The sequence below is a fragment of the Haliotis rubra genome, unplaced genomic scaffold, assembly GCF_003918875.1.
Source record: "Haliotis rubra isolate DU_JTF1 unplaced genomic scaffold, ASM391887v1 Scf81, whole genome shotgun sequence".
NCBI classification, from domain to species: Eukaryota; Metazoa; Mollusca; class Gastropoda; order Lepetellida; family Haliotidae; genus Haliotis; species Haliotis rubra.
The window spans coordinates 844,675-988,853 of NW_025767535.1; the positions used below are offsets into that span (position 1 = coordinate 844,675).

At 39.3% G+C, this 144,179-nt stretch overlaps 1 protein-coding gene across 3 annotated transcripts; it reads left to right on the plus strand.

Annotated features, from left to right (window-relative positions):
• The first annotated feature begins 4,564 nt into the window (after positions 1 to 4,564).
• Positions 4,565 to 76,061, plus strand: LOC124261803 (type-1 angiotensin II receptor B-like). 3 transcript variants are annotated; one of them, XM_046696170.1, is made up of 3 exons: positions 4,565 to 4,711; positions 69,326 to 69,526; positions 71,941 to 76,061. In XM_046696170.1, the coding sequence occupies exon 3, from the start codon at positions 72,626 to 72,628 to the stop codon at positions 73,685 to 73,687; it is 1,062 nt and encodes a 353-aa protein (XP_046552126.1). In that variant the 5' UTR covers positions 4,565 to 4,711; positions 69,326 to 69,526; positions 71,941 to 72,625; the 3' UTR covers positions 73,688 to 76,061. The 3 variants fall into 3 exon arrangements, with proteins under 3 accessions (XP_046552126.1, XP_046552127.1, XP_046552125.1); XM_046696171.1 differs by having other exon boundaries at positions 69,326 to 69,508; XM_046696169.1 differs by lacking the exon at positions 71,941 to 76,061 and having other exon boundaries at positions 69,326 to 71,454.
• The last annotated feature ends 68,118 nt before the right edge of the window (positions 76,062 to 144,179 follow it).

Here is a 144,179-nt window from a genome sequence, read left to right on the forward strand (position 1 = left end):
AAGTGTTTCCCCCAGGTATTTTTAGCAGGGTGCATTCCCCTTCACTTTTTATTTGGCACCCTGCCCTTTTTGTTTGGCATCCTCCCCTTCTTTTAATACAATAATTGATTTTAACACTTGGTGGTTTTTAGTTTCTATCTCATGTTGGAGTTAAGTGAAATAAATGTGCTATTTGAGCCTTTAAGAATCATATGCATGAATAACTTAACATAATACTTGGAAATATGGCATTGCATGCCCTTTTGGGATTAGGGTGCCCTTGTTGAAATTCTGTCGCCTTTTTGATATTCTGTCGCCCTGCCCTCTTTGGTTCCTGGGGAAAACAAAAGTGTTTATATGATTAAGGAACTAACTGACATGCACGTCATTCCATCAATGTCAGGCATACGCAAAACTATATAACACATTTGTCCTGAGCACAAGGAGACAGATGTATTCCACATGAATACCGTTTAATTCAACCGTATATACGTTTATACAATACGCTTAGCTGAATGACATGTTGTCGCATTTGAACCGATTTTGATCCAATATGGTAATATGTCTATGTATTGCAAGTGAAGTATGAGAAGCCGATTTTATACAAATGCCAACAGCTTATATTCTGATATACATGTAAATAGCTTATATTGTAACATACATGGCGCATCTCAGACACTTGAATGCATAATCCACAACCAACCATGGACACAAGTACAGATGGGTCAAGAGGTGAACTGTACGTTTTGTGGCTCCTATTTGAGGGCTAGTTGACAGCATATGTTTGATTGTACCTGTACAATTTGTCGGTGTTACCCTTGGTGACTTTTTAAGCCTATATGTCAAGGTCTTTGCTTAGTCTTGGACTTTTCAGAACATCGCCCATTGGGAGTATTTGTAGAGGCCGATGAGCCATCTCACAAACAGCGACGCATAAACGTATCTTTACAACACATACCAAACAATAGTCTAATGACTCCAACCTTTTAATTAGGAACATGTATAATGAGAAGACTTTTCCTATTCTAAATTTAACCTTTAATTTCCTCTTCTACTTGTGAACTCCTGAATATATATCCTTTCCGCTTGTTTTTTTCTTCTACTTACTTTTTCTAAATAAAGAAACAAATCATGTACAGTATTAGCAAGAATATAAACGGTTAAAACGTTAATATGATACTTATATCACCTATATTTAGTGATGAATCCAAGGAGCCAAGTGCTGTCATTCGATCCAGGACTCATCTAGAGTACCTGTTACATGTACCTGTTCCAGTTTTTCGGTTGAAACAAATGTCATTTTAACAACTTTGAAATGTATCAATATATCGTCTAAATATATTTCCCAGTTTATAATATTGTCTGACTCTCTGTCCTGCCTTCAGGCTCTTAATAACATGTCATGTGCACATCCACTTTAAACTGAAATTATTCGACTGCATAAAAACGTGCATCTGGCCAATACGATATGATCTCGTGTTGGTTACCGGCCAAAGCAGCTCAATTTTTATTCTGACAACACTTCTGATACCTTACAGTAATTATATACGATTACATCCGGATTTAAGAATAAAAGAAGTTGGACACACAAGTAGATATAAATACATTACATGGAATAACACCAGCTATCATGTACACCTACTTGGGCCGTCAGTCCAGATTTGAAGAGGTCATTGTACGCCGATGCCACAGCAAGCACACTCGTGAATATTCATTAAAAGGTGAGGGTTCTCCATTGTGTATCCCTTGTGATGAAAGAATCACAGTCAAGCATGACATGTCCTTTGAACACAATCAATGGCTACGGTCTCCATAGTAATATACTATAGCACAAGGCGTCCCGTGGCCGTGTTGTTCAACGTGATATACTACAGGGGAATTTGCCATCTTGATACGGTTTCCACAGTGATTTTCTGTAATAGTGATCCATAGTGATCTACTGCAAGGCATTGTTGAAACTAGCCATGGTTTCCACAGAGAGCTATTGCAGATGTCAATTGATTATGGTCTCCATCATAATCTAGTGAAGGAGAGTAGGATCCGCAGGGTGAGTTTGTGTAGGACATTGTCACAAATGGCAATGATCTCCATAGAGTTCTCCTATGGGACGTTGTATCAACTGGCCACGAACGTTTTGCTGTTCTTCTTTGATACATTGTCACAAACAGCAATGATCTCCATAGTGTTTCACAGTAAGACATTATCACTAAAGGCAATTATCTGCATAGTGTTATACTGTGATACATTGTCTCAAATAGCAATGATCTCCAAAGTATTTCACAGTAAGACATTATCACAAATGGCAATGATCTTCATAGTGTTCTACTGTGGTGCATTGTCACAAATGGCAAAGTTCTTCATAGTGTTCTCCTTGAGGGCATTATGTCAACTGACAATGAAATCAAAAGTGATCTACTGAAGGACGTGAAACTTGGCTAAGCTCAAATAGAAATGATCTCCACACAGATCTGTTGAAGGACATGATTTCAACGTGCAATGATCTGCACAGAGATCTGTTGTGGGTTGTAAGTGAGCAACATTTTAGCATTTTTTTCCATCGATATTACGGAATAAGACACGAGAAATGGGCTTCATATATTGCGCCCATGTGATAAATAGAACCCAGGTATTCGCATGACCAAAGAATGCATTAACCATTGAGGCTATCCCACCACTCCGACCTACTGTAGGACTTCGTGTTCAATGGCAATGAACTTCATTCTGTTCCACTGTGGAACATTGGGTCAATTGGTAAAGGTCTCTATCGCTACCTCATGTAGGAAACATTGTCAGCTGATGGGATGCATATTAAAAAATGACGAACTTTCCTACGACATGACCATGGAAATGACACAACGTCCATATTGTTAACTGGAGGAAATGTTAACAAGACATAATAGAAACTTTACTTTGTCAATGTGTAGGTACTGGAGACCTACCATATTTCGCTTAATAGTCATACATGTAGTGTTGTGAAATACAGTATTACTTGGGCGGTCGGGCAGCCTAGTGGACCTGGAAGATCCGTCACGCCAAATACCCTGCTTCGATCCTCCACATGGTTACAACGTGCGAAGCCCATTTCTGGTGTCCCCCGCAGTGATTTTGATGAAATATTGCTGAAAACGGCGTAAAACTAAATTCACACACTACTGTCTAACTTTTTGACATTTTTAATAAAATCAAACCCGAGGGCTCTAAGGGGGGCCATAGTTCTCATTGAACTATTAAAAGGGGCCATGTGAGATCAGAACTCAGGAACCGTAATTTTAACAGTAAACGAGCAGTGAATACACGTACATATGGTACATGATACAGGCGAACATGTATCATGTCACTTTGCCGTTCAACTCCCTGAACTGCAATATTCCATCTCTATTATGGCGGTATATAGAGATTCCCTTCTGGACCTTCTGTTTATCAAGCTCCTACTGCAAGCATACGTGTTGGTTGCTGGGAGCGAGTTCTAACCTGGAATCCCCAAGGATCTTCAGGGCATAAGTTTGACTCTACAGAATGATGGGCAGTGGGTAGTCTTGTGGTTGAGGAACTCGCTTGTCACGACGGAAACCAGAGTTTGATTCCCGACGTAGGTACACTGACTGACTGAGTTTAGTTTTACGCCGCTTTTAGCAATATTCCAGCAATATCACGGCGGGGGACACCAGAAATGGGCTTAACACATTGTGCCCATGTGAGGAATCGAACCCGGGTCTTCGGCGTGACGAGCCAACGCTTTAACCACTAGGCTACCCCACGCCGCCCCCGACGTAGGTACAATGAGTGAAACCTATTTTTGGCGTCCACCGCCGCGATATCGCCCACTCACTCGTAAATACTCACTCACTCACTCACTCACTCACTCACTCACTCACTCACTCACTCACTCACTCAAAGCCATAGCTTGAAATGATCCACACAACATTTTCGGACAATAGTATAAACTTGTGTTATTGTATGCTGCGATGTTTCAAATCTATGGTATATTTTCTCTTCTGTATATTTTTAATAAGAACCCTCTGCACTCATAACTGAATCAACACATTGTGCTGGTATGAAGTTTAATTACTGTTTTGGTTATGATTAACGAGGATCGTGTGGTAATTTGTAAATGCAATCTAGCCTCGAATTTGAAACAACTTTAACAATTTCATTCTTTTAACGTTAATTGCATGTGTCACGTTATCAAAACATGAAATATAATAACGTCAGCTGTTTGATATCGATTCCTTTATTAATATGATACAGAGTGTGAAATAAACCCTGTTTTCATTTCCCAAATCCCACATCATTCAATAATTGTCAAAATGATTAGATTGTTGTTGCACAAAGGACTAAAGTTATTAAACATAAAACGTAAATTTATGTCCCTAATACCCTTTCTGGTCAGAGTATTGATATCTACGACACCGAATCCAGTCAAGATACAACAGCCAGCGCGTCAAGCCACATAATTAACAGGTTCTCATCGCCAATGGTTTCATTTTCTAATGTGGATGCGCAATTCGGATGACTGTGCTACGGTGCTAGGACACCTTGGTTCTGCAGTAGGTCGATATGATGTATAGAACATGTTGAAGGGGGAAAGCCGGCTCACTATGATTATAGAAGCCTAAGTTCTACTACAGACCGCGCTAACAAGATCCTACGAACACTTGCGGCTAAAAAGCGGAGTAATATAGGGACATTTTTCAACCGAAAGAGGTGAAAGCGTATCAGGCTTTAGGATAAGGTAAGTTTTTCCTTTAAAAAATTCTCATATTTAGATTGCTATTGCTAACTTTTTTTAAATAACCTGTGTCATTTAGAAACTAATACCAACACTTAATTCAAACGGTATAATAAGAACATATTACCCATCTTATAATGAAAAATAGTTATATGATACAGAATGGTTTCTCAAAGAGCTGGATGGGTCGTGGAAATGCTACATTAGTGCATTTTTATTTCTCGAGGCGTCGAACAGTTGGACATCATCGACGCATCCAGTCACGTTACAGTGTAATCTGTGAGAGTAATAGGACTTAACCACATTATACCATGCCAGAGAAGCTGTAACATTCCTTGTGTGATGCTGCTGGTTCTCAGTGTGAGAGTGTAATGTTAAATCCATGCTGTCACGCGATATACATACCGTTAAAAATATATTATTGTTGCAACAAATCAATTGATTATACCACTTGCTGGTCTACAACTTTGGAAACAGCGTGTTAATCTTTGGTTTCCAGTTCTTTCAGATAAACAGGTGGTGGTTAAATGTGGTACTTCATACAAGCATTTTTATGAATAATTTCATCCATAAATCGTTTTTCTATATTTTTATGGTCTATATGATCATGCATGGTTTCAAACTAACATCCATTATAGGGAGCCAAAGCACTACCAGGCTAACATCATACCCGAATGAGGTGTCCGACAACGGATGCTCAAAATGACCATCACGAAAACACAAGCATCAGGTTGAAACATATGTTGGTATGTGAGCAAACTTAACAGATCAACATATTTATGCACCTTCTTATCAATGATTTTGTCGTACTAATCCACTATCATAGACGGTTTGCAAAGACAAAAATCCTTTATGGTTGGGGTACTGCAGAGTAGTGTCTGGAACAAGCACACATTTTAGACACGTTGTGTGAGTGCCGGGTCCTAACGGCAAGACAGGGCATGCCTACTGTTTTCGCGAACACCTGGTGACGGTGCTGATTTTCTGTGATCCAATCACATAATTTTCACCGCTGTTTTGCCCCTTTCGCCCAATAGAGTCTGTTTTGGCAGATAATCGACACTGATTATTCTCCGACGTTCTATATTTACAAATTGCTCCCTCTGAATTTCCGGTGCGGAATAAGTTTCCTTGACCGCTTCTGTGTCGTAATTGACTACTTAACTATGGCACAAGTCTCATGGATCGATGCTCACGTTTCAATTAGAACCTTCTCTAACGCAGCAGAAAATGCGACTGCGGCCTAAAATAACATTCAATCCCTCATTGGCGAAACTGTAAACATATTATTTAATGCAATGCATTCAGAGTGTAAAGAATGCATTAATAACACGAAAATTTCAGTTAAATAAATATTATTATTATTTATCAATTATCACCATGTTTCATACCGTTTGGTACCGCTGGATGTCGCTTGTGAAAATATTTTTATTTTATTAGAACGAAGCAATGTTATATCATTATATAAATGTTACCTTTCATTATGACCATTCTTTATTTCAATGTATCTTTCATTCAAACATGAAAATTGCCGATGTGACGTTAAATAATAACTCACTCACTCACACACTCAAACATGAAAATGTCCAATCAATCGTGACACTACTAACTTTATTTCATAGTTTGAGTCAACAAATTATCTCTGATGTGTTTCTTGGAAAATTAGAACATATATTCATTGTGGCATTGCTGGTACCAACCTTTTAGCAATATTACATCTCATGGGGACTATGGACATGCTGCTAACATGCTTTTGGCGCATCACAACTAACAGTGACACATTGAATGAATAACTGCCTTGTGTAACATATACATTGACTGGTTAGCTGTGTCGTATAACTGTTCCGAATGCCACAAACACATACCAATCACCGGCAGCGTAATACGTCATCCACATACTCGTGATACAGTCACTACTGTACAATTGACTCTGTTTTAGCGACGTGGGACCTAAGGTTTCCACGTTGCTATCTCTCTATATGTATGCATGACCAAGTACGTGTGCAACTGGCTGGATTCAGGGCTGCCTGCACCTTAACGTTATCGCCTGGTAGACTTAACGGAATTTCTGTGTCTGTGAACTCCAACTGCAATTGCCAGTGCCGAGGTCTCGACAGAGAGCCTTGCAAGCTGTATAGAGATGCTAACATTTTAATTAAGTGTATACCGCCTTTCAGCAAACACGGCCATTGCATATCAGCCAAATAACTTACTTGGATAGGAATTCTGAACACCTTTAGGTAAACAATTACAGGAAACCTTGTCCTTTGTAAACTTCCCTAATAAACTTGTCTGTTTGCCGAAATACGGGGCCTGATAAGTATCGCTCTCTTAAACATTTCTCCCTCTCAGGCTGACTCAGGTGCTCACAAAATAAGCAATGATGTATTATGCTTGTTCGTCTGGTGGTGGTTCTAGGCTTAAACAACTAGATATATTGTTTGATGGATTCCACATGATTTACTGGAATTTGATGTTGTCTGTGTGGTTTATTACATTGGCTGAAGCGAAACGGGTCATTCTAAGATAAGACAGAGAGAGTGTGCTGTAAACATGTTCTAACAAGTCCTGTCAAGTACTTAAACGTATTAAACGTACAGATGATGGATTAATACTAGATATTTGAAGATACGGAAGTCACAGTTCTTAACCGACAAACGGACGAGTTCATGTGCGGGAGAAAGAGAGGAAGGGAGAGAGAGAGAGAGAGAGAGAGAGAGAGAGAGAGAGAGAGAGAGAGAGAGAGAGAGAGGGAGAGAGAGAGAGAGAGAGAGAGAGAGAGAGAGAGAGAGAGAGAGAGAGAGAGAGAGAGAGAGAGAGAGAGAGAGAGAGAGAGAGAGAGAGAGAGAGAGAGAGAGAGAGAGAGAGAGAGAGAGACCAAGAGGGGGTGCAAAACAGAACAAGAAGGAGCGCATATGTCATCCCTGAGCGTCAGCGATATATGCATGTACATGTTCCTGGGATAAATTAAATTAAGAAGACATACAGATAACTAACACATACTCAACGATAAATTCCTGGGCTAATTTAAGTGGACCTTGCTGGTTTGAATATATAATATATATAAATATCTCGGAGTCCTAAGTATAAGATATCAGAGAACATTCCTTCCTACAGCCTCGCACTCAGATGAGGGAATGTCTGCGTTTGAGTTAATGCCACTTAGAAAAGTATATGAGTAACATCACTTGTCTGTTTGAAGTGGGAGGTAAACCCGAAGGAATATATAATACAGATGTTTTACTACTGAAACCCACAAGTACGGATATCTTGCTGAATGGTGAGTTTAGTTTTACGCCGCACTCAGCAATATTCCAGCTATATGGCAGCGGTCTGTAAATAATCGAGTCTGGAACAGACAATCCAGTGATCAACAGCATGAACATCCATCTACTCAACTGGGATACGATGACATGTGTCAACGAAGTCAGCGAGTCTGACCACCCGATCCCGTTAGTCGCCTCTTACGATAAGCATGGTTTACTGAGGATCAATTCTAACCCATATCTCACGGGTCCGACATGAAGTACCTTTACCCCCAAGGTGCGTCATAAGATGGTTCTCGCCTCTTACGAGAAACATGGGTTACTGAAGATCAATTCTAACCCGGATCTTCACGGGTCGGTTATCATTTTGACTAACCTATGAATACTCATTTGAACCGGAACAAGATCAAATGTTTCTGACACACCTTACAGACGCACCTCTGCATAGCAAATTTAGGTCCCTTATAATTTAATTAGATGGCTCGAACACCTGTGTCCCTCTAACCTTTAAGCCAAGAACATTTGCACCTTCGTGCCAATGCATAATTCTTTCATGACAGAAGTATACTAGTTTGATCATTACACGCCACACGGGCACTTTGTTCTTTGAGAAGGTATCTTGATCCTTAGTCAATGGACGCTGCGCTTGGTCGGTCAAGGACAATGTGCAGACATAATTTATGTATATCTTACATACGAACAACAGAGACCATCCTCCTCAGTGGACATACCTTGCTGCTTCTACTCAATGTTTAATGAGCATTGTTTATTGGCTTGGGCTTTTCTCACGCTTCGTGTCGCGTTTATTGCCTCTCAGAGGAAGATCAACGACCAGAATTAATTTGTATCATTAGAAACGTGCAGTATTGTGACCTTTCCATGTGTAAGAGACGCTCAATTATTTCGTAGCTGAGCAATCTATAATTACTACAATTTCTATAATTACTCTAAATGAACAACAATTTCATTACAGAAAAAAGTACTGTCACGTGTTAACATGTATGTATACAGATGGCAAAAAATGTAAAGGGTGTTGTTGTGTGGTCCTGTGTAGAGAGTTCATGACACAAATCAGTTGATCAACGGTCGGCGCAGAGAGTTTTTTGGATGGGTGGCCGCGTTTCTCAGCTTGACTCCTGATAGTTTCTAGGACTTCAGTCCTGCCCCACAACGAAGCACATGTGATACATGTGGTCTCACCTTTGGCAAGTGAGTTTTGTCAAAATTTCCTCTGTTCAACCAGCAGAAAATGGGTACCCGGTGGGCCATGTGACTATAACGTTCCAGCGCCTCACAGGCAGTTTGGGTTATCCTGGGTAATAATGAACTATGAGCGTCTGTATGGATTTAGCGCAATATAAGTTCACTAATTATAATTAATTAATATGAAAACCGCAGAGTGGGTACATGGATGTGTGTGTATGATATGTATTCACGTTCAGGTACATGGTACTTTTCGGCCTCTAATGAAAGTTAGTGTGTCTGGCAGTGAGTACATGGGAACTATGACAGTTTTACCAGTAGTTCAGCAGCATTATGCCAGGGACACCAGAAAATGGGTTTTACACATTGAACATGTACCTTCGTCTGTTCAAAACAAACTGTGACATTCCGTGTGTCGCGACAAGTTGTTCAAACACAAAACAGTCCCACCGCCTCAATTATTATCTCGCAATGACTGCGTTATCACATATGTTTCTTATAATGTAGAATTGATACGTGTAATTATCACTAAATATATGGCCAATTCCTTTCTCGTTTCTTCTGGAATGGCATTTGGTAAGCATCTGACCTTGAGGAGAACAGTTTAAGCATTCAGTTGAGATGTCAGTGCATCTCGTATTTCCGTACAGCACCGCAATTTCGCAAGTCATCTTAAAATATTTTAAATTCAACTTTAAACAGCACCAGAACGAAAAAAGAAAGTGTATGGTGGAACGTTACGTGCCACTGTTGCGTGAAGGATATGTTCTTTTGGTAAACTAATTCTCTCCTTAGGCTTTCGCGAAGCGTGAGAAAGTTCTGAATTATGTTTCCGTTACGTGTGCATTTATGTGTGTGTATTGCCTGAAAGATGTCAATGGAAATGTGTGATGTAAGTGTGTGAACTGAAACAGCTACTGGCTGGTAAATATCACAAATATCAAATTACACGTTGCACATTCTTTGGTTGATAACGTTGCCACAAGTAACCAATACCGACCACCAAGGCGGATGATTATTTGTTTTTTGTTATTTTAATGTTATCATTTTTCTAATTATACATAATATTTATGTTGCTTTAATGTCATACAACTTTGTGGTAAACTATTTTCGCGAGTTCTCATGTACTGGGGATTCTATGAATGTTATGATTGCATACGCCGTCTAATCTGCGGGTTAGAATAGGACTCTACCAACCTGTGTTTTTTAACATGTGTGAGTGAGTATTCTTTTAGGCCGCTTTTAGCAATATTCAACCAATATCAAGGTCGGAGACACCAGAAATGAACTTCACACATTGTACCCGAGTGGGGAATCGAACCAGGGCCTTTGACGTGACGAGGTACCGCTTTAACCACTAGGCTACCCCACCGCCCCTGTGGTTTTTGAAAGAGGGACCTTATTGCATCAGGTGATCAGTATCAATGACATGTTGATTACGTGTCATTGACCCAGAGGGCGTGGCTCGTCGCTCACAATATCGATGACTGGAGTGTGTAGCTTTACATGCCACTGTCATGAAGCTTGACGTCCGCTGCGTCCTGCAAACCAACAAACAAACAAAACATCATTCAATAACGCCAAAGATTGAAATAATTAAACCAAATGCCCTTTCTCGTTCTAATGCATCAAATGGGCCAACCCGTACAAACCTGGGTTAACATTGGTCTTCAGCAACCCATGCTGACTAACGGGATAACTCACTGCCGGGTTAAACATTAATACTTATTCATGCTTCATTAATTCTGATTTAAACCGAAAACATTTTTAGTTTCAAGCGTGTGTGCTTATTTATTTAATCCAGCTATACTACCCATCAAAAGTTTAGACTCACTTAAAGTATTCACTATATGTTATGTATATATATGTATGTGGGTACATGGAAGATGAATTTCTTCACTAACTTGGGGGAACCAACTGCAAACTTTATGCAGATGAAATGCAGGAGGATCATGCATCTAACTGCTGAAAGCATGTGCAAATATGGTGCATGTGAACAGCTGGTGTTAAGTTTTGTTAAGAATTCTTCAATTTTCACTGAGTTTCAACATTTATGGAACTCATGACGATAATCTTTTCAACGTTACGAATTTGTTTTACAATACATCAGTCCATGTGTAAACAGTATCTTTAAACAGTATGGAATATTTTGCAAAATATAGTTTAGAAAAGTTGACTGAAGTAAGTGGCTACATTTACACTAGTGAGTCTAAACTTTTGATGGGTAGTATATATGACCAAGGCCTTTACACAAACGAGTCCGACAGTCCAATGATTGATGTTATGAGCACCGACCAATGCTTTCAGGACATGATGACATGCAATCACCATGGTTACTGAGCTCGAAAATCCTATCCATCAACTGATGGCGTGACGTGGTTGATTGCCCGTAAGCTTACCTTGACAGATGCATCTTTGTTCAGAATCAACTACTGGATCCGCTAGTTCAGATTCGATGATTTACAGACTGCCGTCTTGGACCCGGGATATTGTGACATTAATCAACAAATTAAGCAGCCAGATGGAACTAAAATCAGAAAAGTAATGCTTGCGCAAAAACATGACATTGTCTGATTATTATCGTATAATGCACTGTTAGCAGTTTGTCCATCATATCACATTTTCAATTTACAACAGCGATCGACGGAATAACGTCACATGATCCCCTTGGAGCAACTCCTATTTGGAAAGTGAGCACGGTACACTACTTTTCAAAAACACCTTCTACATTATCGAGGTACACTTCCAGAAACGTGCCATGCTACTTCCAGACATGGCATTTACAAACTTCTTTCTACAGAAATATCATTGATATACTTGTATACTTTGTATCAGCACAAATGTTGATATGAACACCACACATCGACCACAAGTACTGTACCTATAAATAAGTGGATGGTGCTATCAGATTTTTTCATACTTTTTCTACAGAAATATTATTGATTGTTTTGTATACCTTGTATATCAGCACAATTGTACCTATCAACGTCGCACATTGAGTACATGTACTGTACCTATAAATACGTTAAAAAATGGTAAAAAAACAAACAAACAAAAAAAACCCTTCCTATTTGGACAGTGAGCAGGGTACACTACTTCTCAAAAACACCTTCTACATTATCGAAGAACAGTTCCAGAAACGTGCCATGCTACTTCCAAAAAACCTTCTGTGGTATTTACGCGGAGTCAACTCGCCGAGCAGTACGTTTGTGGAATAAAAGCAATATGTGTAGATTTTCAGATTTGTGTTTGTTTATGTGTAGGAATGATTAATTGATAAAGTGTTACAGTCACTGAAGACGCATAAGTAGCTCTGTGGCCTTGTACAAAAAGGAAGATCACTGTCCGATATCTCCATTTTTGAAATGATCGAATCTTGCTTCCTTATCACACTGATGCAATTTTGTATTTAGTGAGTGAGTGAGTTTAGTTTTACGCCGCACTCAGCAATATTCCAGCTATATGACGGTGGTCTGTAAATAATCAAGTCTGGACCAGACAATCCAGTGATCAACAACATGAGCATCGATCTGCGCAATTGGGAACCGATGACATGTGTCAACCAAGTCAGTGAGCCTGACCACCCGATCCCGTTAGTCGCCTCTTACGACAAGCAGGGGTTACTGAAGATCAATATTCATAACCCGGACCTTCACGGGTCCAGTAGGCTAGAACAGTAAAATCCAGCGTTTGTCCAGACTAGTAGAAGGCCACACATAAATACACGCACGCGTCGATATATAACCGCAAATATTCAGTTATAAGTCATTCCTGTGTAGATACCGATATCTAAACCAATTAGACGTTAGTCTCACACAAGTGACTGAAAACGGTTTGTCATGAAGGTTATTGGATTGTGAGGCTGATTTCTTCTGGATTTATGGTTGTCTGGTTTCATGGTAGGTTTATAGCGCAACTGTAACTGTCGAGGATCGGGACTGCTCAAAGACAACTCCCGTCTGAAGCGTTATAGCAGTGAATCAGACACAAAACGTCACGACCTCGAAGATTAAGCGTTACGTTCAACGCCGCTTGTAACGGTTCTTCATTTGACAATAAAACGATGTCAGCTTAAAATATTTTTGTTCGGTTTGTAGTTAAACGCCAGACTCAGCAATATTCATGCTTTATGGCACGGTCTGTAAATATTGGAGTCTTTACCAGACAGTCCACTGACCATCACCATAAGCATCGATCTACGCAATTTGAATGCGATGACATGTGTCAACCAAGTCAGCAAGCCTGACCATCAGATCCAGTTAGACACTTTGGGTTACTGAAAACCAATTCTAACCTGGATCTTCTCGGGTCGCTTATTGTTGGAAGAAGTCCGAAGTTATTCGGGTCACATCATTGACTGCGCGCAGTCAGCGTTACCACAGCCAGTGGATAAGTTATCGAGGTCGTTCTAGTTTAGTGAGTGAGTGAGTGAGTATGGTTTTACGCCGCTTTTAGCAATATTCCAGCAATATCGCGGCGGAGAACACCAGAAATAGGCTTCACACATTGTATCCATGTGGGGAATCGAACCCGGGTCTTCGGCGTGACGAGTGAACGCTTTAACCACTAGGCTACCCCACCGCCCCGAGGTCGTTCGAGGCAGGCTTCAAAAAGTGGGAGCCGTGTTTCTCTCCTACAGCACTTTACAGTCAACACTGGAATGGTGAATGTTGAATTATAAATATGAACATGGTAGAATGGTATTTCACCCGTCGGTATGGCATCAATATGATACAGAAATGACATTTTTTTATCAAAGAGTGAATCGTCACATGACATTTCGTTGGAACTTTAAAAAATTGCATTAATCTTCATTTATGATTGTTTTACCTTTAATAATTACTGCTTTCATAAATATCATTAAAGATGATGGATAATATAACATAAACGACGTTAAGATGAAAGATTACCCCAAATGTTCTTTACTAATGAGTGTTTTCGGGATTGCGTATAGTCTGAAGCAGTGAAACATAGACAAAAAGTCAAGTCGTCAAAGATAAAGCGCAATAAATCAAGGAAGTGACGTTGTATGACGTCGCTACATGTACTTAGTGACATAGTTCCGCGTCACAGATGCATGACATCATGACCCAATGTGAGACCATTATTGAAATTTAGCTGCGCTTTGGAATTTCCCACCCAAATACAAATTACTAGCTTTTCCTTCTGGCGAACGTACCTTTTGTACGTTGTTAAAACAGATTTCAAAAGTTAAAATCACTGTACGTTCAAAACTTATTTTCCTATATTTTTCTTCTGTAAAGAGAGTCGGGCTTAACGCTCAATAGAAAAAAGTGAATTTGGCGCAGTATGTAATGATAAGCTCGTCCAGTGCATCAGAATAGACACTCACCCTCTTCATCTTTACGATTTGAAAGTTTTATCAAATCTATCACATTCAATTTGTGAAATGTATTTCAAAATAGCCATCTCAGAAAAGGTTAAAGAAACAAAACAAATCAGCAGATATCCTGAATTATAAGTATTTATCCCAACGCCAAAACGTTAACCACATTAAGATCAAAGATACGTTGTCCCAAGAATAACATGGTTTCTCTGTGACGCCCGACGAACCATAGAGGTTTGACCTAATGCATTACGGGTCAGTGGTGTATTCATGGCACCGTTCAAGGAGTTTTTGACTACTGACCAATTATATTGGAATATTTGCCCACAGGTCATATGCTTGTGTCCGAACGATTTCAAAGCACTCTGGGACGAGCATGTCTCTTTTTATCGATTCCTGGCATTCTTTGATGCAGCAGATATTGAAAATACGCCAAGAAAATGCATTGCGTAATGTTTTCCATTGCCTGGAGGGTCATGAGTATTGAATAAATGCCAACAGTAATCGCCAGATCCATTGCATGGAACGTTTGGTGTAGCTGTGTAGCAATTAGGTAATCAATTTGTCTGCATAATCTCAAACTATCGTCAAGACTTATAGCAATCGTTTTATATAGGAGGTTTACATGTAGACAGCGAGCGTGTTGGGTTTAACGCCGATTTGGACGGTAGTTCATTTCATCACTGCATGTCTGTTTTATGTGGGAGAAAGTCCCGGAGTGATTCAGGTCTTACACTGGTGTAAACTATAAAATCATGACGGACCGATTTCGATCAAGGGATCCTGCAATTGGTAAGGGACGCGACTCTTAACAGATTAATATAAAGTGTGGGGTATATTCTTGCTTTCGTGGCAGCTTGTGTTTGGATAATTGAACTACCGGCCGAATATTATTCATTCTGAAATTAAACTTTAGGTCCTATGACAGTTATCAGGAATGAGGTGCAGGATCTGTTTAGCTTACCGTCGCTTGGTACAGTGCTTCAGTTAAAATAAACCGCTGTGTCGGTTAAACAAATGTTAGAGGAAAGTCTAAAGTGATGTGAATTACAATGACATGTGTCAACCAAGTCAGCGAGCCTGACCAACCAATCCCGTTTGTCGCCTTTTACGACAAGCTTGGGTTGCTGTAGACGAATTCCAACCCGGATCCCTTCGCTTTATGTTGGAGGGGCGGTGGGGTAGCCCAATGGTTAAAGCGTTCGCCCAGTACGCCGAAAACCGGGGTTCGCTTACCCATAAGGGTACAATGTGTGATGCCCATTTCTGGGGTCCCCGCCGTGATATTGTTGTAATATTGCTGAAAGCGGCATAAAAATCAACTCACTCACTCACTTCATGCTGGAGGAAACTCCGAATTTATGCAGGTCACATCACTGACTGCGCGCAGTCAGCGTGATCACAGCCAGTGGTTATGTCATCGAGGTCGTTCGAGGCAGGCTTCAAAAGCTTAAGTTGTTATCATATAAATGAAATCCCTTATCCGATTATTGAAATGAGACGTCCTTCTCTCTTAAGACGGCACTTTACAGTCAATATTAGAATGGTGAATGTTGAATAATTAATATTAGCAACGTAGAATGTTATTTTTCCTGACGGAATAAAATCAAAATGATCCAAAGATGACATTCCTTATCAAAGGGTGAATCGCTACATGACATTTCCTTTGCACTGTAATAAATTGCTTTAATCACCTTTTACCATTGCTTTACCTTCACTAATGACTGCGTCCAAAAAATCCTAAATTATAGTGGTATTCCAAAATTAAACCACATTTAGATCAAATATACGGTGTCCCCAAAATATTATGTACTAACAGAGCTTTCAAGCACCAAAATATTGCTTACATCAGCCCTTGTCCTCTGTGAAATTGTTACGTGTTTGTAGCATGTTTTTTTCTTGTTTAATATTGCACTCAGCAATATTCCACCTGTAGGAACAAGCCATTCCTTAACGCTGCCTGATTCTACATCATATGTGTCGTCTTGTCTCAAGGACCCTTTCAAAATGGCGTTACCGTAATATTCATATTTCAATGTTCAAGATCGGTTACAATCCGTGTGCGAAATAGCCACTGGCCCGCTAGACCGTGGCTAGTAAAAATCCAGTCGGGCCAGTAAATCTCCATAGTCACAGGCCCGACTGGCTAGTGAATTTTCAGGGGGTCATTTTGTAAATATATCACTCCCTCCGACTCCTAAAGTTATGATACACTTTTAAACCATGCAAAATTATGGCCTGATAAAAATGTTCATCATATTAGCAGCTTAATGATGAAACCCGTGTCATGCCAACAATATCTTATTCTCATCTATTTTTTGTACTCGTTTGCTTAGTTTCTACATTCAAACTTCGTTCTAGTTTGTGGGCTAGTAACTTTCAGGCATGGCTAGCCCGACTGGCCAGCAAAATTTGGAAACCATTTCGCACACTGGTTACAATTGCGGATATGTTATACACTTCCATCATCATAAGAAAACCCGACTATAAACAATCAATTTTACCATTCCGACTTTATCCTGAGCATGCGCATCTGAAGGACCATCAAATTGGTGATAACAGGTGTTCGTTAAAACGTGATTATGCCTATGATCCCTCAATTTCCTGTTGAAATTGAATGTAATTACCAATATTAAATGCAATGTTTCATCAATCTAGATGCACTTCGTCTATCCTCAACACCCTCTACCGAGTCTTGTATGAACAAATACACAGTATTATAACAGTACAGTATTCTTCTCCCAGCTCAACCCGTGAGAATCGGTCTTCAGTAACCTACGCTTGTCGTAAAAGGCGATTAACGGGGTCGGGTGGTCAGGCTCTCTGACTTGGTTGACACATGCCATCGTATCCCAATTGCTTAGAACGTTGCTGATGCTGCTGATAACTGGATTGTCTGGTCCAGGCTCGATTATTTACAGACCGCCGCCATACAGCTGGACTATCGCTGAGTGCGGCGTAAAAGTAAACTCACTCACTCTCCCAGCTCGACTACTGGGGATAAACCAGATACAGCCTCTGTGAAGGAGTCAGACAAGAGCAAGGGATATTTAGACGTGGTTACTGTACTGTTGATTATATCTTTACTTTAACAATGTTTGTTTCAAAAATATTTATCTAAAAAGGGAGGAAGGTTTTATTGCATTTTTGTAGATTTCAAAAAGGCTTTTGACTCTATTAACAGGAAACTTCTTTGGTATTCTATAATGAAGAATGGTGTTCATGATCGTATATTAGTTCTTTTAAAGAATATGTATTCTAAAATTCAGTGTGCAGTTAAAGTTTCTAATACCTCAGTGTCAGAGTTCTTTGATTCATTAGTGATGTTCGCCAAGGGTGTATTATTAGTCCATTGTTATTTTCCATGTTTATGTTAGAACTTCAGAGCATGATAGGTATATCAGTTGGTCAATATTTTATGGAAATTATGTTGTTATTATATGCTTGTGTTCAGTTGATGATAGTGTCGTTGGTTTGCAGCGGAAGATAGATATTCTTGATAGTTTCTGCAAAAAGTGGGGTCTTCAGGTTCATTTAGATAAAACAGAAGTTATGGTTTTCCGAAATGGTGGTATATTAAGGCATTATGAAAAATGGTTCTTTAGTGGCTCTCAGATAAAGTTTTCTACTTATTACAATTATTTGGGTATTTTGTTTTCAAATAAACTCTGTCAAAAAAGAAACGCAACCCCTGTCCTCAGATATAAAAATTCGTTTGAATGAAGTTATTGCTTCCAAACTAAATTTTATTCGAATGTATTGAAATGATACACGTAATTAATGACGATTACCATCCAAACAACTGCATTTGTACGCATAAGTGTATTTTATTGCTTATTCCGTCACAACGCATGAAATGACCCTCATGGTGACTTCGCACAAAAAAAACACATGCAAATCATGAAAATGGCAGTTAATGTAGGGGTGTATAAAAGCCCATGTGCTTCCGTATTATATTCATTCATTTGTCGCCGAAAAGCTGTGTTAAAAATGCCACGATTGAGTGCTGCCGACCGAAATATCGCCATTGGTCGTGTTCAAGCCGGAGAAAGTTTTGGAACTGTTGCACGGCACCTAAATGTTCACAAAACAACGATATCCCGACTTTGGAGCCGCTACAACAACTTCAATTTGACCAACGATCGCCCGAGAAGTGGAAGGCCAAGAATCACGACCCCCCGTCAAGATCGGTACATCCGGGTCCATCACCTGCGTAATCGGCATGCCCTACCAACCGTGACTGCCACACAAATACCAGGTTTGAGGAGAGTGTCAGCTCAAACGATTAGGAACCGTCTGAAAGAAGCGGGTTTACGTGCCTGTAGACCAGTTGTTGGACCTGTACTACGCCCCCTACATCGACGCCGACGACTCAGGTGGTGCAACAACGTAAGGATACGGACTTTACAAAACTGGAGGCGAATCTGGTTTTCAGTAGAATCACGTTTTCTTTTGCAACGTCACGACGGAAGACAGCGTCTGTATAGGAGACGTCATAAACGTTTTGCGCCCATCTGCGTCCGACAGGTGGACAGATTTGGCGGAGAAAGCGTCATGGTTTGGGGAACCATCTCATACAACCAGAAATCAGACTTGGTGATCGTTCCAGGGAACCTGACAGCCCAACGTTACATCAACCACGTGTTAGAGCTTCACCTTCTCCCGATTATTGACCAACAGACACAGATTTTTCAACGGGACAACGCCCGGCCTCATACTGCACGTGCAACAATGAACTTTCTGCAGAATTCCAACGTCAATGTCTTGCCATGACCCTCTAAATCACCAGACCTCAACCCTATTGAACACCTGTGGGATACTCTGGATCGACGCGTACGTCAACGTCAGCCGCCGCCACAGACGCTGCAACAGCTCGCCGTTGCACTGCAGGAGGAGTGGAGAGCCATTCCCCAGGAAAGAATCCGGCGTCTTATCCGTTCTTGTCCAAGGAGATGCCGTGCAGTGATTGCAGCGCGTGGTGCTCATACGAGATACTGAGAAAGACGCCCCCCTGGTGACAAACTGGTGTCTGTGAGATGACTTTTGAAATGACAATTTTAAACATGCCCATCTGGGTTATTATTCTGCCAAATTTCAGACTTCTGTCTTAAATAATACAAATGCCGTGTCGTCCTAAAACTTCAGATCAAAATCTCTAAAATACAGGGGTTGCGTTTCTTTTTTGACAGAGTTTAGATTGTCTTGGTCAAATAGAGTAGATACGTTAGCTATCAAAGTTAATAAGGCTCTAATTTTCATCAAAAAGTAACTTTTAAGTTCCCAGGATTGCCAGCTAATATTTCATTCAAATTGTTCGACATTAAATTAATCCTGTGTTATTGTATGGTGCCGAAGTTTGGGGATTTCAGAGATATCCAGTGCTAGAATCATTTTATGCTAATTTCTGTAAGTTTGTGCTAGGGGTTAGCAAATATAATTCTAGTAATGCTGTTTTGGCAGAGTGTGGTAGACATCAATTGTATGTTGATTATCATGTTAAATGTGTTAATTATTGGTGCAAACTTTTGAGGATGGATAATAGTAGGTATCCCAGGCAGTGTTATCTTTTAATGAAACAACTCGATGAATCTGGCAGGACAACATGGGCAAGTGGTGTAAGGCAATTACTTTTCAGTTTCGGATTTGGTGATGTGTGGCTGTTTCAGGATATTGGTAATGTAGATATGTTTTTAATGCTATTTAAGCAACGCATATGTGAATGTAATATACAGGTAATTTTTAATAACATAAGTACATCTGATAGGTTAAAATATTATCTCCAGTTAAAATAGTGTTTTGATACAGCATATTATATCATGAATATTAGAAACTGGGTGTTGAGGAGATATTTATGTTTGCTTAGATTAGACGAGTTACCTATTCAAACAACTATTGGTCGTAGGCAGGGTATAGCTAAATGTTTGTGTTTCTGTAAGAATTGTAATGATAATGTAGTTGAAGATGCTATACACTTTTTGTTTGAGTGCCAAATGTATAATTTGATAAGGAGAAAATATATACCATCTATATTTTCTGATAACCCTACCATTTATTCTTATAAGTTACTAGTATGCAGTAAAGATCATGAAATTATTCTAAATGTAGCAAAATATGTTAAACATTGTTTGCCTCTCCGCAATGTATAATCATTGTCACTTTCACTATATCATCGTATATTATAGTTCAACGATGTACATGGGCCGATGGCCTAAAAAACGAATAAACGATATAGACAAGGAATATTAAAAATTACCAATCACTGCAAAAATACATAAAGGCATCGAATGATGGTAATGGATGGATAAGAAAAAGGAAGGACTACGTTCAACACTAACACGATGGCTGTGTAATGCAATGGTACGGAAATCGCAAAGAAAAGGTCATTGGTTTGTCGTTAGAAACACGACTGTCTGAGGGGACTTGATCAATAAAAGGTCGTGTTGCCACGATTGGTCAAACGTTCGTTTATACGGCGCGGCATGGTCCGTGTCAATCCCTCTTTGATTTGAGGGAGTCTTGTCCGCTACTCTTGCCGAACCTATTCAGGTTTGGCTAACGTACCGGTAGACCTTTGACGTACATCTTTTCATCATGTGCCAGAAATGCTCTGAAAGGTCAGGTAAAAGGTCAGGAGTCATGATTGGACATTGTATTCTGGTCATGTTTTGCTACTTGATGAAGTCAATCGCGATACGTTTGACAATCACAGACTGAGACACAATAAAGGTATTTGTTGCCTCTTGCTGAGTTACATCAGGCGTTCATCATGTATACGACACGCGCCCAATCCCATCACTGTTTTACTGATAATGCTAAAGACCCGGGAAACATTTTGAGGACGGTTCACTGAAGTGTCAACCAAATATATGTACGCCGTTTTGGCAAATACCAGTCTGCAAAGACCCCGCATGAGTAGGTTACATGTTTGCTACTAATATAAGATAATTATCTCTACAAACAGTTATGAAAAATCTCATTCCTCAAAAACACCCGTGAAAAATTCATCTTCTGTAACCCATAAGAGGCGACTAACGGGATCAAGTGGTCAGACTCGCTGACTTCGTTGACACATGTCATCGTAGCCCAATTGTAGATCGGTGCTCTTGCTGTTGATCAATATCTGGTCCGGACTCGATTATTTACAGACCGCTGCCATATAGCTGGAATATTGCTGAGTGCGGCGTAAAACAACAAGCAGTATGATGCCAGATTCCTTTCAAGATGCAGCATAAAGGCGCCTGTGTATTAGACATGTTTTAATGGCATGTTAAACGCTACTTTGAACTCACTCCCTCACTCACCCATTCCTCAAAACTTAGTTGGTGGCCCTGTCGCATGACGCTCCGCTGTCCTGAGTTGGGCACGCCTGAAATCCATGATTCTGGGTTCGCCCTTATAAAGCTCAAGGTCTGCCCAGAGACCATATACCGGTATATGGTCTCTGGTCTGCCTGCACCACATCTGTCCTCCTGGGTTTTACCAAAAGTGGTATGCCTCTTAGATTTGCATCATCCGAGGTCCTATAGTTTATTAAGCTGACACCCCGTGATCCAACTGGAAAAAAGAGGCGTTTAACCCCAGTTACTCACACAATCAAAACTAAGAACTATAATATTGCGTTGTCCTAGAGAGGCGCTGGGGTAGCCCAGTGGTTAAAGCTTTCGCTCGTCACGCCGAAGACCCGAGTTCGATTCCCCAACAAGGGCACACTGTGTGGAGCCCATTACTGGTGTTTCCCGTCGTGATATTGCTGGAATATTGCTAAAAGCAGAATAAAACCATGCTTACTCACTCATTTACGCTGAAGACCTGGGTTTGATTCCCTACATGGGTACAATGCGTGAAGCCATGTCTGATGTCCCCCACTGTGATATTGCTGGAATATTGCTAAAAGCGGCGTAAAACCATTCTCACTCACTCGCGTATCTGAGTGGAGAAGTAGATATTTTACATTTTGTATCGAAGCCCTGATGCACCTTTATGAACTTAACATATTATTCGGTAGAATGCTCAAAACTCAAAATTTCCCAATCTTGATTGCACTGCACTGCAAACAAATACGCACAACACCTTGCATATAGCGGTGAAACAGGAAAAGTTAATCAGATGCAATTTCACACGAAAGCTCTTACTGGCAATGTTAACGAAGAATCAGCATTTTAAATTACGCCAGCCAGTGCTTTTAAGTATCTGGGTCAACCACATGTGCCAGGTTATCATGGCAGGCCACCGTCAGCTCATCGACTTTCTCTGAGTCTCTAAAAATGTAAATATTTCAGAAGTATTTTTGTTCATGTTAATAAGATCTGAGTGAACAATCTCTTCATTTTTAGACTCAGTGTTTAAGAGATTATTCATTAAAGTATATTCTAAACAGAACAAATTCCAAACATTCTCTTCATTTTTTAACAGAATGTATCTTGATTTTTTGTTTGATTGTTTTTTTAGCGATAATGCAGCATTATCGTGGCGGTACGGAAGCGTAGTAGGGCCACGGTGAAAATTGTTTTGGGGGTCACTATCTCCTACGTAGGACTTAATGTCTCCTTCGTAGGACTTAGTATCTCCTACGTAGGACTTAATATCTCCTACGTAGGACTTAGTACTCTCCTTCGTAGGAGATAGTAACGTAGGACTTAGTATCTCCTACGTAAGACTTACTATCTCCTACGTAGGACTTAGTATCTCCTACGTAGGACTTAATATCTCCTACGTAGGACTTAGTATCTCCTACGTAGGATATAGTAAGCCCTACGTAGGAGATACTAATTCCTACGTAGGAGATACTAAGTCCTACGTAGGAGATAGTAAGACCCCCAAAAAATTCACCGTGGCCCTACTACGCTTCCGTATGGCGGAGACAACAAACATGTTGTATGAAAATCTAAACCCGCATGTGTTTTGATGCGTCATCAAGGGAATCATAAGTCATATATTTGGAACAACCAAAAGACTTTACAAGATAATAAATATAGATGGACGTCGGACCGACAGGAAGATGAGATCGGGAGATGAGGTAACTCGACACATTCAGTTTTACCGATTGCAATGTACATGGTCATAGATATATAATGAAATCGAAGAGACCGGAAGCGGTCTGTCTCACAGTCCCTGAACCATATTATTTCCCCTACAGCCTATCCCCCCCTGTGATGCTGAAGCCCTAAATGAAGCAAGTCTAGATCTCCCCAGGTTCAGGATCTGGTCTCCCTGGGGCTCCTTTTCAATTTAAATGGGTTTATTTGTTACAATCAAATTTATATACATTCAGAGACTAAGCGTTAGTCCAGGACCTGGAAGGTGTGTTCGAAACAACCGAGAGTTCGATTCATTCCAGCTCGACTGATCCAGGTTTGTCTGCCTACATATGTGATCGTCTTCAAAATTAACTTTCTGTCAACGTCCTGACAGTCATACAACGATAGTGTTTATTGTATGCGCAAGAAAGTGTGTTTCTGAAATATCACGAGACAATATTCTCGCTCCATATCATGTTACGTCTCGCCGTCGGCCGCCGGTGGATCATCCAGTGCTTGGTGATAAAGGGCTTAATTTTGGTCTTGCAGCAGGACTGAGATTTCGGTTTCAAAGAATATGACAGTATATCTTTTTGATATAATTTATATATTATGTATACCCGTCAAAACAAGAGTCAGGTATTATCCAATTAATCCAAATAATGCAAATTCTAAAAAATACGCCTGGGAAAGAGTGAATGGGTGAATATGCTAAACGCCGCACCAGCAATTTTACAGCAGGTGCGGGAAGGCAACAGTTAGGCTGACATTTCCTATCAAGCAAGTGGCCGTGCTTGAAATGGAGAAATTCGAAGTCAAATTTCCATATTCGTTCGGCACAATATAGACGCTTAAAAGCTTCTAAAACCATCTGAAAATCATTCTTTGCGTATATAGGGGATGTTTTCAGTAGTACGTGCAGTTTGCATGTCCATATATTAAAGTGGTTTAGAAAGGCATAACACAAAATATAATAAACACATACATTCTTTCGAGGCGGTGGTATAGTCTAGTGATTAAAACGTTCACCGTGTTCAATTCTCCACATGAGAGAGAGAGAGAGAGAGAGAGAGAGAGAGAGAGAGAGAGAGAGAGAGAGAGAGAGAGAGAGAGAGGAGAGGAGAGAGAGAGAGAGCGAGCGGGAGGACCATCCTTGAGCCTCAGCGATACTTACCTGGGCTTTTATACTGAATTAAACCTTGTTGGTTGGATTCTTTAATGATAAGTAAGTCATGAATATAATGTGTCAGAGGACATTCCATCAAGCATTTAGATCAGGTTCTCCCCAAGACAGAGCGTACAGCAAGCCATGTTTTATTCATTCTACTAGTATATATGTGTTGCCACTTTAGCAATGATAGCACACTGTGTTACCATGTTCCACTTTAACACTGATACCCCAGCCACACACAGTATACTGATTCCAAGGCGACAACTTGTTTCATTCTCATGATATCGAGTACAAGGCAGGGCAACAATAAGTACCTTCATTTAACGTCTGAGCATGACGCGGCTGGACCCGAACCACCGACCGGCTGTTGTCTCTTCAGAAGAGATTGGGGCGGTGGGGTAGCCTAGTGGTCAAAACGTCCACCCGTCACGCCGTTCGATTCCCCACATAGGTACAATGTGTGAAGCCCATTTCAGGTTTCCCCCGCTGTGATAATTCTGGAATATTGCTTAAAGCGGCGTAAAACCATACTCACTCACTCAGAAGCCCTATGCAAGGAGAGTTATAAATTAAGTCTGCGTTGCAGATTGTGCTCGCGAAGCAGTAACACTCCTGGCACACTTGAATGTTTATTTTTCTTAAACCACCACCCGTCGTTCCTGCCATGTATTCTTGAATGAAGCAGTTCCAACTCAAACGAAACAGCTGTACTAATGGTGTCAGTTCAGACACCTGTGATAGGGTGTGGATAGTTAAATACTTTCAATTCTTCAGTAACACATGCTCAGAAAGAGAAAAAAAGATGGCACTGAGTATAGCTTCACCAGCATTTTCATTTTCAGCTTGTTTACACATGTGAAGTGGCATTTTCACCACAACAAATTTTGTTGAACCAATGAGTAATCAACCAAATATGAAAATAACAAATGATATTTATAGGATTTATATAAGACACTCCCAATAACATGATCGTTATGAAGGGCGTGGAACCTTGAACAGCTGGGATAATGATTATGCTTATTATTATGCTTGTTTATGGGGTTCCCAGACCTATATTAGCATTATCTGGGATTTTCATGAAACAAACTGCTGCACCAACTGACCTGAACCATTCAGTGTTAATCGAGGCGTATCGCAACGGGAGTATAAAAATATACTGATGGGCAAGAAAGGCAATAAGATGCTTTTATACCTCCTGCGGCGCTTGTCCGAGCTCTTCTCGATTTACATCTCGCGTTTTGCATGGCAGAGTGCGGTATATTTGCCGTCTTGATTATCGGACCGAGTAAGTTTAAGTAATGCCTTTGATGTTTGATTTCCTTTTAGTTTGAGAGAGCGAGTGAGTTTTACGCCGCACTCAGCAAATATCCCAACTATATGGCGGCAGTCTGTAAATAATCGAGGCTGAATCAGACAATCTAGTGATCAACAACATGAGCATGGATCTACGCACTGATGACGTCAATAGTTTTGTTTGTTGTTTAATGTTGAACTTAGCTATATCTCAGCTATTCTGTAAATAATCCAGTCTGGACCAGATTATCCAATGATCAACAGCATGAGCATCGATCTACGCAATTCGGATACGATGACATGTGTCAACCAAGTCAGCGAGCCTGACCACCCGATCCCGTAAGTCGCCGCTTACGACAAGCATGGGTTACTTAAGATTAATTCTAACCCGCGGGACCTATTAGTTTGAAGTGTATTAAGCTGTTCCAAGCATTTCTTTTTAGGTGAACTTGCCTACATCGGGTTGAGTGCCTTACCACATTCAGATAATTTTGAAGGAGGCTTAGGTTCCCAAATACATCAGGGCTATCTTACTCTGTAATCATCAGTAGACAGGAGAATCGTTCAATGTGCAAGAATTCATTTCAGCTTAAACGTGTCTTCATCTTCTAAAATATGATACGCTGCACAGAAAAGGTTGCAAAATTAGACCCGCCCAGATCCGGGTTAAACTTGTCTTCAGCAACTCAGGTTTGGCGTAAGAAGCGACTGACCTGATCGGGTGGTCAGGCTCGTTGACTTGCTTGATACATGTCATCGTATCCCAGTTGCTCATGATGTTGATCACTAGATTGTCTGGTCGAAACGCGACTATTTACAGATCGCCATATAACCGGAATATGACTGAGTGCGGCGTTAGAAACAAACAAGCAAACTGCAAAATTAAAGTTAAGTTAAGCTCCAATTTCGATGAGGTCCCGACTACATAGTCTCAAAAGTCGAAAAAAGAACCATGGCGTTTTCGTAATGCGTGACATTTTAATAAGGCCTTAAAAGCTTGCTGTCTGTGATAAAACCTTTCAAAATCTTTACTTAGGCTGCAAATACTCTAACCATGATCAAAAACACCTTTTAAGCAAGACGCTATTTAAAAAGTTTGTATTAAAAGCAGACTCGACTGTCCAAGTACATGCACCTCAAACGTTGTAGAAAGTAAACACCAAAGATAGGAGCTATTCGAATTAGTTCATCAGCTGTCCACGTTTAATTACTTCTCCTGTGTACATACGATAGCGAAGTCTTATTTTCAAGGATGAGATTTGGAGCGACATAGAACCTTTCATATAGGCAAACACTTCTAATTACTCCCGATCGTATTTCCTCATGTTTTCCTTTGATTGGAAAGACCACATGGTAAGCCGTCGATAACATATCGGTTTCAATCTCGGAAATTATTTTACTTGTATCTTTACCCTGCAACTGTATCCTACACTGGTATATATGTCTTCCGGGGCTAAAGGCAATTATGCTCTGATGAAGTTTCAAACAGTTACCTATATCTAAACGTGCTGAGTGTCTTTTGTTAAGGCACATGGTTTTAACTTGGCCACTGGCTGCGCTGCAATGATATATAGAGAATACTAAACGATGTCCCGTGTAATACCATATTTATGAAACGAGTGAATGGTTTGGTATCTAACAAGCGAAAGCGAGTTGGATACCAATACCATTCACGAGCTCCATAAATATGGTATTACACCGGACATTGTTTAGTATTTTATTTATTAATCACCCAACATTAGCAAAATAATATCGAGCAAAGTAATTCTTTCCTAAGAATTCAACGAGTGTGATAATTCACAGCTTTCCACGAGTCAAGCAAGGTCTAATACTATTGTGACAGAGGTATTGGCATTGTGACGTCATAACTGTAAACCACTTTGACGGTATCACGCGATGTTAGAACACAATGTGTAATAACATTGTAAAATTATTAAACAGTGATATCTTCAACGGGTGTGTAATAAGAGACATTAACTTTGCCAACATTGCCGTGCAAGGACATTCAAATCAGATGTTTTATGTTACCAGCTTGTATGATGTTTCTGGATATGATGTTCTCCCCTGACCTTTAAATTTCCTAGTTCTAGAGAAATATAGTATTGTATACATGAAAGAAATGGTGTATACAAAGCACTCAACTATTTGATCTCTACCGTTGTATAGGATAACGCAAGCTTGTATGATCTTTACAGATATGATGGATATGTACTTCCCTGACCTTTAAATTTCCTAGTTTTAGAGAAATATTGTATTGTATAAATGAAAGAAATGGTGTATACAAAGCACTCAACTATTTGATCTCTACCGTTGTATAGGATAAGGCAAGCTTGTATGATCTTTACAGATATGAAGGAGGATATGTAAACTTCTAATTTTAGAGAAATGCTGTATTATATAAATGAAATGGTGTATTTAAATTTTCTCTACCGTTTTAGGATACAGATATGAAGATGTACTTCCCTGAATAAATTTGCTAGTTTTAGAGAAATGCTGTATTATATAAATGAAAGAAATGGTGTATACAAAGCACTCAACTATTTGATCTCTACCGTTGTATAGGATAAGGCAAGCTTGTATGATCTTTACAGATATGAAGGATATGTACTTCCCTGACCCTGATGCTATTAAATTTGCTAGTTTTAGATAAGAAATGCAGATATGTATTATATAAATTTGCTAGTTTTGAAAGTTATATAAATGAAAAGAAATGGTGTATACAAAGCACTCAACTATTTGATCTCTACCGTTGTATAGGATAAGGCAAGCTTGTATGATCTTTACAGATATGAAGGATATGTACTTCCCTGACCTTTAAATTTGCTAGTTTTAGAGAAATGCTGTATTATATAAATGAAAGAAATGGTGTATACAAAGCACTCAACTATTTGATCTCTACCGTTGTATAGGATAAGGCAAGCTTGTATGATCTTTACAGATATGAAGGATATGTACTTCCCTGACCTTTAAATTTGCTAGTTTTAGAGAAATGCTGTATTATATAAATGAAAGAAATGGTGTATACAAAGCACTCAACTATTTGATCTCTACCGTTGTATAGGATAAGGCAAGCTTGTATGATCTTTACAGATATGAAGGATATGTACTTCCCTGACCTTTAAATTTGCTAGTTTTAGAGAAATGCTGTATTATATAAATGAAAGAAATGGTGTATACAAAGCACTCAACTATTTGATCTCCACCGTTGTATAGGATAAGGCAAGCTTGTATGATCTTTACAGATATGAAGGATATGTACTTCCCTGACCTTTAAATTTGCTAGTTTTAGAGAAATGCTGTATTATATAAATAAAAGAAATGGGCCATATAAAGCATTCAACTATTTGATTTTATCGTTGTATTAATTTGATAACGCAGCGGAAAAATGAGAAATTCATTTGGGAAAATCTTTTTCATGCTTATCAGATTTTACAAACTTCAGTTGAGGGATTTCAAATACTGTCAATGCTGACACTTTTAATACAAATCCCGTTAGCCAAGAAGGGGCATGTCATTGTAATATTTTCTTTCACGAATTTCTGTAAGGAGCTGTACACAAAACACCTAAGTGTGTTATGATGTATGTTCTTTAAATTTCTTAATTGACAGAATGACACATTCAACCGTAGAAAAGATTGAAAAAATGAAATGATTAAAAAGGAAAAAGATTGTTACCACGTGGTCACTTGAAACCACTTGTATCCGCGTGTAACCTTTCAAAAGTTATAGTGACGACAGTTCTGTGTCATGAAGTGACAGATTCTTGAAACTCTTCATTTTTCCTCGATTTTGTAGTGACCTCATGATAAGTGTCGATTTCCAAATTGAAACAAACAATTAACCCAGAAATCGGTGGACAAAAGAATTTGGTGTGAAACAAGCACCCAAGAAAGAAATGTACAATTAATAATTGCAATAAAATGTTATATATACCGTTTGATGTTTACAACGTAACGTGACTATAATGGTTTCATGAGAGAGTGTCAATACCAAAATTTGTGTATCCCAAATGCGCAGATCGATGCTCATGCTGTTGATCGCAGGATTGTCTGGTCCACACTCGACTAGTTACAGACCGCCGCCATATAGCTGGAATATTGCTGAGTGCGGTGTTAAACAATAAACCATCCCGTCAACAATCAGAATTTATGGCAGTACAAATTATGGCAGTACAGTGTAAATATAACAGCAACAGTAATGGCTAAAATGACAAAGATTATTATAAAATAGGATTAGGGTGAGTGAGTGACTTAATATTTAAGGTCACATCGGCAATATTCCAGCCATATCGCGACTAAAACAAAGTCTAAATACATGTATATGATAAATACAGGGTTGAATCATAACAAAAAATGTCGACGAAGGACAGTAAAAGCCTCTAGAAGAAGACTGATTTAGATATAAAACTAGTTCGTAAATCTGAAACTTTCTTACTATTAATGCAATATTAAAAACAGGCGATAGATCGCAACCAACTGAAGGTAGATTGCCATAGTAGGGACCATGGCGACTTACAGTGCTTTCCTACCCGCATGGACCCTAGCTGGATTTACACCATCCCTTCAGTCGTTGGCGATTGTATTCCAGTTTAGCCAAACATTAAAAGAACACATATTCTTAGATTAAAAACATACAGTATTTAAAAATCTTTGAATGAAAAGGGATTTACATGCCCTCGAAGGGTTAAAATAGGATAAGGCTGGATTTCTAGGGTGAAACTATGATCTGCACATAACTACTGGTTTTCATGTACTGAAAAATACGAGAGGCATGCGCTTAGCCTCAATACTTTCAAAATGGTTCATTATTACTCAGGATTATTCTGTCTCTGAAGGATTCAAGACACCAATCGACTCCGACAGATCAGAATATGGCAGCTTCCACACCATTGCTTACATTAAATATGAATACATTCTATATTCCTCACAACGTTTATTGTCAATCACAATGTTTTTCGATCTGCCACTGAATCTTAACACAGTCTGTAATACAATAAAATTATAACACTGTTTATCAATAAACTACACCGCCCAAATACTTAAAGCCTAAAATAGAAAAGATAATTTTTATCACCCACTGGGAATATATCTTATCTTGTTAATGGGGTCTGCATGAGTGATTGGGTGCGGGTTTATGAGGCTGCTAGCAGTAGTTGCATCAGGATGTCTCACCTCGGCGTTCAGCATCCAGAAACATCATCAGGTCAACGTGAGTGAGTGAGTGAGTGAGTGAGTGAGTGATGAGTGAGTGAGTGAGTGAGTGAGTGAGTGAGTATCTATTTACGACGCTTTTAGCAATATTTTAGCGATATAGAATAGGCTTCACTCATACACACGTCGGGAATCGGCGTGGCGAGCGAGACCTTAAACCACAAGACTACCTCACTGCCCCTCTGACGCTAGAGTTACACTCGTGCACTCAAGGTTAGAACTGGTCCCCAGCAACGTAAACGTATACTTGCCCCAGGAGCTGACAAAATAGAGGGCGGGTCAGGCTCTGTGACGTTGTTGATTGTAGTCCATCTCATCATAAATGATCGATGCTCCTCATGTCAGTGAGAGGTTGTCTGGTCCAGATGAGAATATTTATATACCGCCGTCATAGAGATTGAATATTGTAGTTCAGGGAGCTAGACAGCAAAGTGACATGATACATGGAGGGGTGCTACGCCGCCGCTTTCTTCTTAGTTTAGATATTTGTGTATCGCGTAAGTAAAGATTATTTGACAGCGTAGGGGACATTAGCAAGCTCAAGCACAAATTCATAAAAACAAACCAGTGATGGATGGGATGAGCACCAACAGACGGTGTCGTGGCGCGTGTGACAAATATGAAACATCAACTCACATTAGTTTGTAAGTTTATAACGCTGCACTCAGCAGTATTCCAGCTATATGACAGGGGTCTATAAATGATCGCGTCTGCACCAGACAATCCAGTGATCAATATCATGAACATAGATCTGCGCAACTGGGATACGATGACATGTATCAACCAAGTCTTAGGACAAGCATAGACTGATAACCCGGATCTTCTAACACGAATCTTCACATGTTAAACGCACATGATCACTGCCCGCAGCATCGCAATTGTTAACTTTCGATCACCTTGCTGCAAACCAATCCTAAATAAATAGATCGATATATGATGACAATAAGTAATCATATACTGTATTAAGTTCAAAGCACAAGAATAGCCAATATTAATTATCCGGCAATCATATTCCATCGAGCGTAAAAGGTAAAATAGAGCAACAAAAGTTACATGAATGCATTTGGAAATCAGTAACGACACCAGGTGATCTCGAAATGTTACGACGTAATTCTTTTCAAGCACTGCAAAGTCGAGGTGGCTAAAGACCTCGATCGTCACTCCCAAGACCCGGGTTCAAACCCCCTATTTGGTACAATGTGTGAAGCCCATTTCTGATGTTCCCTGCACTGATATTGCTGGATTATTGCTAAAAGGGTGTAAAACTAAACTCACTTACTTGATCAAAGTAGTCAATTGGTTTCTTATATACAGTCATAAGTATTTATTAAGCAGCTGAACAACACGGGGACAACGTCCTCTTGTCAAAAAGGTCACTCTTGGAACATACATCATTTTTAAAACGCAAGAAAACAATAACTAACATAGTCCACATCCCATACATCAAACAGTCTTTCCCGTCACCAGCAACTGCAGAACAAGGGTAACTTAGGATAACTTACCAATTCACAATACCTCAGTAAAAGATCTGAACGGCTTAACAAAAACTAACGCGTGACTACCAATAAAGTATGCATATTTCACAGAGAAACTGGAAACAACAGCAATTATGACAACGTTTCCTGCCATCCGCATAGATCACTGTACTCAGTGACTGCTTCTATACGCCCTATCCGTTCCTCATGAACATCAAAGTGAAATCTGGAGAACTAATCCATAAGTGATGCAAGCCAAATTGCTATTAGATTAGGGGTGGTTGCCGATATAAAGTGTGAATTTTGAAATATCACTGTCGCTACAAGTGGCCCTAACAAAGACGTAGTATTAGACGATTTTGTCTTTAATTGATTAAAACTTGATAAATGAGGAATGCATACTTTGAAAAGACCCTTTTTCCTGCAGTGTTATAATTGACGATCCAATATGGGCTGCTCTTTTTCTGTGCTTGTGAAAACGTTCGTTCCTGTTCTGTCAATATATCTACTCAGAATCTCTTTACGCTGAAATCGGAACAGAGTAAGTTGACAGCTTCGTTATAACCGTCAGTCCGAAGAGGTCAGGCGAAAACCTGCAAGTCGGTTACACACTTGTGAAATGTCACTTAAAGCCTTAAAATGATGTACACAGGGTGAAATAGGTAAAATCCTTCGCGCTGGTCAGTAAGCACAACACTGTCAGATAAAACAAAGCATTTGAACCAAACAACATAACACAATCTGATGCAAAGACAATACAACACAAATGAAACCATGCATCTGGGTTATACAAGACAAGAAAACGTCATGACATACTGCTTACAACCCTTACAACACAGCACAGTCAGATGGAACCCTACGTATATATCGTTCATACAATACAGCAGGGTCAATAAGATGAAACCACTGATTCATGCAAAAGAACACCGACCAAATCCATCATATGTATCATAAAACACAAAACAGCAAAAAGTAATCCCTGTGCACAGGAAACGCAACAAAACAAAGGCAAATATAATTGCTTGCCTTGGGTCACACAGCACAACACGGTCAGATGAAACCCTTTGTGTATTTCGTTCATAAAACTCAACAAAGGTAAATATAATTTATTGCCATGGGTCACACAACAATGTCAGATGAAACCCTACGTACATATGATTCATACAACACAACACAGGCAAATATAATCTCTTGCCATGGGTCACACAACACAACACGGTCAGATGAAACCCTTTGTATATTTCGTTCATACAACTCAACACAGGTAAATATAATTTACTGCCATGGGTCAAACAACAATGTCATATGAAACCCTACGTACATATGATTCATACAACATAACACAGGCAAATATAATCTCTGCACTTGGGTCACACAGCACAGTCAGATGAAACCCTACGCACATATGATTCATACAACATAACACAGGTATATAATCTCTGCACTTGGGTCACACAGCACAGTCAGATGAAACCCTACGCACATATGATTCATACAACACAACACAGGTAAATATAATATCTGCACTTGGGTCACACAGCACAGTCAGATGAAACCCTACGTACATATGATTCATACAACTCAACACAGGCAAATATAATATCTGCACTTGGGTCACACAGCACAGTCAGATGAAACCCTACGCACATATGATTCATACAACTCAACACAGGCAAATATAATATCTGCACTTGGGTCACACAGCACAGTCAGATGAAACCCTACGCACATATGATTCATACAACACAACACAGGCAAATATAATATCTGCACTTGGGTCACACAGCCCAGTCAGATGAAACCCATACAACACAGGCAAATATAATATTCATACAACAGATAACGTACAGAAGAAACATAACACAGAAGAGACACTCAGTATAATCTTCACAACGCAGCAGCAAATGAATCCCCGACTATTTGACCGCAAAGTAAAATTAGGTCATCGGCGTGACCCATGTCTATTATCAGTACTGGTGCAGACGTCATTCTTGAAAGTACTCGGTAATTGAATATTTAGAAGAAAATTGGGTGAAGAAGTTGAGATGTGGCTTAACAAGATTTTTCAGAATCTTGAAGCGCTGAAGGCAATGTCAGTGTGGCGTCTTCAGCCCATGTCCGCCCTGATTGATATACATCAATATCAGAAGGGTATCAACGGCGGTTAGAGGAAAAAATAGCACTGTTATTACCTCAATTAATTTTTAAGTTTTATCCAAAAGTTGGATGAAATGATTTAGGGCCTTCCGAAGAAAATAAATCTGAAATTAATTGGTTGGAGACTAAATTTTTAATCATTAGGCGTATTTCTATGTATCAGATGTTTAACAGCTTCTAAACTACCTGAAAGTTTCAAAGACTAAAACCAAAATGCGTTAACCTGAAACATCGTACACTGTTAAGTATTTATGAAATGAAAAGGAGGAGCTTGTTATCCTGTGAAGATGCATTCCTAGCGTTCCCTGGCGTTTGCAACTCTTTAGAAGCTGTCATTCGCCCTCATTCGAGGAAAATAATTACGTCAAAAGCATGTCAAAGATAGTATTTATGCTGGCATGGATTCAAAAACATTCTTCCTTTGCCGTAACCTCTGCTACACAGACCGCTTGTTTGTGACAAGTTAACCGTAAATATATAAATTCATAGATGTGCCACATGCCAAAAAACCTACTATCTCATAAACATATCGTATCAATGACTGCTTCGCTATGACTTCGTCAATAAACACTCGAGACCTTGAAGCAAAGGTTGTCATGGAACAGTATATTTGAAGAGAGAGTAAAATCCTATAATTGGATCTAGTTGATAAGATCTACGATATATTGGTACATTTATTTCAAGGAGGATCATTTTAGCACTTTTTACAATAATCATTTTTGCAGGGCATAATTTTCTCTCTTGCTTTCAGCACTGGGCAATGTCTCCGAGCAGAGCAGAACGTTTCAATCTTGAACATGTTTATTCAGGGTGGAGAGGCAACAGGCTCATAGTTCAAACTTGTTTATACAGTCTCAATCAGTACGCGCAGACAGCCCAGTCGATGAATTCTTTGTGTCGAGTTCTTGGACATGCCGGGATCCTACTGACGTGGGTTTGAATCCCAGAATTACCATAAAAACATCGTGCTTATTTGCTTCACCAGAGGATAAACATCTATGGCGTTTATCAATGTTGTGATTATCTCTGCCCATTTACTCTGTGGGTTGTTATGTGCAAACTGTGATATAACCGGTATACTATGCAACGCAGAGCTAATGCCAGCTCACTTAATATGTATAGCACCTACGGTTTCACTGTGGTTTCTGACATCCTACTCACAGAAATGCCTTGATGGGAAATGGATGATTGGTTTCATTGGCAGTTTAGATTTGTCATCCATAAAGTATCATCCCGTTCTTATTGCAAATGCATCTTGATGACAAATGAATTCAACTTCTGCTAGTAAACAATGGTTTAATCGAACACCCAATCGTTGGTACGATTCCCGGCTAGATCTAAGCATTCTTCTAGGTTTGTGAACACCAATAGGTTTCAATGAAAGGTTTGTGAACACCAATAGGTTTCAATGAAAGGTTTGTGAACACCAGTAGGTTTCAATGAAAGGTTTGTGAACACAAGTAGGTTTCAATGAAAGGTTTGTGAACACCAATAGGTTTCAATGAAAGGTTTGTGAACACCAATAGGTTTCAATGAAAGGTTTGTGAACACCAGTAGGTTTCAATGAAAGGTTTGTGAACACCAATAGGTTTCAATGAAAGGTTTGTGAACACCAGTAGGTTTCAATGAAATGTTTGTGAACACCAATAGGTTTCAATGAAAGGTTTGTGAACACCAATAGGTTTCAATGAAAGGTTTGTGAACACCAATAGGTTTCAATGAAAGGTTTGTGAACACCGATAGGTTTCAATGAAAGGCTTGTGAACACCGATAGGTTTCAATGAAAGGTTTGTGAACACCAATAGGTTTCAATGAAAGGTTTGTGAACACCAATAGGTTTCAATGAAAGGCTGACCAATGAAGACCTGGCTTTGAATTGGTTTCCAGCAACCGTTGCTTTTCATGAGAGGCTAATGACGGTATCGGGTGGTCAGGATCGCAGACGTAGTTAATGAATGTCATCGTATCTCAATTGCGTAGATCGCTGCTAATGATGTTGATCACTGGATTGTCTGGTTCAGACTCGAATATTTATACCTGGAACATTGCTGGGTGCGGCGTTACACAAGAAACACTACAAGGGTAAACGTTTAAGATATATTCATCGCTTTGGCTGTCCTTATATATGAGAGGCAGTGGGGTAGCCTAGTGGTTAAAGTGTTCGCTCCTCACGCTGAAGACCCGAGTTCGATTCCACACATGGGTACAATGTGAGAAGCCCATTTATGATGTCTCCAGCCGTGATATCGCTGGAATATTGCTAAAAGCGGCGTAAAACTAAACTCACTGACACCTTCCATATCAAGCTGTCCATCATTTACCTGAAACAGCATTAAACCACAATCATTCAAAGTCTTGCAGCAGGGCCAAATATTAGTTATTGACACACTGGAGATAACAAATCAACGGCCCCCTCCAGTGCAACATTACACGGGCAGCTGTGCTTTATCAGCTGATGGCTACGATAAAATACTAAATAGTATAGTAAATAAAGTAATAGTAAACTATTAAAGAACTTTATTGATATCCGGCATTTTTAAAACTCTTTACATAAAGCCGTAAGAGTTTAATCACCGTATCCACGTTTACGCCTAATGGCCTACCCCAACGTCTATTTAACGTCAACGTTCAGCATTTAAGTGCAAACAGCCGTGCAGCGTTGTAAGGCATCTCACCATGGGGTTATGCTTGGTTGTTTAATTAGCAAAACGTCCCTGCCATTCCGATAAGGAAAATGCCAGCGTGAAAGTGTTTCCGCTTGCTGCTCCTGTGTAAGAATCTTAACTTGGTTTACATCATTACTAAGGGCATGCATATGCACATGCTGTTGGCGTTTCTTGTAAAAGCTGTGATGCTTTTTTCTTAACCTTCCTAACACGTGTGTGGCTGGTAGATTACTTTTCTTTATCACGAGGTTCGAATACAATAAAACTGCAATATGTACCTAAACGTTTTCAGCATTCAACCATGAATGATATTATTAGTAGTGGTAGCATTGTTAGAAATAATAATTTAACTTGCATCCCAAGTACCAAGCTGCCTGACTCAACATTGTTCTTGGTGCCGTGAGATTGTTACCTCCCAGTCTCTTGACTGACATTGTTCTTTGTTTGTTGTTTAACGCGCACTCAGCAATATTCCAGCTATATATATTCCAGCTGTAAATAATCGTGTCTGGATCAGACAATCCAGTGATCAGCAGCATGAGCTTCGGTCTACTCAATTGGGATACGATGACATGTGTCAACCAAGTCAACGAGCCTGACCACCCGATCCCGTTAGTCGCCTCTTGCGACAAGCATGGGTTGCTGAAGATCAATTCTAACCCGGATCTTCACAGGTCTTATTGACATTAGACAAGGTACCCCAGTTTGCAGCCAGAAACACCGTCCTCCGAGTACTCTGTGTTTTGGAGAAGGATGTGGTGTTGGGGAATCGTCGCATTATCTGAAACGTTCTTGTGATTTAGACAAGGCAGCACTTCTTGGGAGAAGTCCCATTGGCAGCCTGCACTGCATACAAGCAAAACTTAAAACGCCGGAGGGTTCTACATAGGGGATATTATATGAGTGCCCATGTCATACTATGTTTACGAAGTCGTCAAATTTGGGGCAAAAAACCCAAATGTACTTTCAAACATACCCACCGTCGCCGCATGCAGAACTCTACGTCATATAAGAACGTGACCTCGTAGCATTGCTCATGACGTCACGTCACCATGACGAAGTGATATTTTGCCCAGGGGCATCGTGTGAAAAATATGAACCCCGATACTTTCGCCTTCGTAGGTAATAAACTCCCATTTTAACGACTGCGCAAACAGCATTTGGTCTCATGTAAATATAACAGATATTTGCATTCATTTAAAAGGAATGATCGTCATTTTGAACGAAAGAATACTTTAATAAAAACAAATACTGAGAGAAGTGTACATACAGCGAGTGCCCGTTGACACGACTGAGTGAGTGAGTTAATATTTAACGTCACATCGGCAATATCTCAGCCACATCGTGACGAAAACAATTTATACAATAAAAAGTGAAAATATTTTGAAGATTAAAACCTGCCGACGATGGACAGTAAAAATACTAGATAATCACAGGTATGAATATAAAACTAGGGAACAAAGCTAAAACATTCCAATAAAAGAAGACAATACAATATAAAACACGGGCTATAGATCGCCAATAACTGAGACACGACTGAAACAGATATATGGTGTGGATATATTTTAAAATGAAGCTTATGCGTCCGTCGAAATATATGCCGCATATTCCTGTCACTTAACAGCTGACTTACTAGTATTCCAAAGTCTGGATATGGTTCTGAGCCCTGTATCTCCTGATACGTGGCAGTGCATTTCGTTGTAAAACAGTGTGTAATTGCACAACAGTGTTTCAGCTAAGAATCAGTAGAAGGCATCACAGAAGATGGATTTCGCAACTTGCTTGACAACGACATTAGAATCTATGTCGAAACGTCGCTTCCACAGAATAAAAGAAGTTGTATATCCATAATAATTGTCATTATTCATCATCAACTCAACTTCTAAAATGCCCATCAAAGAAGTACATCTAATATACATCGTACATACTAACTACATCTTTATGATCTAATATAGTGGTCACGAAATTGAGTGAGTGAGTTAATATTTAAGTCACATCTGCAATATTTCAGCCAAATCGTGACTAAATCAAATTATAGATTTATAGTAACTGACAGTAAATATTAAAATCCTGTCAACGAAGGCCAGTAAAACAACTACTGATCACAGATATAAATTTAAAACTAGTAATCAAATCTAAAACATTTAAATTACAGAGTACAATACATTATAAAAACAGGCTATAGATTACCAGCAACTGAAAGTTGATCAGCATACTTGGGACCATGGTCAAGAAACTTAAACTAAGCTGGATTTATTTCACAATGGATACTTGTAAGCAAAGGTGGTGGTCGTAAAGGTTATATTGTTTATTAGTCATGTCGAAGACACGGGTTCGATTCCCTACATTTAGGTACCATCTACACAAAACACTCAACTCACACATTCTGACTCAACCACCCTACTCACTAACCCACTAACCTTTAGTCCAGTGAATATTCCAGAAATATCAAAAGAATAGATGAACTTAGGTATATCCATTTTGGGAAGTAAATTCTGACGTGACAAGGAAATCATTAAGTACACGGGTGCTTTTGACCCTTGAAGATACGGGTTAGAATTCATCTTCAGTAACCCATGCTTGTCGTAAGAGGCGACTAACGTGATCGGGTGGTCAGGCTCGCTGACTTGTTTGACACATGTCATCGTATCCGAATTGAGTAGATCGATGATGGTGCTGTTGATCACTGGATTGCCTGATCAAGACCCGATTATTTACAGCTCGCTGCCATATAGGTGGAATATTGCCGAGTGCGGCGTACAACTGAACTCACTCACTCACTTCAACAAAATGGTCAACATCTGCGACCAGCATATCTTTGGGAATTTTCGTCACGTTGCGCTCTCACCGTCATACTACTAATAAACTATTCCTTGGCCCCCATCCATATTCATATAAGAGTTCTGAACCAAAACTTCACTTCATTAAGCGGTCATAATTCTTGAATTGAAACGTTGATGTAGTAGTCATTAACAATTTTTGGGCCATGCTCGAATAGGAGACACCTGCAAGTTAGACAGTTCACTTAACAATCTGTAGCAACATAGCTAATTAGTGTTAATGAATTCATACTCTAGAATTGATCGTTGACTTTCACTTTGTGCGAGGTTATCTGAGTATGAACCTTCATACCATGAGGACCAGCCTGAATGAACATCGGAGCTTTTCAGGACATAATAGATCGATGCTCTAGCTGTTCATCACTGGATTGTCCGGTCCAGACTGAATTTATTTACAAACCGCCGCCCTTTAGCTGGAATATTGCTGAGTGCGGCGTTAAACTAAACTCACTCACTCACTGTTTTACAAAGCGATCTTAACGCGAAGATTACCGTAACTATTACCCTAAGATTGTCTTGTACAACGGCACCAAGGCCACCAAAGTGAGAAATATATATAGTTAAAGTTTCCTCCTCTCAGCGCTTGTTCTGACATCCAATACCTTGTCCACCAAGATATGTGAAATATTCTAACAATACATTGTATACTATGCACACTTTGCTAAGGATCAAATCATTGATTCAACAGAAAACTATGATATTGGGTCTAATTTGGTATAAATATCTAAGCTTATTGTAAGCATGGATCCCAGGTTTCAGTATGTCACTGCATCTTGTGGATCCCATACCTGCTGTTGATAGGTGTACTTGTCAATGACCCGTGCCGTGATTTACAAAATGGTTGATTGGTGCCATGGAAACCATTTCTATGGGTCCTCATGTATCGAGCGCATAAGGTTAGATAAAGGTGGCTGTTAGCCTAAAGAAGGGTTACCATATAATATTATATATCCAGTTTTAAATGGATACAATTTCAAATTATAAATCTATGTTTAAGTAAAGTTGGGCATTTTTGTGATCCTTAGCAAAGTGTGAGTAGTATATTTAAACTAATAAATTGTGCACTTTTTGAAATGACAAAAACATCGCTGTACATTCTGAAAACCCTGCAATTGTTTTAGGGGAAATAAGCTTAATTGTTAGCAGAAACACAACAATGCGTGTCTTGAAGCCGTAACTGTAAATATATTCTGTCTCACAAATATTCCAGGCCTCCCGAGAATATAATATATAAAGTGTTTTTATTTTTAGTGCTGCGTGTGCTTTTAAACCCTACATGTAAAAGACTGGAGGTCTCCCTGTAGCGTGAGAAATCAGATATAAATGTATGTTGACGTATCTTCAAGGAGCCACAAAGCGATGTGGAGACTGACATACATATATACATATAGAATGTGAGACTGTCCAAAATTAGGAACGTTGCACCTCTTTCAACTCAGTAGTAAGAAACAAAATCGGAGACAACTTTTTGTTGGGTAAAACAGTTGATCAGCATCTTTTAGAAGTGAGGGATCATGCCTGCTTAAGGTAACCTGTGAGCACTTTTCTGTTGTATTAATAATAACAATAATAATCCAGTCCCGGATGGCTTTTCTAAAAGGTGGTTGTAGGACCGTTGAGTCCTACAACAAAATACCTGATCATTTTGGGGCAGTCCCCCGTGTTACTGTATATAGTAATATAAGATTATAAATTCATACCTTTCCGTAGTTTCAAGTGTTTTCTCTTGCTATTTCCGAACCGCCCGTTTGCTGTAGAAATGTATTTTCCACTAGCATGCATGACAACATCATCGGATTGTTCCATCTACTCTGGCTGAATCGTTTACGGCTGGTCGTAGGTACGTGGTTTTGTGGACTCAAGAGGCGCTCGGCTGGTACACTGCTAACTAGTATCAGCTGCCAAAAAATGCTCGAAAATATATACCCTCGAAATCAGCCAATAACACGAAGTATACTGAAAGGCGAAAGAAACGTTGTAATAGTTGCCATAGCTGCTGTGTTCAGAAAACAAGTGAACGATTGCCATTCAAGGCGGCAATTTATGCCTGGATGCATGCATGATGCACGTGCGTCTCGATTTCAGTGTTGTGTTTGTGCGAACTCTTCCCTTTCCACAAATAAAAACATTTCTAACCTCAGTCTCAAACAATACTTTATTGGGCAATACAGGCTATACGACCACGATTTATGTTTTCCTCAAACTTCATTTCCGGTGTACATTTAAAAAAATTAGGTTCAAATACACCATTGATACTTAAATGCCATTTCCGTACCCGTTTTAATTCTCACCACTATGCAGAACTCAGTTTTCAAACTTTGACTGGTCATTTGAAAACTGATATATAAATATGACGGTTTTTGTCTGGTCCCAAACATCGAATCAGGTTTACGATTTTTAGCAATATTCTGACTTCTATCACTTGTGTCCGTATCTTTTTTCTGACTTTGAGTCAATTTCATTACCCTTGCAACGACGATTCAGATCCTCGGTCCACGATGCCATCATGTCCGCACCGTCTACTTGCCCGCCAGTGGTGAAGGACAAAGGAACAGGAAGTACACATTGTTGCGTACGCATTCGGAATACGTCCTTAAATACTTTATTTGATTACTATCGATGTATACCGTGAGAAAACCAATATAAAAAATACCATCTGAATGCATCGAAACGAACCACTTCCGTTTGCAACAACGCGTCGAATTATGCCGGCCTTTACTCATCTTGCCGACACACTGGTCTGCACAACCCATTGTACCAGGAACATTCTGGCGTATTCCGGAGAGCGGAAACACTGAATAGTTGGTTAGTTAATCTTGCTCCTAATATCCAAGCAACAAGTGTAACTCATATAAACATCAGTGATAACAAAAAGTAGACACTTAGTCAAATTCGTTCTGAATACACTTGCAAATACACGGCATGCTTAAGTACATATGAAATAGCAAGGATATGGTGTTTAGGGAACAAGAACATGTCTGATTTTAACAGAAGGTTCCTTTGTGTTGAAAATTGAGTCTGTTGATGATGATCCCGGACGGTCAGGGGTTATGGAAAACGCATTTTGCGGTCCAGAGCTTCGTCCCTTAGGTATGCAAGGATCCGTTGTTCGATTAGAAGATTTTACCAAACTATTTTCCATCGCTTTCTCAAAGACATGCCAGCGCTCATGTAATTTACCCAAGATGTATTCGTCCACGACATCGTTTGTGATAGCATTCTTCAAATGTAGCCTTGATATAAAAAGGCATACAAACTACTGAAAACAACATTGTATCGAACCCGTTAATTCATTCATCATATTTGTGTCACAAAACACAAATCACATGACCTATCATTTGCATTTGCAACCATTATGGGGCGGTGGGGTAGCCCAGTGGTTAAGGCGTTCGATCGTCATGCCGAAGACCCTGGTTCGATTCCCCACATGGGCAAAATGTACGAACCCATTTCTGGTGTTCCCCGCCATGATATTGCTGGAATATAGCTAAAAGTGGCGTAAAACTAAAATCACTCACTTACTCACTACAACCATTATGAATACTGTGTGCTTCACCAAGAAGCTTTATTGCGTTTCATGTATAAAGGGAACAGGATTTTTTGCATAGAAGTGAGTGATTGAGGCTTACATTTTTAAGCAATATACCAGCTTATCAGGGCGCGGGACGCAGGAATGCGCTTCGCACATTGTAGCTATAATGATAATCGAACCTGTGACTTTAAGCGTGCCGAGCAAACACTAAAGCCATTAAGCTACCCCATCGCCTCAGATACGTACGCCGTGTATTAATTGCTTTAAGTGTTAATGCAAGACACTTGAGCAGCATGTGGCCAACAATTAATAATTTAAAATTGCTGTTAATCCTTTTTTCACATGTTGCACCGACCATACATGAACCATGACTTAAACCGTTTGAGTTTGCACCTGGTAACAGGGTCCATTCTCTCTGTATCACGTTTTTCCCCCATGTCGAACAATATTCCAGAAGTCACATTCTTGACGTGCAACAGAGCATGTTTTTTCTTGAAGATTTCAAAGAGCGCCATACGAGTCATCAAAATTGTTGTTGAGTTACAACACTCAAGGACTTAAATCTCTCACAAGGTCTTGTGGAAGACACGTTCGAATTTGACGCAGACATGACGTTCGATGAATTCCTATAAGTATACTGTGCTTTTTTCGAATGAACAATTGACTTGCTTTTGCATGTGTTTGTGTCAGGTATGCCGGTGGGGCATGGCTCGCTCACTTTGACACGAACACCGGGTGTCTTCTCAATTTCATGCGATTCATAAACACATGTTTGTGGCATGGTCGGAATCGCACAATGGCGCTTTTATGATCATTTAGCGGATTACAACCTGCCACACTAACCGATATAACGAGTTCTGGGATATTTCAAGCAGATCTCCAGAAGCAAAGCTTGACGGAAGAGGTGACTAAATGTATGGTGTAAAAAGGACATCTTGTACATAGTCATACTCGAATTCGAGTGCAAGAAGAAATTTTAAATATACCGAACAACATTAGAAACGCGCCACACTAAAATGCAAAGACGATGCTCAGATATGGGTACATTTCAGTCTGTAGGGGATATTTCGTATTATATGGGTGGTGCGTTTTTAATATTGTTCAGTATATTTAAAATTTCTTTTTCTTCCGATGTTTGTACATCGCAGATTAATTTTTTATTTGTCCAATTAGCAGTATTCCTAGAATAAGGGGGCAGTATATAAAAAGTCTAGTCTGTACCAGGCAATCCAGTGATTAACGTCATGAGCCGTCATGTTACCATAGCAAATCAGCCACGCTCCCCAGCCTGTCCACGTCATCCATTAAGTCCACTCATTCAACCAGGATTGGTTGCTGTGACCAACCTTAACATGAACCCCAACCGCGTCTCTACTTTGAGTTCAGAAATCTTTCAAATATAATACAATACATACAGAATAAAGCCATTAACTGATTGTATTTCCAACACACGTATCTATCGCCGAGACAAAGCTGAGTATCATTGGTTATTCAGCGCCCTGGTTATTCCTGCCACGTAAATAACAGACGGTTTATTCGGACATTGGCCACAGGGGTCATTCTCATGCAAACTGCTTGTATCATAGATCGTCGCCTCAAAGAACAATGTCTTCAGTACGGGATACCATCGACCGCAGCTCGTGTAAGTACCGCAAGCATCACAATGAGCACAGCGAGTTCTGAGTTAAAATTCTTCACTACGAATATCTTTGCTTTGCGTTTGAGCTAATTGATGTTGCTGTCAGTGTTATTCAAACAAAGCAGGAAATGTTCTCTGAGGAAATAATCGATTTATGTATATTAATGTTACACATTATTTTTATATCTCACCAAAAGGTTTAAAAGGTTGAGTTACAGAACTTACTGTTGGCTGAAGGTGCTTCTTAATAGTTTGATCAATTTCGAACACAATGACTTTAGATCTACTGTTTTAGATGAGTACGAGATAATATGATCGAATTTTAAGTGCCAGACTGAGTGCATGGGGCTAAGTGAGTGTGAGTGAGTTAACGTTTACGCCGCTTTTATCAATACCCCAGCAACATACTGACGGTATGTATGTGGGAGGGGGGGGGGTGGACATGGGCGTCACACATTGTCGGGAATCGAACCCGGGTCTTCGGCGTGAAGTGCGATAGCTTTAAACACTAGCCTACGCATGGGGTTAAGTACTCGGCTGATAATATCATAGGCGAGCGATTTGAATTAGTTGTTGTCTCTGTTTATCATTATATACATTTTATATTAATTTACCTACAGGATTTCCTTTTCTGAATCTGTAACATTTGATGTATTTTGTCTGTAATTGTGCTTATCATCTCGTAACTATTATATGTAATTACCTACAGATTATATTTGTTGGTTGACACCACCCATGTCATATAAGCTACAGATACGAAACGTTTTATTCTTGTCAACAATTACCTAATGTAGTTTTTAACTATTATTTACCGTGGGAACAAAGCGTTAACAATTAAAAGATTTTCGTTTCTGAATGTATATCATTTGATGTAATTTTTCTGTAATTGTGTTTATCATCTCGTATCTATTATATTTAATTTCATACAGATTTTGTTTGTTAGTTGACATGTTAGCTGCAGATACGAAGCGTTTATTGATTATTGTCAACATTTACTCAATGTAGTTATTAACCATTCACCACGGGGGTGCCGCATCAACATTGGTTGATCCGCATTTCATCTCGGGTAATCCGTAGTAATCCGGATGACGTTAGCACATGGTGGTCCGACGATAATCTATTGGGGTGAAAGGGTCACTGATGAACATAACAGAATTTTTTATTACTTTCAGGCCATATGAAGTTCAATGTACAATAGCATTTAAAAAAACAAACAGGCATGGTGGTAGGACAATCTAACTCTAAAACATTGTGTAAAGAATAGATGAGAGTATTTGCTTATCGGGGGGGGGGCTTGTAGCTTAGCATAAGGAGAGAGCAGAGTTTACTTAACTTTCTAAGTACAGGTTTGTTCTTACTTTTAAATAGAGAAATAGAGTACCAAGCTTTAACACGTTTGGATGAACATAAAGGTATGGTGATAACAGTTTTCTTTCTATATTCGCTAAACACAAAATTCCATGTAATCCATCACCATTGCAGCTATTCTGACACAGGTTACAGGTTCGTTCCTATAACGGAATGTCATGCCATCTGTCTAGTTCACCTGGTAACCTGTGGCATGATGTCCGGAATTGACAAGTGGATACCACTGACTTTTATGTGGCTTACTCAATCGTGATTCTAAAAGAGCTCGGATTTAAGGATTCTGCATCTAGTGGCTTTTGGGAGTTATAGACCTAAGACCAGGTTTGGACAAATTGATCTCCAAGTCTTTCAATTACCATTTTCTGCAAAGTGTGAATAGAGTTAAATATTCTGAGACAACCAAATGTACACAGAACATAAAGAGAGATAAATATTTCTGAATTAATCCTGATGACGTTACTGCATGGGTGGTGGGCCTACTATAATCTGTTGAGGTGAAAGGGTCACTGATGAATGAATGTCAGATTGTTATCAAATAATAGTCACCTTGTATTATTATATCCAGTGTAAATACTCATTCCTTTGAATTCATTTTGATTGGGAGAGGTTATTTAATCGGAGTTAAGCAAGATGGTTAAAGACTGTTGCATAGCAATATGGTAAACGCTGACAGTCATGACTGACTATGGTCTGCTTTGCCTAAGCATTTAGTATCAAGAGAAATCCGTATCTTCACACCGGGATATCTTCTTGCCGTTTCTGACCCGTGCAGATCCGGGTTAGAATTGACCTTCAGTAACCATGCTTGTCGTAAGAGGCGACTTACGGGATCAGGTGGTCACGCTCGCTGGCTTGGTAGATGCATGTCACCGTATACCAGTTATATAGATCGATGCTCATGCTGTTGATCACTGGATTGTCTGGTCCAGGCTCGATTATTTACAGACCGCCGCCATATAGCGGGAATATTGCTGAGTGCAGCCGTAACAAACCAACCAACATGTAAACAAACCGAAGGTTAGACGCTGAAGTGGTCCCCAGCAGTTCATGTGCAATTCAGTGATCACTAATCCCCTATTTGGAGGTCGCACAAATTTTTCCCTCAATCATGCAGCTGTCTTGATTAAGCCGGATTAAGATGAGAGCCTGAATACTTGACACGTTTTATGAATAACAACTTGTTTATATTTTTATAACGACGTTTCAGAATGAAATTATTCCTTCTTCACCAGGTGAATGCAGAGCTAATATGTATAGATAGAACATTTGTACACAACGCAAGGGAGAATGTAAACAAATAGCAATATAATTACGATGGGAGCCATCTCTGAAGCAAAGAGTCAATAAAGAAAGTTTAAACAACAAAAATATGTTATTACATCACGTGAATGTATATTTTATGTTCAAGTGTAAGTACAAGTAAATGGTTAGGATTATTTCCCGTCTTTTCCAGCCTCATCTATAGTCGACGCTGGCGCCTGGGTTTAGGGGTACATTTCCAGGTGATCTTTTCCTCTACTTTAATTTCTCTTATTAAGTCTATACATGTAGTCATCAAAAGAAACATATTTCTCACCGCGTTGTGTTTGGAGAAAGCGTATATCTGGTTGTGCGTTAGACATTTCAATAAGCGCAATCTTTCTTATCAACCTTCCTATTTGTGGGTAAGGGGCGGTGGGGTAGCCTAAGGGCTAAAGCGTTGGCTCGTCACGCCGAAGACCCGGGTTCGAATCCCCACATGGGTACAATGTGTGAAGCCCATTTCTGGTGTCCCTCGCCGTGATGTTGCTGGAATATTGCTATTCTAGAAAGTGGTCATATGTAACATGTGCTATATTTTGGATTGCAATTTCTTAGTAAAGTACAAATTCTTGTACTTCCACAAAGTGGATGCCGCGGCTGGGCGGCTGACTTTGAGTGCTGGCGATTAGGTCCCTGACTCTGAGGGTGTGGGTTCGAATCCCGGATGGGACTCAACCCAACAAAAGTTTCTACTTCACTAAGAAAGTGAAATCTCAAATATTACATATGTCTATTTACTTTCAGGCTGTCGTCTAGCTGGAATGTTGCACAGAACCAATCAAAATCAATCAATCAATCAATCAATCAATCAATCAATAAATCAATAAATACTGTTCAATCACGAAAAACCTCTGCTGACACCTCCCAAAAGACTGTTACCGGAAAAACTTCATCCTCAATTAGGAATGATCAGGGCTCATGAATACAAGACAAGGCAAGTCTACATTGTACCAACAAATCATCCGAACATGTAAAAATGTAACGTTGTTCCGTGACAGGAACACTAATTGTGCAGTCCTGAAGCAATAAATCTTTGTCCGACAATTCTCTAGACGATTAATGATCCCATACAGGACGTGTCGAGATGATCGTTTAGGCAGCTCATTCTATGCTTTGGAGCCTCAGCTTGCAGACATGCGTTTGATGTGAATACCACAACGCGTGTTTCTTCGGTGTTGGTCGCCCATTCATTTCAGACGTTCGCCAGAAATATCTTGAGTCGAATGTGAGAACATTTATGATTAGATGGGAGCGAGAACACTTGGGCAGTGATGAATCATTACACTGCTCGTACAATTAGGTTTTTCAATTTAGAGAGTATTTGGTCAGTGTTTTAGCATTGTTGTCGAGACTTCAGCCTGTTTCAATCACATCCCCTTCTGTCTCATCTGAAGCATCTCAACGATAAGCAGGATTCAGACGTGCAAGGTGTTCGTTGCGTTTGTGTTCTGTGTACACTACTCTTCAAAGCTAACACCCCCTCGCTTGACCACGGTGCTTTTGTTTACACAATGCACTTTCTATTTCGATCTCGCATGCATCCAATCACCGTGAATGGTCCTGTGAAAAATAGCTCAGGTTACAAATCAGTTGAAATTACGCAACGTTGAGTTCGGAGAGTCTTTGGATGGGTTTTCTAGAGTAACTTGGACTTCAGTCCTACAATGAAGCACATGGGATACAAGGCAAGTGCGTTTATTCAAAATTGCTTTTGTTCACCAGCAGAAAATGGGTACCTGGTGGAATAAGTCATGTGACCTTCTAGCGCCTCACAGACAACTTGGGTTATCCGGGGCAATGATAATCAGATTGTGATTACAGCGTCCAGTGAGCTTCTAGACAGATGAATACTACTAATAATATTATGTTTATCATTATTACCCAAATGGGCGTGAAACGTACATGTAACACTGGGTAGCAACAATGAAACTTTCCACATTATATCTGCTATGTTTCACATTCTAACTTCATATGCATATACTGTGCAGCGGGGGAGCCTAGTGGTTAAGGCGTTCGCTCATGACGCTGAAGCGCCGGGTTCGATTGCCCAAATGGTTACAATGTGTGAAAGTCATTTCTGGTGTCCCCCGCCGTTGCAATATTGGCGTAAATCCATAATCAATGTAGATATGTATACAACGTCGTACCCAAATTTATCATGGTTACCATTCCAATAGTGTTATTTTGATTTGGTCTCCTCGTCATTCACGAAAACAGAAGCTACTTAAACAATTGATTAAAAAAGAAGAAGATACATATATCAGATTTGTTTGTCAGATCATCTGAATCAAATAACTTTGGTACGGTATAAAATCAGTTTTCAGTTCATTGACGTTTCTAACTCTCCACAACAGCATGATACTATCAAATGTTATATCCATAAATGTTTCTGAAAAAATAAAAAAATAACACTGTCAAAGTCAAAATGCAGAAGCACCATGAACGAAATACTATGTAATCCATACATAAGAACGCCAAACTAACTCGAATATAACCCCTAACAAGACTTGGGAATGTCTTCTTTGTTTCGTGTTTAACGCCGCACTCAGCAATATTAAAGCCATATGGTATCGGACTGTAAATAATCGATTCTGGGATTCTGGGACAGACAGTCCAACGGTCAGCAGCATGAACGTCGATCTACGCAATTGGGATACGATTACAAATATCAAAAAAATCAGCTAGCTTGACCACCCGATCCCATTAGTCGTCGCTAAACACAGGCCTGGGTTGCTGAAGACCAATTCTTAGCCGGATTTTCGCGGGTCTACAAATGTTTCAGCTATTCAATCATATAGAACACGTAACGCCCCCAACAAAACTGCGTGGCAAAAACAGGTATAAATTCTTGAAGACGATTCACGCTTCGAAGGACTGTACAGTGCTAATTTCATTTTAGCACGGCACATGCTACCTAATTTGATTTGATTGTATACCATAGATGGATTGATGGAGTCTTCATGGGGATACAATAGAAACGTGTCTGTATCCTACCAGATTATCTGAAGTACTTGTGGAGGTGGATGCCAAGTTGATGACCAATCTGGCTGTATACAATCCACATTGATTACCAATATAAGTGCCACAGTGTAGGGTACTGCCAATGGACGAGATTGTCGGGGTAATCACCACTAACGTAAATCACAGCACGAAGAGCAACTTTGTATTTATCACTGACATCCCGAGTGATGAAATTTAGCATTAAATGCTTCTGAGGACCAGAACAAGGAGCTCTTCCTTCAGACTTGTGGAGGATAACCACTGAACTCAAAGGGTACTGTTCATATTGATTGTGATTGATCCCAAGTCGAGACACATATAGCAAGGATCTCAATTTTGCGAATGATCTACTTCGACCTGTTATTGACGCTTTGAGATCGGTGAGACTGGAAATGACTGAGGATATCACCTCCAACGAATTTATTCCAATGTAATGAACATTCATTTGTTCGCTTTGGCCCCATTTCGTCGGAATTTGTCGAATCAATGTCATTAGGTATATGGGTTTGTCTGACAGATTGCTTCAAACCGTACTCGGAACAAACCTCTTTATGCTGGATTTATGGCAAGAATTGGAACTTTTATCCCCTTGTTTTTCCCATGGCCATTTGTCCGTATCCGACAATGTCCAGACGTCGTTAAGTGACCAGCAATTATATTTGTTTGAGGCTAAAAATAACCTCGGCCCCTGCTTGAAGAGAAACACTTTTTGTCACCGAAAGGAAGAGCCAAAGACTATTTTAGAACGTAGACACCCTTTCCTTTGTACACCAAGGGAACAATTAAGAAACAAATATTTGCCAGTATTTGATTGATAGTCTATTTTTAAAATCCAAACCTCCAAGAATATCATGTGAAAATGATCCATCGTCTTCGTTAAATGATGATGTGGATTTGCCGTCAGTTCGTCCGTCATGTCATGTCATGTCATTTAATCATCCAGAACTGTGTTCCACAGGAGATATTGCTTGTATGAGATCAAACGATATCTCCTAGGAGATTTTGTACAACGCCCTGACAATGTTATGACGTCATGAACTTGCTGACGACACAATAATATGGCATCACTGCACTGCAAGTCTAATGGTAGTACAGTCTTTAGAGATGTACATTTTTCATTGAAAACTAAAGAAGAATGACTTTTTATGGCAAACAGAATCTCACCCGAGTGTCTTCTGATATCAAATATATATCTGATATCAACACTCGTTGATAAAGGTAAAAATATCCTCAGCAAGCCTCAGATATTTGTAACTTTATCAACTCGTGGTGATATATTTGATATCAGAATATACTCGGGTGAGATTCTCTATGTATCACAGTTACATAGATTGACCGTGATTGTGTTGATTGTCTGGATTGTCTGGTCCAGTCTCGGTTATTTACAGACCGCCGCCATATAGCTGGGATACAGTGCGGCGTTATAAACAAACAATATGATGCCACGCACCTTCCATTTACTATGTTATTGTAACTTTAAGACTCTGAATGCAGCTTAAAGGTGCCTGTGTATTAGACATGTTTTTAATGGTAGACGGTAACATGGTTCAAATTATGTTGAACGCTACTGTGAAAGGTGTTTTCATTTTCAGCTTACGGTGGAGGTAGTCCCGAAGTGATGCACGACTAGCGCTATGTTTACCACTTTTGTAATACCCACCAAGGCTGGTATATTTCTGTCAAACCAATGATCATAACTATGGTACAGGATCCTTACACACCTAAGGACGGAAACTCTGCAAAATGAATTTCGTAGTATTATACGGCCCGGCCATCTGGCGATCTTCGTGTTCAGAATAAACCAAGACGAAGCGTATGATAATGATCATCTTATCAAATACAACCTTGGGAAACGGTTATACAATATCTCGTTATCTAGTACAATTCCGACTCCGAGAGAATGTGGTAGAGTTGTCAAACACCGATTTCCTCATAATCATGTTTAGTTATACACACTGTACAATCAGAACACTCTTATAAAGCAATCTATATTGTGATATACGCCACACAGCAGAATCGATTGTACGACTATCATAAACATGCATATGAATCACTTTTAATAAGTGATGATACCAGTTGAGCGCATTCTGGTCGGGTGGATCACAAATAGATGCAAGGGCAAGCCAATCGTCTACTTTAAAAAACCGGGAATATTTATACAGATATTACTTATTTACTAATAAATATATATTTTGAAACGGATATATTGCACTAAACGTTCATTATGCAAGGAACCAAATAAGAAGAGAAATAATGTTCAAGGTTTTAAAATCTGATCTCACGCAAACACTTGCTTGGTAAAACCAATGCACTGACACCATATGCCAGTTGTGTAAACATGAAGATGCTCATAATGTCAATCACTAGATTGAATGGTAAAGACTCGATTATTTACAGATATTTACAGACCTCCCTCACATAACTGAATAATTGCTGAGTGCGGTAAATCCTAATAGACTTGCCAAACATTGGAACATAGCTTTTAATACATCATTAGCGTCATGAGTGAGTGGGGGCGGTGGGGTAAGCTAGTGGTTAAAGCGTTGGCTCGTCACGCCGAAGACCCGGGTTCGAATCCCCAAATGGGTACAATGTGTGAAGCCCATTTCTGGTGTCCCCCGCCGTGATGTTGCTGGAATATTGCTAAAAGCGGCGTAAAACCAAACTCAGTCAGTCAGTCATGAGTAAGTGAGTGAGTTAATATTTAACGTCACATCGGCAATATCTCAGCGATATCGTGACGAAAACAATTTAGACAATATAAAGAGAAAACGTTTTGAAGATAAAAACCTGTCGACGATGGAGAGTAAAAATACTAGAGAATCACAGATATGAATAAAACTAGCGAGCAAAGCTAAAACATTTCAATTAAAGAGGACAATACAGTATAAAACACGGGCTATAGATCGCCAACAACTGAAGGTAGATCACCATACTAGGAACCATGGGGACTTACATTACTTTTGCTACCTGCCATTAGCGTCATGATGTATTGTCATATTCTTCATAGATTGAAGTGTACTTCCGTACCATATCCACATGTAATGACAGGCTTACTTGTCAAAGAAACAACTGAGAAACCCTGTTAAGTATTCTATCTCGGTCTGTGCATTGAAATCAATTTAACGACAGCCTCTGCTACAAGAGGGATGATTTCGATTTTCAGTGGAGAATTCCCTGTCCTGTAATACGCCATCATTACAGCTTATGGCGTCTACATTTCTCGGTTGCCTGGGTTATTTCGGGGCAGGGACGCTTATTCATGGACACATCTTGAAACAGCTAATCCTTTCAATTTAGATTTCATCACCAAAGGCATTCCAAAGTGTTTTCGTATGGAAATACTGATTAAGAATATGACGCTTGTGAAACTCAGCTTCACATTGCAGATATATCCGTACTTCTTTACTTCCATTTCCTTGTCTGTGAAAATTGTGTGACTGGCAGGTATGCTTTCCCTTTTAGTGAACACCTGTGTTTTCACTGATTTTCAGTGACCCATTCATGTAATTATTCTGCGTTACAAACCTTATGGATAATTGAAACTGATTGTTCTCACACACCTGAGGGTGAGAAACGAATGGAAGATAGCTGGTATCAATTTCCAGGTCGTGATTGGCTACTCCATGGCGATGACCTAAGGTCAGGTTATGATGCACTACTTTCCTGGTTGTAACTCATTGAATACGTTCCTCTTGCTTCAATGGAATGCAGAGTTGTTACCCATGCTAAGCAACTTTAAACCTACTTGCTACTTTTGTAAACAGGTATTTATGCAGTGAAACAAATTTAGAATAGATGTCAACATACACAATTTCTCTAATTCCAAATTAACTTTTGATTCTAGAGCAATGACTTCAAAATTGCATCAGCAATCAGTAATACCTGTGTATACAAGCTTGTGAATACCGCCAGTGTGGCTCTCCGTCAGGCATGCAAAATGTTCAGCATCAGTACTATTTCTGCAGAGATGCCAACATGTTCATGCATGGTATTGGAAAAAAATACCCAACACAGTAACGTCAGGGCCAGTCCATGATGAGATCCATTTGCCTCGAAGGCGGTTTGTCTGATGAACTGATGAAGAATGACGTTTGAACATGATACTACTTTAAATTAAGGTCATTTGTATGCCAACACTGTTGTTCATGACAATGAGACCCAAGATCACATATGTGCAGTATGAAACGATTGCTGGCGTTCATGAGACAAACACACACCACCACTATATGGCGGCAGTCTGTAAATAATCGAGTCTGGACCAGACAATCCGGTGATCTACATCATCTGCATCGATCTACGCAATTGCGATATGATTACCCTAACCATTTACTTGTACTTATAGTTGGATATTGTATTTAACAACAATAAAATACATTCAGGCGATATAACAAAATATGTAATATGTTGAAACTTGCTTTGTTGTACTTATACTTGGATATTGTATTTAACAACAATAAAATACATTCGGGCGATATAATATAATATGTAATATGTTGAAACTTTCTTTGTTGACCCTTTGCTTCAGAGATGGCTCCCATCGTAATTATATTGTTATCTTTGTACATTCTTCCACCTGGCGTTGTGTAAACATGTTCTATTTAAGAAATACACTTCGCTCTACCACCATGTATAGTGTAATAAAACACACTTTTGCCCTGAACTATTATAGTTAAAGCACTCGGACGCAAGCGTCCTCGTGCTTTAACTATAATAGTTCAGGGCAAAAGTGTGTTTTATTACACTATACATGGTGGTAGGGCGAAGTGTATTTCTTTTCTAAGATGCCAAATTTAATACTTTCTAAAGATAATTACGATTAATTTAAGGCAGAAAACAAACGACGGTGTCGGTGACCTAAATTAGGAATCCTCGCACAGGGCTAACTGGCGCGCTGTTCTATTGATGTGTCTGCCCCCTACGTTAAGACGAACGTTACCAGAAAAAAACAAATGATAACAGTTTGATGACGGTTTACTTTCGGATTAAATATCTTCTCTGAATTATTTTAATTATATCTGTCATTAACGTAAACCATATGGGGCAATATGGACGCTGCATTTCTACTACCAGCGTAAGTTTAGATCAGTACATCCAGAGGAAGTTGAGTAGTCAAGCGACATTCCAGAATTGCATTGTGGGAATGTAAACATTACGAACGTTACCGTGTCGCTGAAAACTTGTGAGTCGAAATGACACATTTTAACCGTCGTAAAACATAAACGTAATGTTTCCACCAGTGATGTTAGCTGCGTGAAGCAACAGCAAACCAAGAAACTGGATGCAACGGTGTAGTTTACTGTAGGAGGCCGTACGAGGCGATGACAACTGACATGCATCGTGACGTCGCTTACATTGTGACGTAATGTAAAATAGTTCGATTACGAGGGGGGCACACTAGAATGGCGCAGTGACGGGATAACGTCATTCAATTGTTACGTCATCAAAAAACTATACCTTTATTGTCTGATAATGTATTTTTTTTTCGATTGTTCTAACCGCTAGGCATCTTAGAACTATATATATTCACTTTGTGCACTGACTCTGCATTCATCCGATGAAGGAGCAAGAATTAGCTCTGAAACATCGTTATAAAAATGTCTTAATCCGGATTAAGCAAGACAGCTGCATGATTTAAAGACAAATTCGCACGACCTCCAACTAGGCGATTAGTAGTCATGGACAGCTGTTGACCACTTCAGCGTCTAACCTTCAACTTGTTTACATGTTGGTTGGTTTGTTGTTGTTTAACGCCGCACTCAGCAATATTCCAGCTATATGGCGGCTGTCTGTAAATAATCGAGTCTGGACCAGACAATCCAGTGATCAACAGCATGAGCATCGATCTACGCAATTGAGACACGATGACATGTCAACCAAGTCTGCGAGTCCAAGCACCCGATCCCGTTAGTCACCTCTTACGACAAGCATGGGTTAATGAAGGTCACTTCTAACCCGGATCTTCACGGGTTCTTGAATGTATGGGTAAACAACCTCACCGAGCTCAGTCTGTCGCTGATGACCTTAACATATTCCACTAATCAAACCAGTTTGGTCCCCATAATCCTGAATCAACTTTAAAAACCTTGCAGTTAAAATAACAACACCCATTTTTTGCGATACGTCAAGTAAAACCCAACACCATGAAATAGGGGCATCTTGAAGCACCGTACAAAAAAGTAATTGCTTAAATTATCACTTGCTTTCACTCATAAGATACCTTCTGAAACAACTCGCTGCAAGATAAATGTTATCTGGCAGTTTCTGTGTGGCAATCTCTACATGTCCCCGTGACCCACTATGCAATTAGACATTTTGACAGGTTCGATTATTTTAAGGCTGCAAGCGCTGTAATAAAACTTGTTGTTTATTTGTTTGTTGTTTAGAGCTGCAAACATCTAGTATTCAAGCAACATGTACATGGAGGCGGTATGTAAATACCTGAACCTTGACAAAACAATCCAGTGATCAACAGCATAAGAATCAGCCAACGCAATTGGGATACGATGACATGTGTCAACTAAGTCAGTGAGCCTGACCGACCGATCCCGTTAGTCGCCGCATACGACAAGTATGGGTTGCTGAAGACCAATTCTAACCCGAATCTTCACATGTCTACAAATGTTATGGCAACTTACCAGCAATCATATGAAAGACATGACGCCCCCAACAAGCGTGGCAAAATAAGGTAGAAATTCTTCAAGATTATTCATGCTTCGCCTCATACGACAAGTATGGGTTGCTGAAGACCAATTCTAACCCGAGTCTTAACGGGTTGGAATACCACTACGGTGCATGCTGGTTCGCGTGTCATCGTAGCCCAGCAGCGTTGATACATTGCAGCCGTTCTTGATATCATTCGCTGGACCGACAACCGTCATATAGGTGGAATTTTGCTGAAACTTGGTTAATGTGCTGCTGGGGAGCTTCAGGTGAGGTGAGGTGAAATTGGGTTTAACGTCGTACTTGAGAATATTTCGCTCATATGGCGACGTGCATGCGCGTGTATGTGTATGTGCGGCTGCTTGTACTAGCCCAGACTGAAGCTGGTTTTATAGTGCTAGCCCACTGAGATACCATGCCGCAGTGAAGCATGAATACCCCACTAATGCCGAGCGTCAGGCAGGGACCAATCAGTGCCATATTTTGACGTCTTTTGGTATGACGCGGTCGGTGATCGAACCCGCGACCTTCCGCTCTCCGGGCGGACGCTCTAACCACTACACCACGGAGGCGGTCTGGGGAGCTTCAAACCCAAGATCCTGGAATCGCTTATCATAGTATTAGTAGGAATATTGACATGTCAAGAGAACGCACATGCACGGTCTGCATGGGTACCCTATTCTCACATATTACACTGATTGCGAGTCCTTACTTTAGTCCTCACATTACTGAGCACCAGGAAGGAGAAGAACAAGTAAAATCTTATGACACATCTTAGGGGGTAAAGGTACTTCATGTCGGACCCGTTAAGACTCGGGTTAGAATTAATTTTTAGTAATCCATGCTTGTCGTAAAAGGTGATCAACGGAATCGGGGGTTCAGGCTCGCTGACTTGTTGACATATATCGTCGTATCCCAATTGCGCAGAACAATGCTCATGATGTTGATCACTGGATTGTCTGCCACCATATAGCTGGAATATTGCTGCGTGCGGCGTAAAACTAAACTCACTCACTTGATGCCGACTAAGGCGCTGCAAATGCGATGCAAAGCCCGCCAGAGGAGCACGCGTCCATTGGTATGGTGTTCGGGTTCCAATATCGGCTCGCCAATTACGTCTGCACCTCTGCTCGTGGGTGTCACCGACGTCATCATTCAGGCTTCCCCTCTCGCATCACGTTGACACTCTGTGATCCAACTGAAATACTGAAGCGGAGTTAAACCAAAGACACTCGCCGGCTCACTCATATCATGGAATGACGCGAACAGATCTCCGACCTTCTGCTCTCCAAGGAAATGCTCAATCACCTGAACCCGAGAGACCTGTCATTCGATACAAACTGTCTGCATCCTATACTATACTTCTGCGTGCAATTTTCTTGTCATAATCGTTTCATAAATCATTTGAAACACCAATTTCTGTGTGAACGGAGACACATCAATGATGAGAAGCACCAGCAAGCCTTCAGTTCAATCAGTGCGGTTTTATCAATTTTCACTCCTACATTACCATCCGTTAACATGAAGACATGATATATAGAAAATCGGATATATAACTTTTTTCCTGAAAGTACTTTGCAATATGTTTTGTCTACTGTATGTCATGTTCCGGCTCAAAATAGTATTTTGACTCAGAAATATTAGAATCTTATTTCTCACACGTCAGCACCAAGGGCAATGTCTATTAATATGCGCGTTAAACGCAATGTACATATAAAGCAAGGGACGAAATATATGAAGTGTTAATGGTTAGATTGTCTAATTTGTTTACAGACTGCATCCTTCCCGCAGGGGTATTTTTGGGTGGCATCGAAAAACGAACGAACACTAGATTGGCTTCTGAATGTCATGTTCCTGCTCAAACTGGCATTTTCGCTATGAGATGTATTTTTTAAAACACGTATTCCTCGCAATAGGCGTAATGTACATTAGAGTGAGTGAGTGAGTTATTGTTTAACGTCACATCGGCAATATTGCAGCCATATCGTGACGTGAACATATTTGATTTTGAAGTGGAATATATGTATATTATAAAAACCTGTCGACGAAGGACAGTAAAGCAACTAGAATATCACAATTAGAATTAAAACTAGCGTGGAAAGTTTAAAAATAATAGCACTATTGGGACAATACAATATAAAAACAGGCTATAGATCGCAAACAAAGAAGGTAGATCACCATACTAGGGACCATGGGGACTTACAGAATGTACATTAGAGCAAAAGAGGAAATATATTTTCGTGTTTATGGTATGATTGTCTAATATGTTAAGTTGCTGCATTCTTATTGATGTTGATGGTATCAAGCACTGAGTGAGTGAGTGAGTGTTTTGTTTATCTATGTCAGCAATATCACGGCGGGGGGCACAGGACATGGGATTCACACACTGCACCCGCCTGGGTAATCGAAGCCGGGTCCTCGGTGTGAAGAGCGAACGCTAAACCACTACATTAATACTAGGCGTGGGCGATAATACCGGTTAACCGGTACATTGCAATTCGAACTTCACAATACGATATATTGCGGTACAATTTTTCGCGAACCGGTTCACCAGATACGATCGTCAATTTCCGTGACCATGATCGGTAATTTTCGTGATGTAGTCAGAAATACTAATAACATTTGTATATCCTTTATATTATTATACATTAATAGTTTTGAGAATGATTATTGGTCATATAATTGCATTTGCGTGACCTTTAAACCATAGAAATCCTGACAGTCCTGGCCGTGGGCAGTGTCATTGCTTCAAAAGAAAGGAAACAGTAATTTTATTACCTTAAAGCATGTGTTACACTTTCACAATATATTGCAATACATATTGCAATACGCCAACACATATCACAATATATCGCAATACGTCAAATTATGGCAATAGACAACCCTAATTGTCGTGAGCAACCCATGCTTGCCACAAAAGGCGACTATGCTTGTCGTAAGAGCCAACTAACGGGATCGGGTGGTCAGGCTCGCTGACTTGGTTGACACATGTCATCGGTTCCCAATTGCGCAGATCGATGCTCATGCTGTTGATCACTGGATTGTCCGGTCCAGACTCGATTATTTAATGACCGCTGCCATATAGCTGGAATATTGCTGAGTGCGGCGTAAAACTAAACTCACTCACTCACCCAACCCTAATTAACACATATATGGAAATTGTTGAGTGGCGGATGCCACCGGTATAGTCAGATCTTTTGTTACCCATCCATAAATTTTCACTGCTACTTTGCTTGAATCTGCTACGGCGTATATGCGAGACGGGTTATTGTTATGCGATGACATTGTTATTTGCTTGATGTCAGGCATTTTTTTTTGTATTTCTTTCATGGAAGCTATCAAAAATTGAAATTGAAAGAATCCTTTGTCGAATGCACACTTGTAACAGCATGTATCAATTTGGTGAAAACTGAAACGATCAGGTTTGACAATGCAATTTGCCATCAAATTTGAACTTCAAACGAAACCAATGAAAGAACAACATCACGCCTATTTGATCACATTATTTCACCAACACGTCTCAAAATAAAGACTTTGATCAAAATGCAGACAGCCATTGAAACAACAAGTAACGAGTGTTCGATGAGTGTGATTTAACACTGCTTTCAAAGCTGTTTCAGTTTTGTCATGGCATGTCACCTGCATCAGGGGAAGTCGGAATGATTCATGTCGGAAACCTTCTCCAGTATATGGTGCTGACAGAACCAAGATGACCAGTTGGTAAACGTTGAATTCGAATTCGCGATCAGATTATCACTGCAAAACGACGTCACTCCATACAGCTTATTGCGTAAGTCATCCGTGCCCTGTCTCATGACTTATTGGGGGCTGTCGGGTGGCCTAGTGGTTAAAGCGTTCGCTCGTCACGCCAATTCCCCGGATGGGTACAATGTGTGAAGTCAAATTCTGGTGTCCCCGCCGTGCTATTGAGGGAATATTGCTAAACCCGGCGTAAAACTAAATTCATAATTTATTGCATTAACCATTGAAATCTGGAACAATGAAAATAAAAAAATGAAAATGATGCCCGAAATAATTCGATCAAACAGTTGAATATTTTGATCTTACATGAACGCATCTGAAGTCGTTTGTACTCAGGAAACTTTTTCAAGTGATCCCATATTCTGTCCGTTTTCTCTGCACTGAACTGTTAGAACTGATCTTCAGTAACCCATGCTTGTCGTAAGTGGCGACTAACGGGATCGGGTGGTCAGGCTCGCTGACATGGCTCACACATGTCATCATATCCCAATTGCGTAGATCGATGCTCATGATGTTTATCACGGGATTGTCTGGACCAGACTCAATTATTTACAGACCGCCGTAATATAGCTGGAATATTGCTGAGCGCGGCGTAAAGCTAAACTCACTCACTCTCTGCACTAACAGCCACTGACGAATTTAGAACGAATTTCCAAGCTGATAATCAAAATATTTCAAATCCATCCTGGCTGTTTTCAAGAAAAGGGCAAATGCTCAACTTTTAAGAAGTCGTTTGCGTTTTTACTTCTCATTTTCACCAAATGCTGTCCGCATTTCTTGTGTGCAGTTATTTATCATGTTCCATGTGCGCGTTTGTTAGTAGAGGTGCGGTGGGGTAGCCTAGTGGTTAAAGCGTTCGATCGTCACGCTGAAGACCTGGGTTCGATTCCCCACATGGGTAAAATGTGTGAAGGCCATTTCTGGTGTCCCCCGCCGTGATATTACTGGAATATTGCTAAAAGCGGCGTTAAAACTAAACTCACTCACTCACTCACTAGTTGTTTATGGCTGCGCTCAACAAGTTTCAGTACATGTATATAACGTACAGGAAACAGCTTTTATAACGAACACAAAAGAACCAGCGTATTTCGTTCACCCCCGACTAAAATACACAACACGTGTTCACTCCAAAATGATGCGTGTCATCGTATCCCAATTTCGTAGATCGATGCTGTTCAGTCACTGGATTGTCTGGTCCAGACTCGTTTATTTACAACCCGCCGTCATAAATCTGGACTCGGTGAGTGAGTTTGGTTTTACGCCGCTTGTAGCGTTATTCCAGCACCACCAGATCATAAGCTGGAACATTGCTGGGGGGGGGGAGGAGGGGGGGGCCTTAAGCAATAAACAAACAAAACATTTTACAGCCGGAACCTTCCTCAGCGCACAGCTAAACAATTAACAAACATGCAGAGAAACAAGGACGGTATGGATCTAATTAACATAGATGTCACGGACTCAGATAGAGTGATGACGAATGCACCTCAACGCCTTTCACGGCTTAATAAAATGGCTAAAGCGGTCCTCTCGCTGTGGTACATCACGCCCGTATGGGAGATCCATACTCAGATTGGACCAGAGCAATGCCGTTACCGATCGCCTGGACTGTGAGCGGCGTTGGCGTCCAGTTAATCGCGTGTATTGGTGGATTGTTTAATGGCCATCATATCGCCATTAGCACGTCTGAAACAGACATATAACCAGACGGGATCAGTTCACCATTTCCATAGGTCAAGGTCAAGGTTGAAATGGGTCGACTACGATACAAGTTATCCTTCAAGGTTCCCTTTATGGAAATATGAAACTGATGAAGGTTTTCTTAGCTACAGTATCAGCGAACTTGATACTGTGTCTTTTTTGTGTCTGTTAGTGACAAACTAATTTACTTGATATTTTTGTTTTTAAAAAAGGTATCCTTTAAAGCAGTCTATAAAGATATACAATCTCGCTGCAGTTAGTTGTTTGATGGCTCAAACAGCAATATTCCACGTCGGTGTCCTAATAATCTGTAACTTCTTTGGTAGCGGTGGGGTAGCCGAGTGGTTAAAGCGTCTGCTTGTCACGCGGAAGACCCGGGTTCGATTCCCCACATGGGTACAATGTGTGGATACTCATTCACTCACTATAACTTCTTTGAGTGACATTTAGAAACTGGTGTTGTTTGGTTCAAACTCGTTTACTTAGAACAACGGGAGAAGTTCTATGAATGTACAACTTCTTTACTATCATGTAAGCGGGGGTGTTGCGGTGTAGGTAGCTTGACGACGGTATTAGCAGCTCATAACGAAATAGTGTATCCATAGAACTTTTCCCATTTGTTTTAAATAAACGAGTTTGAACCAAATGAACCGGTTCTTGATATAATGCAACTCAGTCGATATGCAATGATACACATTTGACCACGTCATCAAGCCTTTCCGCACGATTTATTTGCAGCCTCTAACGTCAAGCGTTTGTTCAACGGGACGCATTCTAAATCGGAATCTCAATCAGGATAAATACGGCTAAACCATTCAACATATGCGAGTCCCGACGATTAATCTGTCTGAATTATACTTTCAAATGTTATAGTTATGCCAGACAGGATATAAGGAGAATGCTAAGTGATTCGTTGCTCCAGTTTTGGGGCATTAAAATATATCGAACATGTATCTTGGTTGGTCCCCACGATCCCCCTGAGCAACGTATTCAATGACCTTCTTTATTACAAATCTGCTTCTGGACACCAGTTGACAGGGAGGAACTGAGTTCTATGCTGCACGAAAGAAGTTAAGGATCATCGGATTATTGTACGCTGCAAGACGTAATCTGACAGTAAAAAGAGAGAATCGCGTGGTCCTGAATATATACTGTTCGACAACAGTTAAGGATCATCGGATAACTGTATAATATGTATTAACTCCAGTAAAATGAGAGAATCGAGTGGTCCTGAACGTTATTGCTACATTTACCTGGCATAACAGACTAACGTGAATATAGATCATGAGAGATCAACTACAGTAATACGGATGATAGGATGGTCCTTAACTTCTTTTCAGTAGTATACATGTTTGATGTCACAGTTTCTATAGAAGTCCTGTGCCCATGTGGACAAAGCAATCTAAGCGCTTCGGTGATTGCAACTCCCATACTCTTACATACCCTTTGGGTACAATGTGTGAAGGCCATTTCTGGTGTTCCCCGCCGTGATATTGCTGGAATATTGCTGCGTAAAACCAAACTCACTCACTCACATACACTTAAGAGTGCTAACATCGCTTAGTGCAAGTGGGCCCTGATCTGCTGTTCTTCGAATCTGAGGTTTATCGCGATTCTTATATGCTTTTGTCAGCAACATATTCTTACTTTCAGGATATACTGACTGAGTTTGGTTTTACGCCGCTTTTAGCAATATTCCAGCAACATCACGGCGGGGGACACCAGAAATGGGCTTCACACATTGTACCCATGTGGGGATTCGAACCCGGGTTTTCGGCGTGACGAGCCAACGCTCTAACCACTAAGGCTACCCACCGCCCCTTCAGGATATAGATGAAAGTGATTCTGAAACACTGTCTTCGTCCATCGCGGTGTTAATAAGCGTTCATAAGCGACTGAGTTTGTGAGGATGGTTTTACGCCGCTTATAACACTATTTCCCCCGTGAAGATACGGGTTAGAATTGATTTTCAGTAACCCATGCTTGTCGTAAGAGGCGACTAACGGGATCGGGTGGTCAGGCTCGCTGGCTTGGTAGATGCATGTCACCGTATACCAGTTATATAGATCGATGCTCATGCTGTTGATCACTGGATTGTCTGGTCCAGACTCGATTATTTACAGACCGCAGCCATATAGCTGGAATATTGCTGAGTGCTGCGTAAAACTAAACGCACTCACTCACTCTAACGCTATTTCAGCATAATCCTGGTGGAGGACACCGGAAATATGCTTCGCGCTGTCATGGCGTGCCTCGGTATATTTATTCCCATATAGCGTGTGCACACCATGTAAATACGACGAAGGGCAATGACTTCATGCAAATATAATACGTCAGCTCCAGAACGTAATCATCCTCTGTAGTCTGTTGTCTGCCGAAATGGAATCCATAGGTCTACCGAGGCAAATAGTGAATGGGAAATAGTCAATGGATTACTGAACACCGGGCGTTCGCGAAAAGGTAAAGAGTGAGTGAGTGAGTTTGTTTTTACGCCGCTTTTAGCAATATTCCAGCAATACCACGGCAGGGGACACCAGAAATGGTCATCACACATTGTGCCTATGTGGGGAATCGAACCCGGATCTTCGGCGTGACGAGCGAACGCTTTAACTACTAGACTACCCTACAGCCCCGAGACCTTTACACAGTCACGAATAATCAAACATATCCACAACTGGATCAACCACCAGATATCAACACACACGCATGCGCGCGCACACACGCACACACACACATTTCGCCGTCATTGCAACAAACAGCCACTGTATTAACGACTCCAACATCCACACCCTCACCCACCGCAATACATCTTTAGATTACCAGATTTAAAGGAGGCAAATCGGCAATAGTTCAGCCATGGCGTGAGTAAAACGGGTCGTGTATTGATAAAAGATAATGTTATATTATAAAATCTGTCGACAAAGGACAGTAAAACAACAAGGATATCATAGTCACAGATTTAAAACTAGACTTATGACACTGTTTAGGTAAATATAATACAAAAAGAACGGGCTATGGAACCAGATCATGTACTTTTGCTGCTTGCATGGGCCCTAGCTGGATTTACAACATCCCTTCTGATCCTGGCGATTATAACACATTTGGCCATGAAATCAACGAAGACATGTTATACGATACAAAAACGTGGTAGGATACTTTGTGGTCTTACGTACCCTCTAAGGAGGACTATCATTACCCCCGTTGAGGATACAGCCACTAACAAATTCACTTACTAATTCAAGACCCGTGAATATCCGGGTTAGAATTGAGCTTCAGTAACCATGCTTGTCGTAAGAGGCGACTAACGGGATCAGGTGGTCAGGCTCGCTGACTTGGTTGACACATGTCATCGTATCCCAATTGCGTAGATCAATGCTCATGCTGTTGATCACTGGATTGCCTGGTTCAGACTCGATTATTTACAGACCGCCGCCATATAGCTGTAATATTGCTGCGTGGGGCAATCAACCTCAATCAATCAATCCTAATTCAATCTACCAATTATAAAATAATCATTTATTATTTATGGAACATATACTCATGCCAATAATGGTTTTCAACCCCTCCCCACCCCAACCCCACACACACCCCACACCCACACCCCAAGCCCCTCTCCAATAAAAAAATTGAAGGGGGTGACAACCATTATTGGCATGAGTATATTAATCAAACGTTTTCGGACAATTCAGTGAACGCAAATGACTATCCTGTTTTTATGTAGCATTGCTCCCCAAAAATAAACAACTTATTTAATGTTAATCAACCATAATTGACTCCTTGGCATTGTCGGTCAAAGCTTCCGACTCATATAATGAGGATTTAATTACATCCTCTTTGCATCATTGTACCTGGTGGTATTGAGCGTTGCTCCTTATGTCGTTCACATGTGTGCCTGGTCCAGACCCGTTTGTGTCCATGCCATCGTGATGTGGCTGTGATATTTCTTAGCCATTCAGACCCGTGAAGATCCGGGTTAGAACATTGATCTTCAGTAACCCTTGCTTATTGTAAGAGGCGACTAACGGGATCGGGTGGTCAGGCTCGCTGACTTGGTTGACACATGCCATCGGTTCCCAATTGCGCAGATCGATGCTCATGCTGTTGATCACTGTATTGTCTGGTCCAGACTCGATTATTTACAGACCGCCGCCATATAGCTGGAATATTGCTGAGTGCGGCGTAAAACTAAACTCACTCGGTCACTCACTTAGCCATTCAGTCACAAGTACTACAGGATATGTTTCACTCAAACACTTTGATAAGGCCATTGACAAAACATCTATTCCCAAGAAGCGGTTGTCCCTTTTCTCGTATCCATATTGGCTACAAAAGTGTTCTTTGCCTTGCTCGTGTGAAGACAGGCCTAGGTTCTCTGCAAATCGATAGGATGTTGACATTCAGCGGAGTGATATACGACACAGGTTATAGAAGTTGTACACTGCATACATGTCTACCACACGTGTTTGTCAAAAATTAGGAAGCTAATGCAAGAACACATGCGTAATTCAAATTCATGGTTGTAAGTGACAGAAACAGGTGCATGATTTCCCACACAGACGGAATGAAACGATAGCTCTAGCTCATACACAGTGAAGCGTCTCAAAAATGATCATCGCAGTATATTGAAGCCTTCCGTATATTGCTTTCCGTACATTGCTTGCTGGATTGCATTGCACGACTACTGCAAAATGCAAACTGTGTTAGTGATTTTTATTTAGTTGAATGTTGTATATCGCCGCACTCAGCAATTGTCCAGCTATATGACAGGGTCTGTAAATAATTGAGTCCAGACTAAACAATCCAGTGACTGACAACATGAGTATCGATTTACGAATTGGGGATACCATGACGGGCATCAACCAAGTCAGCGAGCCGCACCACCCGATCCTGTTAGTGGCCTCATATGACAAGCATGGGTTGCTTAAGACCAATTTTAACCAGTACCTTTAAGGATCGTAAGTGTTTTGAGTGCTACTGGTACCGCAGAACATGCCATTTCTTGTAATGTAATTGTCTTGTAATTGTTCGCGCTATGATTCCCCTTTATGCCTTTTGAAATCGGTTGCAGCGGATTGCTCTACATGCACGTCTTCTGTGATCTTTGAAAATAGTATGTGGTTCATATCTATCTTCTCAGCAGATAGGAACTGTACATGATTCCAGTGATCATCACCGTATAATGTATACTGTAACACAAGTGCCATTGGTATTAAGGTATCTCAGAGTATGAATACGTAGAATTATTAGGTCTTGTTTTGTGAGGGACTCAACAAACTGTATGGAATGCGTCATGGAGAGTTGGTTCTCTTAGGCGTCCCTGGATCTTATGATCGAAGGTTCGAATCTTAGAATCGTCTTGGGACCGATGTTGACTGCAACGTAACCGTCCTCAAGAAGTTCATCAATATGTTTACCTTCTGATACCAGTAGTGGCTTCCCTCTCACATTGAACTTGAAACACAAAAAGCATTCATGCATTCGTTAACGTCACTAAACACTGTCCTTTCCTATCCGTATGACAAAGATGCTTAAGAGTACACTGGTTCTTTTATCCACCAGGAACTGTTGTTCTTGATTTTAATATTAAGTTGAATATATACCATGCTGTGTAGCATACCTTATGTGTATGTGTATATACCATATGTGTAGCATTTTGTCCCCTTGGTAGTGTCGTAGTGTCGAATCCACAATCGCGCTTATTGTCAGACTTGGAATTTCAGAAACACTAAACGTCTACTTAGGTCTCTGACATTAAGCCGACACGTCATGATAAAATGGAAAACATCTTTCTTAAACAAGGTGCAATCATTGTCAGCTAACGGCGCCAATCTAGTGTCACGAATACTAATACATACTGAACCATATTCGGCAGCAGTGTTTGTTAGACTAAACCTGTGTTCTTCAGCGCCACATGTAAAACATGTCATAAAAGATTATGTATATGGCTGAGAACGGCATTTCATTGACAGCCGTATCCATTATTAACGATACATGCTTCTATTTTTTAGGTACCCTTGGCAGATTCAATGAAGAAGTTCCTGACTACCAGCTGTGACAAAGAATACCAAGGTCATAGAATTAACAAGCGTGGCTGTGTGCTCGAACAAATAGTCCCATCACCCTTCGCGTTGCTTTTGGCAATCATCAACTTTATATAAAGAAAGGTTTCAAAGGATGCGATTATGTTTTCTGTAAGTCATGAGATGCAGGTCAGTGAATTAGATCGGATATATGTTTTCATTTAATTAATTAACATGCTGCATTAAGCCTTAAAGCAATTTACTGAGCTCGTGGACATGACGTTGCACATATATTAAATCGACCAAAAAGGTCATTAAATCGGATGAATGCTATCCTGTCTGGAGGACTTAAACTGGTCAATACGTGCTTTGATTTAACACAAAGAAATGCAATTTTAAGTAATCAATTTCTCAAGAAATTATTTTCGCAGAACGAATTGAAATAAGAAATAGCAAAACGTGAGGGTAATCTGGTTAAAAATATGCCCAAGGGGAATGAATATGTTATTTTAATGATCATTTCCCTTTGGGCAGTAGTGTAAGTTAATATGTGTCTGACAAGCTTAACATAAAGCCACATTGCAGTATTTGTAGTTAGTTTAGGAAACTACTGGGAATAGCAGGTGCCCAAAGCGTTGTCGTAAGAAAATTCTTTGACTGGTTTTGAAGTGAACGATGTAATTACACTTCAGATCATTGCTGACAGAATGAATAAAGAAAACAAATTCTTTTCCTATTTTGAACGAAATGGATTAGCCTGTGATTTGGTTACCTGAATGGGCATGTCACAACATTGTCCTTTTCTGTATTTATAAACATTCTTACACAGTGACAAAGGACAGTTCCAGGCAGAATATCCCATACAATTAATTGAGGAATGCCTCCCGAAAAGTGAATATCACGGATTATATTATCAATAATACTTTTTGGAAAGTGTCAAAGTGATTAATTTCTGGCAATATCATCAACATCAACCTTGGCATCAACAATGGATTATAACAGCAACAACACCGTCTTCCCGGACTACGACAATGGAAGTGATGCACATACTATGTTAAAGGTGGCTATCTACATAAACAACTACTACCTGTGGGTCATTTTTGCTGTGGGATTTCCTGGGAACATTGCAAGTGTGATCACGATATTCAGAATGCAGAGGGTTACAACATCAACCTTCTATGTTGCAGTATTAGCTGTTACTGATTGCTGTGCTATCGTATTCAAATTGACGTACCACCAACTTACGCTACATGAAGTGACGTTGGATTCAGTTGGGTGCAAAATGTTAAATTTCTTTATGCTCAATTTCGCTACATGTGCAAACTGGATTCTCGTATGCATAACAACAGAGCGATTTGTTGCCGTACGGAATCCACTGAAGGTTGGGATGTACTGGACGGTTCCTAGAGCAGTGTTCAGTGTTGCAACTATTGGATGTGTGGTCGCTCTATTCTATTGTCACATCTTGTGGACGTACACGGGATCAGGGATATTTTGCGCAATACACCCTCAATACATCCACTTTTTTCGAAACGCTTGGTATTGGATGGATGCGGTGGTATATTCCATAGGACCGTGTGTCATTCTGACAACGTTAAACTGTTTCATTATACATTCAGTGAAGCAGTCAACAACCTTAAGGAACCAGTTGTCGATGAAAAGGAAACAGAAGAAGACGAGTAGTGGCACAATCAAACAGGATGCCCAAATTACCATGATGCTCATCTCGGTCTCCATTGTGTTTGTAATACTGACAGTTCCCAGATGCATTTTTGTCATCATCAATATGTACTGGGATGTTAAACTTGGAACAATAGAAGACGCTCAAAAGTACTTGATGGACCAACTCACTTTTCTTCTTTGTGATTCCACTCATGCGATCAACTTCTATTTGTACTTCATCACTGGAAAGAAGTTCAGGAACAACTTCCTGGATATGGTTCTTTGTCGAAAACCTCGGATGTTAACTAGGAATTTGTCGCAATCTGGAACCACTGTGACCATGCAAACAAAGTATAAATCAAATAGCTTGGATGATGGTCAAACGGAGGATGAAATTTAATACATGTTTTCTTACATAAATATCAACTGTACATTTTGTTCTTGTATATGGGTGTTCTATGAAGGTTTATAATCCATTACCATTATGGCTGTATATCCTGAAAGTGTCTTTGGAGTTTCTTGATATATCTTTTTATGATCATTCTAATATCTACACATGTGTCGTTTTAAAAATGCTAATAAACTGGACTCACAGAGTAATTTGATAACAGCATTTGAGCATCTGATATATTTGGGAGTAATGATAGATTAGCAGTGGTCATTCGGCCCTGGCTTTAAATGAAGTTGTGTAGTGGTAACTTATAGCTTGCTCGAAGAAGTTGTACAGCAGAGGTCACAAAGGCTGATGTGTGATTTATGAAATTGATCGTATACGAAACTGGATCTGTCTGTCTTATTAAATATTCGTTTTTTCTTCAATGTCTCCACAATGGTTAGAGGGAAGTTTACGCAAGTGATTTGAAGAGCGAGCTCAGGATTTGCGCAAGTTGCTGTAACCCTGCAATCATTCATTTGATTAACTTGAGGTTTTTATGTTTTAGGTGTTCTCAGACAGTGGGGCGCCTTGTGAATATCATCATATAAGGAAATTGATCATTGACTCCTTTGTATAAGTTGGCATGTACATTATGTTACATTGACGCTCTCCAGATGCACACTCGACGCCGGGTTCTCAATAAATCTATCCCAACGATACAGTCTGTACAATATGAGTGTACAATAACAGCATTTCTACACGCTCATGCCATCTCTTTGAGAACCTCCCTTGAATTGTCCTGCTTTTAGCTTAAGGTCCTGCATGGGGATTCAGTTTGAAATATTCTGTGCATGACAAATAGCCAAATATTTATCAATTTCTGTTTCATTAATTCCTGTGACTGGTTAATGATATTATATTGATGTTTACCAGTGGTCATGTTTCGAAGAGACTGAGACATTAAAGTGTCTTGAATTGTAAAGTGAAATTATTACACATATATACTTATCGCCCATTTGTCTGGAAGGTACCAGCATTTGGAATCCTATAACAACACACAGTTCTTTCGGAAGACAATGAGGAGTGATTATGTGATTTGTGACTGGTACAAGGTGTGGCATTGAGGAGCAGGTGATTCACACCAGTCTGCCAGCCTAACCTTCGATCTTGCACTGAAATATGAAACTAGATTCGGAGACATAGTGAGGAGCACAGATTCACATTCTGTGCTTCGTGGGTTCCATCCAGCAATGAACAACTCAACAGACTACCCTGTTTATGAGTACGACGATGATGTGACGGCGGTGTTAAACGCTGGCATCTACATCAACAACTACTACCTGTGGGCAATCTTTGCTTTCGGGTTTCCTGGAAATGTTGCAAGTGTGATCACAATTATTCGGATGCAGAGGATTACAACATCCACGTTTTATGTAGCTGTTTTAGCTGTTATCGACAACTGTGCCATTGTCTTCAAACTTCTGTACCACCAGCTAACGCTTCACCAAGTGTGGCTTGATTCCATGGGATGTAAAGTTCTCAACTTCTTGTCTTTATTTTTCACGACTTTCGCAAACTGGATTCTTGTGTTTATCGCCACGGAGAGATTTGTGGCTGTCAGAAAACCTCTGAAGGTCGGAATGTACTGGACTATCCCTCGAGCTGTGGTCAGTGTAGGTGGCCTTACATGTGTTGTGACCATCATCTATTGCCACATATTTTGGACATTCACTGGAAATGGACCATATTGTAAGATAGATCTTCAGTATCTACATTTCTACCGAGACGTGTGGTATTGGCTTAATGCCGCCGTATATTCACTAGCGCCTTGCTTCCTACTAATAACCCTGAATTTTTTTATCGTCCAATCCGTCAGAAAATCCACCATTGTGCGGAACCAACTTTCTATGAAGAACGGGACGAAATCTAGTAATTCTAGTCGATCAGTGAGACAAGAAAAACAAATTACTGTGATGCTTGTATCCGTTGCCGTCGTGTTTATTATATTAACGGTACCAAGATGTATATATGCAATCGTACATTTATACTGGAGTGTTCGGCTCGGGACAATGGCTGATGCGCAAAAGTACCTAATTGACCAGTTAACGTTCTTTCTGTGTGACTCAAATCACGCAATCAACTTCTATTTGTATTTCACTACGGGCAAGAAATTTCGTCGTCACTTCTTGGACATGGTATTCTGTCGGAAACGGCGGAGAACGCACTTAAATGTGTCTCAGTCTGGTACAACAATGACATTACATACCTATAAGCTAACCAATCTAGAAAATCGACATGGCAAAGAGTTGTAGTCCAAATTGATTAAGGGTCACACACATCTAGAAAAATAAAGGTCCGTTCCTAATATGTTTTATGTAAACATGCCATTTGTAATGTTTATACTTTATAAAAATTACATTGATAAACTGAAAGCGAATTTGAATTCTAAAGGTATTGTTTAATGTTAATAGTTATTTGAATACCATTGTAATTGTTTCGTTATTTATTCAGTACTTGCAACCACCTGGAGAAACAAACGATGTTTTCGTACTGTCATTTCATAACTTACCGGCAGAAACTATGAAGTAGATGTGTCGAGAAGCAACATGGATGTTCTTGAGACAAACAGAGATCGTGCGAAAGATTTTTAACAGGTGTATGGTCTGTTGTTGAATTACGAATATGTACAGTTTAATAAATGAATACAAAGCTATAGGCTATTGCATAAAACATGCTTTGCTGTATCATATGAGATGTGTGAATGGAACAGCTAAGAACTGCATGTTTTTGTGACAGGGAAGTTTTACCTGCAGCTGACATGTCATCACAGGCTAATGTACGTATCTAACTGTACGTTGTCTGTGGAGCTGCATAATGTGTTTATCCCTTCTAGAATTAACATTATAAACTGTCATTACTGACACGTGTGATAAATATCTTTATAAGATTTCAGTCATGTATTTTGTACATTATTAAAATAATTGTATAGTTTCAATGCTATTTTAGAGGCGTTTTAGTTTGATTAAAGTATGTGATGAACATTACTATATTCGTAGATAAAATCAGAATTGTACTTGTCATAAAGGAAATCGCAAAAACTTTACTTTAAATGCTTATTTCAAATACGCCGTGCTATTTTGCATGATCCACATCAATACTGTCAGAAAAAATAAAATCCATGAATGTTCATTTTCACATTCAGTGACGTTTTTCTTTAGCTGAACCAGACACATCTGCTGTGAAGTCTCTTTTGTGTTTCACAAACTAAAACGCCTCCTGATTTAGATTAGCCATGGCCCGAGAGCAGCTATCGTATAGCACGTAACATTGGTGAACTAAAACGTTTGAAGTATGTTCACGAGGAAGCGATTTTCTGCATTTTTATAGTGTTCATCATCAGCACTTAAAATATAGCATGTAAATATTCCAGTCTTGTTCCAAATTTCCATCAAGAAGAACATTGGTTTTCTTCTTGTTGTGCTCCAGACACGTTTCAACATCTGAACAGAAAAAAAACTTCAAATGTTAGTCTGCCTGGATGATAACATACAACCCTTCATGAAGTATGATTATCTTCCTATGATGTTCAGTCCTAGATCTAACACATAACTACTGTGTAAAGTTGCCATGTTGATCAGATTATGTGTATCAGCACTATTCAGTGCCTGAATCCATGCTCTGTTACACAAATAACGAATTAGGAACATATGAGAGAAAAGGTATTTTTAGAAAGTAGATTTCAAAGAAAGAATTTCAGCATTCTTACAATGGTACAATTTTAATAATACAATGGTATTATTTTACTTTTCATAGTCGGTTATGTAAACAACATGGAGAAAAAAATTATTATTCATGTTTTGGTAAAGGCTAAAATTGTGTAAGTATGTTTTACTTTCTATCGTTTCGAGACAAGATTTGTTGTAACTACAGATAACAATATATTGTCATTGGATGAGTAAGCTTTGATACATTTGGGTAAATAACAAAATACCCGATCGTTGTCATTGTTTGCTACTTTAACTCTACGTTACTCGCTACAATTATATTCCACAGCTGAGAAACATTATTGATGGGCACAAAGTGACCATTTCAGTGAAATGAGCATTTCAGTGCTGTATCTGTATCAGCACTCATGATGATGATTTACGTCACATGTACACGATAATGTGATGGCACGGAACCATTCAGTCTATCATTGGATCCAAGAATGTTTTCGTTCTCCCTAGCCTGCAGGTGTGCTTACTTCAACTTAGGTTTGCAAATGTTAACCTTATCGATGTTGTTGATATTAGTGACACATAATTACAATAAAATCATTAATCTTAATGAATGAAAGCTCTCGAATCAAATCTGTAATTTTATCGGTTATTGACCCTGTACCTTTTCCTCATTTTACAAAACCAAGATTGTTCTTATTTATATTTTTAATCATAATTCTTTATTTCTTTTATCATGGACTATTATTATGAATTATTTTGATAACGGTAGATGTGAAATGTTGCATTGTTGTAGCATTTACTTGTATGTATTGTACATAAAGTTGCGAGTGGTGCTCTACGGAAAATTGTTAATACTTCAGCTGTCGCTGCTCTTTGTTGTACATATTTGTTGCTGTGGGAATATTGCACCCTGTGTCACATCTCTGATTTCCCAGTGGGGCCTTAGAAATAAAAACAACTATTGCTTTGTGTGTTTTATTGTGTTTACTCAGAACCTAACTCCAGAACAACAGTGACGAAACGAGGGAAAAATAGAACACAGATACAGAAAATGGCTGCTGAATACGGGGACCACGAATTCATGACTCCAACATGAGAGTGTGGTCAAGAAGCAGCATGACATAATGTTGTTACCAAATGTTCACGAACAGGTCAGCTCATCATGCCACACAAGTGGCACCGGTAATTAATACGTGCAAAGGCAAGTCAATTATTCAGGACGCTCACATATGACAAACCAAAATGGTTTATTCCGGGTCATAATTGAATAACTGATGAATGTTGTTGTTATCAAAATATAAGCTACCTGTGTTTATATGATCTTGATGTGTGTAACAATGTGATGAGCCAAAGCACAAGATGTGGAATTTACATCAACAACTGCCAAGTAAATGTTCTGTTCCTGTAATTGCACAAACCTGATGAAGTTATGCTTGTGAAATGAAATACAATTATTGGTGGTTCCTAATGATAGCGATTTTGCGGGTCATTTAGGGAAATCGATCTTATTCTGAGAATGTTCATGCCATCAATAATTAGCAAAATACTTGAATACGTCTTATTTCGTGGCAATATTGTAAATCAGATAAATAAAACACGGTGAAAAGTTTAGCGCTTCTTTGTTATGCAGTCGCAAAAATGACTCCTGTGGAGGTGCAACAGAACTTCCCAATGAGTGGTATAATTTGTCCATGGTCCATTTGTTGTGACAATCTTTGCATTATGCTTTAAGAGGCTGGAAACAGGAGTACTCTGATGAGAAAATCTGCCAACGTCTTTTGTTTTACGTGTACACCCATAAGACATTGAAGTACATAGCTGTCAAAACCAATGATTTTCTCTTTATATGATATAAGTTCAAAAGGTGTTCAGGTGCAATGCAATATTGTTTCGGAGTTAAAACAGTAAAATGAGGCAAGTAGTGATCACACTACAGAAGATTAAATGCAAATGCATATTTCGCATATTCCATTTAAAATGATTCCGCGTGAATTACATCAAGTCACTCTAATTTGAAAGACAATTCAGAGTTTCTGTCCGCACAACCTAAAATGACTGCGTCATTTAAAAGGATGTTTAAATAATCGTTTCAGGAAGCACAGTTGTCAAGGTGTAAAGTGTCAACAGATGATACATTGTCAAGAAATAGAGAATACTTAATCAATCGTCTTTCAGATATCACCCGTGAAGATCAGGTTAGAATAGCTATTCAGCAACCCATACTTGTAACATGCAATAACGGGATCGGGTGGTCAGGTTCTCTGATTTGGTTGACACATGTCATCGTGTTCCAACTGCGTAGACCCGTAAAGATCGGGGTTAGAATTGGTATTCAGCAACCCATGCTTATAACATGCAATAACGGAATCGGGTGGTCAGGTTCACTGACTTGGTTGACACACGTCGTCGTATCACATGCTCATGACGTTGGTCACTGATTTGTCTGGTCAAGAATGCAGCGTTATCATATCCGAATACGATTTAATAAACGGGAAACAGTATAATGAGGTAAGTAACGGACACACTAAAACGATAAAATGATATCAGTTAAATCAAAGAAAGTCATCTTAATCTGAAAGAAAAACCAGAAGTAATTTATGTCTTTACAACTTAAAATGGCTGTCCCCTCCAAACACATAAAGTAAATGACTTCATTGCTTCTGTTATGGAGGTTGGTTCAAAATGAGCTTTACATTGCATTTAAAAGTATGGGAAATAAACACTTAAATAAGTACACATAAGTCTACTAATAACAATAAGTTAAAGGAAGTGAAAACAATCATTTCAAGTAGGACAATAATAAAAAGCCATGCGAGTCTGTCTGTAGATAATTACACTGAAACAGTTGCAATAGTAAAATAATATAAAAGTTCATTTGACATGTAACCGTAACATTGATCTGTCCTTCCGGAAGCAGGTGCCTTGTTAGGGTTGGACAAGGGCACGTCGAATACCGCAGAGAGCTCGTTAGCCGAGTTTTCCGTGAGTCACACTGACACAATATCAATCAATATATCGGTACCAAATCTTCGTGTAATCCATATAAGTAACCGTTAGTATTTTCAGTCTCTCTGAGGTCCACTGTCTCGTGTTCACATTCGGTCACTTTGAATACCATGGAGAGTTTCTTAAGCAGTCATGTCACGTTAAATGAAAAGCTTCTTAGGTAGTTTATACCTAACACTGAATAAGGTTTGTCATTAGGATATACACATCTCGGACAAACTGAGCCTCTCAATGCATCTTCTTGTGGAGTGACACAGTAACTTTTAACGCCGCTTTGATCAGTGTTTAAGTCATATCAGCGCATGTGAGCCTAATAGTGAATGGCAGTTCATACGCGGTTAACACTTGTGTGGAGCCCATATACATTGTTACACAGAATAAACTTAAAGAAAGTGAGCGAATGAGCGAGTATGATTTTACGCCGCTTTTAGCAATATTCCAGCAATACCACAGCTGGGGACACCAGAAATAGGCTTTACACACAGTGCCATGTGGGGAATCGAACCCGTGTCTTCAGCGTGAAGAGCGGACGCTTTAACTGTTAGGCTCCCCTGCCGCCCCTTCAAGAAAGTAAATATAACTGACAGTATCTTAATATACTACTCCAAATGATTCCCTCTAGTCTCGAAATGCCTAAATGACATTGTGGTGTGAGATTACGTTTGATTATGAAAATCATTTGGTCGGTTGTATGAAGTACCTGGTAAAGACGTGAATTAGTATTTCGCTATTTGTTGACAGAGCTACATATATTTTCAAAACTCAAAACATCAAAATAACGAACACTTACACAGTTCCTAGATTAATACAATGATATTTTGTGCTTGGTTCTTTGTGAGTAATCATTGAAATTATAAGCAACGTCAAATTCTGTCCACGTAAAATGTCAAACAATCAACTAATCCACTTAGCCTGAACACGTAATGCCACTTACTGCCCTTCTAAACTAGCCGTAATTCGTAATTCAGGGGTTTACATGTATGCTATGCTATTACAATGTTTTATCAAGAAATACTAAATAGTTGATGAATTATACCAGTTATAAGAAATTATTATTTGAAGTAAAACGTTTTGCTTTGGAAACTAGTAAAACGTTTTAAATTCCTGAATAACAAACCTATTTGTTGTGAGCATTTATGATGTGAAAACAATTTTCATGAAGGCATACATTTCACATAATATACTCTTTTCAATAATGATTTGGCTATTTTCACATTTCCATTAGTGAATTCCCAATAGATCTACTGCATAAAAAGGCAGCGTTCATAAGTGTATCTGTGTTACGTCCACACAGTACCAATACAAAGATCCACTACATGAAGTTGCAAAGTGTTGATTAGACGATTTTTGTTACTAGTCAGTGCTTGTGAAGGTATATTCTTTAACGGAATAAAATAATAATGATAATAGCAAGTCATAAAAGTGAAACTGAGGGCTTTCCTTTTTGCTGCCCAAGACCAGTCACGTCCCACTCGCAATCGCCAAACTGTGATTCTTAAAGAAAATATTAGTATGAAATGTCAACTTTGCAATGAATTTACAGAGACTGTCCAACACCTTGTCAGTGGATGCCCTTCCTTGGAGCAAACAGCATATCTTAAACGACATGATGGCATGACTCGTTTACTACCGTCTCCGCCACGCCTGTGGCTTTGACTCTGAGGTCCATCCATGGTACGACCCTGAACAAAATTCTATGGAATAAGCCCATATACAGCCTCAGAAGAATTCCTGCCAACAAACCTGATCTTGTCCTTTTTGATAGAGCGAATGAATTTATTTATATCATTGAATTTTCTGTCCCTTTTGACAGCAACGTGATTGGCAAGATTCGGGAAAAGCATGCTAAATATGCAGACCTCGCCTTTGAAATATCTCGCTTGGATCCCAAGTACACTGTCGTCAGGCTCCCCATTGTTCTCGGTGCCCTTGGTTTGGTACCTCCTGATCTCTTGACGCTGATCAGGAGAGTGTCCACCGGGAGTACAGCCCTTCTGACACTCTGGGTAATGCAGGAGGCTGCAGTGTTGGAGAGCCTTCATATTCTCCGGAAAGTTCTTGGTGGGTTCGACTAGGCAGCGTTTCCTGGGAGAAGTCCCAGTCGCTGTCTGGGCTGTGTGTAAAGGGGCAAGGACCCCCTCTGCTGCATTTTCATCTTAATCTGTAAAACATAATAACAAATATTCTTGAGATAAATACCATCGTATAACTAATTATAACAATCTTTGTTAGTTGGAGAGGTTCATGGTACAGGTCCTGAACAGTTTTCAGTAAAATGTTATCTGTTAATGTACTGGTATGTGTGTGTATGGCCTACACGAAATAGACTGCATGACACTATTCTAATGTGTTACTTTCTAAAATGTGTTACATCAACAGAAGCAAGCTGTATTAGCTATTTATACATGTTTTTTGCATCGAATTACAGTTTAATTATGTTGTTAAATACTGTAGAAAAGATACCTTTATTACACCTTTAAGCTCCAAATATTATCTACTGTTTGAGATATGATGGCAAATCTTTTTCTCAAAAGCCTTTGTCAGAATATTTATGATACAAATGTTCTCGTTAACGCAATTACCTTTTAATGATTTTTCAAGCAGATGCAAATAGATAATTCCATTATATATTTTTATGTCGTAATCAACGTACTGACATAACACATTTGCCCCATTCGGTTGTTTCAGTCAAACGTTACACACCCTAATTACAATATATTGCTCATAATCATTTATTTAGATGTCAGGCAGCAACTTTCCTACTTTATCAGCATCCGCATCATACGTGTTGGTTGTAGCACCTGCTGATTTACGTGTCGTGCTTATGATTTATGATATCGTCCATTTCACTTAAGACTCTTAAAGCTCTTCTGCTCCTAAACCTCCACATGTGCATTCTCATTTAGGTTTCAACTGTCAGTCACTTTCATGAGCTCAAACAGAACTTACTTCTTGGCATTTAGAAGTGATACACATAAAGAAAAGAGTTTTTAGTTGATGTCAACTTCTTTATTCTTTATTACGAGGAACACGGTGTTTCGGAGTATATCCTTACTCCTTCATAAGGTGAATCAGACGAAGGAGTAAGTACTCTAAAACGTTGTGTTCCTCGTCATAAAGAAGTTGACATCCATAAAAAAAAAATATTCCTCAGAATTTAGGTGTTGATAGGTTATTGTCGAATACAAAAAGACTACTTAATCGAGATATCATTGTAATAAGAAATTGCAGGCAAATGGATACTACCTAGAAAAAATGAGAAAGCATGCTGACTGTTGATCATGAATACTTATTGAATAATTATTGTTTCCTCTTTTGTCACAAAATGGTTTTGTTCTGACTTGCATTTCTCATGGAAGTTTTTTTTATTTAGTTTGACAATGGTATGTGTACACAGTCCCATTGTAATAACATTGATGTATACTGTGTGCAAAAATGCGACTGATGTTCTATGAATATTTTACTTAATAAGTCTCACTGGACTGTGTTGTAAATATGTGTTAATGTGTGACGATTGCACCATGCGCGTTATCCATAAGAAATTTACTTATACGCAGAATACCATTGCATGTTGTATTATGCATGAGTGGCGACAAGCAGCGAATTTTCTGAACAGACTGACGATCACAAATATAATTTTGCTGAAACTAGAATAAAGTCAGTAATGGGCATAAGAGTGACACACTACACATTAGTAACCTATACTCTCAATGTGCAAATACATATGCACACTATGACAAGTGACAAGCGAGTAAATGACTTCAATGTTTTCCGAATGGAAGTGGTTTCAAAGGGCGTTTAACTTTGCATTCAAAAGTATGGGAGATTTACATACTTCTGTGCTAGTATGCAGTTGTGTGTGCGTGTAATCACAAAGAAAACAATTCGATCCCAGAATGAGCTGATCTTGTCCGGTACGCAGTTCTGTACAGCTCAAAACAACAGTCCCACAGGTGTTCCCTTATGTATGTATTATGAATGATCACGTAATATACATATAAGACTAACATGACTTGAAATAATACACATGCCACACACAAATATACAGAAACATATCCCTTGCTACTTGTGATGGAGTATCTTACATGTGATTTCACGGTCATTCCTCTAAGGACACAACATGAACATACCTGTACACACAACCTTTAGTTTCGTGTTGTACCAGCCCATTGAGCTCTTAAAATTCAGATGAAAGGAATTTTTGCCGTTTGTATTGTTGCTCAGCAATATCAGAACAAATTCACACAGATCGTCAACTGTACCAAATAAGTGAATGCAATCCCTATTTTAAGAGTGTATCAGCACACACGTGACACCGAAAGTGTATCAATACATGTCATGATGCTTGGTCATTCATGAGTTTCTAGTGAAAGCATATATATGGCATTGTTTGTTTGTTGTTTAACGCCTCATTCAGCAATATTCCAGCAATGTGGCGGCGATTTGTAAATAATCGTGTCTGGACCAGGTTATCCAGTGGTTTTTTCTCATCTGTGAATTATGCATGATCATGTAATATGCATACGGAATTTTAGATAATCCATGTTCATGATTCACGATAAATTATAACCTCTAATCCTGGCTGAATAAGACATCCTGCCATAATCAATTGGAAATGTTACTTTCCATTATGGTGAACATAAAAAAAATATGTTTCATTTCTTCTAATAGGTAACCTGAATAATCCTTACTTTACATCATTTGGAATCCATTTGAAAAAAACCCCATCAAGCCAGTCATCCACATCGTGGCTGAAATGAAACAATCGAGTTTTTATAGACTGAACAACGATATTCGTAAACAACATTTACCCTCATTCCCAAACCAGTATCATGAGGAATCGACCGTAATAGGGTGAGTGAGTGAGTTTAGTTTTACGCCGCTTTTAGCAATATTCCAGCAATATCACAGCGGGGGACACCAGAAATGGGTTTTACACTTTGTACCCATGTGGGGAATCGAACCCGGGTCTTCGGCTTGACGAGCGAACGCTTTAACCACTAGGTTACCCCACCGCCCCCTTCGACCATAACAGGTCACGCTGAGATATTTGTAAAGGTAACCATGATATGAGCAGTTCAACACGTCGGTAATTCTGGTCTGTCTTACCGATATCATCTTTCTTGTTACATTTATTGATGGCGATTCAAACTAATTCTAACATAAAAATTGATAAGGTTTGTTATCTGGGGTGAAAGCAAGTGTGGCTAATATACCGTTGTGAAACTTCGGTCAGCTTCAAACTCTATTCCTAGTTGAAGAAACCAGATAGGGACAAATGTATCCAACCACTTGGCAGCGCACGTACACTGTTATTGTGTCTGTAACTTTGCGCACATGTTGCTGCGGTGTGTTTGTGTCCCATTGCATTGCGTGTTTGAATTCATTTTGTTTGTCATTTACTGATTTCATAATCTGTCTCAGCTTTCCGGCAAAACATTAATTGCGTCTAAGTTTTGGAACAATCGTTACACTGCAAGTTGAGCAGTAGGATTTAAAATTGTAATCGTTTTCTCATTATCCGAACAAGTTTGAGAGAGATCAGTCCTGTCAAATGTTATTAACGGCAGTATACGTTAAGTCCTAATAGTGACCGTGTAGGAGGGAGTGAGTGGGTGGGTTGAATCACAGCATGCCATGTTAATGTGGAAGAAATTAACGTGGGAGGTTAAGCAGTTATCAGACTTTTATCATTTAGATGAAACTCTTGAGCAAAAATGGCGTTGACAAACCCAGAGACATAGTCTGTGTTAACCGGGAATCATAGGTTTCTTATGTGCTTCAGAGAAGAAATATATGGAGTGAGTGAGTGAGTATGGTTTTACGCCGCTTTTAGCAATATTCCAGCAATATCACGGCGGGGGACACCAGAAATGGGCTTCACACATTGTGCCCATGTGGGGATTCGAACCCTGGTTTTCGGCGTGACGAGCGAACGCTTTAACCACCAGGCTACCCCACCGCCCAGAAATATATGGAACTTATCTTGTAAGCCAAGCTGCAATTTGATGTTTTCTTTTCGTCTCATGGCTAAATTGTCTAAACTTGCTGACAGCTGAAGGGATGGTGTAAATCCAGCTAGGGTCAATACAGGAAGCAAATGTATTGTAAGTCCCCATGGTCCCTAGTATGGTGATCTACCTTCAGTCGTTAGCAATCTACAGCCTGTTTTTATATTGTATAGTCATTTATAGTTCCAATATTTTAGATTTAATTGCTAGTTTTAAATGGATATCTGTGATACACTAGTACTTTTACTGTTCTTCGTCAACAGGTTTTTAATTTCTAACTTTATTTATCTTTAATATAATTATAAAATGTTCTTGTCACGATATGGCTGCAATATTGCCGATGTGACGTTAAATAATAACTCACTCACTCACCAACTTTTCGTCTCAGATAATGATGTAGTGTCTCATTTGTAAATCTACTTCTGCACTGAACACTGGGTAAAAAGTCCATGTAGTCCAGTCTTTGAAGCAGATTACGGTGAGTCAGTCCAAGCATACCATCGCATCAAATACTTTAGAGGAGTAAATACCTTTAGAGGAGTAAATCATATTCCACAGATATGTAAGTATAAACATATCAGTCAGTTCCCTGGTAAATGTAAAATGTATTGCTTCAAAAAAAAAAGTAAACTAATCATTATGACAGAAGCCCATATTTGATGTCCCTAAATTAATGATAGCAAAAAAGCCAACGCAAAACACTTTCCAGAAGTTTTAGAAATATCTGCTTAAAGCAGAGTCGATTGAACAATCTGACTATATCATAGGCATGTGTTTATGAATAAAACTGCACCAGGTGTTCTCCAATAGGTGAGCATATCATCTCCAACGGTGGCACACATCATAAACATCGCCGACTGTTCACCTGAAAACAATCGGAAACGTATGGTACAAGTAAGAACACGCCATTAAACGTTTTGAAAGTGTTACTCAGGTCATGAAGGTTGTTGCATTGTTCTGTGCAAGAGTGGTATTATGCACTTTTTAAAAAGAACATGCTTGATTGTACTTCAAAAGTAGTGAAATATCATAGACCTTTAGATAAATTATTTAGGAGAATTAGATGAAATCGGTAGGTGAAGTGATGACCTTTCAAATGAGGTCATTGGTCTCAACACAACTTCGCTACAGTCTCCTTTGCCAACTACCAAAAATCAACAAACTTAATGTTAACAAGAATATAAAAAATGGGAAACGTCAGCTCCAGGAACTCACCTTTCAGTCAATAATGACTCACAATGAACTGGTTCAATACTCAAAGAAAACCAAATACTGCAAAATGCTGTTCCTCAGTTACGGAATCGATGGACTCTGACACATTAGAAATGGATACTTTGACAGGTAAACGAAACGTTCTAACAAACCAAACATTCTCTTGATTCTGCTTCAACGTGACTTTTTGTCATTTAGCAGGTATCTGAAACCGTTTGATTTTGTCTTCAAAGACATGCACGTCAGATGTCATGCGGTTATTTTTACTTTCAACCATCTCATACAGTTTCTTTAACAACTATATGGCAGCAATTTAGAGTAATAATACACGTCGTGCATGTTTCCGTTGACAATTCCGACTTACACAACATCTCTCGGAAGTAATCCTGTTTTAAAGCACGAAATTACGACTAAAAAAACAAGAATCATGTGTGAATGAAAAACGTACTTAGTCTTAATACAGGCCCTTAGATAGTTCGTGTTATGAAGCAATGGAGAGGTCAGGACATAGCACGTAATAATGTCTAATCTTGTTGAGTGATTAATAAGCAAGGTGAATCATCTCTTTCGAATGAGAAAATGTTCACAGCTGAATGTGCAGCAGCTTTTGTCTAATCATTGTCTTTCGGAAAGTGGTCCGTGCAAGCACATACCTTTTTCCCAAACGTGTTAATTCAAACCTTGTCAAATCAGGTATTTACAGAAGAACCTGATAATAATCTCATTATTTCAAACATTTCTCAGAAACATATGAGTATAATTGGAAAGTATATTGTCAATTATATTATATTATAATACGAGTGTTCCAAAAGACCATTGAATTCTCTTGTGAGCTCGAATGATCTGGAGAGTGAGTAGGTGACAACCTATCGAATACATTGCTTTATGAATTCGAACGCTTAGAAACAAAATTATAAAAAGGCTTAGCATTGACGCTGTAGTAAAATTTGGAACGTTTGTACTAGATAAATGAACTGTGTACTGCATCTACATGCAGCTTTTCAGAAAGAAAAGAAAATTGGGTGAAACTGTAATACGTTTCTTTACTAGCAGTTCTCTCATGGCAAAAGAATGCGGTGATTTGTTGCACTGAATGAGCTGTAAGCCTTAAATTATGTATATTCCTTGAATGTTTTGCAAAATGTATTTCTGCATTAATAAGGAAAGTTTTAAAATTATACATAGACCATGGACGTTTATTCATATTTCAAAAAAAAGAAGGGGGTCATGGGTTAATTCGATGCATGGCTTAGGCTGCCTGGATCATGTCAACCTGAAAACCTAAAATATGTGTTGAACGACAAATAATGAAAACATCTTTAAACCTCAAAATTAGGAACCAGTCAGTTGGTGCATAATAGTAGTCAATATTGAGAACTTTAAGAGAAAAGTCTGCAGGCTTTATGTCCACTGTAGACTACGGGTGGCATTCTTAAGTTCATGCATATAAATCAACGACATGATTTGTGGGATGTGTTGATAAATAAGGAAGATGTTTCAAGCTTCTCAAAGTAAAACTTTGAAGTAAATAAGTTTACATTGAGGAGTTCGGGAGACTCTATGAGCTGATGAATAGTGAACTTTGCATTTATGCCAGAGATGTAGAAGAGCTAACCTAGTTTTGAATAATTAATGTTTGCACAAAATGTTGTCTCTCCAGAAGGTACGTTATTTTTCTGGTGATATGAAGGTGAGGTTTCTTGCTGAGGCAGACACTTAAGAAAGTCAGAAATGTCATCAATGACTCATATATATTTGGAGGTAATTCTACACACTAAGTATTTCTTTCCATGTGTAATTTGAACAGAAAACGAAATGAGAAAATGAGTACATGTTATTTCCATTCACACGCGACCTGACATATCTTGTTTATGCATACATCTGTTCTAACAAGCGCTTCGTCATCTTATATCCATCCGTCCACCAAAAACATGCTTCGCCCACCAATGATATTCAGACCAAATCGTTGTAATCTAATTTACTGTTTTCACAATTACTAACGTCCTTTATTCTAAGCCCGAACAGCCATATTATAACATTATTTACTAGAATACGACACATAACTGCATCTGTCAGTTAACTTTTGTTTGCAGCCTTCGTTCGACATTCACTGTCGTGTTTGTCTAAGCAAATGATATTAGTATAACGAAAATACAATGAACTTTGAGCATGGTATCATTTATATCTCCGCATTATGACCGTGGACAATCGAATACCTGTCTACATCAACTGTGTGTACACTGACAACATGTCATATCAGTTGCATGCATGTATGATGTATGTTTGGTCTCCTTGTTAGGTTTGTGATAAGTTGTCATTTACATGACAGGCACCACAGCTCGTGACAAATGGATGTGTCAGAATTGTCGCACGTGATATTATACCAGCGATATTGACGAATGTCTTCAGGCAATATGTCTGGGATGATGATTGTCGTTACACAGCCTGACCAAATGGTGATTTCGACCTCAGCATTATGCAACCGTTTGGGGTGGCATCAGTTGCAATGTAGCCTAAGGCCCTGTAATTCACTGTGCTGAGTCGTGTCCCCTTCACAGCAAGGGGTGACAAGCGGCTGGTGGAATGGCGCTGGCACGCACTGCAGGTGCAACTCAGCACAGCCAGGTGATATGATCCCTTCAAGTCAGGAAACAGCGGTGCTGTTCCACCAGCCGTTTGTCACACCTCGCTAGGAAGCGTGAAAATAGCACAATGTTAAATGATGGTTTCTTAAACAGCTTTTTCCGTGATCGATCATGAAACGGCGGATTTCAGATCCTGTTGGGTACAGAGGTTTTAGGACCATGTGTTATTTGTGTTTTGTGCACTTATCCCTATTTCGAGATATTTAATCATTCGTCGTTCTCATTTGAACCCAAACGGACTCTACTGGTCTCTTCCCTTTGTCTGTCTTCTCGTCTTTTGCTTGCCTATTCTGTCTGCTTTTAAAGGCAACTAACAATCTGCTAAGGTTGGCAACTCTCAGGAACATAATCTGCGTCGCAGGTCATATTTGGACAACTTGACATATCTATGACAAGTATACATAACAAATAGTTATGCTATGAGATGAGAAGAGAAAGTCTTCAGTTTGCATGACAAAAAACTTTCGTCCAACATAATACAACCACACTGATCAAATAACCGACTTAATCAAATAGTTTAAAGTATTTTATGAGAAATCTCAATCTGAAAAAGGCCCAACACACCGCACACAAAATGTGCCAGAAATAGTGAACAAAAAATGTAGAAGAGAATTAGTGAGCGAATGAGTTGTCCAAATCGAAAATACGAACATTGATTAAGTCGTAATACTAGCATGTTGCCGTGTCATTAGGTGATCCAAGTCTTAAAAGTTTACAACTTATTTAGTGAAACCAATGAGCATGATTAAAGTGTTAACAAACCAACGGGATATTTCAAGGAATAGAGGCCACAATCAATGTTTTGTGAGACATGCTCAAAGTACGCTATTCCTCCCCCTTTATTAAAAAACGGAACGTTAATAATATGTTGTGGGTAAAGCTCTATATATTAACACAAAACCCTTAACGTTTTGACTGACGACAACAGTTAAAAATGTCCATTGTTCGATTGAGGTAAAAAACAGAAAACCACTGGAAGCCATGTGACGATGGATCCAAACCTGTAAAGAATGCTGGAACCAACCCAGACTGTAAGTATAAAGCCGTTCACCCGTAAAATCATAAAATACGTTAATCACGAAGGTATGCAGCGCCAAACGTAATTTGCTTCAAGAGCTTCAACGATTGGTATCCCAGTCATAGACATACTTTGTGCTTATTGCATGAGAAGAGTTTGTGCAGAAACCTTGATTTGCACGTTGACCTATTTCTAAAGATTACAGGTAATATAGTGCCGTTACATTACCTAAACAATTATGATTCTGAGAAATGACAATTGAACGCACCGGTGACTCGATGGCTGAACTTGTAAAACCTAGTATGTGAACTTTATGATTTCTTAATTGGCATCGCGACGAATTCCCATCGCCGACGTTAATGAGTGATTGAGTTAGAATTTAACGTCACCTCGGCAATATTTCAGCCATATAGTGACGAGAAATGTTTTACGTAAAGAATAATTTAAAGTTGCTAAGTAATCAGTCATCGAAGGACTGTAAAATAACTAGAGTATCACAGATGGATTCTAAAACTAGCATGAACATGTAAAACTATTTTATTTACGAAGACAATACAATATAAAAACGAGCTATAGATCGCCAACAACTGAAGGTAGATCACCATACTAGGAACCATGGGGACTTTACATTACTTATGCTACCTGCATGGACCCTAGCTGGATTTACACCATCCCTTCAGCTGTTGCATTGCCGACGTTAAGTCGTGTGTTATGAATCAATTTAGGCATCGAACAGTTAGCCTAAAGCGAGGTATGATTAAAGATAATGATGTTTGTAAAGAGTTAAATTTAAACTGAAATTTAGATAGGGAAAAACATATTGCAAATTCAAAAACTCTTGAATTGACGAGCCACGTGGCGGCATGCTGAAAATAATTTCGAGGGATAGATAAAGATGCCGAAAAGGACTCGCAAAGGCTTTTTATGCCAACTAACATGGTTTAAAACGATGTTGACGTGGCATGACCACCATGTGACGCAAAAGAAGTAAGTGGTTTATGCTCAGAAACAGCAATCACTGACACTGCTCCTGCACATCTCTGACAAACGCAACCCTGTGTGGACCAGACAATCCAGTAGTTGACATCATGATTGTCGATCTGCGCCACTGGGATGCAAAGGTATGGACAGATCATAATATGGACGATTGCACGATAACACTTGGTAGTTGCATAAGTCAAACAGTCCCTGATTTACTTGGTAAAGAGCTTCAAATCAAGTGGTTGGTAACCATAATAATTTGTCTATTTTGTAAACAAGAAAATATTCGGTAGACAAGGACTACTCTTCACATATCCAATGGTAATTAAAGACTCAGAGTGTTCTTGATAAATTAACAGGGGTGCGTATTAAATTGGATATGAACTTTCAATGTCTCCCAAGACGTTTTGCATTACGATTATTAATGCTGCATAAAGAGCATCGGTAATGTGGATCAGATACATTTTACAGGCGCACACTTACCATCAGTTTCTGCTTCTATTTTCACCACATATCCACTGGTTATTTAAGAATTAGAATGCTCTTGAGAAATTAATACGAGTGTGTATTAGATTGGATGGGTCAATATATGAACTTTCAATGTCTCCCAAGACAACGTTTTGCATTACGATTATCGGTACTGTGGATCAGTTACATTTTACAGGCGAACACTTACCATCAGTTTCTGCTTCTGTTTTCATGTATATGTGGAAAAGGCCAAATTGAATTAAAATCAGTTGTTTCTTGTTTGGTTGAAGATTGTACATGTAGAGCAATGTTTGGAGAGACTTAAATGCGACAATGCCCATTTATGCATGCTAAGGAAAATTCTGGATTACAATCATTATATGTAGGTACCCACCTACAAATATCAAATGAGCTGTGCTTTGGGGAAAGCTACGTACATCACAACGCTGTCTTCTCTGTGCGACCCGCATTATTTATAAAATTGTTATGGTCGCCATAATCACGAAGACCAGACAGACAATATCGCGCCATTGATACACGGACAAGGTACGGAAATTAGCATCAATAAGAAAGGACATGACGGTTGAAAGTCAGACAATAGCTTCGAAGGTCTTCATTGTGACACACGGCCTATCACCTCATCTGTGTGTTTTACTGACACCTTGGCGCCCCAGGATATTGTCAACAGTCGCACGGAAATAATATTTCTGCGTGTTTTATATGGTTCTATGGCTCATTAGTAAAGAAAGATGGATATATTTCTATACACCCCAAGGCATTAGACAGAGGTGATTGTTGCTGGTCCACTGCAAATGCCAAAGTGACAAATTACTTAGAACGTTGGAATTTGGACACTTGGACTTCTGGTATTGTCCAAAACGAAAATATGGAAAGTTTGAGAAGAAATGTTGAAACAATGATGGTTGTAAAAATTAAATCATATTCATAGGACTGATAAATTTACGGAGCCAAGACCCTGTCATAAGCCTTGAATCGACAGAGTTGTTGTTGATGAAATCTCAACTTTCTTCACTCCAAGTTACTTCATTATACGATTCCTTTTCATGTGGATTTCCGACTGGATTTATCAGTGACTAGTGGTGATTTGTGTTACAGAGACATTTCCAGGAGTACTCTGTCAACATTTAGAATATATATTTGTGTCACAGATGCTGATGTTACACTTGAGGTAATGAATAGCAGGTAACGCCAGATCCAGATGAACAGTCAACGATAAATGGTTGATGACAAAGCCTTCATGTTTGTCGAGAAGCAATGTTTCATCGCGGACACAACAAAAACATTACTTACATCGTAATTCCTTACCAGAATAATAGAAATAGCCACATCTGTTAATTTGGTTTCTCTTTTCAGCCGACTGTTGGCACATGTTGCATTTTGCTGACTCATGGGCATAATTAGTCTGAGTTGGCTGATGTTTACACTGTATGAGTGGCTTGAAATGATCCTTTAAGATGAACATATCTACTAGGTATACACGATGAGTGAACACCTGAAGTCATTGAGACACATCGTCTGGAAGACTGAGATAACAGAAAGCTGCATTTAGCTCAAGTCACTCGACCTTCTGTACACATCGGGAGCAATTGATTGGGTAACTATCACAGAGCAAATGTTCACTTTACCCAAACCTAGACGCACGACAAAAGCCACAGGGAAATGGTTATTCTATAGCTAGCTTTTTACATGGATATTGGCATAATATTTCACTTGTTCTCTAGCTGGTCCAGTGTTGGCATTGTTGATAGTTGTGGGTTACATTTCAGTAACAAATTAAAGTTGTTAATACTACCCGTACAGGACCTCAAGAGTATGAATCGTCAACTGGATTCAGATTGTGTAAGAGCCGCTTAGTCGATGCTTAGAATGTGTTGCATCGCTCATTGCAACCGTGCCCCTTTGATCAGGACATTGCCCATACATCAAACTGCCATCATGCCCCAATAGGTTTAACGGAAGGAATCATCCAGCTGGCATGTTGCAGATAATTGCTAAATTTTATAACCCGGTAAACGAAACAAATGCAACTACAAAGGACACACATTTTCTAATTAAAGTAGCTAAAGACACTGTATTGAGTTGAATTCCAGAAGCATGACATTCTGGACTTCCATCCAACATCGAGCCACCACACCATCGACTGAACTACTGATAAAAACATTGTTTGACAAAACTCACTCAACAAATTCCTTTAGTACTGGTAACAGTGTTATATTCAATGACCTGTGATATCAAACAGTCCTTTATTGGCAGGTATTCATGATATGTGGATAGAATATCAACTCCGAGGTGTTCTGTACTTGTCTTATCCCCTCATGCTCAGCAGCAGGAACAATGACAACAACTGTCTCCTTTTGCGTCTTTCGGTTTGACACAGTTAGTGGGATAAAAACTAACACTTTCGGCAACTGACAAATGCCCAGTCACATGTTAGCTGTTTCTAATTTTGAAAATGTTTCTTAAGTCACAATCAGCAATATTTCAGCTATATAATGGAGGTCTGTCAGCATCATTTCCATACTCGTCAGTTCGATCTCGTACAACGTCAAGGTGAATGCCCTTGTTTGGAGAACCATCAGAACAATACAAGTCGATATGATGAAGCAGACTTTTGATTTTTGGATAGGGGCATTTTCATGTTATTGTAATATCGACCCTTTTTGGTATAGATCTTTGAGCTTGTCACTGGTGTCAGGATCTATACCACAACGATCCAAAGGAAGACGTTGTAATCCGTTATGGAGTTGTTTTCTTTGTGAACAAGGTAGCACTTGGCTCAGGAACCACAGTGTTTTTCTCATCAAGTATCCATTAATAACTGACCAATGTACATGATGTGAGAAAATGAAAATGAAATGATAAACCATTGAAACGTAAGCATAGACTTGTCAATTAGTCCCCCGATAAATGACAATATACTGCAGCATCAAAGGCAGAAGCCCATGCTTGATGTCCCTTACCTAATTATATGCAAAACCCTTTCCACGCCCATAAGAAATCTCTGCTAAAAGCAGAGTCGATTGAACACGACTATACCATGAGCACGTGTTAACTAATCACTTTCAAAATTGTGATGATACCAGGTGGACTTCAAAAAGTGTGTGTGTCCTCTCCATCAGTGACATACAGCGTATACATCGCCAGCTCTTCACCTGAAAACGATCGGGAACGTATGGTACTAGTCGAAATGGGAAATTGCATCTAAAATCATATTTGAGACTGATCAAGCAATCTCCTCCAGTAGCAGGACACTCTTTGGTACAAAGGCCATACTCGATTTTTCCTTCAAAGTAGTGAAATACCCTGAGCCTTTGGACACATAATTTAAGGGAAGTTAGATGGACTCAATAGATGAAGTGATGACCTTTAAAATGAGGTCTTTGGTCTCATCACAACTTCGCTCCAATCATTTTTGCCAACCTCCAAAAATCAACATCGCTAATATTTACAGGAATATAAAAAATGGGAAACGTCATCTCCAGGAACTCGCCTTTGAGTCAATAATGACTTGAAATGATCTGGTTAAATACTCAAAGAAAACCAAATACTGCACGATGATGTTCCTTTGTTACGGAATCGATGGTCTCTGACACATTAGAAATGGATACTTTGACAGGAAACGAAACGTTGTAACAAATCAAATATTCCTTTGATTCTGCTTGAACGTGACTTTTGACATTTAGCAGGTATTTTAAAAGTGTTTGATTTTGTCTTCAGTGAAATGCACGTCACAGGTCATGGGGTTATTTTTACTTTCAACCATCTCAAACAGTTTCTTTAACAACTATATTGCAGCACTTTGGAGTAGAATAATAATACACGCCGTGTTTGTTTCCGTTGACATTCCAACTTGCACAACATCTCCCTGAAGCAATCCCGTTTTAAAGCACGAAATTACGACTAAAAAAACAAGAATCATTTGTGAATGAAACACGTACTTAGTCTTTGTACAGGCCCTTAGGAATTTCGTATTATGAAGCAAATGGAGTGGTCACTACATAGCAAGTAATAATGCCTAATCTTAGGGAGTGATTAAAAAGCAAAGTGAATATCTTTCGAATGAGGAAACTTTCACAGCTGAATGTGCAGCAGCTTTTATCTAATCATTGTCCTTGGGAAAGTGGTCCGTGGAAGTGCAAGCTTTTTTCCCTTTTCAAACGTGTCTATTCCAAGTTGTCAATTAAGGTATTTATATGACAACCTGATAATAATCTCATTATTTTAAAACACCATTTCTCAGCCACACATGGCTTAAATTGGAAAGTATATTATCACTTTTATGTTCAAAGTATACAAGTGTTCTTAAACACATTGGAAGCCCATAAATTCTCAAGTGAACGTCAAATGTTGTCAGATCAGGTATTTACAGAACAACCCGATAATAATCTCATTATTTGAACAACATTTCTCAGTACATTGTCAATTATATTACCTTATAATAAGAGTGTTCCTAAAGACCACTTGCCGTGATATAGCTGGAATATTGTTTAAAGCGGCGTAAAACTTAACTCACTCACTCACTCCTAAAGACCATTGACTTCGAATACATTGCTTTAGTAATCAGAAGGCTTGGAAAAAAATATGAAAAGGCTTAGCACTGATGCTGTAGGAAAATTTGGAACGCCTGTATTAGGCAAATGTACTGTGTACTGTATATACATGCAGCTTCTCAGAAAAATAGTAATAATAATTAACGGTTTCTTTTCCAGCAGTTCTCTGTGGCAACATGGTGATTTGTTGCACTGAAAAGAGTTGTGAGCTTTAAATTATGTATATTTCTTCAATGTCATCAGGAAAGTTTTAAAATTATACATATACCATGGGAGTTTATTCATATTTCAAAAAAGAAGGGGGTCATGGGTTAATTTCATGCATGGCTTAGGCTGCCTGGATCATGTCAACCTAAAATATGTGTTGAACGACTAAAAAATGAACACATCTTTGAACCTCACAATTAGGAACAATATATGTGCCAGATTCATTAACGGTCAGTTGGAACATAATAGTAGTCAATATTGAACACTTTAAGTGACTCCACCATTCTAGAAATTTCTCTTTTTGTCATTGACAGTGGACGATTTCAACACCAACACGGCCGGACGCTAGGCACTCAAGTGTATCAGGAAACGTCTGCAAGCTTTATGTCCACTGAAGACTATGGATGGTATTCTTAGGTTCCTGCATATAGATCGACGACATGATTTGTGGGATGTGTTGATAAGTACGGATTATGTTTCAAGCTTCTCAAACTTCAGACAAAAGACGTCCGTACTTGACGATAGAAAGTTTTGCTGATAGTGAGCAATTTGGATCTGTTCTTGAGACATTTCATAGTTTAAGTGATATAACTGTTCCCTCAAAGCACCCCATGTTTATATATCTAGTCCCTTCAACAAAACACTTGACCTGTCACTTCACATATAGATTAGTAGAATTTTGGAATGGTTAATGAAGAGAGTAAACGATCAGATTTAGCCTCTAGATGACCAGATTTACATTACTGTGAAGTATCTCACATTTACTTTTTCATGAAGTTTGTTCTTGCTTTCTTTACATTTATCCCCAAACATAAGATAATCAGGTTCAGTTCTTGGGTAACTTTCCCTGCATAGGTGGATTCTCACGATTAGTTGAAAAGTAAGTGATCCTAGTTTTTTTAGCTGTATTTACATTTCTTAGCTTAAACTACTGGCATTTCTGAGATAATTTAATGATGAATTAAATATACAGTTATATGCCAGAAGTGAACGTTTGAAGTCAAAAAAGGAAACTTTTAGAACTGGATGTTACTTGTGACGAGTTAAGGAGAATCTGTGACCTGCTGAATTATGAACTTTCTGGAATTTTGACAGAGATGTAGAAGAGGTAACCTGGTTTTGAATGATTAATGTTTGCACAGACTGGTGTCTCTCCAGAAGGTACGGACTTTGGTGGTGATATGAATGTGAGGTATTTTGCTGAGGCAGACACTTAAGACAAGTCAGAGATGTCGCCAATGACACATAAAAATTTGGAGGTAATTCTACACACTAATTATTTATTTCCATGCTATTTCCATTTAGACGCGACCTGAAATATCTTGCTTATGCATACGTCTGTTCTAATAAGGGCTTCGTCTTCTTATACCCATCCGTCCACCAAACACATATGCTTCGTCCAACAATGATATCCATAACAGATCGTGGAATCTAATTTAATATCTTTACAATTACTAGCATCATCACTTCTCAGCCAGAACATGCTAAGTATAACATCATTTTTTAGTGTACGGCAAACTGCCACATCTGTTAGTTTGGTTTTCTTTCCAGCCATTTGCTTAGTTATATCTGGTGCTATACTTTCTCAGTAAAGTACAAATTCTAGTACTTTTAGGGGTTGAGTCCCATCCGGGATTCGAACCCACACCCTCAGAGTCAGGCACCAAAACGCCAACACACAAAATCAGCCACCTAACCCGCTCAGCCACTGCGACTTCCACAAGAATGGAAGTCGGACAACTGGTAGTCTAGACTGCGGACTTTGTGTACCCCTCTAATAAGTGTAAATTGGCACGGCTCCCATGGCCGAAAGCTACGACAATGCCATTTAGAAAGTGGTCAAATGCAACATGTGTTATATTTGGGATTACACTTTCTCAGTAAAGTACAAAATCGGGTTGAGTCCCGGCTGACTTTGTGTGTTGACGATTTGGTGCCTGACTCTGAGGGTGTGGGTTCGATGGGACTCAACCCCCAAAAGTACTAGAATTAGGTGGGAACATGAAGTTAGAAACGGATTCGGGATTGGGGATTCGAATCCCGAATCTGAATATCTTTTTCACATTTGGGATTCGAATCCCGAATCTGAATATTTTTTCACATTTGGGATTCGAATGCCGAATCTGAATATTTTTTTCATATTCAGGATTCGAATCCCGAATCTGAATATTTTTTTCACATTCGGGATTCGAATCCCGAATCTGAATATTTTTTGATGGTGTAGTTGAACATGAAGTTAGAAACGGATTGGGGATTGGGGATTCGAATCCCGAATCTGAATATTTTTTTCACATTCGGGATTCGAATCCCGAATCTGATTATTTTTTTCAGATTCAGGATTGGGGATTCGAATCTGAATTTTTTTTCATTTTCGGTATTTTTGCACATCCGACACTCGGCATTTGGGATTTGAACTCTTATATTTCATCCCCCTTCTAATGTACTAGATGCACGTTGTATACCTGGGTAACTTAAAAACATAAACAACTAAACTGCAGTTTTCCATATACGGTATTTTTGCACATTCGACACTCGGCATTCGGGATTATTTATTTATTATTATAGGATATTTAAATAGCGCACATATCCACACATTAGTGCATGCTGAGGGCGCTGATATTTTTTCGGTCGATCATTGGATGTAGGTCTCAACGCCACATCATATTATCAATCTCAACTCCCTGGGGAGTATACAACTCTTGCAGCGACTTGGCGCACCGAGTTATTGTGGCTTTCTCATCCTAACCAGGTACCCTTTCACAGCTGGGTGAACTGGGACACATAGTCACAGTACTTTGTCCAAATTCACTGCACGTTGCTGTACCCACAACTAGGTGTTTGCACGTATTCATGTGGCCACCATATGGTCATATACCAACGGATTCGAGGGTTCCTTTAAGTGCACAGGGTTGTGTACTGTACACTAGGGCTTGTGACAACACTGAAAGAGTCTGCACCCAAAGTTCACTCAAAGGATTTTACACCCGGTCACAGGTGGGCTCGATCCCGACACCTCAACCTCGCTGGATCACTAGCCTGGCGCCTTAGCCAGCTCGCCCACCGCGCCCCCATTTGATTTGAACTCTTATATTTCATCCCCTTCTAATGTACTAGGTGCACGTTGTATAGCTGGGTAACTCAAAAACATAAACAACCAAACTACAGTTTCCGATATTTGAACCTCAAATCGGAGTTTTCTCAACATTCGGGATTTGAATCCCGAATCTGGATCATTTGGGGATTCGAATCCCGAATCTGAATTTTTTTCATCTGAATTTTCGCATTTTCGGTATTTTTGCACGTTCGACACTCGGCATTCGGTATTTGAACTCTTATATTTCATCCCCGTTCTAATGTACTAGGTGCACGTTGTATAGCTGGGTAACTTAAAAACATAAACAACCAAACTACAGTTTCCGATATTTGAACCTCAAATTGGAGTTTTCTCAACATTCGGGATTTGAATCCCGAATCTGAATATTTTTTCACATTCGGGATTCGAATCCCAAATCTGATTTTTTTTCAGATTCAGGATTGGGGATTCGAATTCGAATTTTTTTTTTCATTTTCGGTATTTTTGCACATTCGACACTCGGCATTTGGGATTTGAACTCTTATATTTCATCCCCCTTCTAATGTACTAGGTGCACGTTGTATAGCTGGGTAACTCAAAAACATAAACAACATAACTACAGTTTCCGATATTTGAACCTCAAATCTGAGTTTTCTCAACATTCGGGTTTCGTGATTTGAATCCCAAATCTGAATATTTTTTTCTGAAAACTCTCAGATTCGGTATTTTTGCACATTCGACACTCGGCAATTGGCATTCGTGTTTGGTATTTGAACTCTTATTATGCATTTCATTAAAACATTTGGTGAGCGAGTAGTGAGTGAGTTTAGTTTTACGCCGCACTCAGCAATATGCCAGCTGTATGGCGGTCGTCTGTAAATAATCGAGTCTGGACCAGACAATCCTGTGATCAACAGCATGAGCATCGATCTTCGCAGTGGGGAACCGATAACATGTGTCAACCAAGCCAGCGAGTCTGACCACCCGATTCCGTTAGTCGCCTCTTACGACAAGCATGGGTTACTGAAGGCCAATTCTAACCCGGACCTTCACGGGTATTAACACATTTGGAATTCGGAATGGGTGTATGCATGAGCTCTCGTTAGACCGAAGAAAGACCATCAAAGTCAATAATTTGAAACACACCTTTATTGAGGGCAATAATGCATAAATAGCTTTCTGAGATCAAAGGGGAATTAAGCAAGGTTTGTTTGTTTTGTAATTCTGGTAATTGTATTAAACATTCCTCCTTACTGATTATGGAGTGTAATTGTAAGACGTTTATCCATTCTACAAGGCCAACTATGGGCTTTGCTGATGAGCAAATTTGAGATTGACTCATTTTAGAACTGAGCTCATTTAGAAACAGTATATAACAACACCCGCACCTCAGAAAGGTTCATATCCAAAATGGAGTCTGAGAGAGAGTTTCAGACGTCACCTGTATGAATTTTACACACCAACAAGCGAGTATTGATTCCAAGACATGAATATCAAAAGACCATAAGTGAATTGCTGGTGGTAGGGACAATATGCTTAAAGAAGTTACCAATAACGTGCACAAGTCGATTTGATTGACATGCAATCCATGTGACAGGGTCAATTCAAATGGATTATGCATTATCAGCACCATCTCACTAAGTTATGTGTGTTGAGACCGTTGACCCCCAAGAAATAGCGTATCAGTTGGATGACATTTTGCAGAGTGACAATGGTTCAGAATATACTGCAGCTGTCATTGAGGAGGTGTCACAGATGTGTCACAGATCATACATGGTAAACCACGTCACCCCCAATCCTAAGGTTCCGTTGAGGCTGCCAACTGTGATGTGAAGGACATGTTAACATCCTGGATGTCTGACAACAATACCACTGCTTTGACCATGGGACACAAGTTAGTTCAGTTCCAGCTACCACGGCGGAATGAAGCAAACACGATTTGCTGCCTGTACTGGATCAGTACCTCCAAGCTCCCAGATGAGGTGATTGCAACACTGGAGACGGAAGAAGATCTCATCAATGTCATAATCGGCATGACACCTCCTTCAGACCAGCCAGCACCAGATCCGCCACCAGTTACTGTAGCTGTTCCAGATCCCTCAGCAGAAGCAGCCATGCCAGATCCAGATCCACCTGTTGTAGCAGATATGCCAGTACCAGATCCACCTGCTGAAGCAGCCGTTATAGATCCACCAGCTGTAGCCGCCGTTCCAGATCCGCCATCAGCAGCAGCACTCCTTGTTGCAAAGAGACGTCAGCAGATCAGTATCCAGAGGAAGAGGGCATTAGACTCTCAGTTGCAAAAAGCCGACAGAATGGAGAAAAGAAGTAAAGTTGTTCTGTCAGAAATTCAATCCCATCCGTGGACAGAGGTAGAGAGCAATAGTGCAGTGGCAATGCGTCAGTCAATCACGCTGAAGGCCCAGGTTCGATTTCCGGTGGGGGCACCTATGTTCGGGTCCCGAGGTGGGCACAGTTGCGTAGTATCCTTGGACATGATACTTAGATCCACATTGTCCCACTTCACTCAGCTGTATAATGGGTACCCGTGAGAGTGTGCTGGCAATGTGAATGTTTAGTTCATTGCGCTTAACAGGCAGCATAGCCCAGGGAGTTGAAAGAGTACCGGAAAGTACGACAGTGTCCTATGACCGGGGATAGTAATGTACGTAGCGCCGTGAGCAGGCAATGTGCCTGGATATGAGCGCCATATAAGCGGACTATTACTATTAGAGCTGATCCCATTAATGACAGTGGCATATACACAACTGCTGTCAAAGCTGGTGTTTTATCTGGAAAATATTCTCGTAATTTCAATTTGATGTGTGCGCCACAGCTCCGTAAACCTTAGAGGATATGTCTACTGAAAAACTGGTCTCCTTACGCTTAGCAGTCCAGTTTGGGTCAGCCTGTGGTGGACAAGGCTTTGTTAAGTGCAATTGTGCTGTCCAGAGTCAAGAGGTGCCAGACAAATAGATGCAAAATGCTACAAGGCTGGTGGAAAATGTAATTCAAGGTGCATCTCATCACTCTCTTGTCAAAATAAAAACTGAATTGATGCTCTCTAAACATGTTCATCATACTTTTCCATATGCACATCATGTACATCTATTATGTTGAATAAAGATATCATTGTAGCAAAGAAACGTCTCTATCCTGCTTAATACAAAAGTCTAATTTCACATCTTTTTGGGAGAAATACCTCAAACTACACAAGTAGTGATTTCAGGGAATATGTCTAAACTTCTAGTACACTTTTCAGCGATTATGTATAATCCTTGCAAAGTTCAGTGATTATGTATACTAATCAGCAAAAGAAACGTCAGTTTGGAATTTTCCTTCGCAGAAACGGATAACTGTGAACTCATTTAATGTTTTGATAGTATATTTTTGACAACATCTCCAACTTTACCTGAGCAAAGACATTCCTTCCCAAACTCAGAATGGAACCCAGGAAATGGTCTCAAAAACGCAACCTGATCTCGGAGATGGTACGGTGTTCTCCATGTTTTTCATGCAACTGCAACTGAAACATTCACATTACAACGTCAGCAGGATGCCGCGACTCACGACAGCTCAGAGGAACCAGGCTCTAGGAAAACTTGAAGCTGGCCACACTGCACAGGCCGTTGCCAAACACTTCCAGATGAACGTTCGGACCATTTGCAGGCTGCAGCAACGTTTCCGGGCCACCAACACCACAAATGATCGCCCCCGTACTGGCAGACCAAGGGTGACCATAAGACGACAAGACCGCCATGTTGTGCGACAGCATGTACAGAATCCCTTCATGCAGGCATCCGAAACAGCACGCCAGACAGGGGGATCACACGGAAGACCAATCAGTACTGATACAGTACGCCGACGTCTTAACAGCGCGAACCTCAATTGCCGTAGACCTTACCGTGGACCTATCCTCACCCCTCGTCATCGGCGTGAACGTCAACAGTTTGCCCAACAACACCAAAACTGGCGATACAGGCAATGGCGAACTGTTCTGGTCACAGATGAGAGTCGGTACTGCGTATCAACTGCAGATGGCAGAACAAGAATATGGCGACGACGTGGCCAGCGTTACTCAGACCAATGTGTTATGGAAAGAGACTCATGGGGAGGTGCAAGCATCATGGCATGGGGTGGAATAGGCCTGAACCAGAGAGTGGGTCCAGTGGTGTTCCAGAACCTTGGTCCAGGGAGAGGAGACGGCATCACAGCGGTGCGCTTCATCGACTAAGCTCTCAGACCACACGTCATACCACATTTCGCACGTCACCGGAACAACATTTTCCAGCATAATAACGCCCTGGCCCATACTGCCAGAGCTACACGGGACTTCTTACAGCAGAACGGTGTCAACATTATGCAGTGGCCAGCCCTTAGTCCTGATTTAAACCCAATTGAACATCTTTGGGATGGAATTCAGAGGAGACTGAATAATGCCATACCAAGGCCGAACACAGCCGATTTATTGCGCCAGGCCTTTCTCAGAGTGTGGTTCCAGGTGCCAATGGCCTTCATCAATCGATTGGTGCACTCCATGCATAGACGCTGTGCTGCAGTTATTGCCGCTCGTGGTGGTCACACTAGATACTGAAGTCAAGGGTCTGAATGGACTGCAAACGTTGACGTAATGTCTTGGCATTGTGCTGAGTTATTCATCGATGTGTCAAGATATTGTACACAAATAATGTTTTTAATTCGCTTATTATGTCTATTTGTGTAATGATCTGTTTACAGTGCCTATCTAATTTTGAATTCGTACTGGCGTATTTTTGCTGCTGAGTATATAATCACTGAGTGAGTCAGACATTATACATAATCACTTAAAATTTCAGGTATTATACATAATCCCTGGTTTTACACATTCACTGTAACATATATATGTCACAGGAAATATGTATAAACAGTAAATATGTATAAATCCTGATAATTTCAGTAATTATGTATAATGTCTGATTTACTCGGGAATTATGTATATTAACTGAAATGTTCTGTAATTATAAATACTTCCTGACATTGAAGATCAAAATTATACAAATTTGCTGAAATCATTTGAATAACTGAAACATTGATATTACTTTTAAAGTCAGTCAGGTTTTCATAGATATGTCTTCATTTTTAGGAACAAGGTACAGCACGTTGATTCTCAAGAATTTGTATTTCATTGTGTTCATGAATATTTATTTGAACTTTCTAAACTACTCGAAAGCTCACAGTTAGTTGGGACTGATGTTTGGAAACTGAATATTTGGTTGTGGCAAATTACTACCGTTAAGAATGATCACAGACTTTGCGGAGACGTTGACCATATTTACGCCCTTTATAACATGGCTGACTTTTCCCAAATCGGTTGTTTCCATTAATGTATTTGCACATTTCAGAGATATGTGATTGTTCACAACTTGACATTCATATAATTAGAATAAAACATCTCTGAAAAATGAAATTTCTATAAATCTTAAGGTGCACACGTCATTAGCTGAGGGACAGATGTTTTACATCATAATTACAGTATAAGGTATTCATAGGTGGGTTAAGACAACAGATGCATTGTTCCTCGGTCTGAATAGTGCCTCAGTATCCATTTTCGTTGTAGCTAACCATTCTTTGGATAGTGTACATTATCTTGGTTCGCAAGTACCAATTGTAGTTTGCAGGTTTCATTGCATCACGCAACCTCACTGATGGTGAAATGTGAAAAAAATTCAGATTCGGGATACGAATCCCGAATGTGAACAAAACATTCAGATTCGGGATTCGAATCCCGAATGTGAACAAAAAATTCGGATTCGGGATTCGAATCCGATAATATCCCTAGTATCGTGATCTACCTTCAGTTGTTGGCGATCTCTAGCCTGTTTTGATATTGTATTGTCCAAATAGTGCAATCAGTTTTAACTTTCCCCACTAGTTTTAGTTCTTATTGTGATATTCTAGTTGTTTTACTGTCCTTTGACGACAGGTTTATATAATATACACATGTTTCATTTCAATGTCAAATATGTTCTCGTCACAATATAGCTGAAATATTGCCGATGTGACGTTAAATCTTACCCCTCTCACTCACTCGAATCCGATAATAGTGATACTAATGAATATTGACATTGTTCGTCTTTCTTCGATCGTCATCGAGGGTTGACCCCTGCAAGCAGGAAAGAGCTTCAGGACCGTTCACTATTTTCGAGGCTGCACGGCAACGTCGAGGACAGATACGATGATAGATGAAGGTGCAAAGAGTATAGATACACGGAGTGAGTGAGTGAGTGAGTTTGATTTTACGCCGCTTGTAGCAATAATCCAGCAATATCACGGAGGGGGACACCAGAAATGTGCTTCACACATTGTACCCATGTGGGGAATCGAACCCGGGACTTCAGCGTGACGAGCAAACGCATTAACCAACAGGCTACCCCACCGCCCCGTAGTTACAAGGACACTGAAGTTCCGAATTCCAAATGTGGAAAAGAAATGCAAAATAAGAGTTATACTGAATACTGAATGCCGAATGCCGAGTACCGAATGTGCTAAAGAAAAATACCGAATATGAAAAAAATTCATGTTCGGGATTCGAATCCCGAATATGAAAAACAAAAATTCAGATTCGGGATTCAAATCACGAATATGAAAAAAATATTCAGATTCGGGATTCAAATACCGAAACCCGAATGTTAAAAAGATTCCGATTTGAGGTTCAAATATCGAAAACTGTAGTTTGGTTGTTTATGTTTTTAAGTTACCCACATATACAACGAGCACCTAGTACATTAGAAGGGAGATGAAATAATGAATATTGACCTTGTTCGTCTTTGCTCGGTCGTGATCGAGGGTTGACGCCTGCCAGCAGGGAAGAGCTTCGGGAACGTTGACTATCTGCACGGCAGCGTCGAGGTTAGATAGGTTTGACAGATGAAGATGCAAAGAGTATAGTTACAAGGACGCTGAAGTTCCGAATTCAAAATGTGTTAATACCCATGAAGGTCCGGGTTAGAATTGGCCTTCAGTAACCCATGCTTGTCGTAAGAGGCGACTAACGGAATCGGGTGGTCAGACTCGCTGGCTTGGTTGACACATGTTATCGGTTCCCCACTGCGAAGATCGATGCTCATGCTGTTGATCACAGGATTGTCTGGTCCAGACTCGATTATTTACAGACTGCCGCCATACAGCTGGCATATTGCTGAGTGCGGCGTTCAAATACCAAAAAACTAAAATTCTCATTCGAATCCCGAATACGACAAAAATTCAGATTCGGATTCGCTCACCAAATGTTTTTGGGACTCAAATAAAATGCATAATAAGAGTTCAAATACCAAATACTGTAGAATGCCAAATGCCGAGTGTCGAATACTGCAAGGGGAAGAAATGTAAACCCGAATATGAATTCAGATTCGGGATTCGAATCCCGAATACGACAAAAAAATTCAGATTCGGGATTCGAATCCCGAATATGGAAAAAATATTCAGATTTGGGATTCAAATCCGGAAACCCGAATGTTGAGAAAACTCAGATTTGAGGTTCAAATATCGGAAACTGTAGTTATACTCAGGTATACAACGAGCACCTAGTACTTTAGCAGGGGGATGAAATATAAGAGTTCAAATAACGAATGCCGAGTGTCGAATGTGCAATTTACCGAATCTGAAAAAAATTCAGATTCGGGATTCAAATCCCGAATATGGAAAAAATATTCAGATTTGGGATTCGAATCCCGAATATGAAAAAATTCAGATTCATCATTCGAATCCCAAATGTGAAAAAATATTCAGATTTGGGATTTAAATCCCGAATATGAAAAAAAATTCAGATTCATCATTCGAATCCTGAATGTGAATAAAATATTCAGATTCGGGATTCGAATCCCGAATCCCCAATCCCGAATCCGTTTCTAACTTCATGTTGCTGAATTAGGTTAGGTTTGTGATAAGTTGTCATTTGCATGACGAACACCACAGCTCGTAGCAAGTGAATGTGTCAGAATTGTCGCACGTTATATTATACCAGCAATATTGACGACTGTCTTCAGGCAATATGTCTGGGATGATGACAGTCGTCAGACAGCCAGAACAAATGGTGATTTCGACCTCAGCATAATGCATCCGTTTGCGATGGCATCGGTTGCCAAGGCACTGTAATCCGCTGTGCTGAGTCGTGTCCCCGAAGCGTGACAAAATCTTATGATTGTGGACTCGAATTTCAGATTAGCATTCGTAACACCACTGGCACTCTTGAACTAAAACGGATCGTAGTGGCATACAAAGGAATGGGTACTTTTATTCTCGCAGTGCGACTATGTGAGATTGGGCCCACAGACACAACCAGAGGAAGACTTCGAAGTCAGGCTGACACTTTGGCTGCAGATGGGTTGGTTTAGCAGGTCAAGTTCCTCCCTCCATGTTTCTGACTTGCCATCTCCTGTTCTCCTCCCTCTGTCTGTCTCCTCTTCTCTTGTTTGTCTATCCTGTCTGGTTTAAAGACTCACAATCTGCTAAGGTCGGCAACTCTCATTTAATGCCAGCCCAATCTGAAAAAGCCCAACACTCGGCACACAAAATGTGCCAGAAAAGGTCAACAACAAATAAGAATGAGTGAGTGAACCTAAACAATTATGACTGTGGTAAATAACACTTGAACACACCAGGAGACACAATGGCTGAAATTTAGAACTTTCAAAATTTAGTATGTGAACTGTATGCTTTCTTAATTGACATCGCGAACAATTTCCCCCGCCGTCGTTAAGTCGTGTGTTAGGAATCAATTTTGGCGTAGGAACAGTTTTCCAAACGTCGCCCACAGCGAGGTATGGTTAAAGGTAATGATGTTTGTAACGAGTTTAAATTAAACTGAAATTTAGATAGTTAAAACATATTGCAAATGGAACAACTCTTGATTTGACGAGCCACGTGTCTGCATGCTGAAAATAATTTCGAGGAACAGATAAAGATGTGGAGAAGGACTCTCAAAGGTTTTCTGTGCCAAATGACATGGCCTAAACATGATGTTTGCATGACATGACCAACATGTGAAGTAAAAGATGTTTGTGGTTTATGCTCAGATACAGCACCTAAACATCTCTGAGCAACAACCATGTAATGATAAGAGAGTGAATCCTTTTCACAAGTAAGACACGGCCAGGGGATCGAACCCAGCTCTTTCCGCTTCCCAGCCTTCAACCTTGTCATTGTACCAGAAGCGGTCCAGATTTTCTTACCTTTGTGGATGTTGTTTAACAGAGAAGTGAAAAAAATCAAGCATCATGTCCGTATTCGTTGGTATTCATTGGTATCAGATCAATCGTTTCCCCCCACACCGGACCGCCTACGTGGTGAAGTGGTTAGAGCATCCGCCCGGAGATCGGAAGGTCGCGGGTTCGATCCCCGGCCACGTTACACCAAAATATGGTAGCAACCACACATACACACGTCGTCATATGAGGGAAATACTCTTAAGTATGACGTTAAAAACCATTTCACCTCACCTCACCTCCTCTCCACTTAATAAGAAATCGGCGTTGAAACCATCTGCATTATAAAATATCAGTCTTGTTTTGTTTTTGTTGCTTCACGCCACTGTGGGCAATAGGCAAGCTATATGACAGCGGCCTGTATGGACTAGACAATTCAGCTGTTTATATCATGTGTGATCTATGCAGTTTGCATGCAAAGGCATGGACGGACCATAACAAGGATCGTGAACGCTAGCACTTGGTAGTTACATCAGTTAAAACATCCCTGCATGTCTCACCGAATCACGTCGTTGATGGCCGTAAACATTTGTCTCCTTTAAGTACAAAATAATATTTGGCAGAGGAATTCTGTCCACCGTTAAAACAGTACGTCCCATCACATGTCTAATGTTAACTAAACAATTAGTATGCTCTTAAGAAATGAATGTGTATTAAATTGAACTGGTCAATATGTGGATTTTGAATATCTTCCAAGACAACGTTTTGCATTAAGATTATTAATGTTGTATAATGAGCATCACTGAGGTGATCAGTTACATTTAAAGGTGCTCACGTTTTGGCAGATTCTGCTTCTAATTTCTTGTGTGCATGCAAACATATCATATTGATATTAAAATATGTATTTTCTCGTTTGCTTAAGGGATGCACATTGTACATGCATGACAGGAGATATTTTGCCGTAACAAATAACGAACGCCATTTCATGTTGATCAATATAATATATTAATATATACCTGTAAGAACAGAAAGAAGAACTTTAAGGTCTTGATCGACATTGTTTTGTATGAAAAATATCAACGCTGTGCAATGGACATTAATAAAGTTGATCTGATTTACACATTCATAACTTTCGACAGCTTCTGCTTATATTCTCACGTTGACATACAATCGAGCCATATTGATTTAAATATCAGTTTTTGTCTCATATGATTAATGGCTTAGATTGTACAACGTTCAAAGGAATATCCCTGTAACAATTAACCAACGTCATTCAATATTATTAGATACAGTTGATTCTCCGTATCTTGAAAACATGTAAACTGATGAGCATTTCCACATCAGAAGTTTGTATTGCTCTGAAGAACTGAATTGCATCGATTGTTCTTGTAATTGGGATTTAGATGGCTCTTTGATCTCAAATATACTCTTTTTTGTCAATAATATACTTGTCAAAGAGCTCTATAATTACCGCATTAATTAGAGATGATTATTTCCACATTTGAGAAAAATCATAACTTTTTAGTACAACTTTAAAGTACATGTACAGTGATATTCCGTAACAGTCCAATGAGCGTGGGCATATGTTGGCAGTAGATATCTGTTCAAAGAAAGAGTATGTCATCGCAATACCTATGTCCATCTGTGCATGCTGAAGAAAAAGCTGAATTAATGTCTATATGTGCTGGTACGTAATGGCACTAATTACATTAGAAAATATCAAATGAACTCTCCCTTGGTGTAGGCTATATACATCACAACGCTGTTTGCTCTGGCAACCAACATTATTGATAGTTTGAACTGTCGTCATATTCAGGAAAGACCAGACAGACAATATCAAGCCATTGATACACAGACAAGTACGGAACTTATTATCAATAACAATGTACATGAAGGATGGAAATGTAGACATTACACAAATATCCTGTGTGGCGAATACGTCTTTATTATGACACACGACACACCGCCCAGTCTTTGTGTGTTTTACTGATACCTCGGAGTCCCAGGATATTGTCAGCAGTTGCACAGAAATGATATTTCTACGTTTATGTTATGGTTCTATGGCTATTGATATATTTCTGTACACTCCAAGACATCAAGAACAGAGGTGATTGTTGCTGGTCTACTGGAACTGTCAAAGTTGAAAATTACTTAGAACGTTGGAATTTGGACACTTCGACTTCTGATATCGTCCAAAACGAAAATATAGCCAAAGTTTGAAAGGAAGTGTTGAGACAGTGATGATAGTAAACTTGAATCACACCGAGCCAAGCCCATGTTTAAACCTCTAATCGACATAGTTCTTTTTGATGGATTTTCAGCTATGTTCATTCCAAGATACTTCATTACCAGACGATTCCTGTTCATGTTGATTTGAGAGAGAGTGAGTGAGTTAATATTTAACGTCACATCGGCAATATTTCAGCATCGCTGACAAGAAAAACATTTAAAGATAAGGCTAATGATTTTGACGAACCGTAACAATAGGTGATGGCATACTCGAACATAATCATCCTGTTGATGAGCCGAATATACAGAACTACATCTGTCCTAATAAGCTTTTCGTCTTCTTTTGTCTCCATAACCGACAAAAATACTCGCTTTGTCCCACAAAGACATTCACGAGCGATCGTAATAATCTCATTTGCTGTCTTCATGCTCGTAAACATCTCTAAATAGCAACGGTACTGGAAACATCATTACATCTCAGCCGGAACTTAGAAACATAGCAATTAGGATGCTTGTCTTACTTGCCAGGAAAATAGAAATAGCCACAGCTGTTAATTTGCTTTCTCTTTTCAGCCTTCTGTTGACACGTAACGTTGCGTGGGTCTGCCTCCTGGTCATAATTAGTCCGTGTTTGCGGATGTTTACAAGGTATCAACGACTTGAAATTATCCTTTTTGATGGAAATATCTACTGGGCTTATACGATGAGGGAATACTTGATACAGTCTGGGAGACTTAGATAACAGGTGGCTACATTGAGCTCAAGTGAGCTCATTGAGCTCCTCCTTCTGTACACGTCCCTCCTCCTTCTGTACTCCTCCTACACGCAGGTCATATACCATGGGACATGGCTATTTTACACCTAGCTTTTTATACACCAGAATGGAGTTTTAGACTTCAGCATATTTATCAAATGCTCTCAAACTGAAACAATGTAGGCATTTTTGATACTGATTGGGGTTATTTCAGCTACAAACTGAACATTGTTAATACTTCATGTTCAGGAATTCCAGAGTATGAATCGGCAACTGGTTCCAGCTTGTCTTGTGAATACTTTGAACGTGTGACATCCCTCATTGTAACCGTGCCCCTTCAGCCAGAATATGTTTGCCCATATTTTGAACTGCTATCATGCCTCTGAGGATGTCATCCAGCTGGCATATTACAAATAATTGCGATATATTGATAAACAAAAAATATCCAACTACAGAAGACACAAACTTTAAAATTAAATTAAAGTGAATTTATTCATAATAATTAAGTGGACATGTTCATAGACCTTATATCGTACATGTGTACTCTGCAAAGTGTTTCCCAAATACGAAATGCTCATGGGATTTGTTGAAATGTTTGAATGTGATATTGGAAATATATTAGCATTTTTTATACGTTCCTGACCTTAAATGGGATCATTTGTAGTCTTGCAGCAGCACCGAGGAATGTCAGATCGAGTATGTTCAGATATTTGTCATTCTGGACTATATAAATACGTAGCTAACTTTAAAGTTGCATTACATAAAGTTAAAGGAATGAAGCGTATACTGAAAGGAATAATATCCTAGGCTATGCTTACATAGCTTATATAGCCCAATTGCCACTTCATGGGGAAACATAAGTCGTCATCAAGAGACCGGTCTACACCAACTATGTGTACACTGACAACATGTCATATCAGTTGCTTGCAAGTATGAAATCGTGTGTCCTCTCCTTGTCAGGTTTGAAATACGTTGCTCTTCGCATGACGAACACCACAGCTTGTGGTAAATGGAAGTATCAGAAGTGTCTAGTGTGACAGAATTGAAGACCCTCTTCAGGCGATATGTCTGGATTATGACAGTCGTCAAACAGACAGAACGAATGACCTTGGCAGAATAGACCTTTATGCAAAGGCATCACTTGAGTAGTAGCTAAAGGCGTTGCAATTCTACAAGGGATGATGCGTAGATGCGTCATTCAAATATCCCTGATTGTTCCGCGAAGAATGTGATCTATAAGGACGTCTGGTATATCTGCATCTCGTGCTGTTTGGGATTCATTTGAAACATAATCTGTATTGTTTGATAGGTATTTCTTAGAGGTGTATGCATGACGAAGTACATAAATGGTTTATGAATAAGAACCTTTTGACTATAATGTAATATCGAAGTTTTTGGTATGGATCCTCTAGTTTGTCACTGGTGTAAGGAACTTTACGGAAAGTATTTAGCAGAGAGGATTATATCCGAATATATCAGTTGTCTTCTTTGTCATCATCATCATCATCATCATCATCATCATCATCATCATCATCATTTATTTCGTATAGATGACCATGAGGCAACAGTACAGCAAGTGTAAAACAATTAGACAAAAACATTTTGTCTTCTTTGTGAACAGCGTCATAATTGGCACAGGAATATCAGTGGACTTCGAATCATGTATCCATTATTACCAGACCAATGTAATGATCTGGAAAGATAAATGTGAAAGTGTATTGAATTTGTCAGTTCCCAACTGCTCCATGTATTCCTAATCTATTCAGACAGGTTCTGTTTCTCTTCTTATGTAAATATGGAAATGGGACATACTCATGTGAAAATCAGTAATCTTATATCTTCAAAGGTTGTAGATTGAACACGTAAGACAACGTTAACGTGATTTTCCTGTAACAAATAACAAACGTTATTCCTGATCGATAATGTCAAATAAAGTTCATTCTCAATATCTTGCACACAACCGCATAACTGTAAACATTTCTTCATCTGAAAAAAAAAAACGTATATTTTTTTTAGCATGAAACGGCACGCCACTGGTTGCTTTGATGTTGTATGTCTTAGTGGCGGTATTTGAATTTAGAAGTCTCTTGAGCCATCGTTGAAAGACCGACATTTCCTTGAAACAAAAAACCCAGATACTTGAGAAACAGACCAATGTAATAATCTGGGAAAATGAATGTCAAAGTGTATTGCACTTGTCAGTTCTCCATGTGTTCCTAAACCTCGTATTGCATTAAGATTTGTGCGCTGTATTCTGAACATTATTAACTTCCGACAGGTTTTGCTTCTATTCTTATGTATATATGCAAACAGGACATGCTGATTTAAAACTCGGCATTTTCTTGTATGCTTAAAGGCTGTAGATTGTACATATAAGATAACGTCAAAGGGTTTTTCTTGTAACAAACATACAACGTGATTCATGATCGATATTGTCTCCATATCTTCCAAACATATGCATAGTTGTAAACGTTTCTTTATCTGAGGAAAACAGAACATCTATATAATCGAACATGAACTTGGCACGCCACTGGTTGCTTTGATGTCGTACGTGTAAGTGGTGGTATTTGAATTGAGAAGTGTCCTGAGCCATCATTGAAAGACCAACATTTCTTTGAAACAAAAGACCCAAACAGATACTTGACGAACAGCTTTACAAATAACGTATCGATGTGACGGAAGTAAAAAACTGCAATATTTTTTTCTTCATGTGTGGTTGAAGATGACTTTGTAAACCAATTTAATAATACCTTCTCATTATTCCATCACAGATATCTGTTAAAGAAGGACCTAATGTGGTCACACGATCTTTCTCTGGAGGGTTGTCTGCCCTCTTGTTCATGCCTAGGAAAATTATGAATTACAATATTACCATATTACCATATACTTGCACAATTTCAACGTTCATAAACCGGAGACATAAAGCAAACTTAGTTAATAATCTTTCACTAGTATTAACAGAAAGAACAGGTTTCACGTGTACATGTTCACACACACACACACACACACCACACACACACACACACACACACATCTGATTGCTTGCAAATATAAAATGGATGTTGCCTTTGTGTAGAATGCGTACTGGTCGACCAACAACAGCGGTCCCATTTCAACAGAATAAGGAAAGAACACAATCGTAGCATGACCATTTCCATCTAAAATAAACCTGGACATCAAGAAAGAGGGCGCATTAAATGACTCGAAATATTCTATGTATCATAAACGTTTTTCTTATGACAGCTACCCAAACCAGCGTGTTGTCTGTGTGCTCATTTGTTTCCTTGGTGTGCTAAAACAGCCTCAGTAATTGCAAGGAGATTATTCGCCTACGTGTTGATACCTTCTCTTGGGCACAATACCAGTGAAGAATTGAAGTATTTCTGTACACCAAAAGACTTTTGAAATACAAGATAGTCCGCTGATGGTCCAGTGGTATTGCCAAATTTGAAAATTATATAAAGCTTTGAAATATGGTCACATGTTCCACTGATATTATCAAAAACGAAATTAATGCAAAATGAAAAGGTAGGTATTGCTTGTGCGAGGTAATGGTAAAATGATAATGTTTTCAGGCGAAAAGTGACCCAAGATAATCAATCAGATAAGCAGGGTGGTTTAGGCTATTCACATTCAATATTAGAAAATATATTTAAAACACTTTTTAATATGCCTTTTCCCATAGTTTAGGATTACCTATATAATGCGATTGTACGTAAATTTAGAAACCAAATATTTCTAGAATGTCCAACGAATGGAACTATGCACATCGAATTGTGGCTTTTTATACGTCTGTGCTGCCAATAAACATAACGTAAATGATGTAGTGGGTGAATCTTGATATTTTATCATCACAAAACCTAAATCTATGAAATAGCACGTTTTACCTATTGACGTAATGCCCTGGTAACGATAGACCACTGGAATCGATATGACTATAGAGCCAACACTGTTAAGAATGCTGGAACCAATACAGGCGATGGACGCAAAGAGGCTTTCCGTAAAATCATAAATGTCGTTTATCTTCTAATCACGAAGATATTCAGCGCCAAACGCAATTTGCTTCAAGAACCTGAACGATTTGTATTCTAGTTCCAGGAATGAAGATGGATTTTCTACTTTGTGCCTGCAGCATGAGAATTCTTTCTGCAGAAACCCTTGATTTGTAATCGTCCACGTCGACCTTTTCTATAGAAGATTACAAGTACGACGAGGGCCGTCATATTACCCAAACAATTACGATTGTTAGAAATAACACTTGAAAGCACCAGGAGACATGTTGGCTGAAAATGTAAAACTTGGCATGTAAATGTATGCTTTCTTAATTGATGTCTCAACCAATTCCACACGCTGACGTTAAATTGTTTGTTTGCAATCAATTTTCGCGTCAAAACAATTAGTCAAACGTCGCCTAAATCGCGGAATATTGAAGAATAAGCACATCCATGAAGAGTTTGAATTGGCCGAAAATTTAGACATAAAAACTATTTTAGCCACTTTTCCTGTTTTACAGCGCCGGCCTACCAATATATTTTCAAGCACCTTAACGTGATTACACAATTCAAGATCGTACACTGTATATTGACTACTTGCTCACCATTCCTTAGTCTGCCCCTTTAATACACAGCGGAAGGAAGGCGAACAAAAAGTATCACCTTCGGACGATTATTGGCTTGACGTAGCCAGTCCATAGAGCCTTTCACTTTCAGCTTTGTAGGCAAGCGTCTTGCCACTTTACAGTGGAGCGTTCTTATAGATACCAAAAGGTGTTCTTACATTTGTGAAGGGTGGTTAGCGCCGCAGTGAGCAATAGTCCAGCTATGTAAATCTGGTTTGACAGCACCCTATTCGTGCTTGTGGGTTTCATCTGAATCAAATCGGGCTTTCGTTCCACATCAAGCTGACCTTTACAAGTTGACCTTGAAATCGGTTTTTAAACCATCTCACTTGTAATATATTATGTTTATTTCATTGCTTTCAACGCCACATTCAGCAACATTCCAACAATGTGACTCCACTATGTATGGATCCTGGGAGTGCCGTTGCTGACGGCATGATTATGTATCTACGGAACTGGGATACACGAACATGCATGAACTCATCACAACATGACTCCTAGAATGACCATTTCGTAGTTACGTAATTAAAGCATCCCTTATTGTTCCACCAAATAACTTCATATATTATTATAATAAACGTCTAGGCTATTTGCATTCTCTAACGCTTACTGTTTCCACGAAATTCTTGATAGCCATTACTTAATTGTTGACAACGTTCAGGCATAATTTACGAACAATAACAATCGTGTACAACCGTTAAAAAACGGTTTGTTATGGATCGTTATTCGTGTCTACATTTTAAGATCTATACCGAAACGGTGGCGTTAGAGTTTGAAAAAGAGGGTAATTCTTTCAGCTTTATGACAAACATAACACTTGTCAGAGGAACATCCGTCGAAAAAAAGGCCTCTCATCATTTATCCATATTAATAAACAATAAAAAAGACATATAGGAAAATAAAGTACATGAACCTTTTCAATGTATATGAATTTGCAATGTCTTCCTCCTAATCGTTTTGCTGTTTAATGAGCATCAACAAGGTGGATCCGGTATATTGAACTGGCCCATAATTTCCGACAGGTCCTGCGTCTATTCTTATGTATTAGCACAAGCAGGCCATATAAATATTTGTATCACATTTTTTCTGGCATAGTTCCCGGCTACATATTGTACATGTTTGACAATGTTTCCTGAACAAGTGGTTTTGCAGCATCAAATAACGAATGTCATATGTTTTCACATATTTTTACTAAAATCTTCAAGAAAAAACATTCTGTTTTGTGTGATGTGCATAAGACCTAACATTTGGATTTATATACATGTTCTTATTTGACAGAAATCATGTTTTTTCATTGGACATGAACATGACAAGTCTGCGGTGACTTTGATGTGGAACGTCTTAGTCGTGGTATTTGAATTGAGAAATCTCTTGAGCCATCGTTGAAAACATGGAAGACTGACATTTCATTTCAAAAACATGCATTACAGTTTGTGTTCTTATGATGGAGATTTAGACAGTTCTTTGATCTAAACTGAATGCTTCTTTGTCCATATTATACGTGACAAACAGCTTTAAAAATAACGTATCAATGTACCGGATATTAAGAACAGAACTGCAATCTGATGTTTTCATCTGTGTGATACGTGTGGCTTAAGATGGCTCACGTATAGTAACTACCTGAAGGTTACAAGACTTACCTAACTTTAGGGTATGATGATCACGTTTCACGATACTCCAATGAGCGTAGGCACTGCTCAAAATAATTCAGTTTAGTCAGTCCAATTTAATGGGACAATATGTGTTCAGAAGATCTCTTTCAACAGGTGTTTTAGCTTTTGTACATGCTAAGGAAAATTGTGAATTATTTCTTCAATGGAGAAAGGAGCAGTTCAACTGACAAAACAGCTATTTTCTCGCTCAATACGCTTGTTAGTTTCGGGCTTCTGACATGGTCAAAGTACTGAAAATATGTACAGGTAAATGAAGAGCAGTTCAAGGCTAGAAAGTAAATAGATATTATACTTTTGACGAACAAAATGACCCAAGATTATCTAACAACCAATTCGGCATGTTTAAAAAGCTTGCTCGTTTAAGCAATGACTGAAAACAACTAGGGATATGCCTTTTTGACACATTTTAACTTTACAAAATATGTTTAGAAACTGCGTGTGTTGAAGAGAACAAGATTTAATTACATGAATGCTTCACGTAAACACAGCTGATCAAGTTTTGTACACTTCTTGCAAATCATGCAGTATCTGTTGGGGAAAAGGAACCATTATGTATACCTTAGGCTTTTACTTTCACGAGCAAAAACAGTCTGTGATGGTTAAGAACTATGACAAATTTGGTGAAACAAATTGGATGTTGTGATCGATAAACAAAATGATGAACATACCTTTGAGTTAGTGGCGAGCTATCAGAACCGGTTAGACATCAGAACTATCAGAACTGTAAAGGCATGAAAGCTGACAGTGAACCAATTCGATCCTTGCAAATAGCGTCAGGTAGTGCCTGATACTAATATTGTAAATTTCCCAGTACCCATTACCTTGTAGGTCCTCATGTGGGGTACGTAAGTCCCAAAACATTCAAGGTAAATTAAGCTTACCGAATATTCTAAAACGTATATTTTTGTGATTTTAAGTTATAGCTAAATTTACCTACAATCACCAACGGCTGAAAGGATGATGTAAATCCAGGTAGGGTCCATGCTGGTAGCAAAAGTACTGTAAGTCCCCATGATTCATAGCATGGTGATCTACCTTCCTTTGCTGGTGATCTCCAGCCCGTTGTTTAAAAAAAGTAACTTGCTAGTTTTAATGTTCTCTAACTGTGATAATCTAGTTATTTTACTGTCCTTCGTCGACAGGTTTGTTTTTATAATTTAATTGCGTTAATTGATAATTTATAACTTTTAAGTCACAATATGGCTGAAATATTGCCGAAGTGACTATAAATGTTAACTCACTCACTCTCTACCATGTAGCGTTTGAATCAACAGCAGCGAAACTGTATTAACATGTACATGTATATCAAAGTTTAAATAGAAACAGTACCAACATACGTAAAGGCTAAATGTCGTACCGTTGTATAGTACAGTACAACCAGAAATTATTGAGAATTTTAAGATTGTAATTTTCTATATTTTTTTCACTCATTTCTTACGTATTAAACGTGAATATTAGCAGAACATAACTCCAGATTCAAAGACAGGTGAACAGTTAGTATTTTGTCAAGTCACCATGGGCAGCAATGCAGGCTTCAATTCGGCGGGGCAAACTACTGATCAAAGAAGTTTATAAAGTCGTGGTCCATGCTGTCCCAATATCGGACCACCTTTTCTTTCATTTCAGCAATATTTGTCCATTTGTCCGATTTTTCTTATTGACACTTTCCCCAAACATTTTCTATCGGATTTAGGTCAGGGCTATAGCTTGGCCAATCTAATAACCATAGAACAGGTGAGCAGATGGAAGTAAATGTCCATCGGGCATATCTGTGCACCGCTCACTGTTCATATTCCCTTCAAATACACAGAGGGGCGTTGCCCCTAACACAGCTATGCCCCCCCCCCCTACACACTGTACTTTGGGCGCTGATACAAAGGTTTTCAGTTTGTTTGGTCCAGAATTTCAGTGTATTAGGAAACTGCCACACAGAACTTTCATCTGAGAAAATCCCATTGTCCCAGTTACAATTTCTATGCTGTAAGCACCAGTTCAACCTTCGCTTCTTTTGTTCAGGTTTCATGATCGGTGATGGAATTCCTCGACATTTCTGCCAACCCATTGCATGCAGCTCAGTTCTAAATGTCTCCTTACAGACAACCACAGTTCCTCTTTCAATCATATCCAGCCTTAAGTTTTCTAAACTCCTTCGTTTGTTTTTAGAAACAAGAATACCAAGCCGCCTCCTGTCACCGACAGTCAACTTTCTGGGCCTACCTGCGCCTCCCTGGTGCTCAATGCCATATCCATTTGCACTATTTTTCAAAACACGATAAACAGTGGACAAAGGGATGCCTGTACTACTTGAAATCACTTTAGCTGATCTGATGTCCTTGTTATGATACTCTAAAATCAACTTCCTCTTCTCTAAATCATCCATACTGAGGATCACTGAAAATGTCGTCTGCTAGCAAGTAAACAAACTCTTCACAAACTAATGAAAAAGGATTAAGGGAGTTGTCTCTCTTGAATGAACCAAGCACTTGATAGCTGGTCAAGGTTGTATATACCAGAAATCCAATTAAACATATTCCTAAAATTGTCAATAATTTCTGGTCATACTATATTTAAACGTCTATGCAGTCATTTTACGATTTGTTAACAATCAAATCCCTTCCCTCCTTCATTATGTAGTAGTGTTACAAGTTAAATTTGATTAACTTTTACTCTGAATGAGTTTGCAGACATAGTTTACATATTGTTAAATAATGACGAAAATGAGGTTTTATGCGTAGCAAATATAACACGTCATATGTTGATATGATGCCTGATACTGTCCTATACTGTGGCCATTTCATACCTCGCTACAGAGGGAACGAATTGGAAAAGATATTTTCTGTGTCGGAAATTAAATGTGTCTGCCGATGAACAAACTAGTGGTAATTATCGGTCAAACACAACGTCTCCTTGAAAACCCTGGACCAATGAAGGCAACACTGCATATGCTTGTTTCCACTAATGATGAAATCTAAATTTGTTCCAGAGGCTGAAATACGCATCACAATATAGATCTCACATTCAGTAGGCTCTTACATTTTCTGGAAAACACATAAGGGCATGTACACTTCATCTCCTTAAGAGTACATCCTATTTTGTTGAGATCATGCTTAAAAAAGCAATTTTGACAGCTGCCATTTATAAGTGGTTGTTTTTGCTGACATTTTAAACTGTTCTGAGTGTTTTATACTACATGGAATTGTGCAGGTGATCGGCAGTTTAGTGAAGATTTTGTGAGCAGCGTTTGAACAGGACATTTGTACGCTTTACTCGAATGCTTGGTGTCTTTGGTTTTCTTTCGTCCATTCATATAGTTGTCATCACAATACGGATGTCCTGACGTCATAATCCTTGACTTATTTGAGTTTCAGATAGATTTGAATGTCCTTTTTCGTGCTATGAAGATCATTAGCCCACAATTGTAATACCGTCTGATAATAAGCAGAGATTTGCTATAGAATGTGATTTCTTGTGTACTCTTTTGTATAGAATATTTGCCACTCGCAAATATTTCGAAACATGTCTTTCTTCACCTGTGATGAATATGTTCCATGTAATATTATGGCCCGAAATGAAAGAGACGTTTGACGTTTGCATTGTACCCGTGCAATGCCAGAACAAATTCACACAGGTGGTAAACTTTCCCAAATAGGTGAATCTTTGATTTTTGTCAGGATATATCAGCAAACACCTGATCGATACTTGTATCAATATGTAATCATGATCGTTGATTCATAAGAATATACAGAAATGGCTATATATTCCATTGAGTTACCGAGGCAGTAATATGTCAGGACTGTTTTGCATTTGAATATATGATCTGTCTTTGTCACGATTATGTTTAAGTCTTAGTGTCTGGACACTTTGTTGGCGAACCTCATTTTGAAGAGTGATTCATTTCTGTCATCATTTTACAATAAATAAACTATATCTTCAGCTGTATTTGGTGAATGACTAAATAATACATTTGGTGATGAAACATGGATTGAAATACTTCTGGTAAGCATAACGTGTCTCTCTGTGTAATATGAACTACAATGTATTTACTCTTAAGGGGAAAGTCACTATTAGAAAATCGAAAACATCCTTGACACAGATTGCACACGTTAAAGAAATAACCATCAGTTATTGTTTGTTTGGTCCCGTGCGTCTTTACCAGTGTAACGGTTGTTTCACTATACTGGGTGGTTCCTATGGATTGGAGTTGTTCAACAGTACAGGAAGGTCAAAATGTACATGTTGTCTTCTTTGTGAACAGCGTCATAATTGGCACAGGAATATAATATAATATAATATAAGGCAAATCGTAGCAAATCTAGCAAAATGTACAGCAAATCGTAGCAAATCGTAGCAAATCTAGCAAATCTAGTAAAAACAAGCAAATTCCTGAGATTGTGCGGTAATCTTTTTCCCACTGGATTTCCTGGGTTTGCAGTGGGATGGAGGAAAAACCGGCCTTCTCAGGAAAAAATGGGAGAGGATTTGGATAGGATTTGGATTTCCATATAGACATATAGGAAGTATGGAAAATATAGGACAAATTCAACATGCCTCTGAAAAAAGAACTGTCGCAAGACCAAGTCCGAGAAATACGTGCACTTCGAGGTGTGCTGTCGGCAGCCGAGACCAAAAAGCGTTTCGGTATTGGATCGAAAAGATTCTACGACATATGGCGAGATCCGATCGAGGAAACCACAACCATGCCGCCAGTTGAAGAAGAAGTACCACCATCTCCAGAAGTATCATAGCCGGTCGTCGAACCATTGCCACAAAAGGTGACTCGAGATAGAGCGAAAGTAGCAAAACCCGGTAGTACGTTGCCAACCATCCAGGACTTCTACAACCGCCTGGGGAAGATCGAGACTCGTGCGAGGCAAACCATGAATATGTTGGTCGACGTCTTGTCTAGGCTGAACATCGATGACGACGATGAGGACGATTCCAAACTCCTCCACGAGGAAATAGATGAGGAACAAGAAGAAGAGACCAATTTCGATATCCAGAAGGTGGGGCAGATGGTGGAATCGACCCAAAGATGGGTCTACATTTCGCTAGTTGCCGTTTTTCTTTGGAAGGTCGTCCACAAGACCTGGAAGCACAGCACACCGGTCCACGAAGAGAAGAAGACACCCAAACCAGTTTCCATGGTCTATCCCTTCGTGCACCCCTTCCACATACAGTAGGGGAGAAAAAAAATATATCTATTCTTGATAAAAGCTATTCCCGCTCTGGGAGCAGCAACTCGACTTCTCGATCGTCTTTCCTGTTCGATATGGGCGAGTGGCAGATTTTGCCGAGCCTGCACCAACCATAGGCGTTCTATTCCGCCGGCATCTCGAACCTTTTCTCGTATCCTGTAGCCGTACACCGGAATCGTTTTTTCTCCAGTCGATGGCAAATCCAGTAGCAGCAACAGTCGGTTCTTCCCTTCATATTTTGCTATGGCGATCTTTTGGCACGTGTAGATTGCTTTCAGAATGTCTGCAGCTTTTCTGTGTTCCTTGCATGGAGGTGCTGCTACTTACATATCCTTGCGCCCACAGTAGTTGGGCAAAGGGGTAGTATGCTGTCCCCGTCCACATGGCGGCTCTGCTTTTCCCGATAGCTGTCGGAAGATACAAGGCTCTTTCTTGTTGTATGGACAATTGGCCGCCAATTCGTTGACGAGGCGTTGTTAGCGCAGGCACCAGAAGAGGCAGTCGTCACCATACAGGTTCTCTACGTTCGAGAGACAGTAGGGGATCGCGATTTCTTCCGGAATCTCGAGTGGAAGTCGCCGCTCTTGGGGTGGTGTGTAGTCTTCTATCACTTGGTTTTCCACAGAACTCATTTCTTGCTGTCGACAAAGTGGTCAATGGTGCCGCACTTGCATGTAGAGTTGTCTTGCTCGAAGAGAGTGGGGAGTTCTGATATGGCGGCCAGGCAGTCGGTGGTGTCTGTCCTTGGTGTCTGTCCTTGGGTTCCGGGCAACAGTAGTCGCCCGCGAGAACGATGCAGAGTTTGCCCGCCGAGGGGCGAAATTGGTTGGGTTGGTAGAGGTAGACGAAATCCACTATTTTGCCGTCTTCGACGAATGGGCGAAAGAACAGAAACTGGCAAGGCATCTGGTAGCGCTCGAGACGGTGTGTCCAGCTTTCTCCAGGATTTGTTTCTCTCGGTCGGAAAGCAATACGTGGGGACACTTCTCCAGCAGCCTCTCGAAGACTTCAGCCATGTCGGGAGTTCTCTGGGAGCTGGCACGGATTCACGTGTATCGGGCTTGCGATATGTGGTACTTCCTCTTTCCTCCCTGAAGGGACAAACGACCCAATCGGATCTCGGCGTAGGCTTCGCGCGATAGCTTGGTTTTGGGCATTTTGTTGTGTTCTATACCTATGTACCTAGTGTATCTCTAATTCGAGTGTACCTTCGCGGATGGAGAAACAACTTGAGAGTGGTCCAAACCCCATCGACATACTGGTTTTTTTCTGCGCTGGACTCCATTTTTGCTTTCCGTATACCTGTCTTGGGGTTGGATGGACTACTGGGATCGCGAAGAAAAAAACAATGCAAACAAAGAGTGTCCCTATATACTCAAATGTTGAGTGGAGGTGCACCCTTGGCTTTTTCCCCATTACTTTAACATAGGATTTTGCTTTGCGGTTCCGTACCCCCATTGTGTATACTACTTCAGGTCTGTTTTCAAAATGAATGTGCTGATTCCAAGTGGGTGATTTTTTTTCTCGAAGGAAAGTTTACTGACTAAGCAGTGGAAAGTTCATCCGCACAAAGCATCCCCTGAGTAAGACTCCAGTGGATTGGAGGCGTTCATTAATAATTTTGTCACAATCAAGTCCGTTTCGAAATGAATGTGCTGATTCGAGCAAAGTTAGTTGTTGTCTTTCTCGAATCAAGTGTGCATATAGGAGCAGTGGGAAAATCATCTACACCAGGGTTCTAGTTTGTTATGAAACAAACATTAAATGATTGTCCGGTTCAAGATGATGGGAACACACTCTTAGATTTCCATTATTCTATCTGTTGTTTAATTCTTTTCTCAAGGAACTAAACAAATAACTTCTCGGAACATGTATTTATTATGATACCATGACGATTTTCCTTATGCTCAATCTCATTTTTTTTAATCATCCCTTATATTTAACGTGTGAGTGAGTGAGTTTAGTTTTACGCCACACTCAGCAATATTCCAGCTGTATAGGTTTAACGACTGTTCAAGTTAAGGAACGCTGAAATCTGTGATACTTCTTTCATCAGCGAGCTGCTGGCATATTGACGCTTGGAAAAGGACACCACAGCCTGACGTTAAGCCCCAGACTGACACAAAAAATATGAAACATTTTGTGTTGGAATTATCAATTCCCTGCTCCATTTCCTTCATCATGCTCTTTGTTAATCGAATCGGCTTACCAACCTGATTTGCTTTCAGAAAAATGCACCGTTGATCTTGACTACCAATTGCTTGCACGTTGGCCAATGATGAAGAATATGAGATTCTGATTAGCTGGGAGAATTGTTGATGACAAATTCACAGTCATTTAACGGAAAAGAGAACAATTGCTTCCATCAGATCAGTTGAAATGGTAATGTGGTGTGGATGCTTGTACAAATGACTAGTACTGATTTTGTCGACTGATACACCATACCTCAGTTTAACATGGCTACGCCGACCAGTCCTTGCACTTAATGCCAGACAGGGCAACACGAAAAGCCAAGTCATGGTATGCCATCCAGGGATCGAGTGAGTGAGTGAGTTAAAATTTAGTCACACTGGCAGACAATCAGCCATATCGTGACTAATCAGGTTCTAAATTCATAAATACTTAAAGCCGGGGTGCAAACCTCCAAAACCCCCGTGGGTTTCCAAATAGTCTCCCATTTGCTACTCCTCAGTAGTGAAGATGTTATCAGCCCGTGAGTGACAAGACTGTAACGGCTATGGGTGCCTGGCAAGAGCATGGCGATGTCAAAGGTTAACCTTGGAATTTACTACTAGAATAAACACATGCCTTATAGTAAATGTCCAACAACCCTCTCACTACATATTCTGATGACTAAAGAGATTAATTTGATTAGCATATATGAAACATCAAATTTTACTTATATTCTGAATTTACAATCTTCAACAAAGAGATGTCAGCATTAGGTAAGTGGACAGCCCTAGCCCTGCACAGCATGGTATCAGGGAAGTGGGGGAGAGTAGCATTTTCCCAGTCTGCCTGAAATATAAAAGCCTGAATGAAACATTTCCCCACTCCAAGGCTTGTTTCTATGGAAATGCACCTCCTCTGGCCACCTGACTGACACAGTGGGAAATTCAAATCAGGATTTAAAAATGAGGTGAGGTGAGGTGAAATTGGGTTTAACGTCGTGCTTGAGAATATTTCGCTCATATGACGACGTGCATGCGTGTGTATGTGTATGTGCGGCTGCTTGTACTAGCCCAGACTGAAGATGGTTTTATTTAAAAATGAGAAATATATTTTCAAAATGTATGTTTTGTAGACTCTCTGCATCCATACGTTTTGGACACACGTCCAACACACGTTGGATGAAGAACACACTTCATAACACACTTCTTTAAACGATGACTTAATATCAGCCCGAACTGGTAAGTCAATTTTGTGATATTTCATGGAATGTACTTGAAAACTGCATTGCTTTGCATCAAAAGACAGCTTTGACAAAGCAAGGAGGCCACACCCCGTCTGTGTATAGGTTTGAACACTTTAAAAAGAACTGTCAACGAAGGACAGTATAAAGACCTAGAATGTCACAGATATAGGTCTAAAACTAGTATGAAAATCTAAAACTTGTTAACTATTGAACACAATACAATATAAAACCAGGCTGCACATTGCCAACAACTGAAGGTAGTTCATTATACTAGGCAATACGGACTTACAGTACATTCCAGGGGTCGAACCACAGATCTTCTGCCCTCTAGGCACGGGATTCATCCACAAGAGTTCAGAGGCGGTCCTGCTCTTATGAAAAATTATATCTCTGTGTTCAGAATTACTGCATGAAGTCGCGTTAGAATCGCAGACTTCCCACAATGTTCTGTCAAAGTTGCCTTCAAGCTAAGGAGACTGACTTAGCTATAATTGGTACTCAAGTTTTATCACGGCGTGTCAGCGTAGTAGGGACGGAAGGATGGACGTTCTGGGAGTTTACCGTTTTACTGAAACTAATGAGCATGAGTATAGTGTTGAAAGGACATGGGTCATTACCAGGTCGAACTGACCTAGGATTCATGTCATTAGCCTATATGTATGAATTAACTAAAAACGTCAATGGTGACTAACACATGGAGTGATTGATTGAGTGAGTTCGGATTTACGCCGTATCTAAATCCTCATGTGAATACACAATAGGCATCTCAGAATACTTTGTGGGGATGATTCATCAGCTTCATTGTCTTGTCACTGTCCATCATGCATAAGATCATGACTTCCGGTTAGGGCTGTGTATTGCCCCAGATTTCATAGTGCGATAAATTGCGATACACTCTTCTGTATTGCGATACGTATTGCGATATATTGCGATACACTCTTCTGTATTGCGATATGTATTGCGATATATTGCGATACACCTTTCTGTATTGCGATACGTATTGCGATATATTGCGATACACTCTTCTGTATTGCGATACGTATTGCGATATATTGCGATACACTCTTCTGTATTGCGATACGAATTGCGATATATTGCGATACACTCTTCTGTATTGTGATACGTATTGCGATATATTGCGATACACTCTTCTGTATTGCGATACGTATTGCAATATATTGCGATACACTCTTCTGTATTGCGATACGTATTGCGATATATTGCGATACACTCTTCTGTTATTGAGATCTGTCCACTCGGTATTATTATTTTACCTTCAAATTGAATCACAGTATATGCGAGTAACCATTGTGCATTGTATAGCAGAACATTCTTCTGTTTATATTTTTATTTTAAAACAGAAGGGATCGACACTCACTAAAAAATCTAACTGGCCCTCCGGGCTAGTGGATTTTGTATGTGACTAGTCCTTTCCAAAAATTACTAGCCTTACGCTTTACTATGAAAAAAACCCAAACTTTCAACAGGTCTTTCTTTTAATTGTAACTGCTGTCCAAAGGAAAGTATACGCAGATAAATGTGTGATTTCTCATTTCATATATATGACAAATTCAACTGAAACTAGCTTACACCATGTCCTCCATCGACCCACCCATAATATTTGTATACGTTAACTTCTTTAAACAGCAAAGGATGTTGAATTTCAAATAATTTAAAGAGTTATAGAATTTACTGTACACATCTGTAGTACTCAAGAAAAAACTAATTGAAGTAACAATCATGTGACATGATCTTGAAGTGCACATTCTAATCAAAACGATGATTTATGCACCTTTGTCTTTTAATAAAAGTATTATTAACATTACCTGTTTCATGAATGACGTTTGGTACACATTCATATAAAGAAATGATTTAACAAAACACTCACGACGGGCAAAAGTCACTCTGTATCAGGTAAAGTATGCTTTCTGTAGACTAAATATAATAATGAAATGAAACATGAAAAATATAACCTCATAATAATATAGAAGCCTACGTTTATCAAGGAAAATATCAGCTCGTGAAACATTATTGCAATGTCATACACCATTTATATTTTTAGATCTTATCCAACTGTTGATAAATACCAAAGGTATGTTTATCATATTATTCAAATAATACCTCTTCAACTTAAATAAAAAAAAATTTAATAGCAATACAAATTTACACACTTAAAAAGTCCATATAAACCACGAAGGAGACCTAAACTCCCGCTATTTTAATCCATTTGTAAGATGCCATGATAGTATCCTCTTACCTATTTCCTTTATATTTTCCTTTTTAAGTAATCAGAAAATTAGTATATAAAGATTAATTAACTAATATGTATGATGGCCTAATTCCCAATTTCGAAGCTCCGTATGAACAACACTCTAGAAGATTCATTTGATGGCGGGTATTGTCCCAAAACTCTAATCATCAATAATATCACAGTAACCTTGCCAGGAGTAATTTCGCTGTTGTATGAAGCGATTTTATTGGATAAAGATTGGTTTCTAATGACGCATTTCGCCACAGTGTGCTATAAGGTTCGTCATTGGTAAAAATCATGCTCGTAAGCCAATCATATTACAGCAATGGATACTGTCCTCATAAACGAAATCCTTTTAGACAAAAGATTTTGGTACAATAATGCTATTCTGAACTTGTTAAGCAACAAATCGCCATATATACGTAAATTATGGAACTTACTGGACGTATCGTGCTAGGTGGCGACCCGTGACAAATATTCTTTATGCAAATGTTTTCTCATTAAACATCGTGTCCGAGCATGAAGATCGAGGTGACGAAAGCCGAGATGTCACTTGACTTACATAAAATGATCGCACGAAAAGATGGAAATAGTAACTTAGATGTACGTTTGACAAATTTTATGAAAACTGTTGATTTTATTCATTGGTTTATTCAATTGTTATGATTTCCTCGAAACGCCCATACTTTGTTCTTTGACAATTTTTAAGTGGACCCGTTGCCAATCATTTGGAAAGACTTCCGCCCAATCCCCACCCACCACCACCACCCATATTATCTGAATATACATATATCTCTTTCCTCACCATTACAATTTAGGGGGTATATGGGCGAAAGTCTTATGTGCGGTGTTGAATGGGTTAAAATTGAACAAATAAATCTTTGGCGGTATACCGGTACGTCATAACCGTATCGCGATACGTAATTGTTACAATTTCGTTTACCGGTATACCGGTAATACCGTGCAGCACTACTTGCGGTTAAAGCACGAAAGCCTGTTGAATATACCGTTATATAAACAGGGACTTAGAAATGTAGCTTATCATGCTGCACATTTCAACAGTTCTAAGTATTGCGATATAATTGTCAGCACTGAATCTATTGTGTGTATACATACTTTGTACGGAAATGAATGTGTTGCAAAAACGTAATTAGAAAGTCCCAACCCAGTTTTCAGTTTTGTCTGGACAACCATTAGACAGAGATGACATCATTATTGCGATATCGTTGTGAAAATCTTACCCAGTATGGATTAAGTGTGAAGTGAGGTGAGGTCTATTCACTTGACCACGAATACTGAAGGTATTTGCGTAGTTGGGTTAAGGTATAGTAGTTGTTTACTTGTTATGTATTTATTGACCATGATTTGGTACTTGAAACTGTCCGTAATATGTCTTTATATATTTAGTCACTATATATCTATCTGATGGCGCTCGCACTAGTGTATCTTTATGTCAACATCTTAAGACGTCACAAGAAGTTTCTAAACTGAGCATGTGCACGTATGGAAGAAATGTGTAGGCTAGAACATGTTTGTGTAGATTGACACAAAACACATGTGCGATTATGCCGTCCCAACTCATTGTTGGCGTCATTTTACATTTCTCTGAAATTGCTGTGTCCAAATCTTAGTAACGAGAACGAGGTTTAAGTGTGTTCAGGGCGTACAAATTCGAATTCCAAGAAAACCGTCAAGTAGCTGTTTTTCATTTTTAAAAATTCAAATATCTGTTTTCTCCTCCAGGCCAGGCCGTGAAAGCATCTGTTGGTCTAAGTTTAATTCATGAATCTTGATGAGAATTCAAATATGGTTTCCAACAACAATGATGGAAATACATTATGCATAAATCGTCTTTCAATGCCTTACTTGCCAGATTGGAAAAGATTTCTGAGTAATCTTTCTGCAAAATGCAATGAAAATCTATGACAGTTTAGCTGGTAGCTATTATATTTTTTTGCCTTGATTTGAACTTTACGCTTTGACAAAAATGTAGAAGACCTTTTCTTGGTACATTTGTTGCTGGCAGTTGGACTGAAAAACTACTTACTTTCCTCAGGATATATTTTGTCTATTCTAGTCTTTATTTGAACTATCCATTTTCCCAATCATCAAAAGCGATTTCCCACACTTATCCCGTGGACATGCTGGCATACCCAGATTTAAAGAGCTTCACTTTTGATACGTATGTTTCTAATACGTATTACTTCTTCAGAAGCAATGTAGAATGAAATTGAATATCAGTGCCGCCATGCAAATAATGAAAATACTTTCAGATGATAGGAATGTAGAGCAGTTATGCGTATGTCAAAGACAAACAATCCAACGTTTCCTAAAACCTACCAGCAATGAACGTGAGTGAACATTGGTTCATCCATGTAAGGTGAGGTGAGGTGAAATTGAGTTTTACGTCGTGCTTGAGAATATTTCGCTCATATGACGACGTGCATGCGTGTGTATGTGTATGTGCGGCTGCTTGTACTAGCCCAGACTTAAGCTGGTTTTATAGTGCTAGCCCACTGAGATACCATGCCGCAGTGAAGCATGAATACCACACTCAGACACATTATACTGACTCCGAGCCGACCAGTCCTTGATGACCCATTAATGCCGAGCGCCAGGCAGGGACCAACAAGTACCATATTTTAACGTCTTTTGGTATGACACGGTCTGGGATCGAACCCGCGACCTTCCGCTCTCCGGGCGGACGCTCTAACCTCCATGTAAGGTAGTAATGCCTTAAAATACGTCTGCAAAGCTTCATGTAGGCGATTCATTACTATTGGTTTAACAAAATAACGACTCTCCAGTTGCCCAGTCTACACAAAATCATAGAGCCAGGTTCCCTGGAGAGGACAGCAGGAACTGGTCCAATGTATTACACAATTACAGTGCAGCAATTGCTCAATACAAAACCTGTATCATCGCGTGCCTGTCAAAAGGATATGTGCTGAAACGCACATGCACTTCACTCATAATTGTCATTCCGAGTCAGTGTTTCCTTTCACCCGTTGTGTTGAGAATTGATGCTTTCAGACAGTTAAATCATTCGATATTTCAACTTTACACTTTGTAAATACCCTACCGATCAAGACAATGTCAAGTCACAGTTTAATCAGATACTTCTCGCGTGACGAAATGTCTAATATATGTTGATAAAGACATGGTATTCATTCTTGTGACTGTTACTGATCACAGGGCATGCTAATTGACCTCTACACGTTGCCCGGGGGTTTATGTAATTTCATGATGACATTTCAGTTCAAGGTCCTCAGTAAGGTAATTGTTTGATCGGAATTCTAGAAGTTGGTGAGTCAATATTAAAGCACGAGACTTGATGTAGACGTGACGGTCAAATCAAACTTCGCTCTATGTAATAAACATGACGTTGTTATCCATAAAGGTTTTGCTTCATTACCTTTGTATGCTGTTGTTCACCTAAAATGGTATACAACAATTAATTGCCGTGCATTTCATCTTTAAGTAATTCATCTTAATATAATTCCACTATGCGATCTCGTTTCTGATATTTGTCCAATTAATATGCCATTTCGAACAGATAGATTAGATTAGTAAACATCTATTGGTTTAAAAAACGAAAGAAAATGGTGCCGCACTGGTACAAGAAATTCAACAGAAATGTCTCGTTATTCCAATTAATCAAAATAGAAGAAATAATGGAAAATTTCCATTTGAAAATTACTGATACTATAATGGAACCATTATCCTTTAACGTGATGTATGTGTGAGTTAAGTTGTATAATGATTGCAGGTGAAATTAGAAAACAATCAACTTCGATATCTGCAGTGATATGTGATAGTGATAGTCGTGCAACGGAACTTGATCTCAGGTAATGTGTATGTTACATCTACTATGGAATTTGACAGTGTTTAAATTACATTGTTTACCGAAAGGCATATTGATTAGGATACATGTATTACATTATATCAAAAGACCAACTAAAGACTTGTATCGGATAGTTTTTGAAACCTAACAATAACAAACTTATGTCTGTGTTAATGATGTCGTGACATTAGAAAACAATCAACCTCGATATATGTAGTGATATGTGGTAGTGATCTCAATGCACAATGATTATTTGCTGTGCATGTCATCATTTGGTAATTCATCTTAATATAATTCCTATCGGCGATCTTGTTTCTAATATTTGTCCAATACATATGAGAATTCAAACAGATAGATTAGATTAGTAAACGTCTACGTGGTCTGAAAACTAAAAAAGATTAATGGTGCCACTCTAGCATCATAAATTCAACAGAAATGTCCCGTTGTTTCAGTTAATCAAAATAGAAGAAATAACGGACAAATTTCGACTTGAAAATTAGTGACACCATAATGGAACCATTATGCTTAAAGTTTGCATTAACGTGATTTATGTGTAAGTTGAGTTGTATACTGATTGTAGTTGAAATAGAAACCAATCAACCTCCATTACTGAGGTAATATGTGAAGTGATAGATGAGCAAAGGAACTTGATCTCATCTAACCAAAATGTGTATTTTACATCCAATATGGATATTGTCAGTGTTTAAAACACATTGTTCACCGAAACACCTAAGGATGAGGATATAAAATTAAATCATGATACTAACTAAATCGGGTAGTGATTGAAACCCTACCAATAACAAACGTATGTCTGTGTTAATGATGATGTGAGACAGAATATAACTTTTTGTGGCCATGAATGTTTAGAAACGAAACGGGAGGCACAAAGGCAGTGGCACGAATCATATGATTGTGGGTCTAATCCCGTTTCGTCCTGGTTTATCAGCACCATATATGTGCGGTGCATTCGCACGAGTTTTAAAATTCTACTTGTTCCATCCTTCGTACTTCGTCTCTGGTTTAGGGTCATGTCGTGATACCATGATATGTGCTGCATGTAACTTCAGTGACGGACAGGTTTTCAGCCTGCCGAACATGTCTAATATCTCCTATCAACGCAGCTTGGACGTTGCTTTTGATTTACGTTGATTTATGCGCTTCTATAGCGTAGACACAAATCACGAACTTTCTTCGGCTGCCTCTTTGAACAACTCTTTCCAGGTATTAAGGAACAAGTTTTAAGCTAATATATATGAAAAAGTGAGGCATAAATATTGTACTTGGTTCATCAGACCTGGCGCAGCCTCCACATATTCACATGAATTGACCGCCTCCGTGGTGTAGTGGTTAGAGCATCCGCCCGGAGAGCGGAAGGTCGTGGAGTTCGATGATGCCCGACTGCGTCATACCAAAAGACGTTAAAATATGGTACTTGTTGGTCCCTGCCTGGCGCTCGGCATTAATGGGTACAACAAGGACTGGTCAGCTAGGAGTCAGTATAATGTTTCTGAATGGGGTATTCATGCTTCACTGCGGCATGGTAGCTCATTGGGCAAGCACTATAAAACCAGCTTAAGTCTGGGCGAGTACAAGCAGCCGCACATACACATACACACGCATGCACGTCGTAATATGAGCGAAATATTCTCAAGCACGACGTTAAACCCAATTTCACCTCACCTCCATGGTCTAGTGGATACAGTGTCATGATCTGAAAGTGGAAGGTCGGTGGTTCAATCTTCGCCCGAGTACACATGAGATAATTGTTATTACCCTGCCTGGCACGGTATTAAGGGACAACAACGACTGGAAGGCTCGGAGTTAGTATAATGTGTCTTCCTTGGATAAACTATTAAACTGCAGGATTCTATCTGCGGTCAAGACTAGTACCAGCAGTAACACGCATGTGGATACACATGGCTCTATTTGTGAACCGATGCGGAATACAACGTTCTGTTAAGACCCATTTATCTCCCTTACCTGAAACGCTATCTGCAGATTTGCGCGTTCGTTGGTTGTTTAACGCTGCACACAGGAATATTTCAGCTATATGACGGCGGCCTTTAAATAATCGAGTCTAAACAAGACAATCGTGTGATTGACATCATGAGCATCGATTTACCCAATTGGGATATAATGTCAGCGAGCCTGACCACCCAATCCTATTTGTCTCCTCTTTTGATGGGTTGCCAAAGTCCAGTTCTAACATCTGCACATTAAAGAAGAAAGAAGCACAGGATGACACCTTTTATGTGTCTATTCACATTAAAGAAGCTGACATTCGTGAAACTTCTTCTTTTGCGTGCCGGGGCGGTGGGGTAGCCTAGTGGTTAAAGCGTTGGCTCGTCACACCAAAAGGTCCGGTTCGTTTACCACATGGGTACAATGTGTAAAGCCCATTTCTGATGTCCCGCGCCGTTATATTGCTGGAATATTGCTAAAAGCGGCGTAAAACCATGGTCACTCTCTCTTATGTGTGCCAATCCCATCTGCCTCCTGAGTCGATGCGTGGTCCGTCAGTATCTTTTAGGCTGACTGCCTTTGTCACAGTCATCATGGAAATCGAATTAAGCCCCGCTTTGGAACATGATAATATACATGGGATGGTGATGAACTGTCCACTTTCCTTCAATTGTATATACATATGACATCTACGAACACACTTCAGTGCCTCCGGTACGTAAGTCCCAAAACTTTCAAAGTAAAATGTAAATTTACCATATTTTAAACGTAGCATCTTTGTTCTTTTAACTGCCGGCTACATTTTCCTACAATCGCCAGCGGCTGAAGGGATGGTGTAAATCCAGCTAGGGTCCATGCAGGTAGCAAAAGTAATGTAAGTCCCCATGGTTCCTAGTATGGTGATCTACCTACAGTTGTTGGCGATCTATAGCCCGTGTTTTATACTGTATTGGCCTCTTTAATTGAAATGCTTTAGCTTTGCTCGCTAGTTTTATTCATATCTGTGATTCTCTAGTATTTTTACTGTCCATCGTCGACAGGTTTTAATCTTCAAAACGTTTTCTCTTTATATTGTATAAATTGTTTTCGTCACGATATGGCTGAGATATTGCCGATGTGACGTTAAATATTAACTCACTCACTCACTTCAGTGCCTCCTCTCTTCTTGATGTGTTTTCGACGGCTCCATGACATAATGTCTACGTAACTGCAGAGAATGACACATATAAAATAACATTTCATACGCATGTACTGCAGTTAACTGAAATTGATCATCAAAAGACGCGATTGTCAGAGAAAGGGCAAAAGAGGCAGGGACGTTGAGTCGGAAATATAATGTATGAGTTACATGTTTTATAAACAGTGGAGCTGTGTAGAAATATTATCAATGCAGTACATAGAATACATGAATAGCGTGCAAAGCTCTATTCGTGTCAGCTACAAATGATCGTAGATCTTCATACTGGACAGATAATGACCCATTTTGGATTTTGGAATTATGGTAGTCAACCGTTTGGTTATTCAAAACCACACTTAACGATCGATTTTCCGTCCACGTGCCAAGTGTAAAGACCGCCTTTAACATTTTTCTTCATTACGTGCCATCCCGTTAAAACCCAATTCGTCACTGTGTATAGGTGATAAATGATTCTTGCCTGCAGGAAAAAACTATGTTGTAAACCTTATCGAAGCTCCAGATTTGTACACGTACAAGAGGTCATGTTATCCCCTCATGAAATAAAGACAGTTAGTTTGGGGGTTTTCACAATCTGATGTATATTTCGAATAACGCGAGGCACATATTTGTGTTATGAAATACACACTACTGTTATTATAGGGGGAAAAGGCTATATTTCATGAGATGGCAAACGAAGACTATGGGTCCGTTTGTCATATTTCAACTCACACAAGCAGTGAGATGCATTTGTTCGTGTTCGATCGTGTTTGCTGGATGTAAATGTGACTTGTCACCTGAAGCGACCCCTTCGTCCGTGTGTATCTCATTATAAATTAATATCACAAAAAGAACAGGCGAGATAGACCACAATATCTGGTTTTAGTGTTTTCTTGTTGCATATGACCATACGATGTTCCAGGATCATACGTGCAACACTAAGATTGTTTGTTGTGGATTGGCTTGACTTATTTGGAGGTAATGAGTTACGACGAGTGAAATGTCTGTAACTGTGGCATACATGCATATATATATAGAGATCCGTGTATATCTGCGTTAGAGATCCTTGATGATATATAACACTGTTTAGATTGTTATTTTCTAGAGTCATGTAAAAAAGGGTAAATGCCAACAACTTGTAGGACATTACACACACATGGAAACCACACACCTTGTTAACGGTTTTCATATGCATTGGTATGTATATTATCTGAAACATTTGGACCAGATATAAAGAAAGCGTTGACGTATATCAGGAGATAATTAATAAACTTTATAATGTTTACTTTTAACAGTTGGATAGAAACGTTATGTAGTTTTACAAGTTACAAAATAAGGTTACAATACTGTGATGTCATAGCGTCAATAATATTTAGGGGTTTATGTATAAACTTTCGTTATATATAAATTTTACCAATTTCATGTGTAGTTTGAACATTTATAACGATGCATGCAGGCACTACATTAATAATGATTTAAAATAAAATGAAGACTCCGACACGACATATTAACCAATTAAGACAGAAATCATTGAGGCAACTACCTTATGAGAACGAACGGAAATGGTCCAATGCTTTACAATATAAAAACTACAGTTTCCTGGCAATAAGAGTTCAGGCTAAGAAATGGCACATGCGTTGTCATGTGCCTGATTTACACAAAAAAGACCGCCCAACTGTCCGCCTATAACAAGGAGCATTATTATCGCATAATTTCCATTCCTAATCAGTTAGTAAGTGACAAGGTCAGTCTGACTTCTTCTGTCCCTGTAAACGCTAAAACAACCTCATAATCATCTATTGAACCGCGTTCTCTACAATCAAGTAGATGCGGCATGTCCAACAGCTATGATTGCCCAAAAATGTCATCATTCATCGCCCTGTGTTTCAATTCAAGTTGAAACATGACACATGCAATGAAATGATGATATTCCGCGGACAATCGGATGATTCGTTGTTCAAACGTGACAATGTCAACTTTCATTTAGGCTTTAATTGAGATACTAACTCGCCCGCGAACTGCCTGATATGTGTTGATGAATAACTGACATTATTCTTGTGGCCTGTGCCGTTCCCCAAACTGCCTAATCTAACTTCGTCACGATTCAGACTCCTCGTCATCAAAGAAAGCCAGAGTACTTCTCAGTCCAAAATCCGTCTGTGACGTTAACCTTTGTTAAACTGGTTTTTGAGCTAACGGGGACATAGCATTTGTTCAATAGACATTGAATTTTAAGTTCCTTTCATAATTCTGATATATAACCTCTTTTGAAGCTGTGCAAACAAATTTCCTTGCTGATATTTGTTCAGTAAATATGACCGTTGGACTTTTGATTTGATTTGCTATGGCGATCACAGATGTTCAAATCAGAACGCATTCACACGTTGAAGCTATTATAGTGTGGGTTGTCGATTATAGTTGAAATCTATAGCATGAACATCGATTTCAGATACTACGTCAACGTGCCACAGGGTATGGTGTAATGGAATTCGATCACAGCTAAAATAATCATGCATCTTTTACATCTAACCAGAACATTGTTAATGTTTCATATATATTGTTTATGGAAAAATATATTAATATGTTTATAGACACGTCTGTTGTAGACATCTTAATTTAGCATCTGTTTCCATTCTCATCTGTACCACAACCAACATACCCATGTGCTGACGATACTATGAAATAAAAGATTACTGCTTTGAGACAAAGGATGAAACGTGACCAAGGTGATTTACCTTGAAATGCAGGGTTGCGTCCCCAACGCCTGACAGGATCCTGTGACCGAAGGTTCCATCCCGGTTCATGTGTCATGTTAATGAGCACAGTACTTGTGCTCGTGGGCCTAAGAAAGTATTAAATATCTGAAACCTTGCATGACGTGATAATAAACTGAAATCCTGACAAGGAAGGACATTACCTCCGTTTCCATGTAAATGTATCTCAATTATGCGTCACTGAGCAGTCGAGTAGCATGTTACGTGAATAGTTCGGACTTTTCCCTGACGCTATGTGTTCCCATCGGTACAATCAGTGATTCCCAGCATTCTTGAAGCTCTAAGTAGTAACGTTGTTGAATGGGGAATCTCATTCCCCCTGTTTTCTTATATGTGTGTTGAACAAAGGACACATGCAAATTTTGCAAACTCACAAAGCGATCCAGTTGTTGTTGTTTTTTATTTTATGTTTTGTTTTTTTGTTGTTGCTGTGTGTTTTTTTGTGTTTTGTTAGTTGTGTCTTATTATTATTATTTTTTTATTTATTTTATTTATGTATATATATATATTATTTTTTTATTTATTTATTTATTTTGGGGGGGGTTGGCAGAGACTGTTCCTTGAGAATGCAATTACATCAAGTGACAGTTTTTCTTACTGTGTAACTAAGTTTACAACATCAGAAAATCGGGAGCATAAATATTGTACTTTCGGGTCATCAGTAAAGTTACAGTTGACTGATCACTTGGACACGTGAATGTATTCGCGTAAGAAATATTATAAAAATGGCCGCTTTGTAATTATTCAGTGTCATTGTATCCGTTACAGAATCTAAAGAAGCAATTGGAAATAATTACATCCCAAGAGCAGAAGGTAATTTGAATGGTGCAGGGTCATTTACTGTGATACCGTAGTACTTTGCTTTGGATTCCAAGGACAAAAAGTGTAAATGTTAAAGACATGATAATGTACACTTTTCAGCGGTCATGGTGGCATTTCAGAGAGTAGGGGCAACAACAGAGCTCGAACCTTCACAGAACCTAGCTCGGGTTGATGGCACAGTGACGCAAGTGATGGGATAAGTAGCGAAGACTGTAAATGAGGTATTTTAGGTAGAATGTTCATCCCTTTTATATCTTCTGGTAAGTGAGTGTCAATATATAAACACTTTTGTTTTCCATGAAGCCACGTCAGTGCTATGAAATATTGGATATAGGAAAAGGATATTCTAACAACTTTCAGAAACAAACTGATATATTAAGCTGCCGCCAAAAAGTTATCTCAGTGAATCAGTCCCACGTCCTTGTCAGACGAATAGACATCAGCTAGACATCCACTTTAAGTTCAGACGCATATGGGAGCGTTGTCAGATTTTTCGTCACCGCAATTCCATTCCCTACGTCTTTGGACATTGAGTATTTCAGCTCTCTGGCTTAACGACGAGAGGAGTTAGGTCACATACCCATCTAGTTCAAAGCCACTCGATAGATTTAAAAACATACCCTATCGGATTATGTCAAGAATGTTCAAGATCTAAAAATCATTCATTTGATATTACATTCAATGTCTGTGTGTAATTTTTGATTTTTCTGAAACGTTTGTAAATTTCACGGCAATACATGTCCATGATGACCAACCAGTTAAGAACACGTTGTTGACGATTGTTGTTATATAGTGGAGAAATGATCATTATCATAATACTTTAAATTCCGTTGTCAGCTAAATGGGCTGACAGTTTAGGGAAACCGAGCAACTGATCCACTCAAGATGATGGAATAGTGTTGGTAGTTAAAAGAGGCAAGTTAAAATTGTACGAGGAGTCCATTCACAGGAATAGATGACATTGCCTGAGTAGGCCGATGATACACGTCAAACTGAATCAGGAATTCACTCCAGAATAGTCAGCTGGCCTCGGCAGATTAGTCCTGAGTGACAGTACAGTCGATGGGATTATTTTGAATTCACGTGATAATAATCTAGTAAAATTGAAAACACTTACTGTTATTGATGTGATTGCTGTTACACCCACACGTTTTCTTAGGACGTTCATAGGAACTCTAAGGTGAGTAAGGGCAAACACGTACACGCTTCAACGTGGTGCAATCTGGTGGTTATTTAGAAGAAAATGTGCAATGACATGACATCATAAATTATTGGGAAAGAGGGAATACCTACCTGAATGCAAATAGATAAATACTGACACTCACGTTGGATGTACTTCATCATATGTGTTTACTTTCATTAAACTCAGGGAACGGGATCACACTTTTATGTGAATGCTGCTTAGGCTCCGCTAGTTATGCCACTCACTTACTCACCCCCTCACTAACACTACCAAAGGATAATTAAGTCCTTTTTGTACCATGTTAAAATGTAATGCCGAAGACCCAGTGGGCCTTGTGGATTCCTGAAATGTCTGCATTTGTGACAGAAAACAAGTCACGCCATTATCGGAGATCCCTAGATTTGTCAGTCAGTTCCTGTATGTGATGCAATGCTTGATTGTGGTTCAGTTTAGACACATGTCGTGGCATGTAGTTGTAGAGATTTTTCATCGGTAACATTGACAAATTGGGCGAAGAGTCACAGTTTCCGTTGACGACCACTATCAAGACACGATTTGGTCTTTGATTATCGTTTATACAGATATGTACAGAACATATTATTCAAAATTCATTCATTAAGTCAATTTCTTTTAAAAAGCCAATAATTAAATGAGAATTAACAGTGTTTATCGTTTTGAAGTATTTGACTGGTTTCACGTGCACGTTTGGTTAAAGGTGGATCTTGTTCATTTTCCTTGATTGGGAGAATAGTCTCTTGCCAGAAACCATGTCCCAAAAAGTCCCGTTTACGAACAATATCCTCCGTACCATGAAATTTAAATCGACTCGAGCTTTGACATTGTACACATTATCTGTCTTCTTTTGATTTTCTGGGAACACGTGTGATTATGTTACATCATTGCGAGAAAAGTATGCCTGGTAGGCCATATTAATTTGTATAATATATTAACCAATAATGTAAAGCAATAAGACAACAAAGTCAAATTCATCGATTTTGTCTTATGCTTGAAGGCCACAGGCCCATACATATATAACATATATACAATCAAAATATATTGGATACATAATATATAATATTTAAGAGTTCACAAAGTCTGTCTCTTTTTATAAGCAGTATAAATATGTTTACACAGATTTAGTAATGATTCATTTGAAGCGGTAGTTAACAGGTTTTCAATATAAATATATTTGGAATTCAATTATAAACGTGGAAACTAATGGAACCTTTCCTCAGAAAAAATATTGACATCCTGAAAGAAAATGGAATTCATCCTCTACACCGAATTTAGAAATGGGCCACAAAGTCAAATCCATGTGAAAAAAGTATGTTACGAATATGAGAAGCGTAATTAGTTTGCCCAATATTATTTAAATATAGTGAATTGTCATATGATTTTTTCGGTATTCTGCCAGAATGCATTTCTGTTAGTTTTAACCAATACTTAATAACTCGACATAGGCATTTATATACAGAGTGTAAATGCAGGATTTCCTTACATACATTGTACAATGTACAAACTCTTTAAAATTAAATTGTTTACTAAGTTGTTACAATTGGTTTTAATTATTTTGTCCATGGTGGTCCAATAATTAAAACACTTTGTTAATATCTAAAGTTCATTTCCATTTAAATCCTTATCAGTCAAAAGTGTAAACAATGTTTACAAGTGGCCAGTAAATTTCCACTACCCTGTGGCCTTAACCTTCATGTAAAATGATAATGTATAAATTGTTTTCCTCACGATATGACTGAGATATTGCCGATGTCACGTTAGATAATAACTCACTCACTCACTCATGTATAATGTCAAAGCTCACCGGTCACGTCATGACCTCTCCAAAGCTCATGGATTTTGGAGCACATGCTTGCCAGTGTGTATTGGACCTCCATGCTGCCTGGTTGTCACCCAGCTGACTGTAAGCTGAACTATGTAAAGACATATATGTGAGTACTTTACCCTTTCATTGCTAGGTTGTACTATCTCTAAATTACAATGCCATTGTATATATGTCAAAATGTTAATTGGTTAGTGCAAATTTTTGTAATATATTTCACACAATTATTTGTAAATTTGTGGCTGTTAATTTTGCAATTTCAATGTATTCACATATCATTCGAATGGAATACTGAATGTTATGTACTATGAAACTTGTACATTTTCTGAATTTCATCGAGAGCTATTCTTTGTTTCGTTTTCTGAACCTCATGAACTTAACAACTATACTCCTCAACTCATCTGTCAAGTCTTCTGTCACAGCCATGTTCTATAAAAAGTAATTTCTAAAGTTTCTATATAATAAACCCTGTTGATGCGAGTATCAGTTTTTGTGTTCTTGCATTAACACAGAGGATATCGTACACATTCATCATATATGATAACATTAGGCGTTTGTAAGCCTACATTTTAGATGGACATTTTCAATAATCTCACAGCAACTAACCCCGCATACATCCATTAAGTAAAATTGGTTGAATTTGTATATCAAAGATATATCAATCTGTCTTAAGTTATATAATATTTGTAATAATGTTCGGTTTAAATGCAGAATGCAAAAAGCTCAGTGTACAATCAATGATTAAGAAGCCCTCCATACAAAGAAGAATACACGAAACCATTTTACGATATGAAATGAGAATGTGACATTTTGAGAATTTCCCTGGTACATGGTATGTCTTGCATTTGGATCCTTGGATTGTCTTGTCGAGTATCTACAGACAAACGTCATATGGATTATTTCGGTGCTTAAAGAAACACACTGGCATACCTTCAAACGACTGCAACTTCCAAGGTTCAGTCGATGGAACGACTGCCCGAAGAACCGATGGTCGGTGTTTCGATCCAGACATTATAAAGGCATGTAAAGGGACTGGGCCTGGATTTTCGAAGCTTTCTTAGCGCTAAAATAGTCGTAAGTGCCATACATTAACATTAACTTACGACCATATCTAGGCTATGTACTCTATAGTGCTGGCCATAAAAGGGATACATCTGGCTCAAGATCTGATGCGGTATTATGTGTCAGATTACGCATCCATGATAAACTGCAGCATCGTATGTCAGTACCATGGCATAGGTTGGATGGCCCAGTTGTATTAGATTGTGCATCTAATGCACTGCTGTCAATTGGATCGTTGGTTGGAATACAAGTTCGCCCTCGTGTCGGTTTGTCTTCACCATACTATTGCTCTTGGGTTTTAGCGAATATATAACCGTCTATTCATAAGACCTGTATTACTTTGGGCTATTTTCCCAAACGGTTCTGACACATGATGAATGAACTCTATCATTTGTTTTTTTTTCCAAACTAAACTTACCTCACTCGTTTTTAAGAGTGTTCAGTGCACACAAGCATACGGGTTTGACGAAATGATAGTCAGCTCTGAAATATCTCTTCAGAACAAAATGAGTCCTAAATATCACAAGGTGAACGTTCATTCATATCGCGTAAATCAACATTACAACTTCCCCTCAGATCAGTCGTTGTGAAAGGGACAGTGCTGCGTCATTTCTGAGTACTCACTATGAAAAGATGGATTCTACGTTTAAAACAATATTATCTCTCCATAGTTTTATAACGATATAGTTTATCGTTTGAAAATACTATGATTCTAAAATACAGTTGTATCACTCACACATGGAACTCCATGTTAACGTCATGAAAACCAAAGTCAAAGAATTGTAAACATTTTCCCAATCTTTCATTCCAACGCTAAAAAACACGTACAGTGAACCCCAATATTCTGGATGGTATGGCTCTCAATCTTCGGTCTGGCTTCTTGATAAAACCGTACTCAGCAATATTGCACTTGAACCACGGCAGATTGTAAATAATCGCGTCTGGGCCAGAAAATTCTTGGCAAGTCATTGACAAATTGAGAACGATCCAGACCATCGGGGCACGTTGACATGCAAGTAACAAAGTGACCCAACCTGACCACCCATTCCATTAAATCCCTCAAGCAAGAATATGTTGCTGGTGATCAATTCTAACCCGATCCACAAGGAGTTACGGTGTCTGATGATAACGATCGGAAATCAAAAGAGTAATGAGCTTTGTATTTAAACACTATTTAATCTACATATTCACTAATACAACATGACGTTTTAAGAGTTGTATCATGTGTTTATTTGATGAACATATTTCTTTTTTGCCAAATTAACATACTCATATTGCAATCCAGAAACCATTGTGCTGTGGGGTAGCCTAGCGGTTAAAGCATACCTCGTCACGCCAACGATCACGATTCTATTCCCTGCATGGGTACATTGTATGAAACCCATTTCTTAAGTGTCCCATCATGATATTTCATGAAATATTGCTAGATTCCGTTTATATTATATGTATGTATTATGAATTTAGAATCCGTTTGCTTGCTCGTGCCATATGACATGACGTAACCTTTGCAAGTGAGAGATGTGAAAGGAAATTGGGTTGAAGATATCTGCACTTATATGGCGCCATACATGTTGAGTGTGTTTATGCACACACTATTAGGCCAACATTCATTTTCTTTCATAACTTTTCAAATACCTTTAATTGAGTCATTCACAGTTAGTTACTTACACACACACACACACACACACACACACACATACACACACACACACACACACACACACACACACACGTACATGTACATACAATGAACCTCATGCCACCTACACCAGCTTGCCAGGACTACCACTTTCACCAAATAAAACTCTTTTCTTGGATAATCCAAAGATTTCAAGGCATCTCCGTTCATACAACGTGAAACACAGAAGAGTAAATATTGTTCTTCCTATCCCAGGCGGGTAAAAAGTATGTAATAAAG

What these genes read in the sequence shown, in the direction of transcription:
- LOC124261803 (XM_046696169.1), top strand. Translation starts at nt 70,326, where the DNA reads ATGGATTATAACAGCAACAACACCGTCTTCCCGGACTACGACAATGGA.